General features: G+C 34.9%; 4 protein-coding genes across 4 annotated transcripts; 2 read left to right on the forward strand and 2 right to left on the reverse strand.

Moving 5' to 3' along the window:
• Nucleotides 1–2,591: 2,591 nt before the first annotated feature.
• Nucleotides 2,592–27,364, reverse strand: LOC102803451 (ABC transporter G family member 20-like). The gene is made up of 18 exons (XM_085504642.1): nt 27,231–27,364; nt 26,438–26,597; nt 25,703–25,857; nt 24,720–24,827; nt 19,854–20,022; nt 18,505–18,579; nt 17,471–17,591; nt 17,173–17,266; nt 16,024–16,189; nt 15,636–15,739; nt 14,867–14,940; nt 14,373–14,488; nt 10,954–11,024; nt 10,284–10,372; nt 8,948–9,051; nt 8,178–8,337; nt 6,766–6,870; nt 2,592–2,924 (listed from the first exon to the last, which is right to left on the reverse strand). Exons 1-18 carry the CDS (start codon nt 27,362–27,364, stop codon nt 2,818–2,820), a joined length of 2,112 nt encoding a protein of 703 aa, XP_085360768.1. The 3' UTR covers nt 2,592–2,817.
• A 1,656-nt stretch (nt 27,365–29,020) lies between these two features.
• On the forward strand, nt 29,021–41,387 carry LOC102803340 (telomeric repeat-binding factor 2-like). The gene is made up of 11 exons (XM_085504755.1): nt 29,021–29,185; nt 34,689–34,924; nt 35,411–35,512; nt 35,657–35,812; nt 36,781–36,926; nt 37,355–37,475; nt 38,643–38,726; nt 39,014–39,077; nt 39,354–39,438; nt 39,582–39,688; nt 40,790–41,387. Exons 1-11 carry the CDS (start codon nt 29,050–29,052, stop codon nt 41,062–41,064), a joined length of 1,512 nt encoding a protein of 503 aa, XP_085360881.1. The 5' UTR covers nt 29,021–29,049; the 3' UTR covers nt 41,065–41,387.
• A 1,916-nt stretch (nt 41,388–43,303) lies between these two features.
• On the reverse strand, nt 43,304–49,073 carry LOC100373923 (protein-lysine N-trimethyltransferase SMYD5-like). Its single transcript, XM_002735487.4, has 11 exons — nt 48,949–49,073; nt 48,167–48,415; nt 46,855–46,976; nt 46,413–46,482; nt 45,782–45,949; nt 45,067–45,137; nt 44,790–44,896; nt 44,427–44,483; nt 44,104–44,198; nt 43,827–43,897; nt 43,304–43,646 (listed from the first exon to the last, which is right to left on the reverse strand). Exons 1-11 carry the CDS (start codon nt 49,036–49,038, stop codon nt 43,538–43,540), a joined length of 1,209 nt encoding a protein of 402 aa, XP_002735533.2. The 5' UTR covers nt 49,039–49,073; the 3' UTR covers nt 43,304–43,537.
• Nucleotides 49,074–56,528: 7,455 nt separating this feature from the next.
• Nucleotides 56,529–84,043, forward strand: LOC100375273 (delta-1-pyrroline-5-carboxylate synthase). The gene is made up of 14 exons (XM_085504372.1): nt 56,529–57,234; nt 66,400–66,540; nt 69,901–70,005; nt 70,521–70,673; nt 71,104–71,319; nt 74,466–74,675; nt 75,294–75,393; nt 75,549–75,769; nt 76,413–76,550; nt 77,330–77,525; nt 78,064–78,185; nt 78,770–78,956; nt 80,453–80,548; nt 81,394–84,043. The coding sequence occupies exons 1-14, from the start codon at nt 56,893–56,895 to the stop codon at nt 81,552–81,554; spliced, it is 2,388 nt and encodes a 795-aa protein (XP_085360498.1). The 5' UTR covers nt 56,529–56,892; the 3' UTR covers nt 81,555–84,043.
• Nucleotides 84,044–123,720: the final 39,677 nt, after the last annotated feature.

Raw genomic sequence — 123,720 nt, forward strand, 5'->3', positions numbered from 1 at the left:
ATCTACCAGTACGAACCCAATTGAACATGACCATTCACACATATAATTAACTTTATACAATTACAGGAATAACTTAACGAATAATTTCAAGGATTTCATATCTATAAAGATTGTAAATGCACGAAAACATAGACACAAAATGCAGGATTCACTTGCCACTGCAAGCAGATGAGCTCCCGATTGCGCTACAACGCAGTCCCAAATAACGTGTGGTAAATGCGAATATAGTTAATGGTTACAATTTGAGCCTGTCGCTTCGGTGGTTTAGGAGATGACTGTTTAAATCGTTGCCAAATTTTCGAAAATTACAAGATGGTGGACAGACCCTGTAACATCCAACTAGTTCCGGAAACACAAGAACAAATTGGTTCCAATCACCATCCAAAAAGTTCAGCCAAATTGGCAAAGTAGTTTACCTGTTTTTGTGAAATAAAAATCAGATGGAGAAATAATAATAAAGATACTGTAGTTTTAAGCAGCAATGATCGATTTGCCGCCATGTTGCTATGGATATGTCAAACGTTGAATGCCCACAAAATGTTGTCACCAGAATGAATGTACAAAAAATATGATTGATCAAGTCCAGCCAGACTAGATAACTTTTACTCAGACTGAAGATCATAATGATTTTTTGTTTACATTACAGTGAATTTTATAGGGATTTTATCAGTCTAAGAGCAGTACTGGCCAAGAAACCTGTAAATTTTGAGATGACACCTTGAGCCAAGCTGCAGGCAATAGAATTTTGGGAACCATCAAATTACTCACGACTTGGGCAACATTGACACTTATTGTGGTATGACTTAATAGTGAGGCCCACTGTATATTCAAAGTTGTATTGATCAAAAATATGTTACGATGTGAAAACAAATGAATACAAAGAGATCAAAAGATGTAAGTTTTAAAGTTGTATACCCAGACAAATTTGAAAAAAAAAAAACTCTAAGAGAAAGTTTGAAAGCAGTTTTTCACAACGTTCTTGCATAAAGTGTAAATGGTACAACAGTTTCCATTACGTAGAAATATAAATATAACCCTTTATTTGAAAGAATCACTTATGAAAAAAATCATTGCATTGCATTGCATAGCAAAATAGAAACAGAAGAATAATCAAAGAAAGCTTAGAAAGAACTCCCGTGTGCTGAGAGTATTGAAGACACATTAAAAATTAATTAAAAATTACTTGTACACGAGATATTGATGGAAAAGCTGAAAACTAATTATGTAAATCAGGTAACTAATATGAACAGAACAGAACAAAAAAATTATGAATTATTATGCTAATTAGAGAATTAATATTAATCAAAATTAATCAGGCCTGTCTATTGTCCTAGAGCATTTATGTACCAAATTTTATTCAAATGTGATGATCTGTAATTGAGATATCAGTGTTAATTAATTATGCTAATTAGGTGATTAATAAGCATAAATATTTACCGAAAACTAATTGGGTTTCTGCATAGTTTCATTAAAATCCAATTTGTGGTTCTTTATATATCAGTGGAACATTATGCAAATTAGGTAATTAATATCCAATTAAAACTAATCAGGTGTCTGCATAATCCTAGAAGATCTATGTAGCAAGTCTCATTGAAATATGATGATTACTACTTGATATATCAAAAGCTGAAAATTAATTAATTATGCAAATTAGGTAATTAATATATACTCATATTACCCTAAAAACTATCAGGTCTGTGCAGTGTCCTATGACATCTATGTACCAAGTGTCATTGAAATGTGATGATTACTACTTGAAATATCAAAAGCTGAAAATTAATTAATTATGCAAATTAGCTAATTAATATATACTGATATTACCCTAAAAACTATCAGGTTTGTGCAGTGTCCTATGACATCTATGTACCAAGTTTTATTGAAATGTGATGATTAGTACTCGAGATATCAGTGGAAAAGCCGAAAATTAGGTAATTAATATTGCATAGATTTTTACCCAAAACTAATCAAATCTGCGCATTAGTTTGGAGCATCTGTGTGCCAAGTTTCATCAAAATCCAATGAGTGGTTCTTTAGATATCAGTGGAACAGTCATGGAACAGCTAAAAATCAGCTAATTATCATGCAAATTAGGTAATTAATATGCATGGATATTTACCAAAACCTCATCAAATCTGCGCATTTGCCCAGAGCATCTATGCACCAAGTTTCATCAAAAACTGATGTATGGTTCTTGAGATATCAGTGGAACAGACGGACACACATACACACACACCCACACACACACATACAGACACACTAACTGCAAAGACTCCCTTTTTGTGCTTCGCACACAGGAGTCAAAAATAATAACCCCAACAAATACAAAATGTTTTTTTCCCTATAGATCTCAAAATCCCCCCAAAAATTGCATTGAATTGCAGATCACACACAATAAATATTGTCTTTGAAAACATCAATGTACTTAAAATATATGTAGAAGTCTATCATACAATAAAACAATAACTAACAGTGGATAATTAATTGTATGATTTCAATGAGATCTTTATCGAATTGCACACCATTAACTTTATCCACCTTTGATACCCTGTGATGTCTTGTAAAGTGAGCAAGGTTACAGTACAGTGGCAATATTATTTATTACCAATTGGAATACTCTGAACTTAATTTATTTTCTTCTACTACAGTTCAAGTGATTATAAATTCATAACTCGCATTTGTTTTAATAATAGTTTATACATTTGCGTAAATGACTTGCATATGTGCTCTTATATTATAGAAGCACTTCTAATGGACAAAATAGCGTAACTTCTAAATCAGCATTATAACGTGCAGTAATGTGGTCTATTTTCATCCAACTCATTTTCTGATTTTGATGAAGATACCAGCTGCAATCGTTAACACGGCTCCCCAAATAATGGTCACCAGATATCCTCTAAGTACAAGTATGTACGTTAGTCCCCAACCTGGAAAAAATAATTATGGGATTTAAAATTATCATCACCACAACAACAACCATTACATCGTCACCACCACATCCTCACCATGACAACCATTATATCACCATCACCACAACAACCATTACATCACCACCACCACATCATCACCATCACAACCATTATATCACCATCACCACCACAACCATTACATCATCACCATCACAACAACAACCATCACAGCCATTATATCATCATCACCATCATCACAACCATTATATCATCATCACCATCACAACCATTACATCATCACCATCACAACTATTATATCATCACCATCACAACCATTATATCATCACCACTACATCATCAGTATCACAACCATTATATCATCACCATCACAACCATTATATCATCACCATCACAACCATTATATCATCATTATCACAACATTATATCATCACCATCACAACCATTACATCATCACCATCACAACCATTATATCATCATCACCATCACAACCATTACATCATCATCACCACAACCATTACATCATCATCACCACCACAACCATTATATCATCACCACTACATCATCACCATCACAACCATTATATCATCACCATCACAACCATTATATCATCACCATCACAAGCATTATATCATCATTATCACAACCATTATATCACCATTATCATCATCACCACCATCACAACCATTATATCATCACCATCACAACCATTATATCATCACCACTACATCATCAGTATCACAACCATTATATCATCACCATCACAACCATTATATCATCACCATCACAACCATTATATCATCATTATCACAACATTATATCATCACCATCACAACCATTACATCATCACCATCACAACCATTATATCATCATCACCATCACAACCATTACATCATCATCACCACAACCATTACATCATCATCACCACCACAACCATTATATCATCACCACTACATCATCACCATCACAACCATTATATCATCACCATCACAACCATTATATCATCACCATCACAAGCATTATATCATCATTATCACAACCATTATATCACCATTATCATCATCACCACCATCACAACCATTATATCATCACCATCACAACCATTATATCATCACCATCACAACCATTATATCATCATCACCATCACAACCATTATATCATCATCACCATCACAACCATTATATCATCATCACCATCACAACCATTATATCATCACCATCACAACCATTACATCATCACCATCACAACCATTAGATCATCATCACCATCACAACCATTACATCATCATCACCACAACCATTACATCATCATCACCACCACCACAACCATTATATCATCACCACTACATCATCACCATCACAACCATTATATCATCACCATCACAACCATTATATCATCACCATCACAACCATTATATCATCATCACCATCACTACCATTATATCATCACTATCACAACCATTATATCATCATCACCATCACAACCATTATATCATCACCATCACAACCATTATATCATCATCACCATCACTACCATTATATCATCACCATCACAACCATTACATCATCACCATCACAACCATTACATCATCACCACAGCCATTACAACATCATTACCACCACCACAACAACCATTACATCATCACTATCACAACCATTATATCACCATCATCACCATCACAATCATTACATTATCCTTACCACCACAACAACAACCATTACATTATCACCATCACAACAACAACCATTACATCATCACCATCACAACAACCATTACATCATCACCATCACCACAACCATTACAACATCACCATCACAATCATTACAACATCATTACCACCACAACAACAACCACTACATCATCACCATCACAACAACAACCATTACATCATCACCATCACAACAACAACCATTACATCATCACCATCACAACAACCATTACATCATCACCACCACCACAACAACAACCATTACATCATCACCATCACAACAACAACCATTACATCATCACCATCACAACCATTACATCATCACCATCACAACCATTATATCATCATCACCATCACAACCATTACATCATCATCACCACAACCATTACATCATCATCACCACCACAACCATTATATCATCACCACTACATCATCACCATCACAACCATTATATCATCACCATCACAACCATTATATCATCACCATCACAAGCATTATATCATCATTATCACAACCATTATATCACCATTATCATCATCACCACCATCACAACCATTATATCATCACCATCACAACCATTATATCATCACCATCACAACCATTATATCATCACCATCACAACCATTATATCATCATCACCATCACAACCATTATATCATCATCACCATCACAACCATTATATCATCATCACCATCACAACCATTATATCATCACCATCACAACCATTACATCATCACCATCACAACCATTAGATCATCATCACCATCACAACCATTACATCATCATCACCACAACCATTACATCATCATCACCACCACCACAACCATTATATCATCACCACTACATCATCACCATCACAACCATTATATCATCACCATCACAACCATTATATCATCACCATCACAACCATTATATCATCATCACCATCACTACCATTATATCATCACTATCACAACCATTATATCATCATCACCATCACAACCATTATATCATCACCATCACAACCATTATATCATCATCACCATCACTACCATTATATCACCATCACAACCATTACATCATCACCATCACAACCATTACATCATCACCACAGCCATTACAACATCATTACCACCACCACAACAACCATTACATCATCACTATCACAACCATTATATCACCATCATCACCATCACAATCATTACATTATCCTTACCACCACAACAACAACCATTACATTATCACCATCACAACAACAACCATTACATCATCACCATCACAACAACAACCATTACATCATCACCATCACCACAACCATTACAACATCACCATCACAATCATTACAACATCATTACCACCACAACAACAACCACTACATCATCACCATCACAACAACAACCATTACATCATCACCATCACAACAACAACCATTACATCATCACCATCACAACAACCATTACATCATCACCACCACCACAACAACAACCATTACATCATCACCATCACAACAACAACCATTACATCATCACCATTACAACCATTACATTATCACCATCACAACCATTACATCATCACCATCACAACAACCATTACATCATCACCACCACCACAACAACAACCATTACATCATCACCATCACAACAACCATTACATCATCACCATTACAACCATTACATCATCACCATCACAACCATTACATCATCACCATCACAACCATTACATCATCACCATCACAACAACAACCATTACATCATCACCATCACAACCATTGCAATATCATCACCACCACCACATCATCACCGCCACATCATCACCATCACAACCATTACAACATCATCACCACCACAACAACCATTACATCATCACCACCACAACCATTACATCACCACCACCACAACCATTACATCATCACCACCACCACAACCATTACATCATCATTATCATCATCATCATCACCACTACAAACATCATCTCCATAAGCTAAGAATTGTTAGTAACAATGATGTAGTCGAGTGTAAAAATCACTTGAAAATGACATCAACAATAATTTTTCATTTATTTTGAGCACACCTTTTTACAAACTGAGCAGACATTGATGTTAGAAATAAGAGTACATTTATGTTAAATAATTTATTCTGTTTTATTTCTACCTACCTCTGAACATGATACATCTCATAGCTTCTGTTGCGAATGTCTGCGGTAAAGCGTAACTAAGATACCGCAGAGGATACGGTATAGCTTCAACTGGCCATATTATACCTAAAAACAAAACAATGTAAATGATATATTCCCTGTCAGTAATTTAGTGACTTTGATATTTAAAATTATACACAATGAGCACAGTAATGTAAATCTTTCAATAATTTAGGTTTCATACAAATCAATACAGTTAATTTCATGAAGACATGATTACATTTTTTTGACCATTCATTCAAAAAAACCCTTGCCAATTAACCATGAGTCTTCGCAGCAAATATTTCCAGTTGAAATAAGCAATCACTCACAAGCCATTCACCCATTCAAATTTTGCCCAGGAGAGCAAAACAAAACTTGTTTAATTTTTTTTTTTTTTAATTTTACACAATTAATTTAATGCCATGCATTAAGCACATATGAGATCTAAAAAAAAACAAACATTCATGTCTTCATGAAATTCACTGTTAGCATTAGCTTTGATCAAAATTATTGACTGGATATAATACATAAACGAAATTATGTACCCGTACAACTCAACCTGCAATCTTTCTAAGTTTCACTTTTTGTATGTCAATGTCAAATTTTGACATTTTACATAGAATAAACCACATATAGCATTTTCAAATATATCACCCAAAATCAACAAAGCAAAATACATAAAAATGTGGAAAACTTTGCACAACATTTAGACAGGAAATTGAAATCTGAGAAACAGTTGTGGACATGTTCAAGATATTAGGGAATTTGATGCTAAAAACGGCCATCAGTAGGCCATATTTAACCTAATAAAAAAGTAAATTAATGAGCATATGTGTTGAGATCACGTATTGTATAGGTTAGTCAGAAGTTGGTCAATGCATTTCAAAGAAAGCATAGAAGTGTATGTTACTACTAAAGCACCAATATTATGAAAATTTAGACTTATACTTGTAGCTACAGTAACTATCAACATTATTCATTCTTTTTCTGAGGGTTTCCCACCTGAAATTATCCTTACAGATTAAAAAAGCATTAATTTCTAGAGTAGCAATTTTTAAAGTAATATGATAGTTTTATTTGGCACAGTGTTTTTGGATTCAATTCCCCAAAGTTTGCATCAGTTCTAATGTGATCATAATAGTAACTGAATTATATTATAGAAAAACAGCTGAACTAACCACCTGAAGAAAATGTTAAATTTACATTTCTGACCGTCATTCTAGTGGGATGTCAGAAACTTGTGCTTCAATGAAAGATTTAATACAGGTGTTTGACCTGAGTTCACCTGAATGACCTCTTGCACAGAAAACTATGAGGGCATTATAGGGCTATAAAACATATAAATCATATAGCAACGCCCACTTTAGTGACATTGTGGGAAGGACACTCACCGCTTAAAAGTAGATTCGGGTAAAACGATCCAAGCGATACTTGTACGGCAGCATTTTCGTCGTCAATACATGCTGAAATTAGTAGTCCATATGACATACCGCAAAACCCTTGCATTAGCGTTAATATAAGAACTAAGAGAATGGAGCCCTCACACGGAACCTAAAATAACACAAAGATGGAAATGTACTGCATGAGCAAGATTAAAGCCACTACACATGTATCGCACTTTATATCTCACCACTATGGGGGGGGGGGGTCAATGTGGGTCCCATACAATGTATAATATAGATTTTTCGTTGACATGAAATCATACAACTGGTGATTTACACCCAATGCCAGTGTGATTACAACAGCAGTACTACTAATTAGCTCACCGAATTAATTAGAAATTACCAACATCACTTTTTAACAAGCAGGCCAAAGATACTGGTGTTCTCTATTATCAAAAGGATGTGTCACCTCAACCATCCTCCCTATGGTCCATGCCCCAACTCACTTGTGCAATAATCTTATTCAATAAAATCATTCTATACATATTGAATAAAAGTACAAACATGAATTAATAAATTCTATATTTATTTTTATGGAATGACATGCTTAAGTTTGTGGAAATAACAGAACATCATGGTGGAGTAATTTTAATTAGTAAAGTAGACTCTCTAGCACCAAATATAAATACGTATTAAATATCTTTGAATACAGACATGCTGTGGGTCAAAACAAGCTTTTAATATGATTGGATGCTGAGTAAAGAAACAAACAAACGAACCTTAAAGACTCCTAATATGAATGCTAATTCAAGCACTATTTGCATCATCATAATTATAAATTGAGTCATGAGATGAGCTAACATCAACTCGGCTGCATTCACACCTGAAACAAAATTATATAATTAGCTGAATCCATAATTAGCTGCTACTGGCTAACACATTTTGTAAAACTTTTAGACTTATATGTGTTTGAAGAAATGAGGGGGGTTTGTAAGTGTTTTCGTCAAAGGGTTTGCACATTTTTATGTTCATTAATTTTTGGCAAAGAAAACATTACCTATTAACCCATTGAGTGCCACATTTTTTCCTGTCCAAAATTCAGTGCAAATACTTTTCACATTTTACAAAATAGTCACCAAATGTCGTCATCATTTTGGATCATACAGACAGTTTCAGATATTATTTTTAGTTTTTTATCAACAAATTTGTCAATTTCCAATAATCTTTCATGTGGGAAGAAGCAGACTGTAGAAAATCATTTCAGAGATGGTGCCAAAAGTTGACAATGGTGTTTAAAGTGCTAATGTCCATCCTAAGCTACTGTTGCTAGGGTTTTTATGTACACAAAGAAAATCTATCATGTGTTTTTATTGAAGCAATAATCTTTTGTTTTGCTCTATTTTTATTTACAATATTGAACCTTTTCAATTATTCATTATATTTTCTCTGATATTTTTTCATAGGTAGGAACATGTCTGATTGAAGTACACTAGAAAATCTCACATGGAATAGCATCACCATCGCATGTTATAATACATGGATATATCTGAAGTCACATATCTTTGTCTTATAAATTCTTGACAACAATAATTGAATTATTACAATAATAATTTCAACCTTTGAAAAATGTTAAGTAAATTTAGACTCAGTGATCACAATCTAGAGATTGAACTAGGGAGAAGGAACAAACCAAACATTTTTTTAGATGACTGAACATGTAAAAGATGTAATATAAATTCTCTTGATGATGAGAAGAATTTTATCCTTAAATGTCCTTCCTTTAAAAGTGAAAGGAAAAGACTTTTTGAAGATTGTGATCTCAAGTCTAATTTACCAGATGATATTTTTCTTGAGGAAATGAAAAATGCAAAAGCCCTTTCACTATACCTTAAAGATACTATCTATAAATCCCTGATTAAAAGTTACGAGAATATTAAAGTTATTATTTTGATATTTCTTTAGTCTTTATTTTGTCCGTTTTATTGTTTGTCTTTATTACATTTGTTTATTTATGTCTTGTTATTCTCTTTACCTTACTAAATCCTCAGATGATTTAGTTGTGTAATAAAGTTATTATAATAATTGAATACATATGAAAATTGTATTTTAACTAACCAGCAACCCAACTTCTGTCAAGTAATCCTTCTTTTCTTTCAATGATCAAAGTCAATGCAGTTAAACCAACGGCGAGAAAAAATGTGATACTGTGAATAAAAAAACAGATTGATAATTTGTTGTTGTCTCTCAGATTTTATAGTAAGTGGTGAAATGCAACAGGGTATGCGGTTTCTATTTGAGCATTTACACATATGAAAAATGGTAAAATTTCTGTTCTCAATTGCTCAAAAAGAATGGGTTTGGTTTCTATTAAACATGCAGATTTTACGGTAATAATGATAATATTTCTTCTAATAAGAAAAAAATTAAAGTAACATACTCGTATATTGGTCACAAGTTTGAAAGAAATATAAAGCATTTCATCTACAGTTATTAGAAAAGATTAATAACATTATCAATTTGTTAAATTGACAAATTTAAAATTAAAACCCCAAAAAATATTTATAATTATATATGCATGGAAAAGCTTATTGGTTCTTCGATAAAACTGGATTTTTAACCAAAAACTATGCCAGAAACAAAAATATATTGAAAGTTAAACCTAGTTTTGACCATACAGCAGCACCCACTTGTTTTGTTCAGGTTCTGCTCTTAATACAGTAGATGATGTCTCATGTGGGAAATACTAGGTTATGGATACTTAAAGTTGAAGGCTATGACCTCTCACCTCAATATGACACCAGGTGCCATAAAATCAGTAAACGAGGAATCTGCATTTCCGTAAATTGGTTCTGTAAACTGACAAAACAAAGTGTAAGTAATTATAATTAGTATATTAAATTCAAGGAGTGACCATTGCGTTACAGGATTTATCCTGTTGTTTGGATTAAATGGCATTCAAGTTTGAATTTCTGACTTCAAAATGGAAAGCAAGTGAGCAACTAAGATTAATTTATATGAATACAACAATGTCCATTGTATGCTCTGTCATTTGCTTGTTAATAATTATTTAATGCATGTCATGTGACATTGAAAGGATCATTCTAATGTGTCTATTTGATGAGAATATCCAATGTGTAATTGGTCAGTCGCTTTGAACCCCATCCTTGACCAACTTTTTCAATTGCACCTTGCCTATATGAGCTACACAGACTTATCCAAGGTACAAAGTCTGATTTACAATAGCAATTTAGCAAGTTATATACAGTTATCTAACTAATATAATGGTGGTTTACAAGTTATACGCAGTGACTACACTCCACTGCAATATAACAACTCTGCACATGAATTTTACCATACAACCAATCTGCTTAAAGACAAGGAGTCATCTGTACATTTACAGGAATAATTTACATGGTCAGAACAATGGGTCACATCACAAAGAGTGGCATAAGATATTCAAAGATTATTTCTTTATGATGGATGAAGGGGACTGGAATGGCAGCACTTGAGGTGCCTAGATGGCAGTAGTCAAGGTACCTGGATGGCAGTAGTGAAGGTACCTGGATGGCAGCACTTGAGGTGCCTAGATGGCAGTAGGTAGTCAAGGTACCTGGATGACTATAGTTAAGGTACCTGGATGGCAGCACTTGAGGTGCCTAGATGGCAGTAGTCAAGGTACCTGGATGGCAGCACTTAAGGTGCCTAGATGGCAGTAGGTAGTCAAGGTACCTGGATGACTATAGTTAAGGTACCTGGATGGCAGCACTTAAGGTGCCTGGATGGCAGCAGTCAAGGTACTTGGATGGCAGTAGTCAAGGTACCTGGATGGCAGTAGTCAAGGTACCTGGATGGCAGTAGTCAAGGTACCTGGATGGCAGCAGTAAAGGTGCCTAGATGGCAGCAGTTAAGGTGCCTGGATGGCAGCACTTAAGGTGCCTAGATGGCAGTAGGTAGTCAAGGTACCTGGATGACTATAGTTAAGGTACCTGGATGGCAGCACTTAAGGTGCCTGGATGGCAGCAGTCAAGGTACTTGGATGGCAGTAGTCAAGGTACCTGGATGGCAGCAGTAAAGGTGCCTAGATGGCAGTAGTCAAGGTACCTGGATGGCAGCACTTAAGGTGCCTAGATGGCAGTAGGTAGTCAAAGTACCTGGATGACTATAGTTAAGGTACCTGGATGGCAGCACTTAAGGTGCCTGGATGGCAGCAGTCAAGGTACTTGGATGGCAGTAGTCAAGGTACCTGGATGGCAGCACTAAAGGTGCCTAGATGGCAGCAGTTAAGGTGTCTGGATGGCAGCACTTAAGGTGCATGGATGGCAGCAGTCAAGGTGCATGGATGGCAGCAGTCAAGGTGCATGGATGGCAGCAGTCAAGGTGTCTGGATGGCAGCAGTCAAGGTGCCTAGATGGCAGTAGTCAAGGTACCTGGATGGCAGTAGTGAAGGTACCTGGATGGCAGCACTTGAGGTGCCTAGATGGCAGTAGGTAGTCAAGGTACCTGGATGACTATAGTTAAGGTACCTGGATGGCAGCACTTGAGGTGCCTAGATGGCAGTAGTCAAGGTACCTGGATGGCAGCACTTAAGGTGCCTAGATGGCAGTAGGTAGTCAAGGTACCTGGATGACTATAGTTAAGGTACCTGGATGGCAGCACTTAAGGTGCCTGGATGGCAGCAGTCAAGGTACTTGGATGGCAGTAGTCAAGGTACCTGGATGGCAGTAGTCAAGGTACCTGGATGGCAGTAGTCAAGGTACCTGGATGGCAGCAGTAAAGGTGCCTAGATGGCAGCAGTTAAGGTGCCTGGATGGCAGCACTTAAGGTGCCTAGATGGCAGTAGGTAGTCAAGGTACCTGGATGACTATAGTTAAGGTACCTGGATGGCAGCACTTAAGGTGTCTGGATGGCAGCAGTCAAGGTACTTGGATGGCAGTAGTCAAGGTACCTGGATGGCAGCAGTAAAGGTGCCTAGATGGCAGTAGTCAAGGTACCTGGATGGCAGCACTTAAGGTGCCTAGATGGCAGTAGGTAGTCAAGGTACCTGGATGACTATAGTTAAGGTACCTGGATGGCAGCACTTAAGGTGCCTGGATGGCAGCAGTCAAGGTACTTGGATGGCAGTAGTCAAGGTACCTGGATGGCAGCACTAAAGGTGCCTAGATGGCAGCAGTTAAGGTGTCTGGATGGCAGCACTTAAGGTGCATGGATGGCAGCAGTCAAGGTGCATGGATGGCAGCAGTCAAGGTGCATGGATGGCAGCAGTCAAGGTGCATGGATGGCAGCAGTCAAGGTGCATGGATGGCAGCAGTCAAGGTGTCTGGATGGCAGCAGTCAAGGTGCCTAGATGGCAGCAGTCAAGGTGCCTGGATAGCAGCAGTTAAGGTACCTGGATGGCAGCACTTAGGTGCCTGGATGGCAGCACTTAAGGTGCCTGGATGGCAGCACTTAAGGTGCCTGGATGGCAGCACTTAAGGTGTCTGGATGGCAGCACTTAAGGTGCATGGATGGCAGCAGTCAAGGTGTCTGGATGGCAGCAGTCAAGGTGCCTAGATGGCAGCAGTCAAGGTGCCTGGATAGCAGCAGTTAAGGTGCCTAGATGGCAGCACTTGAGGTGCCTAGATGGCAGTAGTCAAGGTACCTGGATGGCAGCACTTAAGGTGACTGGATGGCAGCAGTCAAGGTACTTGGATGGCAGTAGTCAAGGTACCTGGATGGCAGTAGTCAAGATACCTGGATGGCAGCAGTAAAGGTGCCTAGAGGGCAGCAGTTAAGGTGCCTGGATGGCAGCACTTAAGGTGCCTGGATGGCAGCACTTAAGGTGCCTGGATGGCAGCACTTAAGGTGCCTGGATGGCAGCACTTAAGGTGCCTGGATGGCAGCACTTAAGGTGCCTGGATGGCAGCACTTAAGGTGTCTGGATGGCAGCACTTAAGGTGCCTGGATGGCAGCACTCAAGGTGTCTGGATGGCAGCACTCAAGGTGCTCGGATGGCAGCAGTCAAGGTACTTGGATGGAAGCACATAGTTGCTTGAATGGTATTGCAAGGAGTTGGCAAAGAGCAGTCAAGGTGCCTGGATGGCAACACCAAAGCTAGTTCACCGATGTAGTGCTCTGGAGATCAGTCATAGATTAGTTCAAATATGCTCTTCCTCCGAGAAAACAGAAAGACAATAGAATTAGACAGAATGAACAACTGATACTCACTACTATTGGTAACTGAGCTAGATAAGTATTGCCGACAAGAGACAGAGATATGTTGTTAGCAAAATCTTGAAATGCAGTCATAATTTCTTGCTGTAAAGTTACTGCTATTTGTACATCTGAAAAACAAAACAATGATATTACCAACAACCCTGAACTCATTATCAAACATATTATATTTTATTGATATACTTACCATCTAAAGTTAGTAACTATATAACCATTTATTGTAAACTGTATCAGAAAATAATTGAATGATTAGAGTTGTATTGAATTGATACTGTAAAACATGACTTAGCTAACCTGTTATTTTAGTTAATTTAGCTAATCGATAATTTCGCTAATGCATGAAGTAGCGAATGAAGCATATGCTCACAATGCTTGCACAATCCTGGCTGAATGAAGAATCTTTTAATTCATACATTGAGTCAAATTCACTAAAATGGCATGTAGCTATTTTAACATGTGTTATAGTATAAACAAATTGTGATGCTTACTTGTCATATCTAAAGACACTAGTATTGTGCTGCCTACAATGGTTTCATTGTCCACTTTCATTCCAAGCATATATCTGAAAAAAAAAAATAATTAGCCAACCTAATCATTGTAATCTACTGTAGAAAGAATCAAAGTAGCACATGATCTATTACATTGATTTACATCCAGTTTCTAATCTAGAGTAATCTCTTTCTGATAGTTGAATACAATTTATCTGAAAAGGTCTACGCCTTTAATTCAAAAATGATCCAATCCTAAATACATGTCAGTAAACCGGCCTTATTCTTACTCATTTATATACTTGTGCATTCGAAGAAATTGTTAACAAGATTTGCATGGCGTTCTTTTGTTTTCAGGATTTTAAAACAGAAAATTAAACAAATTACTCCATCATAATTAGACAGCAAGTGATATATGCAATTTGAGTGCAGTGCAGTGTTACTGAAAGCAAAAAACAGACTCTGAGAAAACCAACATGCATAAACAATAGTCAGATGTCTCAGATGAACTCAATTTGGAGAGGTTAAAGTTACTGGCTGAGATTCATTCCTCGGCCAGGAGGATTCTGGGATAAAAAATACTTTGATACATATAGGAAGGACACACAGCACTGTTTCTATTGCGAAATGCACTATATGCGTATGTACTGTGAAGTACTCACATTTGCAATTCGTGCATACAAATGTCAGGAGAGACAACAGTGATAATGCTAGGATCTGTCGCCTGATACAAAATTATTGTTAGTTCTATACCCATAATGATCATTACCTTTTTAACAAATCTTGTGAGAAATTTGGTCCAAAATGAATCACAGCCCAATATTCACCTCTTTTTGCTGCTGACATGGCATCTGACATATTCTCAAATGCATACTGCAAAAAAAAAAACAGAAACAATTTCAGTTAACTCAATAAATAATGATGAATAACATAATAAAAAGGTACTATGAGAAGCTTGTCAATGCAATTTTTGTTATCTTTTACAAAATAAACCTTCAAAAATGTTTCCAGATTTGTATTTTACTAATGGAAAATTAAGTCTAGTTGTACAAAAATTACAAAGAAATTATCGAAAAATTCATAAAATGAGCAAAAAATATTGCAATACAAATTTGATGTTAAACTCATGACTTGACTCTCAAATAAAAAACACTCACCTGGTGGATGATTTTTGTGTCTAGATGGTTAAGATAATGTTGACTTAAAGCGGGAGGATTCTCTTCATTCACTATGGCAACTGGTATATGATGAGAATCTCCACCAATAGCAAGACAGAAAAGAACAACTTGTATGACAGGAAGAATGACTTGAAATATCAGGAAACTATTAATAACATAAACAAGATTATTATTCATAATGTTTTGATTTTTAGATTGATCAGAATGATGAGTACAAATAGATGATGATGATCTATAATTTTACTCCCACTTAGATGCAAAAGATCTTATCTTATCTAGATATAGAATTCTTTATTAATACCGTAAAGATAATGTGACATTTCTATTTTGGTTAACAAGTTAATAAAGTTTTTACATAGTTGAGTGATTATAAGACTAGCCGTAAAGGTGAGACAATTTACAATATGTAAGAATATGGCATATGTTGTTTATTTATGCCGGTAATGTATTCCTTATGTTGTAACACTGTTACTGTACTTTATGGTTTCTTTGATTAGTGAAGTGTTCTTATTATTATGAATGTTTTTTAGCTACCGGTAGTTATATCTTGGAATCCATCTACTAGTATACAGGATTTGGCTGTTGCATATATTATAGAATGCCTCTGTTGTTTGCATATAAGATGCATTTGGTTGTGAAATGTTCTTCATCTTCAATTTTGGCAAGTTCTGCTTTGTAGTAGTATTCTAGGTTTTTGATGACGACCAGTTTCAATTTTCAGTTTGTGACAACTCATTCTAAATCTTGCAAGTGTCCCTATTGCTTTTCTGTCATTGAGTTTTTGTAAATAGGTTTCCTGTTGGATGTTATTTTTGAATAATTTAAAAGTCCTTGGTTTTGAATCAGTACTGTTCATGTTTGACATCCATGTATTCATATAGTATTCCTTACATAATTGTTGACAGTGTTGTTTTGTTATTTGTATATCAACAGGTTTTGTTGTATGTTTTTTTTCAGATCATGTAGTTTTGATAACCAGCTATTTTTCAACACTGTTAATAACCAGCTATTTTTCAACAGATATAAGTGGCTAGTACATAGTACACCTGAGGCTAGACTTAATGTAGTAATATGCTTTAGTAGTATGTACTATAGCCAGATATATATTTTATAATAAAGCCCACTTACCCTGGTCGTCTTTTGAATCTAATCAAGTCTTTAATGAAAATAGCTAGTACATTCCATATACTTGGGCAGTAGGCATTGAATTTCTGACAACAACCTAGGGAGTCAAAAACAAACAAACATGTGAACAAAGATTTTAATGACATTTTCCAACTTTTTGGGGAGACGATGACACATACTAGGTTGAGAAATTTGCCACCATAAGTGTGAATGTACAGCTAGTTTTAAATTGTGAAATATTAGTACACAATTTTTCATTGATTCTAACAAATGCTAATTGAAGAAAATCAAATTTGAGTACCTGATTTTGATTTTACTTTGACAGAATCTCTATGTCCTAGGAGAGCTGTGTTTTCATCAGGATCTTCATAATCTCTATGTAAAGGCTTCATTTTCTTGTAAGTCACAGAAACTGGTTCTAGCTTTAAAGCATAATAATATTAGCATAAATAAACAATACAATCATGGAAAATATTCAAATATGTGAATAACAACTGCAAAATAGACAGACACTTCTTTAGGGACGACGTCAAAAGATCGATGTCGGATAAATAACTTATTTGCTTTAGTTTGGCGGTGGGGGGCGGGGGGTTTCACCTCAAAAAGTTTCCATCCTACAAAAACGATTTTGTTTTTTAATGAAGTCAAAAAAAACTTGGAGTATTTGTAGTTCGATTTTTTTCTATCCAATCATAGACAAAAATAACAGAAAATGAAAAAAACAAAACATCCAAGACGAGAAAATGGTTTGGTCCGAGTGTAAATATGTGAGTCAAATGAGGTCAATTTCAGGTCATGGACCTAGAGCATGCGCAGAACCCTGAAAAGTAGTTTGCGCATGTGTATACTCCGCTTCATTATTACAACCAACTGCTATGCCATACTACTGTCCGATTATCAATTTGTATTTAATGGTTAATGTAGTCTGACACCATGATCAATATTTATCAATTAAGTTTCAGTGGGGGGTGGGGGGTTTGGGGAAAAAACTAAAAGAATTAAGTTTTTTATCCGACATCGATCTTTTGACGTCGTCCCTTATAAGACCTGGGTTGTTGAATACAAATCTGCTGTATTACATTATATTATAAGCCATAAAATACCATTAGTTATAAACAAAAATTAAATTATATTACATTGAAATATTATAAGTGTGGATGTCATAAAGTTATACATGTGTATATACCGGTATGTGTCATTTTGAAATCGAATGAAACTTTTGAAAGTAAATGAATTAATTATCGATTGTGCAAGTTTTTAAGCACTGTGGGATAGAATAATTACAACTTAAATATGTGTTCAAATACTTTCTTTTATAGAATTGTCATTACTTACGGAACTGTCAACACCATCGTCTTCATTGACTTTGTAATCTTGCTGACAAAGCTTTAAAAACACAGCTTCTAATGTCTAAAAAAATATCTGATTAGATTATTATGATTGGAAAGACTATTTCTTTTATTAATGTTCGTGAAAGGAGTGAAAAAAATGGCCAGTCTGGCATTTAACACTTATCTGGTATGTATTCCAGACGGTATTTTTGATAAAATGTTTTCCTTTTACCTGTTATCATGACTTGTCAAAAAGACATTAGTGTGGTTGCATACTAATAACATGTTATCAAAGACAAACATCTTTAACACTTACAGCTGTTCTGAGAATTATTCAGACAGTCAGTTAGCAAAATGACTTGCAACTTTGCAAAACACTTTGGTCTTTGCCCAATCTAGACTTGTCGGCGCCACTTGATTGACGGGCGCGTGGTTTGGGATTACTATTTCATAGGGGTTGTCGGCTTGGTGAATTGCAAGTATTATCTAGTGTGCGTTTACAGCAACCATTCTTTATTTTTTTATATTTATATTGTACATATATTCAGTAATTTTAAAAATCACAAATTGGGTGTTGCTTAAATTTGTCGCTCATTTTAGTCAGTTGTACCTGTTACAAAAATGGACTAGGCATAATAACCGTCGTCATACCCTGTTATTTTCAAACTGCAGTGGAAAAAGTGATTTGCTCAAGGAAGGCACTTTTGATTTGACAAAGTCCATCAAACCCTTATAATCAAGTTTTCCGTCCGTGTATCCTTAACGTACTCTCACACCTCAGTAAAAAATCTGAATTTGATACATAATGCACCAGTAATGTAAAACAACTTTTAGTTTGGACCAAAACTGTCCAATGCTAAGAAACTTTTATTTATTTTGAGCCTTTCCGCCAACGACGAGTTCATTAATACCTGGGGTTACTCAACACTCGGGAGTTGTTTTGTAAATTACGCTATATCAGGTGGACTCAGACAGTTATACCAATTTAAAATAAAACATATGCATATGAATGCATATACAACATATAACCTGTTAATGTATGGTAACCAACGCATGTCGTTTTGAAAACAGAGTTTTACCCGCATCTAGCAAGATAATTGAATGATCCCAATTGTGGGTGTGTCAATACAACAATGCCATCAAGTCTAGATTGGATTGGAAAAGAACAATTTCAAAGTTCCAAGATATATTGCTTGATATATTCAGTTGCCTGTCTGAATAATTCTCAGAACGGCTGTAAAGTGTCATATTTAAAGATTTCTCTGACTCTAAAAGTTTGAAAAAATTAGTCTTTCACTGAATTTAAAATTGCATAACTGATGTTATCACACTGATTACCGGTACTACACGTACCTCCAGATTATGATGGCTGATTAGTTGTTGAGGAGGTGATTCGGCCAATATATGTCCATTTCTCATAAGTCCTACAATATCAGCTTGTCTTGCCTCCTCGATGTAATGGGTAGTTATAATTATTGTCACATTACCAGATTTTGTCAACTCAATCAAATGTTGCCAGATCCTGTAAACAAAAACAAAAAGATAAATCTGATACAGAGAAACCAGAAAAATCCAGTTTGAATTCATTAGCATAAATTAGCATATAAATACATGAGGAAAAAATACATAGAAACCAACCATAGTTGCTACTAGATAATAAATGCTATATTATTAAAACAACAAGTTATTTCTGATAGAGCCTCCCCCAAATATGAATGTTTATTAAGCACAGAAAGATATTAAATATATTTCTAGTTATTGATGTCTACACTTTGGTTACCTCAATCTATGAATGACAATTCTTTTGACCAAATAGAACCAATGTTACCAACTACACACAAGTCTCTTTCTGATTGGTTGACAAATACTTGCATCTGATTATTATCAGATTGATATTGAATAACAGGTTATCATTATAGTGTTTAAACATGTCACAAAATAATTAAATCTTGACAACTAACCGTAAAATACTTTATTTTTGTTATTTTCACTGAAGTGAAAATAAAATCTAGCGACTATACCTTTTTTTCTACATTTTACATTCAACTTGTCAAAAATCAGTGAAAATTAATTCCATACAAAACACCCAAAAATTCTTTTCAGCGAAAATTAATCTAACTAAAATAAAGTATTTTACAGTAAATCATTCACTTTCATTTCACATTATTGTGACTACAAGAAAGAATGGAATGGCAATATTGGAATATGCAACACTGTTTTGCTAATGATATAGCCATATTGCTCACAATATAGCCATTGTCTCCTGTGACAACACTTAGTTTTTTTTTGTTTTTTTTGTATTTTTTTTGTTTGCAAAACAGTGCGTCATACTGCAATATTGCCATTCTATTCTTGTGGTCACAGTAATACTTAAGGTAGCGAGAAGGTTTTGTGACGTTTTTAAATAAAACATTCTCTGTCTGTGGTCTCGTTCAGAACAGTGATTTAGGTTATATATATCAAAAGACTAAGTATAGAGGTGCAAGTTCGCACAAACTGGACAGACATTGTTTACATAATTATCACGTGACATCAAAAATGGCGAACCTTGTAAAAATGACTAAGTCCGCGATTGCGAGAGCACACTGCGGAATTTCCTGGTGAAATTTACGTCATGCATTGTCCGTAATCAAGTCCATTGAAATGCGTCTCCGATAATCAAAAGACCTATTATTCCGATTTCTATGCAGGTTTGTTTTTTTGTCCCCAAATTATTTCATACTTGGTACCTTTAACAGACTATTATTCTGTGACAAAGCATTTTCTTTAAAAACCCAGATATATTTCGCACCATCATTATCTTTTGAACGATAACTGCGAGTTTGAATGTCCTAGTTCGCACACACTTGATTTGGCGGCGATCCCAATGAGTCGTACTCGATAAAAACTTCAACTCGAGAAAAACGCGAAAAACAGTTTTGGTTAATAAAACACTGTAGATTTGCTGCATTATTATAAATATACACTAAAAATGGCCAAACATATTAACCACTGATATCATAGAACTCATAAAGAGTGTCAGATAATGAATAATTTCAAGCTCGAGCGTGAAAAATGAAGAAAACTGCTGGCATTTGAGTCCGTACTCCAGGAACGTTCGGGTTTTCCATTGTTATGCAAACGAACAACGAGGGATAATCCTCTGACAAACATTCCTGTCCCACTGTACACGCTGACAGTTTACAAACAAGCTAATCCTTCAAGTGTCTCTGATAAGACATCTAAAAACAGTTTTCATGGTGAAACAAAATGGCCGATGTTTGAAAAAAAATTGCTGTGTCAGAGTGCGACACTGACTGGCAGATTTTTCTTTGCCTCGTCTGTCAACGCTTTTTTTCTTTTCTTCGCCAATGCGTTAGAAAAAAAAATGTATTAGTAAAATAGAATATTGACTTGGAAAATAAAACAATTTAAAAAAAAGTTGTGCAAAGTTACAGTACTCCTTTCGCACAACCTCCCGCCCGCTTCCGCTTTCCAATCACCTTTTTCTCTCACTTTTGCGACCGCTTGTTGAATTCGACCAGACAATTTCCGCTTTATTTTCGACCGCGCAAACCCCGAAATATCACCGCCCACCTGCTCGCTCGCGCGCATTTAAAATTCAGACTAACAGAATAATTTCCGAGGTTCACATTGTCTTATAATTGTCTTTCTGGTTTTTATAGATGTTGAACAGCTGACAAAAGTTCAAATACTTTTTGTTTTAACTATATATAATTATATGCACGCAACCTGACCATTTGACCTCGATTTGGCTTGGACTGAATATTTTATTTTAAACAATATTCTGACGTGAAATACAAAATGTATTTCAACACAAGTACAACATGGTTGTCTGGGGTTTCTTTCCTGATTGTTGAGTCTTCGCAATGTGTTTTGTATAATTATTGTTGTTTTCCCCGATGCTGAAGGACCGTAAAGCTAAATGGCAGTTACATGCATGAGCTGAGTGAAAGAAAATATTTATAAGCCTAAAATAAAACCTAATATTATACCTCTTTGTGTATTTGTTAATTTTACATATGTTTGTCATGACAGTATGTTTGTAAATATGTAGAAAAATCTCGTCTTTCGTTTATAATTTCTAGTGTTTCTTTGGATCGTCAATCCCCGTTGGTTTCTCCATACTGAGTTTAGGAAGGGCGTCGAACAACACCGTGACAATCAGCCGAGAGAAGACAAACATTGACCGTAATTCATGGGGATCATGTCCGTAATTTGTGGGCTGAAACCCCAAATAATTAATCAATATTATTATTTTAATATATATTTTATTTTACATCGCAAAACTAAACCATGCCCAAAACAGAGCTAGAGTTGTTCGCGGTGAAACAACCGCATTGAAGACGATGCAACTTCAACTAGCCATTTTTTACCTTGAAATAAAAAAAATGAAAATTCGAAGAGCATCGGGGAAAATATTAATAATCATCCTTATCAATCGCTTGCTTTATTTTATTCGAATCCATGAAATTCACGATTTTTTTTAACATTGTTGGCAACTTCCGCGCTAAAAAAGATTGAAAATGTGGGTGTGGTTATTTTGCAAAGTCCTGTTGATAATACGGACAAATATGGTTCTGTGACCCAGGTCGTGCTCCGATCAGGTGACTCTCAGGTGATGTTGTAACAAAGCATATTTGACGCTAATTGAAGGGTCTTCGTACAATCCAATCACCGGCGTCGATTCACATGGTTTTTTGTGCTGTGACAGGCTTCAAAATTATTCGCTGAAAAACATATATTTTGACAAACTGATGGAATTTGACCTTAGTTCAAAAAGAAAATACTAGGCTAAGATACATTAGAGTTCAGGCGAATCAGTTTTCTCTGCAAGTTGTGAAATAAAGTAAACCAGAGTAGCGTCGATGATTTTCAGCCCTGAAGGACTTCCGTGTGAATCCTGAGTTTTGAATTGTTCATCGACTGGCCACCAAATAGTTATGGCTATAACTAAATTTGACACGTTTTTCTTTTAAGCCCAATAAATTATTCATACATGTCAAGCTCTGTTCGATTTTTTCAGGGCATGTGGCCGTTTTTAGTCGAAAATATTTTTTGTGGGAACACTTTTGTGGTACGTATACGGTATAGACCGAGCTCATTCAATGATCGTGACTTAATTTTAAAAATTTAATGTCAAATTTTACCAGACGTGGACTGATGTGGATTCGGTATCGTTATTTTTGGAGTTAATCACTAACATTTCCTCGTTTCTCTGCTCTGTCAAAAGGAGTTACCTAGGCTTTTTTTACGTAACTGTCTCATTAAAATAAAAAAACATATTACATCTAGAACAAGCACCCAAAACACGTAACAAGAGGTCCCAGTTCAGTTGCTTTCACGATACAAGTGTCATACAACTACTAGATTTGAAGTGTCGTACAGAATTTAATAATAGTTAATACTAGTTGTATGTTCACACTTTACTATCAAAACCACCATTTCGACCACCCATGTGCCAGTTTTCAGTGTTTGGGCGAGCGGTCAATGTTTTCAATGAGCGAGCGAAAAAAAAGCGCGATTAAAATGCGGTCGGTTTCCGGTCGGACAAGACCGTGTGGTCGGAAATTAAGCGATAAGCGGTCGATGTAAAAGCGGAAGGTTGGGCGAAATGAGTACTGTATGACCATGTTTCTCCGACGAAGTCTCGACTGACAATAATGCTGACAATGGACGTTAGATAAACACGCGTTGTTTGCAACTGGAAGCTTATCACCCGTTATATCAGAATCGTCAACAACAGAGTATACAGATAAGATGTTATCATTTAAACCCTTTCAAAGATAAACATTATGCAAATATCCACGAAACGGCAGTTGTAGTCTTTTCTGCTAGTGTTTTAAAACACTAATTTGAGCAACGTTATTTCGCAATTTCGATCTTTTGTAAACCTGGGGTGATGTATCAAGGTCTAAAGTAACCGTTTTATCAATTTTTGAAAAATCAAGAAAAAAGTGAAAATTTCCCTTCTCGCTACCTTAACTGTTTTTCAAAACTCTATAAAACCATAATTTCTCTTTAACAAATTTCGGTTCAAAATTTTACAGATTTTTTGTGTATCTATCTACAATTATCAATTTTGGACTGAATTCAATTCCCCATTAGCGACAGGTTGTGATTAAAATTATAGAAACAATGTATTTGTGCCTATTTTGTAAAAGGTGACACTCATTGACATCGGAGTTCAAGATGATAAAAATAGAATAATAACTAAACCTGGCTCTTAGAACGGGATCCACACCAACAGTGGGTTCATCTAAAATCAACAACTCAGGTTCATGCAGCAGAGCTACAGCAAAGGAGACTCTTCTAGATTGTCCACCACTGAAAACAAATATCATACTATATAAAATACAATATATGATACAATGCATTTGCTCTACCCCCGGTAATAATAAAATGTCGAAAACATTTATAGCATCAACCTACAGTAATGTACTTTAATGTAGCAGGTAATGTCATATTTTAATACTGTAAAACCATTTATTTTAACTGGATTTTATTACAGGTACTGTAAAACCATTTATTTTAACTGGATTTTAATATAAGTACTGTAAAACCATTTATTTTCACTGTATTTTATTACAGGTACTGTAAAACCATTTATTTTAACTGGACTTTAATACAGGTACTGTAACACCATTTATTTTCACTGTATTTTAATACAAGTACTGTAAAGCCATTTATTTTCACTGGTTTTTAATTTCACATTTTGATGTTTTGAGCAATTTTACTGAGTTTTTAAATTCACAAACTTTGCAGGGAAACAATGAGCTATATTGTTACATGTTGAAATGTTTTTAATTTATTGGATTTTACTTACAGTATTAGCAAAAATATGGTAGTGAAATTAAAAACCAGTGCATGCAAATGGATTGTAGAAGTACTTTTTTTTCTGATGTCAGACCAGCAGATCACTATTTATTTTATTGGAGATGGAGGGAGGTTGGTCTGTAAATACGGTATTTGTAAATATGAAATAATTAAAAAACACACACAACAAAAAAAACAATAAGATAAAGGTGCAGCATCTGAGGAACATAAACAAATCTTTTCATTAGCTAGTCCTAAATGAAATATGAAAATTCAGATTACTTCTTTTAGCACCAAGCTAAAACTGAATTTTTCACCTCCCATTTCACGGTTGTACAAGTACCTGCATCTGTCACTAAATTATAACAAATTTAGAATGACCTTACCTTAAATGACCTATGATGGTAGATTTGGGAGGTAGATTTAAGAATTCTAACAGGAACTGTATCCTGTCATTTATCTGTCTGGATGTCATTTTATTAAGTCTCCCAAAAAAGGTGAGAGTTTCTCCAATTGAGAATTCAACATAAAGAGCTGTTTCCTGCGAAAGTATAAAATATAATTCAAAAAGTGGTATGGACTGGTGAATCAATGGAGGGATATATGGGTTAGATTGGGGATCACATGGAATAGAATGGGCTGGAATGGGATATGGTATATTGAAAAACATGATGAAATGGGTTGTAAATGGGTAAGTTGGGTGAATGGTGGGTTTTGTCATGGTGTCAAGGATAAAAAGGGATGGGTTGTAATATTGAAGTATAATTCTACAGCATAGTGTGGGTTAGATTGGATGGGATGAGATGGTTTTGGATAATATGGGTGTAACAGGGCACATAAGAATGACATAATATGTTGGCATACACTATATTGGGATGAGACTATGGTGCATCATGGGAAAAAAGGGATGCAAAGGATGCTGATAAAATACATGTCAATCAGTTATGACATTATAGGCATTAGACATAAAAAGACACCGAGAGATTTTTGACAAGAAAGCCACATGACATGTTTGTGGCCATCAAATAATACTTTATTCTCTTTTGTCATTATAACAACTGTTAGGTTAGAGAAACGATGGACATAATGACACCCAACTGGATAAATAATGATCTTCTTACCTGAGGCATATATCCAACCAACTTTCCTGGCACACCATGACCAGTTGTTCCAGGTTTCTGTCCAAGTACAAGGATGTTGCCTTTTTCATTGTTTAGCCTTGCTAGCATGCACCTAAGTAATGTCGTTTTCCCACATCCACTTGGTCCCAGTAAGCCATAGCTATTCAAAAATAAGAAACGCATCTAGGATCTTTGATAGAATTTCAATTTTAAGATGTGCACATAATAGTGTGCATATTCTGCACTGGAGAGGATCTAGGCTTGTGAGACTGTGAGAAAATATATTTTACACCGGGGAAAAACTTATATATGAAGTGTTAGTTCAATGAATCTCTGTTTTAAAGGATTTCATGGTTATTGGAATAACACAGAGAGTATATACTTGCATCTTAAATACACACACACAATCACATTGACATATCAAATTAATGACATGCATAGATATGTAATGAATGTACCGGTACATACAATAAATCCCAAAACCAAAATTAACCTATCATACTTACAGGGCTATACAGAAACAAAACATAATCTCCTTTGCTTTTTTTCAAAACAAAGGCAACATTAAAATATAACAATATCTATGTTTACATCCCAGGGATTGCATCTGTTTTGATCACATGCATTTTAGGATACATGTACATTGACAGAAGTTTAATGGGACCTCCTGTTTGACAACTAAATAATATACAGCGAAATAAATTGAGGCAAATTTAATTTAACACATTAATGGTGAATCATTTCTGAATGTCAAGAAATATACAGAGATTGACCAAGAAGTATGTACGCTTACATTGCTCCCTGTGGTAACGTTAGGTCAATGCCATGCAACACAGGTGAACTTTTACCATAGGATTTATGGACGTCTTCACACAACACCGCAATCTCACTGCTACCGGGCATTCCCATATTAGTCTGCAAAGACATGGTGGTTACTACACAGGATAAGAAACCGCCGATGTCATTTTATGTTATTGGTACAGAGACTAGATGTAACCTTTGATCGTGTCCTTTGATCTCCCGCTGAAAGTTTGTGACCCTAATAAAAGTCGGTTCATTAACACCACACAGACACAGAGAAAGTCAATTTCTATACATTTATCATAGAACACACTCCAAATTGTTTCCTCAATAAAACTAATCATTTGAACATCATATTTTCAGCAACAAAATTTTAATGCAACAATTCGCACATTTTTAGGTTTTTTTTCTACAATTTTTTTCATAATTTTGGACCAAATAGGCATAACTTTTCATTTGCTACAGGTTTTGAACAAAATTTTTGAAAAAAAATATGGAAACAATTTTGCAGGTTTATTTTGTGAAACATGGTGAAAGTTTAATAGAATGGGTTAAATACTACATTCTAGTAAATATTTGTCTTTGTCAAAATTAAAAAGATTCTCATCACCTTGCTGATATTCTCAGCAACGCAAATTTCTGATCCTATAAATTTGTGAGTTAGAAATTGCTTGAAATCAAGTAATTAAAGAACCAAACCAAAAAAATAAATCAATTCTATGATGCCTGACATTAGCTGTGATTTTGTTAGAACATTTTGCTTGAAGTAACAGTACCAGAAAACATTCTAATGTAAATTCCAACGACCAACAGAAATTTCTTGTTTCAGTTTGAACTGTGAGTTTACAATATTGATAACAAAATAAGTACTAGTATTAAGAAAGGGTTTGTTGTGTGGACAGTATTAGTAGAAGCCTACTCATATTATGAGTCATAATTTTTGTGAAAGTTGGTCAAAAATCGCATGACAATGTTCAGTGGTTTATTGTGTAAAATCGTGGAGCTGTTGTCCCATGGCAGCATGAAATAGCATTCTTTCTTGTGTTACGATAACGTATTTGAGAAATTTGTTTCAAAATATTTTCCAAAAATTGCTATTTTTAGAACAATTCCATTCCACAGAGCACAATGTTAAAGCAAAAATTGCTTTAAAACCCAGATTTTTGAAATAATTGAAAAGGAAAAGTACCGTAGCCCATCATTCACAATATATAATTTTTTCAGCCTATGTCACCAGGTTACAATTTGAGATATGACACATTATCTCTGCCATGGGACAATAGCTTCGTGATTTTACATAATAAACAAAAAAACATTGTCATGCGATTTATGGAATCTTCTCAAAAATTATGAGTAGGCTTCTACCTTAAACAATTTGTTTGAAACTACCGGTATAAATGATTTGTATAGCAGGATCTCCGCAGAGAAGCAACACTTCCTTCAAGTTTTGAAATCGGTAATCCCTTGTGTATCAGTTCACGGAATGTAAACACTTGAGGTCAATAGTTCAAGCAAACACGACCAAGAACGTGATGAAAACGTCATAGATAAAGAACGTGCATACTGATTGAGTGTTACATGTAAATCAACCAGAACATGCATTTTAATTTACCCACACGCACGATGTCAACACGTCCTAATCACTATTCAATAAAAAAAGGGTGTGATACCCTGTCCACCAATTGATCCAACCTTTCGCACGTTCATGGCCTCAATGATCTTTGATCCGATCAGCTCTCAAAAATTCACCCGGAAGTTTATATTTTAGTCACGTGATGCGATGACCTGTGTCAACCATTTTCAAAAGCTAAATGGCGGCTAGTGAAATGGACAATGTTTTCAAAGTGTTTCACGCATGGCACCTTGATTTTGCTGTCACTCAATACTGGGAGGAATACAAGAATGAGTGTACAGTCGACGCGAAGACAGACAGGGAGTTATATGCAGGTAATATCATACACATTTTTAATCGAGAAAGGAGAATTATCGGACGTGTTTTTGTGCGTCCTGTCATGGAAGCAAAACATACCTGTCCTGTAAACGTACTATTACTGCAGCAGTCACTGAGTAAAGTATCCCTGCGTACGTATTATACATCCCCGTTCTAAAATTGTGTCAGAACTATGTGCATACACATCAATATTGACCATATCAAAATTTATTTAGTCGATTGGACAGGAACAGGTTGCATCACAAAAGTTGAGCCAGTTTTATAATCCTTTTGTTTTTCAAGGTAATACAATTGAGGAGATTACCCCTTACACGTACTTGGGTCTAATCTTCTCTAATAATAGATCCTTCAAGTTAGGTAAAAATAATCTTTTAGGGAAATCAAGTAAAACCTTTTTTTCACTTAAAAGTAATTTTGACTTCAATTATTTAACCAAAATTTCTTCAATAGTCTTTGATTCTTATATTCTACCTATTCTTTTATGAACAATATTGACAAAACCAAGTATGAAATTTTGCACTTAAAATTCTGTAAAAATACTTTAGGAGTTAAAATTAGGGCACAGATCTAGAAGCAGTACCTACACACGAATTGGTGACGTCATAAAATACATGACCTTCAATCGGGGTCGTTTCCTCGGTATATACGAATTGGTATATACAAATTACAATAAAGATACTTAAGACATTACACATAAGGTAAAACAAATCACGTGACAATATAATGATAATAACGGTAATAAATCCTAGCTTAACAGTTGAACAGAACGCTCATATAGTCAGTCGGGTGACGCCGAGGGTCACGAACTGTGTTGCAAAATGGTCGTGTGGTTGAAACTGGGTCATGGCGTGACGGGTGAGGAAGACATCATTAAACACTCAAAATCACAATAAAACGGGGAAGTGGTTGCATATTACGGCGTAGCTAACATGGAAAATAAAAAAACGCCCAATACAAACGACATGGGTTCGAATCACACTAGATACACACTCACCAGAACCGAAGCAATCAGAAACCAGCAATCGTTTTGGCTTTTCCGTTCAACTCATCGGAACACTGGAGTAGTTAGAAAAATTAACACCACTTAACGACCAACGTCGTGGCGTGGTACACAAGCGTGCCATCAAAATAAAACAAAATTAGCTTGAAAAGACAGTGGGTTCGAGTCCCGCTCAGAGCTACCGTAAAAACGTAAATCAAATAAACTGAAATCTCTCAAACCGTAAACAAGTAAACAAAGAACGTCGCAAAAAAATAATAAACCTCACAAAACTCCACCATACAAAACTGAATGAATAAATAATAAAATAACTAACGTCTTAAACTGGACGGTGCGCAATTTGTTCAACAGTTTCCAGATTGTGACAAGAGATAAACAAGACCCAAGTCAAGGTAAGTTTTGTTAAAGTGTCGATGGCGTTCCCTATATTACGAAAACAATTCAGGCAACAGACGAATATCTTCTGTGGTGTTGTGGAATTTATACCGTGTCTGCGGAATTGTTGATTGAGGGTTCGAAGCCAGCAGTTAACATTTTGTTAGAAAGTTTCACAATTAAATCAAATATCCAATGATACCAGTATATTTATTTCATTATTTTAACAACTTGCAATGGTGGAAGTTGGTCAAACACGAGTTCTTACACCTAAATAAGTATCAAATATTTGTCGACACATTTATTCTCTCAACCTTGTAGAGGTGGAAATTAATTAAACAACAGGTATTTACTCACAAATATAATGGTCAATATTTGTCCATACATTCATTCTGTCAATTTAAGAACTTGTAATTGTTGGAATTAATCAAATGAGAGTTGTCTACACCAAAATAAGTTTCAAATACTTGTCCATACATTTATTCTCTCAATTTAACAACTTGTAATGGTGTAAAATAATTAAACGAGAGTTGTCTACACCAAAATAAGTCTAAAATATTTGTCGGCACATTTATTCTCTCAATTTAACAACTTGTAATGGTGTAAAATAATTAAACGAGAGCTGTAGACACCAAAATAAGTCTAAAATATTTGTCCATACATTTATTCTCTCACGTTAACAACTTGTAATGGTATAAAATAATTAAACGAGAGTTGTCTACACCAAAATAAGTCTAAAATATTTGTCCGCACATTTATTCTCTCAATTTAACAACTTGTAATGGTGTAAAATAATTAAACGATAGCTGTCTACACCAAAATAAGTCTAAAATATTTGTCCGTACATTTATTCTCTCAATTTAACAACTTGTAATTGTGGGAATTAATCAAACGAGAGCTGTCTACACCAAAATAAGTCTAAAATATTTGTCCGCACACTTATTCTCTCAATTTAACAACTTGTAATGGTGTAAAATAATTAAACGAGAGCTGTCTACACCAAAATAAGTCTAAAATATTTGTCGGCACATTTATTCTCTCAATTTAACAACTTGTAATGGTGTAAAATAATTAAACGAGAGCTGTAGACACCAAAATAAGTCTAAAATATTTGTCCATACATTTATTCTCTCACGTTAACAACTTGTAATGGTATAAAATAATTAAACGAGAGTTGTCTACACCAAAATAAGTCTAAAATATTTGTCCGCACATTTATTCTCTCAATTTAACAACTTGTAATGGTGTAAAATAATTAAACGAGAGCTGTCTACACCAAAATAAGTCTAAAATATTTGTCCGCACATTTATTCTTTCAATTTAACAACCTGTAATTGTGGGAATTAATCAAACGTGAGTTGTTTACATCAAACTAAGTATTTAATATTTGTTGAGACATTTATTCTCTCAATTTAACAACTTGTAATGGTGTAAAATAATTAAACGAGAGTTGTCTACACCAAAATTAATCTCAAATATTTGTCCACACATTTATTGTCACAATTTAACCACTTGTTAATAGTGGAAATTACTTAAATGCGACTTGTTTAATCAGTTGACATCAATGCAACTTACTGTAAATGGGGTAATTATTCACTGGGTTTTAATTTAGCTTATTTCGCTGACTGGAAAATGCGCTAAATTAAAACACAGTGAATATGTACAATTTAGCATAGAACACATTATCTAAATGACGAAACCGTGAATTTAAAACCCACTTAATATGCCTGAAATGGTAAATCAGTGAAAATTAAACCCAATGAAAATTAGTCATTTTACAGTACCCGCAGACAGTGCACAACAGAGTATCATTATTGAGCAATTATAAACAGGAACGTGTCTTGGCAATAGGGTTAGGGTCGGGTCAGGTATGGGCAACGCAAATGGCAAACACCCAATTGGCAAGATGTACACTAACGGGTTATGGCATGCATATAGTTTACACAAGTAAAAACACAAAATTGGCAATTTTTTTGGACAATTGTAACTCAATAATAGAAATATGTTGTATTTCTATATATATACACACTATATAGTCTTATCAAATGCAAACACATCCAGTTAATCCATTGTGGTCTTGTGGGTCAGTTCTTTACATAGCGATCAGGAGGACCTGGGTTCAATTCCCTTGCCTGCCCATCTTTTTCTCGCAAACACTATTTGGCAATAAAGCTAAATATGACAACAAATTATTTAATTTGCATGACTACCCACATAGCTCAGTTGATTTGTACTATGTCAGCAATGTGAGCGATCGCTGGTTCGAATCCAGTATGTTTAGTTAGATTTTTGAATGCTAGTGAAGACAGTGCTCCTATGAATAGGACTTAAATCCTAACTCCTGTGTGAAGACACTCGTGGTACAGTGGACAAGACAGTGCGCTGGGAACTCAAAGATCGCAAGTTCGAATCACGGATTGGACACTCCTACAAAAGACATGAAAGACGTTAAAAACATAAACAGCGAATTCAAAAACTCAAGTCAGGAAAACAGAACACAAGAATACTACCCCACATGGAAGCCAGTCGAAGTCGTCGAAGAACGAACACAGTCGAAGAACGAACACTGTTGACAGCTGTAGGTCACGTGCAACAACAGACACGAGGAGCATGGCTGCACCCCAAATGGGTCCCTTCTTTTGTATTGACCCCCTAAGGATTGCTAATCCCCCTTTCTAACTCTTCCCCCAAAAATAATATATCGCCCCTTTTAAAATGTATTGAGCCACAAATTAATGAATATTCATGAGCACAGAAACTGCTACGTCATGAATAAATTAGCATAATTTTAAAAAATTTGCATAAAGTGTAGGTACTCCTTCTGGAGCTCTGCCAAAATTAGATCATCTAATATTGCTGTGAGAATAGAACTCGATCGTTTACCAATTATTAATAAAATTTACTTTAATGTCTTTAAATATTAGTTTTGTTTACTCTCCTCTCCTCAAGACTCTTCTTTACAAAATTTATAAAAACTCTGAGCATCTTTCAACTTTGGGAATTAAAAGCTGGGCACACAATATTAAACTTTTGTTGCATAAACTAGGACTCGGCAGTTTCTGGTCTAAAATTCCGACTGATATTACTAATGGCACTTTCAATGAGAATAACTATCTGAACATAATTAAATATAGACTGAAAGAACAGTACTTGCAGCTCTGCAGTTCCCATTTGGAAAACAAGAGCAAACTAAAAATTTATGGAAATATTTGTAATTACAACTGTAAACCTAGTGAATATCTTAATGCTATTTAAAACCCATCCCACAGGGCAATTCTTACTAAACTACGCATTAGTGCTCATAACCTGAACATTGAAAAAATTAGGCATAGTCCGTCTATCCCCCCTGTATGTTTTCGTACATGTCAATTTTGTACCAACAATAGGGTGGAATCTGAATACCATTTCGTCACTGAGTGTATCAAACTCAACTCGACAAGGGAGAAATTCTTCAACACAATTGCCTTCCTTTTATTCCACATTTAGTATGTTGAACGACACCCATAAATTTTACTTTATCATGGATCCTCCATCTGATATTGCTCACTCGGTTGGATCACACCTTTATATCAAATGTACAATCTTAGAGAATACTTTGTTGCTGTGTAATTTTCTGTATGTTTTTTTACCCATACCTCCAGAAATGGAAGGTTGTGGCCAATAAAGTTATACTGGTTTGCTGACTTTAATATAGTAGCCCTGAGTACAGTCCTGTAGGTTAGCCTTCTTCTGCTGATCAGCGGAAGGAGGCCAACCTACAGGACTTTTCTCAGGGCTACTGACTTAGCTCTGCTGGAGTGTTAGGGGTGGGGGCCTTAAAGGAACTCTTTTCCACTTCTCAAATTTCTCACTTTAAGATTCTCTGTCCTAATTGAGATAATACTATACAGCTTGCAATTCTGTGTTTTCTTCAATAAAGATTGATAATAACATTATATATTCCTGACAACAGTGTGAACGTGACAATTCTTGTTCTTCACAACTGCACTAAAAGCAATTTCCAAAAAAGTGTCTATCACTTAAACAAAAGCATGGCAGCATTGGTACATGATGGTTACATTAGTTGAATGGTTTCCTCGTAATCTGTCACTGACTTTCTATCGCTATTCATCTCTTTCTGATAGGTGTTATCCGAGCTGTCCTACCCACGGATAAAACAGTGGATGACCACTTTCAAAAAGTGAAGTTCCTTCATCTTCTTTCTCGCTTAGTGGATGGTAGTGATCCTAATATCAAATACATTGGTAGAAATGAAGGAACACCGCTGGAAACTGCCATCACTGTTTTGGAAGAGCTCTTGTCATGTTTTGAAAATCTTGACGAAGAGGGTGAAAGATACAAAGCACTGATTAAAAAACAGGTAACTGAATTTTTCTGGAGGACTACGTTATGTTAATAATGCATAACACCTGACAGATTTGAATACTCCAATCTCTAATAAAGTTATCCAGGGTCAAATTTCAAATTCTTAAAATTTTGTAAGTGGGACTCGTCTTGCCGAGACACTAGTGCAAACCCTGAATTGCATTAATTATTCACTCGGATTTAATTTCGCTATTTTCGCTGATAAGTAAAATCCACTAAATTAAATCCATATGAACATGTAAAACAATAAAACTCATTGTTTCCTTGACAAATTTATGAAATTAAAACACAGTGAATATGTTCAAAACATCAAAATAGTGAAATTAAATGTCAATGAAAATTATAGCTTTTACAAAATGTCTATTTTCTTCCACAACAAGAAAAAAATGTATATGTGTCATATATTTATTTAATAGAGAAGTAAATGGTGCAGTGCATGTTTTTCCTTTCAGTAACTAATAAATTCTTTAACTCTTTTCAGGCTGTTTTAGTCTGTTGTGAAAAGACTGATTTGGACAATGCAGAAGATGTTTACCATAGGGTCTTTGATCAAGCAGGAGCATTGGAATCTGTGCAGCACAAGGTATCAACTTTTACTGAAAAACAATTGACCATTCTTCGAAAACTTTAACTCGCTTCACAACATAAATTGTTGTGTGACAATCTATGCGGATTTGAAAATGAAAATACAAAGAATACAAGATTATATTTTTTATTTGTCTCACAGCAAATGAAAGAAGAAATATTGAAAATATTGAAATATAAATCAAAGAGGGAAAGGCGAAAATACATAAGAGACAATTGTTTTGAAAAGTTTCACCAAGAGAGTGTTAAGTTCCTAGAAAAAATACACAGAACATTCAAAAAGCCATATCTTTTACAGGTAAGTTAAGTGGCTATTTTTTTTCTTTTCTGTACATCTGTCAATTCTGAACTTGAAAACATCAGACCATGTTTTAGCATTCAGTTGTTTGAATATCTAATTTAAAGTGTTTGGTTTCAATCACAAATTGTTCAATTTAATTTCATTCCATTCAATACAACCTCCTCCCTTCAAGTTGGCAGTGTATATTCCTGTGCATATAAAGAATTCACTCATCTCTTCACATTTTAAGACATTATGTAAAAACCTAAATATTTAGGTTGGCTTGAATAAACCACGCCCATCCACGACTCAAATTAGTTACGAGAACTCCAGAATGATTTTATACACCATTTTGATAATGCCACTCAAAGTACGGGTTAAGATTTAGGCTCAGACTAATCTGATATGTTTGCATATCTGATAGAAATTGCGTTGATGCGTGGAAAGAAACAGCGGTTAGCAGTGGCTAGGGTATTTTACCTCTTAGCCCCGTACTAAGGAGCTGTTGTTAAACGCTATTTATGTTGTCATAGAGATTTGCTATGTAATTACAGAATAACATACAAGATTTGCTTAAATCTTGGTCCATACTTGGTGTAGCCTGAGTGTTGCATAACAGTGATTAACATGGTTTCATTCATAAGTGGGATTTATAATTCCACCCTGAATTCGTGCTTCCACTGTTGCATTATTTGACCTTGATATCAGATTTAAAATCATCAAAATAAACCATTTTTGCCATTCTATCTATAGTCTAATTTCTCTCAAACTTGGTATACTGTTTAGTGTTAAAACTGATAGAGCATAATGCTACATTGGAGGGTTTGTCAATGACCTGTTATATGTTAAATATATAGAAATAATATGGGTCTAAGCACAGTAGTATTACCATGCTTGAACATTCATGAAAACCATAGAAGTATTGTGATGTTAATGAGCCACTATTCAAATGCAAAAATGCTAATTTGTCTGTTTTCCTTGAACAGGTTATTGAAGATAGCATAAAAAAAGGAAGTGAAGGTAACAGTCACTGTATTATCATAGAACCTGCAAGGACTGAAACTGAGGTCTCTGAAGATGATGACGAGACAGATATGGAAATAGATATCAATGAAGCAGAACATGATGTAGTGTAAGAAAACTCAGATTATCACTTCATATGTTATTTGTATATTTATGTACTAGTATATAGTGTGAAGCCCTGTGAATTTAGAGAAAATAAAAGTTGAGAATATCAATCTTTGGTTGCCTTTTGATCACTCATTTTCTATATATAAGGTTTTAGCTACATATCAACTACTGGATTTTAATTTTCATGAAAAACAAACAAAAAATCCAAAATGCACACAATAAAAATTAGTTTCTGTCGATGGCATCTCATGAAGGCCTTTAAGGGCAGGCATCTACACCTAATTGAAGTAATATCGACCTGTTTATTAGTGTAATGTGATATGTTGAATGCAATGCTGCATTGAGAATCTTTTAACATCACATGGATACCATACAGGAATCTATCATAGGAATTGCTCTAATTATTTCTCTCTTTTTTATCTCTCAAAGAGATGAAATATCAGTTATTTCAGCTGATGAATTAAAAAAAACATTGATGATGTTTACAGATGATGTCTCTGAATGGAAAAAAATACGAAACCATGAGCATGACACTATGGCTGCCATTAAGGTTGGTATATACATAACTTTGAGTTATGATTGGAGGACTGATACTGGTGTGTTTTTCACATATGCACAAGTTTCAGCTGTATCTTGTGTATTATAATGTCAAAGTCAGTTTTACAAAATTTAGGCTTACTGTAAAATCTGTATTAGAAGCCGCGGCTTCTATTAAAATGGTACAATGCAACAGAGGGAATGCGGCTTCTATCAGAGCATCTACACATATGAGAAATGATGAATTTTTTGTTCTCAATTATTCAAAAAAGAATGGGTGCGACTTCTATTAGGGATGCAGCTTCTAATACAGATTTTACGGTAGTCAACATTTGTGATGTCTTTTCTTAAAAATTTGGATAATAAGCAAAACTAGCAGTGGTGAAATGCTGGACTTTGGGATGAAATGCTCGAGCCGAACGCGTTCACACGGCCATTTTTGCTGGCTCGAGCGGTTGGGCTCCGATAAAATGCTATCGTGTGAACGTAGCAAACGAGTGAGAATGGACATGAATTCCATTCTGCATGTAATCCCCTCTCTACCAAACCACTGAGTACACATGATTTGTACATGCGTTGTTTATTTTAGTAGCAGCTCTTATCAGACATTATCTCAGTCAGGGTTGCAATGCAGATCCTGTTATTAAAATCACTGTAAATTGATTACAGGGCTTAAACTTCAGAGTTAAGAGGGGGGCACTCATTTTCAAATTAATAAAATGAACTTTAGTGTACAGGAATAATACAGGGAATATCAGAGGGCATCATACAATGTCTGTGATGCCATTGTCAATTTCAAGCTTTGTTACAAGGATAGTGTGGGGTATAATTTTAGCGACAAGTTCAGACTATGGTCTGAGTTTGTAACTTGCAGAACAGTAGTTCGTTCACCTAGCTGGGGTTCTTCTGAATGTAAAATATAGACACAGGCAGTTGTATTATGATTAATGCCAGCCTACACTAACGCTGCAACATTTGTTTAGATAGGATTTACTCTGATTATGTATGCTATCTTTTCTAAGAGTTCATTTTATATATAAATTACAAACGCTTTTAACAGAACGATTGTGACCATTGATTCCACTCTGGTACATGACACATAGTTGATCATATTTTTTAAAATAAGAAAAAGTACAATGTACATATCAATTTGTGAATTCCCACTTTTTTTTTGTTTCAGGAAGCTATGATAAGACGGGAGAAAAAGTCCCCAAACAAGTCCCCAAACAAGTCTCCAAACAAGTCCCCAAACAAGTCAAAAAAGGTATGTATCTGTCTCCAGAGGGCGTTTCACTGTACTGAAACATAATGTCACTAGATATATTGGAAAGTATATCTTTAGTTTTCAACATCTGTAATCCAATATTCTACATTTATTTCAGTTACCTGGGGTGGTGCTCATATATTTGTTCATATAATACTAAGATCCGCATCTGTTATTTAATAATTTTCGTCAAAAAATTATATAGGCATGATTATTTTCCAAAGTAGATTCATTGTGGTGGCAATGCTACCTATTTTTTTTTTTTAAAGCTATGATTCTATTTTTAGATGCACAGTCCAGCAAATAAAGTTGTTGAAAATATGGAAGTTACTGATGACATCACAGAAACAGGTAATGACATACTTGCCATGTGACTTTAATAAACGCTCACATGACTGAATATAGGCCCTGGTCAGTGAATAAAGAACGAAATACTACCATAAATTGTTCCCCTACTCTGTATACAAGAATAATCTTTCCAGTAAAATGTCATATTTGTCGAGAACATTTGATCCTGGGTTAATAAATTATGAACCTTGTTAACTGGGGTGGACCGGCCTCAAGGGCACAGTAAGGAATGCCATTTCAAGGGCTTTAATGAATATAATAATTTTTTTTTAATTTCAGCTAAATCTCCAAGCAAGATGTGTAACAGTAGAGGGGAAGATGGGGCTGGTAGTAGCAGCAGTCCAAGGCCTAATAGTCCTCACAGGTATGGTATTGGGCTTCATCGGGGTGTAGCATTTACTATGAAAACATGAATAAATTCCATTGAATATCTGTATCAATCGGTTTATAACCAATAAAATTATCAGGATTTGATAGAATGTTTTTTCTCCTTGTGTTCTTTGTTAGCTTTATCAGAAAACATCGGTATGCATCGTCTCGAAACCGTCAGCTTTACTCACAGCCTTGTGGCGAGCCAGTTACGTGGACAGATTCAGACTCTGACGTCTCAACTCGTAAGTAAAGTTGATAAATACAGGACATGTCTTGCTTAACTTGAAATAAAGTTTGTTTTTTTCACATTTCAAAAAAAAAAAACAGTTCAAATTTTGACTATAAATTAAATATTAAGCAGGAATTTATTAACGAGAGTAACGTATTTTGATATGATACAAACAGAAAACTGACACCCTGGTAATCGTTTCACAATATACTGTAAAACATGTTTTTTTCGACACACACACACTTTGTAAACAACACAGAAAACGTAATAATTTGGAGAGCTTCCTTATTACAACATCCCGTTATTACGTCATTTTACCACAATTCACTAAAATAATATGTCGCTTTTTCAACATGTTTTACAGTAATCAATCAAAACGTCAACATGGTATGCTGACTCAAGGATAACTCTTTATTTTCAAGCAATAAGTCAACAATTTGTGTTTATAAGGCAAAAAAAAAAAACTTACTTTATTCTAATTTATTTTTCGAGCTTGTACTTTCAGGTTATTGCTACATTACACTATAAAAAAATACAATGGTGCAATGACTACAACTAATTTGCATAAGGAATAAATCACTTTGGGTTCATTTGTATAAAAATATGGGGCGCTGGGAATATAAAATATATTTTATTTGTTCTCATCTAAAAGAAAACACAGTTGTTTGCACTGATAGAAAACTCAACAGTGAAAACTACAGCATCAGATTTTGAATAATAATTTTATATCCAAACCCAACAGCGTTATTTTTTTTGAAGGCAAATTCATATACTGTGGAATACTTTATTTTCGCTGGAATTAATTTTCGCTGAAAAGGCTTTTTGGGCGTTTTGCTTGGAATTTATTTTCACTGATTTTTCATGAGTTTAATGTGAAATATAGGAAAAAAAGTATATTCGCTGGATTTTATTTTCACGGAATCATCCCTTCAGCGAAATAAGCGAAAATAAATTCCAAGCGAAAATAAAGTATTCTACAGTAATTAAATCTGCTACAAAATCATCTTTATTAACCCCAATTGACATGTCTACATACATGATAAACAGTTATTGCAGGATAATCCTAGTTTTCATCCATCTGTGCAATATAAAATGTTGTTTTCTATTTTAATAGCACCTCGGCGTATACCAAATATAAACGATGTTATACCAGTTTCAAGAAAGAGAAAAGACTTGCTCACTTTCATGAATGATGATATATTAACAAAAAAGAAAATACCGTGGACAAGGGAAGAAGTAACTAATTTGAAAAAGGGAGTGAAGCTCTATGGAGCTGGTAACTGGGCCACTATCTTAAATGGTTTCGAGTTTAATACACATCGGACAGGTGTCAGTTTGAAAGATAAATGGAGAAATCTGTCAAAGATTGGTGATGTGAATAATGACTAGTGTTTAATTTCAACAGCACAAGAGACGGCCATCGTTTCAAGTCAAATTGGAGTAGGAAACTGAAGTAATATCAGGAATGCAGTTGAAAGAAAATATTAATATGCATCACAGTTAAATAAAGAGTTGATTAGAGGTACCCAAATACTGGTATCTGAATATTCTGTACATCTTTCAAACCCACTCTTCATGCCCTGAACAGTGATCAAGTCATTGTAAAACATTTCAGACTTTGAGAATTCTCCCAATCATCTTTTAATTATAATCCTCAATGTATTAACTTCTATTTTAAAGATAATAAAACATCAAGGGATGTTTCAAAGCAACATTTGTTAGTAGTCAAGTTTTTTAACAGTTACCCTTGAATATCGTTCATCCTGGTACTTTTGGGGGTTATTTTTATTAGTCCCCGTTCGAACAAAGTGCGAAAACGAGGACTTATAATTCGGTCTCCGTTCGCAGTCATATTTCAGAATCCTTTAGGCCGATTCTGTTCATTCTTTGCATGTGCCCAGTACTTTATGTGGGACATATGCACATGCAGTGGTTTAGCGATTCGATTCAAAATGGTCGACTGGCAGCCATCTTGTTTTTTGAAAATGTTGCATTTTGGACATGCTTTGTCAGTTTTCATTCAAATTTGGTACATAGATTATGCATGTCCTCCGACCGTCTGTCCGGAGTCGTATTTCAGAATCTTTTGGACCAATTCTGCTCATTCTTTGAATGTGCCTACCGTAGTACTTTATGTGAAACATGTGCATATGCAGTGGTTTAGTGATTCGATTCAAAATGGCCAACTGGCAGCCATCTTGTTTTTTGGTCAAATTTGGTACATAGATTATACATGTATTATAATTATATATATAGGATAAATGTCCATGTCAATTTCTTTCGCAATTGGATCAAAGATGGCCGATTGACAGCCATCTGACTTTTTGGCCTTACTACTATATTTCCAAGACTTGTACCATTTTCATTCGTATTTGGCACATACATCATACATGTCAGTTTGTTTCATAATCAGATCAAAGATGGCTGAATAACGGCTGTTTATTTTTGGCCATATTATATCTCTGTCGCCCATATATCATTTTCATTGATATTTACCATGTCATAGATGGATACATGTACATGTCAATTCGATCAAATATGGCCGGCTGGTGGCCATCTTGTTTGTTTAAAATGTGATAACTTGGTCATGCTTAGACATTTTTGAATTGGGCCTAGCTTACTCTTATTCAACGATTTATTTTGAAGTGATATTTATTAAAACTGCAAATTTGAGGACACTACCTTCACCTTATTATTCAACACGAGAGTGCTTGACTTGTAGAAAGGGTCTATTAGCCACTTTAGTCCAGAACTAACAAAGAGTTGCAATTGCTGTATTCCCTATCCCAGAATCTCAAATTCGGTCATTACACGCATGTTAACATTGTAAGCCCCATGTAAAGGTTTATTGTAGGGCACCATGGCGAGATGTATGGTAATGTAATTTTAGTGCCTCATTTCGATCCTCAGACTTGTATTTTCTCAAACATTAAACAATTTTAGCAAGTGCAATAACAGACATTCACCTCAATTTGTTTTACTTTCACTCGTGATCTATGTTTTTCTTTGCTACATATGTGTATGTCTTAAACCGGAGGGGTAGTCACGCAACGAGTCTTCGAATTTGATGTAAATAAACAATCTGTTGTATACGCCACTTGGGACTCAAGTTTCAAGAACACTCTTGCGACAACCCCTCTGCTTTAATATGGAGAGCACAAAGAGAACTTTCAAAAATTTAATGGGGACTGTCATTTTCAATGACTTGTACTCCAGAAAGTGCCATGATGTCAAGGACAGAATGTATAGAGCGAAGAGAGGTTAGTCGTGAAAACCACCATCTATATTGGTAAGAATATTTAATGATAGTGTACAGGAGAGTTGACAAATGCTCATAGTGCTCCCACATTTTTCAGGGCCTTCTTGAGAAAAGGTACTCATCATACTAGTATGATGGAAGAGCATATTGAACCCTGAACATAAAATATGGAAAAACTGACAAGTCGATTTCTGTGGAAAGTGTAAAATTATTACTTTCCTAAAGATAGAAAAATGGCTGTAGCAAGTTAAGTATTTACCATAGAATGTTTCACTATAACCAGTGCAAAATTAGCTAATATCATGTACCGATAGTTATTAAGAGTTGTACAAAACTTGTGACTGTACACGCATTCAAAAATCTGCATCATTTTTGTCAACGTTGCTTTATTTTTCTTAGTATTATACATTCTAAAATGCATTTACTTGCAAAGATAACAAATTACTTTGTATATATGATGCTAGTTGGTGGTACACATTGAATTGTATCGCCATGGAATATTGCTCAACTCAATAAGTTTATAGCCACCAACAAAACCAGCACTCTACATAGGATACACCTTTTTGTCCAGGGCTGTAACTCACAAACATCAATTAGAAAAGATCAATTAGAATCTTCTTCCATTTCCTCCTCATCTTCATCACTTGTCACATCAGCATCATCACACTGTGATTGACATTTCATACAGTTACAGTTGAACAAGTAATTCTCTCTGAAATCAAACAAAGTTACAGTCAAGCGGCCATTTTTATGTAATGGCGACTACTGATAACTTCTATATACTGACCTGGTATAACTATCTGCAAAGCGTCATCGCTATGTTAATCACATGTACATACCCTGTTACCCATTGGTCAAATAAAATATAAAAAATGTATTGGTTCATTTGTACCTGAGAATTTTTTGTCTTGAATGTCGGCTTCTTCCAATATCACATTCACCTAAATATGATATGCAAATTTCCTGGAAAGTGATAAGAAGAAAGTTCATGTGAGTGATTGAATTCAAATTGTCACTTTTGTGATTCAAGACTGATACAAATCTGAAGGGTGTCTTTGAAATGATCAAGTTTACTGGTTGCTATGGTGCATGGGTATCCCATAATATACATTGTTTTGAAAGATGACCAACACTAGATCTTGAAAGTAAAATTTTTTCAAATTACTGACCTCATTTTCCTGAATGTCTTGAAGCGCTATCACAGATACCACTGCGTCATTATCAGGAAATGTTACCTCAGCATTTGGTACACAGCTATGGTTACCTGCAAGTACATGTGTGTAACACTTTCAAATTTGATGTATATCTCATGGCACAAGGATTATTTATTAGCATTTTATGTATCAAATTTTTATTGTTAGAAGAGCTATCGCTACAAGTTACTTATACTTCCGATAATACCATGATGCAATATCTCATATTACTTATGGGTTGAGTTCCCCTATTTTCAAGTTTTATAAATCATATGCACAATAAAATAAACAAGACTTACAACAACTCTGTAGAGAATAAAGCGCTGAGCCTTCACAGTTCAAAAAGGAACCAGATTCTGAAACGAAACAATGAGATCAATATCACAACAGTTTATTATGACCCTACTACAACCTTAGCAATATAAAAATGGAACCATACACATTCAATGTGAATCTTAATACAGTTTATTATTACAAATTTAAAAATTGTCATTAAACTTTGTTTTTAGTGAATTCACTTTGATCATACATTATGTAACAAGCCTAGTTAATGTATAACTTGAATATAGCCTTAAAATGGCCAAAATGGGAGATCACATTGATAAATCAGTGGAACCTGATTGGTGTAGATTGTGAAGATATTGACATATACATATCCTTACCTTTCTCAATATCAACATACAGCTGGTCTATAAATAAATCTAATCGCTGTCTGTCGTCGGTATTTAAATCTAACGCATCACAGTTATGTACATAAACACTCAGAGAACTAAAATAAAATACAGAATTTAAAATAATCATACAAGTTTGATAATATAGTGCTGCAAAGTGATTTATAGGTTACATGGTGAAATGTATTATTACATGAACTGAAGTGTATGTCGGTACATAATAGAGAGCTATGGGTTTGTCTGATAAAAACAAATGAACACTATTTACCTTGTTCCGACACCTTGGCCATTTGTTCCTATAAGAGCAAATAATGATCTGATACCTTCACTGGTAAACCACTGTCAACAAATCAAATACAGTATATATAAAACTCAACATTTAAATTAATTTTTAAAAATCTATTTCATTTCAGAAAGTTTTTTGACTGATCTGATCATCAAGCATATCAGTTAAAAATGTGCACATCACACAATTTTTTAAGTTTTTTTTTTGTTAGAGAAATTTTCATGAAAAATCAGATTAAAAGAAATATTTTAATGGTAATTTAAAAATTAGAATTTTATTTTTTTTGTTTCAATTACTGATAATCAGTATGACAGATGTCAAGGAGCTATAAGATGAACGGTATGCAACTTTCATAACCACCTACGATAACGTGCGATGAAGTTTTTACGAGAAACAAATTCTCATTAATAGCCAGTGTATAAAAGCGATCCCAACCTGTATGTATCAATCAATGTATTTCTAACCAATTGCGTCACAGAATATAGAGGAAGCTTGGAAATTGTCATCGCCTGCCGACACCATTTCTTACTTTTCATTTCGGCTATTTCTGGAGACTTTAGCAGGCGATGTGATAAGGTTTATCAAGTGTAATTTTGTGTTTTTTCAATTTGTGTGAGATATTAATTGCACATCTCACACTTTCATAATACCCTCCATCTTATAAATCCTTGTAGATATAAAATATTAAATGTCTTACATGTGATACAGTTTCTTCTTTCAATGCTTCATTGAGAAACGGTAAAAGCATGTCTATATCACCCTGAAATTCCTCTCCAAGTAGTTTATGTGTAATATCGGCTTCTTCATTGACAGTAGCTCTTCTAAACTGTGAGAATGCAGCGACTGCTTCAGATTTATCAGGTGCCTGCACATCGTGAAGACATAAATTATAAACAAGTAATGTAATGTGTGAAAACTTTAGTTGTGTATAACAGCTTTGTCGTCACTGTAAGTTTGAATGTAGTCAACAGAGAGATCTGAAAATTGGTTGCAGACACATTAAGTGCATTATAAAACAAAAGGCCAGCAATACTTTTTCTCCAATTGAGAACAAACTGGGGGTTTGCTGGAAGTATGCCAACATTTTACATTTCAGTTACTGTAACTTTTATGGACACTGGTCAGCCTTATTGAATCAAAATGGGGAAAAAAATATTGTATGCACATTATATTTTTGTCTCCTAATGATTTTGCATATATCACCATACTAAACATTGTTCATTCTGGATAACCTGAAAATTCTATAATTTATGGTAATATTTGATGCTTATATTACCACATATTTATGCAGACAAACCTCTGGTTACGAGGTACTCTATTTGACCTACCTGTTTAATTTTAGCTATCATTTTAGCTATTAACATAATACTAGCAGTCTCAGGGGGGAAATGCATGTTCCTGAAAGAACAAGATTGAAGGTACATGGAAATGCATACATGTATAAGATGGATTTATTTCTTGTAATGCATCAAGTTCAATGTGGGTCCAATGCAACGTACACAATGCGTGTCAAATGCACCTTTAACACTAAGTTTGAGCGTACACTATAGAGCTTTAAACTAAAATGTACATACTACTAATATGAAAAATGTTCTCAGTTTTGTACATTACATCAAGGGACAATGTCATTAAAGATATTTCCATCGAGCAAAAACAGAAAACGACAATGTTTGGAAATATGTATGCAATATTTTTAAGCAGTACATGTGAGAATATTGTATTGTAGATCATGTAATTTGTCAAGCCTGGGAGTCTGAAAGTTTATATTACCGCCAGATATCTTGTAATTTTGCTATAGGGTGTTCAGGATCTGCTGGATGCTGTCCCATGCACAGCACTCTGTGATATAGCTTTTCTGCATCCTCCTTACATTTTGTGCTACAATACTGCGTCTGAAATGAATAAAAGTGAAATACAATCAGTTATACTGCACAACATTTTAGAATATGAAAACAAAAAACAGCCATTTGACATATTGGAAGGCGTGTCTAGAAGCATACTTAATAACAAATAGTGCATTCATTGAATACTTGATCATTAAAATAAAACTTATTTTAACCACAGAAACACCTTAAGGTAGAAGTCTACCAGAAATTATTCATTTTCCAATAAATTGTACTTATGGGAAGTAAGTACTTAAAAAAAATTAGGAGTCACCAGCTTAATTTACGGAGAAATCATGGTTGTATTTTAGTGGATAGTGGCCATTTTGGCACTACCGGTATTATAACACTTTTACCATGGGTTTCTATGACACTATATCAAGCCATACCTAAAATTCTAGCCTGGTGACATAGGTTGAAAAAAATGTATATTGTGAATGATGAGGTACTTTTTGTTGACCTTAATTATTTAAAAAATCTGGGTTTTAGAAAGTGTCGAAAAAGCTCTATGGTCTTGTTTTTGACAAATATTAGGTCAAGCTTTTCAAAATCTGTCACTGTAACACACAAATGAATGCTATTTCATGGCGCCATGAGACAATAACTTCATTATTTTACATAATAAACCAGTGAACATTGTCACGTGATTTATGACCAACTTTCTAAAAAAATATGAGTAGGCTTTTAGTGCAAATAATACCTATAACAAAATAATCATCATTGTTGAACTGTGGACACTGAAAGCGTAGCACATATGCTCTATACTGCTGTTCAACATTAAATCACTTGCTAGTGAAAAATTATGGCTGCATCCTGGTTTCCAGAGTGCACCATCTATTGAAATTCAATATTGTCAAATCTCACACTACAAGGTGAAAACTTACTAGAAACGTCAAATACATTTGTCATCTTTCGAGGTAAACAGCCACTCAGACGCCCTCTGATGATTTAATGTCATTTGCATGATAGTGTGCATCATATATCATAATTTTCAATGGTCCACGCCGAGTGACAAAATGACGCCTACTCGATCCTAAGTTTTCACATTGCAGTTTACCTAGTCTACAATCACTTTGCCCATGTTATTGTATCTAAAAAAAATATTTTAGTGAGATCTAATTTGGTTATATTTAAATCAAAAATATTCAAAATCATGGCTATCGCTGGTTTAACTCCAGGAAAGGTCAATGGTTACCTACCTGACATGCCGGACATGACACATGTTCATCTTTTTTTACTTCACAACACTGTGGATATGGAAGTACAAGTGACGAAATAGCCGACAACCGTCGCGCCATCTCCTCCGCTGTCTCCAATGATTTCATACAATGATCGCATGCTGAATACTTGTAATACTCATTCCATAAAAACTGGGCACATACTATTGGTTTCTCTCGGAAGATTACATCGTTTTTTCTGAAACGTTGCTTAGCAAATACGCCTTTTCCCTGTAAAAAAAAAAAAAGAGCTGCGTTACATAGAAAAATATTCAAGACAAACCAGAAACTGAAATTGTATCTTGTTATTGAAATGAATAAGTTTTATCACTGTTTTAGTATGATGCGATGCATATGTACGTGGCAAGATAATCTGCAGTATGGCAGCAGAAGACACAACGAGTTTAGTACTAAAAGTGCCACTAATTAAACACATTTTCAGCCACCAACGACTGTGAATCACGCCCCCCCCAACACATACACACAAATTGTACTGCCCCAAACGGACAGTTTGGCAGAAGCCAGGTCTACTCGGGACGGTACATATAGTACATGTATTTTTGGCAAGAGTTCCCTAACTCTAACACTCACTCCCAGTTATCCAATTCATTTGTATATGCCCCCTCTAGATAACTGCAGATGTATTAGATGTCCTAAGGAGGGGCATGTACAATTAAATGGAGAGTGCTGGAAGGTAGGGTTTAGGGTTAGGGATGGGAGTACAAAAGGAACTCTTTCCCCAATAATACCAATTATTCAACTACCTTTCGATCGTCGGCAATCCGGACTTCTATCTCCGAATCTTTCCCGATGTCACCCGGGACTGCAGCATGTTCCTCCATGGGGGCAGCCATTTTTTGTCATGACCTTTGCATCCTCGGTGGCTCAACCAATCAAATGATTCAAAACGCGCTAAGAGATTAACCAATATGCTTCGGGGGAAATAGGGGTGCTGATAATATCTATGCGATTTTAATGTACAAATGTAAAACCTTCGTTTTTTCACATTTCCAAATAGCCGTACGGTCGTGAGGTTCTTTCTTCTCGTGAGCGCACTTAAAATCTATGTTTGTGTAGTTCTAGTTGGGGGCGCTGCAGCGAAAACACGAGGGCAATGATTAAATTGTTGAGTTTTCCAATTTAGAAACAACAATCATGTAAGCATTTATTATTAAGAAATAACTCGATCATGTAAATGCATGATATATAAACATATGATATTGTTGTGAAAGATGATTATTTTTTAAATAATGACAATTATTACTTTATTCTATAAATGGTCTCATATAACATATAATAACGGTATTGCATATAGTAAATGAGCATCATGGTGAATGGGCATCACAGTATTGTGCATGGACATCATAACATGTCAATGCGCATAACGTTAATGCAAACTTCTACTTTAGACAACCGTTACGAAATCTTTCCATAGAGACATACGAGAGGCACACACGTCAGCTGATATTAGCCACGATCTCAGTAAAACAATGCTTGAAAACAATTATAAATGCACACTGTAATATGATTTGAATCACTCACTAAAACTGTGTTTAAAATTCTGGCTAGGGCTCATCGCTGCACAATGTACGTAAAGCCGTAGACTATGGGGTATACGGTATACAGAAGTACGGCAGTTAAAAGTAGCAAGTATGCAGACCTGAAGAGTCAAGAAATATGTATTCAAAATCCTTGGTGTCTGCCAGTGAAATGCAATCCACAATAATACACAAAACAATACATAGCGGTGAGAATATAATTATGTACACACACACACACACACATATAGAGAAGGAAAGAACTTGAAAATCGTGCCAGATTTCAACAAGCCTATAACCTGTAAGTTCTACGTACATATTCTCTGCCTGGGGAAGCAGGGATTGTATGGGGGACTACGTGTCTTCTGTCCCTGCAAGTCCGGGGATTACGAGGATGGTGCAATTGAATGGTAGATTTGTTTGCATAGCGGTGATACTGTGTGAAATCCGTTTACTAGTATATTTGTATTCCAAAAAACGGGGACATGTTGCTGTAAGAGAGGCACGACGTAGGCCGTGTGATGATAAATTTGGCGATTATAGACAGTATCATAGCTCACGTACACGTGCTGATGAGCCGATGACTTGCTTTGTGAACATTCCTTATCAGTGACACTGAGCCTGTGTTCTGTTCACCCGTCTGAGTAGTTCATGGGTGTCAGTGTCGCCTTGAGCTGAACACCGATTAGATTATGCCCTGACATTATTTTGAACTGGTAATACACCTCCACGTGAACCCAAAACAGTGTAACACCAATGAATTTTTCCTGGGATTGCATGTCGGTATGGAATAATACAACAATTATTTATTTATAACTCACTGGAAATAATAATTCTACCTAAAAACACCTAACATTCAGCAAAAAGGATATTCTTGTAGAAGTCAACTAACATTCCTATCAAAGAATAAAATGATTGACTTGTCCAACTTAGATACCAAAGCTAGATTTATCGCTCGACCATATACATGTTCAAACAACAGGTTGTCTGAAATATTAATATCTATTTTGTCTACCAAAGGGGTTCCAAAACACAGTGATACCATCTTTTCCAGACAAAAATGTAATCAAGGCCACTTTCAAGTGTTACTTCAATTAACACTTTTGATTTACAACTCGATAAACTATACTATACCACCTGATAAGTTAGAGTTTCGCAATAAATCATTGTCCATCAGACATTAATATATATGCAGAAGATAAAGCACTCGCCTGCGTCTCAGCAACACCATCTGACCTCCAAGACAAGGTTAATACTGAACTTTCTACATTGTCATCATAATATTTCTCTGCTCATGGGCTCAGTCTAAATGCCACTGAAACAAAGTTCACGACTATTGACTATAAACAAATGGTAGCAAACTTCGATCAAGTCGAATTATAAATAAGGTGTGTACACATTATTTAGGAGTTGTCTCTAATCATACATGTGAAGAACTTAATATCGAGCCAATAAGTAATCAGATTTCACCAACAATCGGTGTTATGTGACGAAAATGGTAGTGTGTATCTAGGAGTTTAGAGACCATGTTTAGTGACCACGTTTAATAGTTTGTTCTGCCTCTGTTTGACAATTGTGATCTTGATAAATGACAAATCCTTCAAAGCAGAGCCGCGAGAATAAAACTGTGGACTGGCAAATAGGTCACACAGGAATGATATGTTCGAACAACTAGAGTGACTGTCCCTTCGTAATCGTAAACAATTGCATAAAGCTGTGCTGATTTATGAAACTACAAGAGGTGTGATGGCTTCTAATTATTGAAATACATTTTTTATCACAAGAAATAAAATCCATGGTCCATCAATTAGATTTTATTCTCGTTTTCAAAAAGAAATTTCAAACACCAAATATATTTCACGCAGTTTTTCATTATTGTGTTGCTTCTCCATGGATCTCTATGCCAGTTCAATTGAATGAAAGTCACTTTATTGAAATGAATTATTGAAATTTATTGAAATGTAACAAACTCATTAACATATGTCGCACTTCTACTAATGTTATTGATAATAGAATGGTATACTATGTTGTATAACGCTTTCAACGAAATTATTAGGGGGGAGGGGCATTTTGACCGATCAATCTCCCAGGCAGAGTTCTATTTCTGCAAATATATTCGGTATTCTGGCCGCAAGGATCTCTGGGAAGTGAAATGATTTCAGACATTTCAAAATGCCTGAGTGTAGTTTATTTAAGTACAGTGTAATAATAATAATAATAATGCCGCCAGCAGGGATCATCGATAGGATGACAGAATGTCCATATATATATCATGATATAGTAATACAAAGGTTGAAGTATTCCTCTAGGTATGTCTCAAATATTATGTATGTAGGTGCATTCTACAAAAACACGAGAAAAAACGCCAATATTCGGATATTTTGAATTGTGAAAAATGAAAAAGGTCAACTCATCATACACATTGGGCAATGCATGTTATAACAAGTGACCATCGGACCATAATCGTATGTTGGGGAGTAAGAGCACCCAAAGTCTCACAAGAATCAGCTAGCACTCAGACTAGTAATTGTAACTAGTCTGAGGCTAGGACAGCAGCATTAAACAGTGGACATTAGAAAAATCATTCTCATGTCAGTATCATCGTTTCTCAACAAATTCACAAATCACTTTTGTTCAATTTGAAAAAGCAGCTTTTTTCAACTACAACCAGCTTTGAGTAATGACCCCAGAGGTGTAAAACCAACTTGAAAAAACAAAATGTCCTCCAGTCGGCCTCTTTTGAATCGAAACATAACATAACGTATTTCAGTAAATCAGCATGTCCAAGCAATGTTCACATTGTTACTGTTAGTTTCAAAACGATTCGATTATAAAAAAAAGTTGACGTGCATATATTGACTATGACATTTTATTGTACCAAGTTTGAACCGAATCGGTCAAAGCATTTCTGGACAAGACTTCAGATATAGGACATAAACAGGCGCCCAACTTATAAAACCCTCCACGCCAGTAAATAAAACTTGAAATAGCTTACTTGTACAAAATGCACACAAACAGCGCTTACGGTGCTCTGACAAAAAGGAGCATTCCGTGGACGAGACGGCTGTCTAAAGTCTATGCTAAGATACTAGTATTCGACCAACTAACTAGTGTCGCTACGATAATTTTTTGTTCTACTTTTTGCTGATTCCAGGGTTACCGTAATGGAATGTATCGCGGTTACTTCTAGTAACCGTGAATGTATAAACTACTTGAATAAACATAAAACTAGGTTAGAAAGTTATGCTATGCTTGGCATAAACCACCGTCCCTCAAGGGACGGTGCATGAACACAAGTAGCGTGGCTATTTTTATGACCCGGCCTAGATCCTTAGCACGGGCTACGCGAAGTGTGCGTGAACGCTTAACTCATTGAAACTTTACATTGGTTCTACAGTTCGTCGACTGGGTGATCGGTTTGCTGAGCATCTACGGCAAACTAGACAGAAAAATCGTTATTATCCGGTTTCACTTCATTTTAATTCTAGTGGACATAATATTACAGATATGTCTATTTCTGGTGTATGTGTTGTCAATGGCAACGAAAATCAGCTCAGGCGTGTCGAGGAGGAAACTATATTCCGCCTTGGAACTAAAGAACCCCATGGTATTAACAAACAGTTCAACTCATTTGTTGAGCTCACTCCCTAAGGCGCGTTATTTGTTCTATTGTGGATTTTTTTGTGATTCTAACTTATAGTTCATGCGCGTTCTTACGTTCCTATGTTCTACCTGTACGTTATTACACTTTCTTCTATGCTATCGATACAGAGCCATTGCTCGAAACGTCTAGCTATTTTTAATAGTTATTTAGGACTACGATTACCAAATATTATCTTCTATATATCATATTTATCAGTCCGAGCAGCGTTTATTTATTTATAAACTACTATTTCATTGTATTTAATGTCCATTTGGAAGATTTACTATTAAATTCGTAACTATTTACTTCTGTATGCCATATCCGAGATATCAAGACATATTGTTCACGAGAAAAAATGAACTGATGATGATAGTCTGTGCTACATCCTGTTATTCTTCAATATGCACTTTCTGAATTTTCCTTGTTATCGTTTTATAACAGTAGAACTTACATGTATATAGTTAGTAGTCATAGTTACTGTACTGAATAATCATAGTTGACATGACTGAATATTTTTATATATTCTTAACAAGTTTGGGCGTTTCTTAGCCCGTGCTAACCACTGTCTCCTCTCGTGTGTGAACGCAGTTGGGTCTATCCGATATGCAAACATATGAGATTAGCTTAAATCTTAGCCCAATGCAAAATTTCGTTCCGCCGCGTCTGTTCGTGAAGTGTGAACACTGCTGACTGTGGGCGTAAACAGTACCTTCCATGGCATAAACAACCAACCATAAAGGTGTCAAAAGGGGTAGCGGCTAGGCGCGTGGATACTAACAAATCACAATGGGAGTGTCAGAAAGGTGGGGCATGTGGGTGAACGTGTGAAATAGCAACTAGTAACTACCGGCATACTCGCCGTCTCATGACGTGAGGGAAAGTGAATGTCAAAGAATAATAATGACAAAATCCCGGTATGACACACTCCCGGTAGAAAAAATACCGATACTAAAATTTAACAAAAACAAATTTGTAAACAAAAACAAATTGTATTTTACACAGAAATATATCAATCACATGTTAATCTAAAGTTAAATCGAATTTCATGCTTTCGTGCATGTAGGAATGAGATACAATACGGGAATATTCTACATTTTGACATTTTTTTATTCTCTACTAACATTTTAATGGATTCAATGGTCATTGAATCAAATGCAGTTTCTCCCGAAAACATATAAAATTGTTCGAGTTATCAATGGAAAATAATAGTTGTTTCCATGGAAACCATCGATAATCGATTTCTCCTCGTGATGACCTCTTCTGATGAATATAATGACAAAAATAAACCGAAATTACTGTATCTATGGTAACTATATGCACGTATCTATACAGCAATTTGTTGCGCTCGTGCTCGTATCAAGATAATCCCCTTCTGGAAATTTCATGAAAATCTATCAGTAACCTTTTGAGTTATAAATGAAAATTCATTCCCAAAATTGTTACTCCCATGGCAACAGTATCTTATCTGTACTAAAATGAAATGAAAGACTATTACACCAAGGGTTTTGTAGAGAACGACAGGCCTTTTAGGGTCAACATCATAAGTTCAATGTAGTCCCCACCCCCACCCCCACTTAAACTTAATTGATACATATTGATCATGGCGTCAGACTACATTCACCATTAAATACAAATTGATACTCGTACAGTAGTATGGCATAGCAGTTGGTTCTAGGCCCGGGGTTCTAGGTCCATGCCCTCATTTGACGCACATATTTACACTCGGACCAAACCATTTTTTTTTTCATTTTCTGTTATTACAAATTCTCTAAGACGTCAGAGATTCAACGTGACATATGGTATGTTCCGCATGCGTAGAAAGATGTGCTCTTTATTTCCAAAATAAATGACATCACTTCATGTATACTATGGTGTCTTTTTTTCCTCTGTCCTTGTGGACGAGTGTGTCAATTGTTGTAAATTTTTTTTTTGTGTTCTTGGATTTTTTTGGAAAAAAAACAATCCCTCGCACCTTTTATACAGAATTTTCATGTATTTTTTTTCATCGGGAAAGGTTGCTCTTCAGACAAGAATCAACCCCATATGTTTTGAAAAAGATCGGGGTTCAGTTACCATGGAAACAAGCGTCTTTGGTAGGCATCATCCGTTGCCAGACATGGTCTCTGAAGAATATGACTCCTAATTGGTCGTGATTTTTTATTTTTGAAAAGCCCATTTTTACAACTATTCTTCTCGATTTTGTTGTTTAGTTATCGCTCAGCCATAGACCAGAGGACCAGGCGACCACTACCTCCTAAATGAAAATAAAACCCAGTTAAAAATGTGGTTCCTCTTTTCAGAAATATGTAAAGCTTTTTGGGTATCGTGGCACATACATATAATAATTTTTATTGCGTTCGTGTTTTTTTTAGGATTTTGAATACAATGCAATTAAGAAGTTGCCAAGAAAGAAAAAGAAATGAAAACAAAAATCAAGCAAAGAAAAACAACGAAACTGACAAACGAAATAATTTAAAGTACAATAAATAATTGTTATCATATTTGTGTTGGTGAAATATTAAAATTACTAATGCGTGAACATGACCTTAAGGTAGCAGATTTTATTGTTTTCAATTTTTCTTCTCTGGTTTCGAAACAGTACCCCCCCCCCCCCGCCCGCCCTGCATCTACCCAGGTTCGTAGCAAATCAATGTCGGAAATACGGAGTATTATACGGGGCCGCATTGTCGCGCGGCGCAAAAGAAACTACCTCCCACATATTTGATTAGTTTTTACAAATGTCTGGTGACACATATAGGTGTCGTGGAACACATGTGTGACAAAATCCGTGACTGGAACGTGATTCAAAGTTCAGAAGACCAGACGTCAGCCAGAAACAAGTACAATGCAGTTTCATCGAGACCGTTTGAAATTTCTGGGGACCTTGCTAGACGCAGTGCGGGTTACAGTTTTTTTTAACAAACTCTCTATGTGTTTTGTAATTATATTATTTAATAATTAACGATATCTTATTGTTTTATGTCTATATTTCTTTTTAAAAAGATTGTCAAGCCATATAAGCGATTCTAAATGCTATAAATGCTACACCCCTATGACGTCTCCCTTCTCTCCACCCAGCAAAAGTGAACTCTTCCAGATTTCATCATCTAGGTTGAAAGGTCACAGAGTCTCAGGTCAGTCACTCTCTAGCTGCATGGCTGGCTAGTAATGGTTTGACGAGGCGTGTGTTTAACGTGGTTACGTTTTGTGGCAATATCGGCATTTATTTCGCTATAGTCTGTACCATTACCTTTGAATGATCTCTTCTGATCCACCTATTAACATAATTCATTCAGCTCGACGTGACTATGTGCTAGAGCAAGAATACGTCGTCAGATGCGCGCCAATATATCATCGCAATTCGGCTTCAACTCAGACCCATTCATTAATTTTTGCGGGTATTATACATACGTGAGATAGAAACGGAAACAAACAAGGTAATCTCAAAGTGAAGGTAGCCGTTTTCCATCGATCATCATCGACCGGTATATCACATATCGTCTTGTGACTTTAAACCGAAAGTCAAAATGGCAGCTACAACAACTCTAAACCTTCTGAAATGTGGACAACTGAAATTATTCCCTGCTGCTCCGCATATTATAAAACATAGATATAATAATATCACAAGGACTGTCTCAAACTGTAGATCGCTCTATAGTTGTTCCAGGCGGAACTCGTACCCGCTTCCATTGTACCCACCACACGTGAGGTCATTTGCATCTAGTTCCGTACTCTGGCAGGATGCCGCATCATACAGGTCGGAGCTGTCAAAATGCAAGAAGATTGTAATCAAGCTAGGAAGTGCTGTACTTACTCGCGGCGATGAATGTGGTCTTGCTCTTGGAAGATTGGCATCCATCATTGAACAGGTATTATAACTTTTATGGGGGCTAGGACCTAGGGGTCAGGGTGGTGGTTGGATTGGGTAAATAATTCTGCATTTAGCACAAAATAGTATGCACATTTTGTGTACTATATACCCTTTCAAAATTCTAATAATCAGCATCTTCACAGAGTTTGATTAAAAAAAAAATGTATACACTGCTTACATAACGAATTTACTTTGACAAATTATAGCACAGTGCAACAAACAACAGCAACCAACACTGCAGTGATTAAATATATGTTAATTGATTGTTTGGTTAAATCATGGAGCTAATCTTTTTTTAGCTCCATGGTTAAATCATGGTTAAATGGTCTTTACTGAGAACAACAAAACAACCCAGCCAACATTTTAACTATAAATATAGCTATTTTTCACGAAGTTGTAATGCAATACTGCAGGTTGGGTGGCATTTTCGTTCACCCAACTGCTCCATATAATGAATACTAGTAATCCTCTTCTTAGGAGGGATTGCTTAGTTTCTTTCGTGATTTCTCCAGTTCTTGTTATTTATGGGAACTGGAGCACTGTGAACTATACATAGTCACACAGTCCCTCACTGATAGAGGGACTGTGATAGTCATAAACATAAACATACAGGCCATGTAATTATGTTAAAATTGTTTAGTAAAACTGAGTTACTCGTTCAGAAAACTGAAAGAATCTGTTGTAGCACTGGATGGTAACACTTCCAATGAAGATCAACTCTGCTGTCACTCTGGATTATTCTATTTCCAGTCTTCTTACCCAGTACATAATCATTATTTATGCTACCTAAAATACACAATGGTAATAATCCTTGTTTATTTTAGGTTTACAGATGTCCCTCCCCCAACAGCAATGTTAAACAACAGTGGCTTTTTTTGTCTCTAATCAGAATTACAAAAATAATCTTTCCGAAATCATTAATGTATATTTGGGAATTGAAAGCCCTTTACCTGGGATGTTCTTATTATTAAACTACCAGTATAAGTGTTATTGTTATGGACTCCCCAAGCTGTTGCCAATTATTTCTACATGCAAAATAGGTCAATCTCACACGTGAGATCAGTAAAGAGACTCATGTGAGATCACACACACAGGGAATTCAACATGCAAATGAGGCGACTCTCACGTGAGGTAAATACAAGGAGGTTAGGGAGGTTCTTACATGTGATGTCACGTGCATAATTAGGGGCCCAAGCCCAAAGGGCGAGGCCCCTATTATTATCGTTCAGTTTTTTCTTTCTTTCTTTCTTTCTTTCTTTCTTTCTTCCGTAACTTTTTTCGTCGAGCCGTTTGAGAAAACTGCTGAACCAAATAGTTTGAAAATGCTCTATAATGATAGGCTCTACTATGAACTGGTGCAACATGCTTTCAGAATTTTGATTGGCCAATTAGTTTGGCAGCCATATTGGATTGAAATAAAACCGGAAGTGGCTGTTTGACCACTTTCTGAGGGTCTAGGTGTCTAGATTTTTTTTATGGTATATAGTACAACTCATGTGTAATAAATATCAGCAATAAAAACTTTAGCGGTCATGTGACTTTTCCCGCCATTTTGTTTTTCCTAAAAACGGCAAAAAACACTTAAAAATCTTCTTCTTCAGAACCACCAAGTAGAATGCTCTCATGTGTTGTATTTAGCTTCTATATATGAATCCGATTTAGGTTTGAAAAAATGTTTACGATTGGTCACGTGGTTTGGCCACCATTTTGGATTTCTTCTAAACAGGAAGTAGTTTTTTACTCTGGCAACACTTGAGGGATTATTTTCAATTTTGCTTCATGGCATCTGTATATCAAACTATTTCAGAAACCTAAACAAAATTTCAGATCAGTCACATGGTTTGGCCGCCATTTTGGATTTTAAGCAAAATTGACCAAAAGTTTGGGTAATTGTTTCTCAGAGACGATTCAACCAATCTACTATATGTTTTTATATTTACCATGCCTGGCCTTAGCTGCATACGAGAAAAATAATATTATTTTGATCAGTCACGTGGTTTGGCCGCCATCTTGGATTATGTGAAAATAGAAATTATGCAACTACATGTTTTGTATTAGTCTGATTTCTTTCAAATTTTGTATGTGCATTTGTGTCATCAGATGCATCATTTTGCCCCAATAGCACAATGTTAGGCCACGTGGCTGGGCACCCATGGGGTGGGGGCTTCTAACCTCATTAATATGCATAACTGTTATAACTCAAGCACTGTTGTAGTTAGGATGATGAATCCTGTGTTATTATGACAACCTTGAACAAGAGATTCGATTAAAATAACAAATGACCATATATGGTCATGTGAGCTCATTAATATGCATAACTGTCATATCTCAAACACTGTTGCAGTTAGGAAGTGGAATCCTGTGTTATTATGACAACAGTGAACAAGAGATTTGATTAAAATAACAGATAACCATATATGGTCATGTGAACTCATTAATATGCATAGCAGTCATATCTAAAACACTGTCGCAGTTAGGAAGATGAATCCTGTGTTATTATGACAACAGTGAACAAGAGATTTGATTAAAATAACAGATGACCATATATGGTCATGTGAACTCATTAATATGCATAACCATTATATCTTAAACACTGTTGCAGTTAGGAAGATGAATCCTGTGTTCTTATGACAACAGTGAACAAGAGATTTGATTAAAATAACAGATGACCATATATGGTCATGTGAACTCATTAATATGCATAGCAGTCATATCTGAAACACTGTCGCAGAGTAGGACATGTAACTAGTGTCATTATGAAGACATTGAATGAAAGATGTGTCCTGTGTCATTATGACAACAGTGAACAAGAGATTTGATTAAATAATAGATAACCATATATGGTCATGTGAACTCATTAATATGCATAGCAGTCATATCTAAAACACTGTCGCAGTTAGGAAGATGAATCCTGTGTTATTATGACAACAGTGAACAAGAGATTTGATTAACAGATGACCATATATGGTCATGTGAACTCATTAATATGCATAACCATTATATCTTAAACACTGTTGCAGTTAGGAAGATGAATCCTGTGTTCTTATGACAACAGTGAACAAGAGATTTGATTAAAATAACAGATGACCATATATGGTCATGTGAACTCATTAATATGCATAGCAGTCATATCTGAAACACTGTCGCAGAGCAGGACATGTAACTAGTGTCATTATGAAGACATTGAATGAAAGATGTAACTGACATTAGAAATGGCTATATATGATTATGTAATATATGATTATGTAATCTCATTATTGTGCATAAGAACATGGCTCATTATATATCCTGAAAACCATATTTTGATAACCAAACCAAGTAAATACATGGTACCAACTTCATTTTGACCTCATGTTACTGATAATTCAAGCTACCTGATTGTCTAACATGTGACCACATTAATTACGAAACAGAATCTTGTCAGCTTGGGCCCCGGTGACGCCGCTTGCGGCTTTAATTAGGGGCCCAAGCCCAAAGGGCGAGGCCCCTATTATTATCGTTCAGTTTTTTCTTTCTTTCTTTCTTTCTTTCTTCCGTAACTTTTTTCGTCGAGCCGTTTGAGAAAACTGCTGAACCAAATAGTTTGAAAATGCTCTATAATGATAGGCTCTACTATGAACTGGTGCAACATGCTTTCAGAATTTTGATTGGCCAATTAGTTTGGCAGCCATATTGGATTGAAATAAAACCGGAAGTGGCTGTTTGACCACTTTCTGAGGGTCTAGGTGTCTAGATTTTTTTTATGGTATATAGTACAACTCATGTGTAATAAATATCAGCAATAAAAACTTTAGCGGTCATGTGACTTTTCCCGCCATTTTGTTTTTCCTAAAAACGGCAAAAAACACTTAAAAATCTTCTTCTTCAGAACCACCAAGTAGAATGCTCTCATGTGTTGTATTTAGCTTCTATATATGAATCCGATTTAGGTTTGAAAAAATGTTTACGATTGGTCACGTGGTTTGGCCACCATTTTGGATTTCTTCTAAACAGGAAGTAGTTTTTTACTCTGGCAACACTTGAGGGATTATTTTCAATTTTGCTTCATGGCATCTGTATATCAAACTATTTCAGAAACCTAAACAAAATTTCAGATCAGTCACATGGTTTGGCCGCCATTTTGGATTTTAAGCAAAATTGACCAAAAGTTTGGGTAATTGTTTCTCAGAGACGATTCAACCAATCTACTATATGTTTTTATATTTACCATGCCTGGCCTTAGCTGCATACGAGAAAAATAATATTATTTTGATCAGTCACGTGGTTTGGCCGCCATCTTGGATTATGTGAAAATAGAAATTATGCAACTACATGTTTTGTATTAGTCTGATTTCTTTCAAATTTTGTATGTGCATTTGTGTCATCAGATGCATCATTTTGCCCCAATAGCACAATGTTAGGCCACGTGGCTGGGCACCCATGGGGTGGGGGCTTCTAACCTCATTAATATGCATAACTGTTATAACTCAAGCACTGTTGTAGTTAGGATGATGAATCCTGTGTTATTATGACAACCTTGAACAAGAGATTCGATTAAAATAACAAATGACCATATATGGTCATGTGAGCTCATTAATATGCATAACTGTCATATCTCAAACACTGTTGCAGTTAGGAAGTGGAATCCTGTGTTATTATGACAACAGTGAACAAGAGATTTGATTAAAATAACAGATAACCATATATGGTCATGTGAACTCATTAATATGCATAGCAGTCATATCTAAAACACTGTCGCAGTTAGGAAGATGAATCCTGTGTTATTATGACAACAGTGAACAAGAGATTTGATTAAAATAACAGATGACCATATATGGTCATGTGAACTCATTAATATGCATAACCATTATATCTTAAACACTGTTGCAGTTAGGAAGATGAATCCTGTGTTCTTATGACAACAGTGAACAAGAGATTTGATTAAAATAACAGATGACCATATATGGTCATGTGAACTCATTAATATGCATAGCAGTCATATCTGAAACACTGTCGCAGAGTAGGACATGTAACTAGTGTCATTATGAAGACATTGAATGAAAGATGTGTCCTGTGTCATTATGACAACAGTGAACAAGAGATTTGATTAAATAATAGATAACCATATATGGTCATGTGAACTCATTAATATGCATAGCAGTCATATCTAAAACACTGTCGCAGTTAGGAAGATGAATCCTGTGTTATTATGACAACAGTGAACAAGAGATTTGATTAACAGATGACCATATATGGTCATGTGAACTCATTAATATGCATAACCATTATATCTTAAACACTGTTGCAGTTAGGAAGATGAATCCTGTGTTCTTATGACAACAGTGAACAAGAGATTTGATTAAAATAACAGATGACCATATATGGTCATGTGAACTCATTAATATGCATAGCAGTCATATCTGAAACACTGTCGCAGAGCAGGACATGTAACTAGTGTCATTATGAAGACATTGAATGAAAGATGTAACTGACATTAGAAATGGCTATATATGATTATGTAATATATGATTATGTAATCTCATTATTGTGCATAAGAACATGGCTCATTATATATCCTGAAAACCATATTTTGATAACCAAACCAAGTAAATACATGGTACCAACTTCATTTTGACCTCATGTTACTGATAATTCAAGCTACCTGATTGTCTAACATGTGACCACATTAATTACGAAACAGAATCTTGTCAGCTTGGGCCCCGGTGACGCCGCTTGCGGCTTTAATTCAACATTGAAATCAGTAAAAACCATGTGAAATCAGTTCAGAGAGGTTAGGGAGATATTTACTTGAGATGTGACACAGGCAAAGCCAAATACAAATTTTAATATTATTGATTATTAAAATATTTACAATCAGATAAAAAGCATTAATAAACATGCTTGAACAAATCTGAAATGAAATTAAATATTTGAGGTCTGAGTGATTCAAAACTGAAGCAATTTTTTAGAAATCCATACTCTCTGAGCCAAATTATAATTCAAATGAGTTATAACATAAAATTTTAAGGACAAATTCAAATGAAAAATTGTTAATATAATCGATAACATTCAAATATGTTGAAAATCATTGAATATGGAATATATTCATGGGTGATAATATGGACAAATCTGATTGTCTATGATTAGATACAAGGCAGAAATAAAAATTTTGCAAAGCTACTTACCATAGGTACAATTTTGCATAAGCCCTGATTAGATCAAACTATAGACCTTAGAAAAGACCTTAGAAAAGACCTTTTCTAAGGTCCATGATCAAACTTCATGCCTACTACATTAAGACCAAACATAAACAAATACAAGGTCTAACATCTTGCCCCGCCCAAAAAAAACTGATTTTTGACGTTTTTTCCTATTTCTTCAACATATACAAGCCATATTAGTCTGTATTGTTGCATTTTTAATACTTTATAATAATACCCTAAAATTTGACATACAAGTGGGAGAAAATGTAATTTTTACTGATATGTTGCCTTTATATCGTACAAAGAGAAACTCTTGTCTGATAAACAAAGGACAAAACATGTGGAAACAAACACATCTAAAATACATATAAAAAAACTAAAAATATCATAGTAATGTACTGACAGAATGGTAGAGAAATCCTTGTACTTCATATATTGATTTTGTTGTGTTATTTGTAGGTGAAGTTTTTTTTTTTTTTTTTTTGGAGAAAGACATACCAAAAATGAGTAGCACTACAGCAGAGATCATTGCATTCATATCTTCCTTACAGTTGATACATTTGACCGTTTTGTGTAATAAAACAATTATTTCTGCATGTTATTTTTACTACTGGATTCTCATGAATATATTTCATATTTGATGTACACAATGATGTGTGCATAGGTTGTACACTAAGTAAGTTCAGGGTTTCTTTTCTGGCTTCAAAGCATGGAGGGAACAGAGATAACTAAAAATTACCTACAATATTTACCAGATTTGTCAATATTAGCCAGTATAACAACAAATCCTGTCACAAAGCCATGCAGTAGTGTTAATTATTCAGGATATTTTTGAAACCAGCTGGTGGGATTATAGATGCCCACACCCACCAGTGTCAATAAACAGTCATGTGGGTGCTAATTAACATTCTGTTGTTTTTCTAATTAGGACATATATGTATGGATAAACTTCACTGTCTATGAATAAATGTTTCTGCCGATTGTGAAGATTTGTTTATTTATTAAATAGCCTGGCTATTATCTAAATGTATGGTTTGTAGGGAGTAGGACAAATTATATTATTAAAAAGAAATTCACAAAATGTAAAATATTCTACCCCCTCCTGTACAGGGAACTGTTTTCCATGACAATGACCTTTGCCACCTATTTACAGAATGGAATGTTCTGCTTATCAATGCCCTTGATCAATAATTAGATAGATCACATATTTTTAATTACATTTACTGGGTAAACATCAATATACATTGTCAATGCCCCCCCTCACAGTGGAAATAAGCATACAGGTATTAGCTCTGGGTCAGCATTCTCACAGACCATGGAGCTAAAAAAAGGAGACTGAACTGGTTTTAATCCTACTTGAGTTTTTTGTTTCAAGCTGATTATTCTTTTGTGTTTACGCACCTTTCATATACTCCCTCCCAGCTGAATGGCACACAATTTTTATTTAAAAAATATTTGTTACCGTCATTGCAAGTGAGCAAAATACACATGGTCATTTTCAGCTTCGGAACATTACCAACTATTAGTATTACCAATATCTTTGTGATTAAACATAACAGCAAGAATTTTTGTTCAGGTTATGCGCCAAAATATTGTGAGTAGGTATTTTGTTCCAAAAAATAACTAGTAATAGTAACAATAATAGTAATTTATGTGCTATGCGTATGAAAAATGATAATGGAGAATCAAATGACCAACTTGAGCAGATAGGTATAAAAGTCTCAGCCCAAAAAAACAAACAAAAACGTATGGTTAATAATATATTTAAGTTTGTTGTAATCACTCCCACAACAGCAATAAATAACAGAAAAATTGTTTATTGACATCGACAAATGTGTTGTAAGTTGGACCCAGCTGCCCTTGCCGAACAAATCTCAAACTGGGATCAAAACTCGTCACACACTGAGATTAGCTGCCTGAAGACTCGGCATGAATCATAATCATGCCCACAGTGGTGAACTAAAACAAAACATGACATGGTGATGGAAGGAAGTGCAATTAGTTTCTCAAGAAAGGCATGGTTGGATGGCAAATTAAGAGCACTTATTTAGCAATAGCATACAGGGCGAAGATGCCATTTTGTTTCATGCTCACAGCTCAACAAGGAAGGAAAAACAGGTGTATGAGGATGTAAAGTAATTCCTCTGCAAACATGAGGGATTAAAAATATTCAGGTGCTAAGATCCCATAAATGTAATTATTGATAAAGCAGAACATTCCATTCTGTAAATACAGTGTAGGCTGTGAAGGTCATTGACAAGCACAGCCATTATACAGGAGGGGTATATAAAAAAAAAAAACTATTGAAATTTTGTAAATTTCTTTTTAATAATATAATTGTTCTTACTACCAATATGTTTGTACTTTCAATTCTTGGTATAAGCAAGAAATTACATATTTTGAAAGTCAAATCAATAACCTGTGATAAACTTGTATTTAACATCTTAATTACATCAGGGGCACTGATGGTATTTTAAAACACAGGAAATGTATTTCCTTTGCTGTGGAGAGAGAGGGGGAGGGGGGGGGGTTTGAAAGTCCAAGAGCAAAGCTAAATTGGCTTTGCAATTATTCTTGTCTTGCCTTGTCTGTGTGTTTAATTTTCCTAGTTCCACTCCAAATTTTAGCAATGGCCGATTTTGATGAAACAAGGATGCAGTGACTATATAGTGATGTAGTTGTGCTGCAAATAGCTTGGTTGCTAAGCAACCACTGGTTGTCTTGTAACTTGTCTTGTAGCTAAAATCAGTACTATAGGGGGGTAAGTTGCTTCAGAGGGAGGTAGCTTGATAAGAATTTAAATGAATGATCATTAAACCAGGTGTACTGTAATACAGTTCAATTTCATTTTGCCTACAAGTCTGAGTCTGTCTGAAGCTGGGTTTAATACTCTATTAATTCAACCTTGTGTTTTGAAATTGTAAAATTACATATAAAAAGTAAACTCAATTTTGTTTCTTCACGCATTTTCCTGTTCACAGGTAGCAGAGTTGCAGAATGCGGGCTATGAAATGATGGTCGTAACAAGTGGAGCCGTTGCCTTCGGTAAGCTGCGATTACGACAGGAAGTGTTGTTATCGCAAAGTATGCGAGAAACACTGTCAAACCGAGCAGACAATAAGGTAAATGACCTTAGATATGAACTCCTAATATGGGAATTTCGAGTATTTTTGACATCTTGTAATGTAAAAAAGATTCTAACTAATTTTTGCATGAGGTGAATCAGTAGGGTGCATGTAATGTAATTACTTGACAATCACGGATCAGTGACATTCCTTTTAATAATAGTTCTGTGTATGCGCCGATGCCCCATGTTAACTAAATAAGGCAGCTTGCTTTATATCAAAGCTATTCTACATTTCACTGATGATGTGCGAGTCTTATAGCTATAATTTCTGGGTAAAAGTTGAAACCAATCAAATCCTGGTACCCTTTCATTTATTCTGGTAGTGTAGGTGTATATTTAAATACAATATTTGAGAGAGAGAAAATAATTAATAGAATTGTCTTTCATGATTTGAACTTTGTAGTTAAATACATATCTATGTATTATAATCAATATTTTGTGTTTTTGTGTGAATTGGAGAGCATAGTTACTTTTATTTCGTTCTTAGAGATATATTTAACCTGACCATATGGAGTTTCATAGTTGCCTAGAGCTGATTAGTTATTAAATACGAAAATACCATTAATAATTTTGTAATTTGGTACATACCAGATGTATGGTTAAATAATTCATGATGATACTTGTGTCGCCATGACATTTTCTGAAATAAGTGTGATTTAAAAAATTCCTCCAAAAATTTAAATATGAATATATTATAAATTCAATTAATATTAAGATTAATAGCTGTTTTCAATAAAAATTTTGAACCACTTAATTTGAGGATTTTATCAAAATAAATGTATGTGAAAGGGCAAATTTCAACAAGCAATTGACTGCATTTAATTAATTAATTACCATATTTGTTCTATTAGTAGCACATCTCATTACAGAGGTGTTTATGGTCAAAATAGGTAATATTTTAATTCGGTACAACAAACACAATTTTTATTTTATATGCACCGGGGTATGTCTTTCTATTTGAAATGTGCTTTTAGCAACGCAAATACAGTGATTGTATTTTTAGATTTAAAATTTAGATTCAATTTTTTAATTCCCCAATTTTGATTTATGACTACTCGGTATATCCAAATTTATTACTAGATTTAAAAAAAAAAAATTTTAAAATTTTATGATCAACAAATTAAAAATGTCTGTGAACAACACTTGTTTATGAAATCAGACATTGCCTCGATATTCAGAATCCTTCGCTGAATGCATGATAATAATCGCTTTAGTTAGTTTGAACCGTGACTGATTCTCAACAGAATTGAATTTTAACCGCTGAATTTATCTAGTGTATAAATTGACATTGACAGGGACACTAATTCCATGGATCCACCGGAAATACATTTTTTTTTTTATTCTCCAGTATTCATAGTATGTAAGAGATTAGATTTGTCCTTGTCAATTACAAAGGATGTAGCTTGCCAAGATGTCGTAGCAGTATCCATGATACTTAACAATCAAGATACAGTACTGTAAAATGACTAATTTTCACTGGGTTTAAACTTCACTGATTTACCATTTTTGGCATATTCAGTGGGTTTTAAATTCACGGTTTCGTCATTTAGATAATGTGTTCTATGCTAAATTTTACATATTCACTGTGTTTTAATTTAGCGCATTTTTCCAGTCAGCGAAATAAGCTAAATTAAAACCCAGTGAATAATTACCCCCTTTACAGTATTTGTGAACAAAAAAAATCTTTTTTTCCTAACTTTTTTCTGGTTAATCAATAAGAATTTGTTTGAGGCAACATTACCTTTAAGAATTTTTCAAATATGTACAACAAATTTTGCAAGTTGGAGAAAATCTTAGTTTCTTAACTTTTGAGCGACGAAAATGTTGATTCATGAAATTTTTTCTTCACAAATGCCATAAAATCATCAAATCTTGAATGACTCATTCAATGACTTTAAAGGCCCAGTAGCTGTAATGAAAACGTCTCTAACGGCGTTCTAAATAACTATTTTGGGTTGAAAACTTGTTGCATTTATCTTTGAAATTGCTTATCTCCTGTTATAATAAAATTTACATCGATCTCTGTGCGGATACGAATGCGGAGAAAATGCTCATGATCGAACTCAACGCCATATTTCTAGGTGGCCTGACTGATCACGAGATGAAGAACTCCAACAATCATTGGCGCTGCAGTTCGGCGTCTTCTACACATATCGCGCATATCGCGCTTGGTGTGCCGGGAGTCTGTTCGAAATTTCGAACGTTTCGAAGTCAATTGTCGATTGCCACGTATTTTACGGATATATTAAATTGTTTCAGAGACCTGTTTACTAAATAATGATAAATGAAACTTAGAAAGCTTGTAAGAACAAACTGGGCCCAAATCGCGCAAATTGCAATAAGTTTACGCTGGTTCGGATGGAGTTCTACGCGTGATTTTATTGCGCTCAAGGACGTTCTATTTTCGAACTAGTTGAAACCGGAAATAACGCAACTACTTTCGAACTTCAAACACAAATTTGATTATCTTTTTTATGTGTTAGTTTCTATTGTTTCAAAGATTGAATTATGTATGACAATAATATTTCACTCTATAAACAATATTTCACTAAAATATGTGATTCAAAGGCAACCCAAATTGTAAAAAGCAATTCAAGTTCCGCGTATAAACACTGTTGTAAAGAGGCGGCGGAGCGGAATTTTAGCCAAAATCGGCTAGTAAGGCGTCATATGACACAGGTTTGTGCTGGGACAGCGCTTCCGGTGACGACACAACGGAGCATTTCGGAATTGCGCACGCACAAACAATCAGTAATGACGTATAATGGTTTAACAAACGGAGCTTAGGGTACGTACAATAAACACTTCACGATGTTGATTCAGTGCTTTTAGCGAGCTTATAAAGCATACAGAAGGGCCCGGTACCAAATAATTGAACTAGTTTCAGCTAATAGAACGGAAATAATTGCTATTCATGTAGAACACGTTTGCAATACAAAAAACTAGGTCGTTACAGCTAGTGTATCTTTAAGGTCATTTACTAAAAACTAAAATACCAATCCCAGCCTACCTTCCCAATGATTCTTTTTTACCGTTGTGGAAAACATCAAATTTATATGGTCAATTCTGATTTAATAAAATATATTAATACTAATAATCTATTAATTAACCTCCTATTCTTGAAGATCTAAATTGCATGTCACCTGATCTTGATGCTTATCAATGCACCTTATCCATAATTGCGCCCTCTAGTGGTAAAGTGATCCTGTGACAAAAAAATAAATAATTGTCGAGACCCATTGTTTAAAAAAACAGAATGGTTTCAAAAGCTAAGCTAGTTTTAAACTAGGTTGAAGCCAGTTAAATGTTATGTCCAAACTGTTCTGTACATAGGATTTTTTAAATTTTATTACAGGGGCAGATTATGTTGGAACCGAGGGCGTGTGCTGCAGCCGGTCAGAGTGGTTTGATGGCGCTGTATGAAGCGATGTTTTCACAATATGGTGTAACTACAGCACAGGTATGACACAGTCACAGTTACATGTCATGATGTTTTCATTCAAATTAATGCTACACATGCTTCACATGAGTGCAAAGGTAGATAACATTGTGGGCGTGCAACTTAAGTGACGTAATGAAGATCACATAAAAACCTTGTGATAGGATCCATTTTGAGAATTATACTGGTGATACATGTGACATCACTGAGCCGCAAAAAACATTTGATCTGACAAAGCTATGAGTCGCGCACAAATGCTGTATCTTGTCATTTTGAATATTCAGTGGAAACAAACTGATGATTTAGAGTCTGACTACCAAGGATTCTTAGCTATCAACATAGTCTGAAAACAACGATTTATTACCATATGACTACTGTTGCCATGCTAAACCAAGTGAAAAAAATTGCAATAGCAATATTTGTACTAAATCATGTTCACTACATTTTGTCCTCAAAACTCCCCTATAGAGGGCGCTTTTGCTAAAAGTATGATTTTTGAGTTTCTCTTGTTTTTTTTACTTTCATCATTTTCTTAGGTTTTAGTAACAAAACCTGATTTCTATCATGATTACACCAGAAACAATTTACGAGGAACCATAAATGAGTTGGTACAGATGAATATTATACCGATTATAAATGCCAATGATGTGGTGGCTCCACCACCTGAAAAAGATAAAGACCTTCAAGGGGTAAGTGTAAGTGTATGGAAAGACTAAAGACATTCACACCCACTAACCATTGTCATTGTGTTGTTACCAATAGGGAAGTTTTACTGTATCCAATAAAACCGCATATATCTAGGAATTACATGTATTTTATACTTGATCATTAAAATATGACTTATTTCGTTTTTTTTTTATTGCAATATTAAACAATAGATTTTGTACTTGTCTATCCATTCGTTCGTCTGTCTACTTGGTTTGCTTGTACAAATTTTCTTCATCGTTGCTTTGTACAAACCTTTGAATGCCAAAGTCGACTTTTGTGACCATTTACAAATTTTAAACCCACATAATTTTTCCGTAATTTTCTCAAAAATTGATAAAAAAAAAAAAAAGTGGAAAAGTACTTAAAAACAAACATTATTTTTTGTTAAATATGTTTCTTCTTCATCACCAGGTGATAAGTATTAAGGACAATGACAGCTTGGCTGCCAGGGTGGCTGTTGAGATGGGAGCACATCTACTCATAATGCTGTCTGATGTCAATGGTATCTATACAGGCCCACCAGGTGCTGAAGGATCACTATTATTGCACACATTTTATCCTGGTGATTCCACCAATATTGTGTATGGTGCAAAATCCAGAGTTGGTCTGGGAGGCATGGAATCAAAGGTGTGTTATTTTTAGTCAGTCTGTTTTCATACTTTTTCATTGTGACTAGAGATAGAAAAAATAATGTTTTAGAGTTAAAAACAGTTTTGGTCTACATTTTCAGATGCAACAAGTACCATGTGTGTGAATTATCTTGCACATAGAAGGAACAGTAATGAACATGTTTGTATAAAATGAATAATGTTAACACCCCATTTGAATGTGACTTTCTGATGCTTGTCTGAAACCCATTCCCAAAACATTTGGAAATTTCTTCAGGATCACTAGTGAGATTCAAAATAGTAAATGATACCATTTATAATAGATGAATTATAGTGCACTGTAAACCTCTTGCGCGTACGTCTTTCTCTCGATATTCTATGGCAATTGGCATTAAAAATTTATTTTTTATTATAAATTAATATTACAGTGCAGTATTTGCTATTATACAGTACATCTGTACTTGCACATTGCCATTTTCAGCTCTCTGGGCATGCAATGTGTAGGTTATAAAGTTTTTGAGAGATCATAAGCAATTTAACAAGTCATGTTGATTACTAGTAATCAGTCATGGGTAGATTCTTTCAAACATCATGAATAAAAATTACTTTAATTTTGTAACTCTGTGCTAAATATTATAACACATCTCTGATAAATCATTAGTTGCATCTTAAGGTAGCGATGCAGTTTACCTGATTGGTATTTTAATTAGTTAATTAGGAAACCAAGATGACCTCCCTTGTCCACAAAACTATATATTTTCGGAAAGCTTATTGTATGAATTTTAAAGTTTTGTTAGTATTTTATTTTTATGAACACTGTAGTTTGAAATATGCACAAAAATGTGCTTTTTTGGTCAAAAGTGATTTCAAAAAAATTAGCTTCTAAACCATGCTTCTGTTTCCTGTCAAAATTGGTTTATGGGTACATCTGTTTACTATGAAAAAAACGCCGTCTTGAAAACTGTCTACCAGTTGTCATTTTTGTAGGGCAGCAGCTCAAATTTCACTACTTCAAGTTTATGCATAATTTAACACCCAGGCAAGTTGTCTGTACGATTGCTGTAACACTATTCAACTAAAAACAATGCCCCAACGGCGTTTTGAAGATAAACACATTGTCAATCATTTGTGAAAATTTCAAAACAAAAGGTCAAAGCGTCTAGGAGCTATTTTTTTTTAAAGTTCTGGAATGTGCACTAAAAAGAAGCTGAGATAATTGCTAATTTTCATAACAATTCATTCAGTAAGAAGTTTGCTAATGCTCATAATTAAAATGGCTGTTACAGTTTCAAATTTAAATGTACAGTCAAACCTGTCTATAAAGGACAGTCAGTGGATTGAGCCAAACTGTCCTTTATAGACAGGTGGTCTTTATATGGAGGTGGCCTAATTTATTCATTTAATCATGAATATTAATTAGGGTGGGAATTTTAAGGGAGATCATCAGCAAAACAAATCTACAATGAATTGGTCTTTTTAATAAGTCACTCATTTTCATCTGGATAATTACACAGCTTTACTTTTTTACTACAAATTATATCATGTAAATTCACTGAAACCAAGTGATTCTGCCCATGGATTCATTGGTGTATTTAATGCATAAGAACGATTGTCAACGATCGGCCGCATTGGTGTTTCAGCTCGGACTTTCACACTCTCGCCATGCAGTCTTATTCCCCAGTCCATCACAGGCGGTAATCGGTCCCATCGTTAGTATTGTCGATTGTACACTGTGACAAAATGCACAGGCAAAATTGCCGTGTTTGAAAAAACAAACAAACAAGCATTAAAAATGAAGAAGCATTGGTAATAAACAAAATTTACCAAACTCGTAATGATTGCTCCAACTCTCGGCGTTGATTCAGAAAGTCAAACGAACCGGAAATGAAACACGATGATCGTACACGCAATTTTACAGTTATTTGTTGCAAGCATCGACGCATCAAAACTGCCCAAACGAAATGAATTTTTCTCGAATTATTGATATTACCGTTTATAAAAAAAGAGGATCAAAATAGAAATCATTTTTCGTTGAGAATAACCCCGAGATGACCCCTCAGTTTTGCCCATGCGCTAGCTTCATTAGCATAATTTATAACGATCAACAACAAACAACATGGCGGCCAAAATAGGTCGGATTTTGCAATCCCGCGATGAGAACGAAATAAACGAATGTTTTATTATTTTGTTCGGGTATTTCATGTCGTCAGGGTAAATAAAACATCTCTCATTTAATTAAACTGGTTCATTTTTCTTGTTTTCGGGACGGGAGGAATGTGCTCTTCATGTGCGAGATAGTCCACAGAAGTGCCGCTGGCCGGCTGGGGATCGATAGTATACCGGGGTAGTACCGATCGGAAACAAGCTAGTTTTTCATTTCCAACTTTGAATGAAACTGTTTTAATTTGTTGTTAAAATCCTTCCAGTCTCCAGACGTTACATTCAGATGATATTCAACTGTTTTTTTTTTTTTTACTTTTTCGCAACTTCACAATCCAAATTGCGATTGTCACCCCTGTCTACAGATTGCGTACTCGGTAATCTGAACGTAACATATGGCCACTTTCCTGTTAGCGATTCGCAAGTAGCTATTGTCTTTTTGCTGAGACCGTCTGATGGACATGTTGGTGGTCGTTATACAAAGGTTAAAGTGTGAATAGGTCTACAATAGGGTGGTCGCTGGTCGCGTTGGACAGGTGGTCGCTATATCCAGTGTCTTTAACGTGTAAATTGCGAAGGGACCGTACTGAGGTGGTCGCTATGAGCAGGTGGCCGCTCTGCACAGGTGGTCGTTAACACAGGTTTGACTGTATTATCGTTTTGTAAAAAGTTAAATACAGTGCATAATATGGAGATCCCGTCATTTCTTTTTTTCACCATGTTTTTTTTTTATTATTTATGTACAGCCTTGCTAAATCTTGCTAAGCATTCAAAAGAGATAATTTTGTACCTGTTATCTATATTTTAAAATCGTTTTTTGAGTATGTTTCACTATTCACAATTCTACAAAATTTCAACAGTCTATAGCCAAGACCTTTTGGATAATAAAAAGCAAAAAAAAAAAATGTCACTCCAAAGTGCCCACGAACCTGCATCTCTACCTTAATGTCAAAGTTACCCTAAGCCCGATGACGATACCATCATATGCTTTGTTTTGCATTCCAGGTGAAGGCAGCTCAGTGGGCTTTGGATAGAGGGACGTCCGTTGTCATAGCCAATGGTATGACATTGGATAGTACTATATTGAAAACAGTGCAGGGTAGAAAGATTGGCACATTCTTCACTGGCGCCAAACCGACTGGTATTCCCATTGAAGTGCAAGCTATGAATGCGCGAGATGGCGGCAGAGATTTACTGGCTTTAACGGCAGACCAGGTACGGAAACTTTACAAAAAAACATGACAATGATTCTGATCCTGTCCTGCATACATAGATGATAGATAGTTATAGTTATTTAATGTTTGATTGAGACTTCCTCTGATATTGTAATAAATATTAAGCATGGACTATTTGATTGCAGAATTGTTTTGATGTTGAGCGCAGAAGTCAACTGCAGGCACCATTCTCAGAATAGTTTCTCTTTTATTCTGCTCTTTTCACATAAAATGTTGTGAAAAATTTAAAATCTTTTGATCAAAAGCTAAAAGTTATGCCACACAAGTACTGTGTGTGTAAATTATATCTTGCACATAGGAGGAATGGTCATGCTCATCAGCATCAAATTGATATGTCAGATCACAAGATTTCGGACAGGGACTGTGTCATTAACAATGACTTGTATGAATTTTATATTGAAAAAAGCAGACTATAAATGAATCTAGTTTGTGGATAGTTACTTACGTACGTTGACTTTAACATTTTGGTGTTTGTCAATTATTTTGTATAATTTCGTAGTTAATATTTGTACTAAATTAAAAAAAAGTTGCATATTGCCCATGTTTAGGATCCAGCTGGTTTTACAGTAACTGCTATGTTTATACTTTTTTATCACAGAGAGCTGACATTATTAATAGACTGGCTGAATTGTTGATTGAAAGACAAGACAAAATTTTATCTGAAAATAAAAAGGACTTGGAACTATCTAGAAGACAAGGTTAGTATTGTTGCTCCCTATTGTCAAAATGATTCATATTTTGGTGATATTTTCGAACTTGGTCACTGGTATTTTACAATTCCAAAATGTTTAAAGTTTGTAAATCAAATTTAGAATTTTTTTTTAAAAAGTGTTTTTAACCTCTTTTGTTGTAGGAGACTTAACACCTCCCATGCTTGCCCGACTTTCTCTGAGTCCAACAAAACTACGAAGTCTATCTGACGGTCTACGACAGATTGCGGCCAGCTCTCACAACAATGTGGGTAGAATTGTAAAAAAAACGAAAATAGCAGATGGAATGGAACTAACCCAAGAAACTGTACCTATCGGTGTTCTACTGGTTATCTTTGAATCTCGCCCAGATGCTCTTCCCCAGGTACGTACATTTAGTTTACATTGAAGAGTATTTTGTCAAGATAATCGCACATATTACAATATGATTTAATTTGCACTGTTCTTGGTTGAAGATGATCTATCATGTGGATAAGATATCAGCATGGATTAGTTGTTATCTATTTACAGAACTATGAAATATAGAAGGTCAAACAATTTCAAGGTTAAATCTGAATAAAGAGAATATTAGTTTTAACCTTTTCACCACCAGACTTTCTTGCCCAAATTTTTCTGTACTTTTTTCATATATTCTTTACTATTTCTGGAAGTGAACCCTAATTTTTTAGCCAACAGACGAAATTTGAGTCAATTTTCAGTTTTTATTCTCAAATTTGGCTATTTTTGTCCCAATATTCTGACAGAAAGTGCAGACTATATACAGGACTATTTGGTCAATTTGTGATGAAAAGAGGGAACTGGTGGTGAAATTGTTAAGGACACTGCGTCATATTTGTAGAGTTTCCAGGAATTAACTCTGATATTACACTATAAATTTTCAAGCTCTACTTGTATATATGTGTATTAATAAGGATCCATAAGACGAGGCTAGGCAATTAGTGTGATATGCGATTAAGATCTTGTATAAATATTATACTATATTATATGTATTGTGTTCGTCTCTGTAGGTTGCTGCCCTAGCTATAAGCAGTGCTAATGGTTTACTCTTGAAAGGTGGTAAAGAAGCAGCCAATAGTAATGCATATCTGCATAGTCTAGTGCAAGAAGCTCTGTCGATACATGCACCTAAAGATGCTGTGCAATTGGTAAGAACAAGTTACAAAATCTTACAGTTGTTACCAAGTTGGGTTTAATGATTTGGGATAAACCATGGTATGGCTGTAGACATGTGGCCATGGGGATGTGATGATGGGGACAAATGCCATAGTCATGTTGGCATTGTGACGGTGTTATGGGCATGTTGCCATAGGGACACTGCCATGAGCATGTTGCCATAGAGACACTGCTGTGAGCATGTTGCCATAGGGACACTGTTGTGAGAATGTTGCCATAGGGACACTGCCATGAGCATGTTGGCATAGAAATACTGCCATGAGCATGTTGCCATAGAAACACTGCCATGAGCATGTTGCCATAGAAACACTGCCATGAGCATGTTGCCATAAGAACAATGCCATGAGCATGTTGACATAGGGAGATTGCCATGGTTATGTTGCCGTAGAGATACTGCCATGGTTGTTATCATAGGAACACTGCCACAGTCATGTTGCCGTAGAGTCACTGCCATGGTCATGTTGCCATAGGGACTCTAACATGGTCAAGTTGCCATAGGGACTCTACCATGGGGGTTGTTATGCGGGGGATATACACTTCTATTGTGTATAGGGTTACAACTATCATGTTAAGTTTGGTGGATTTATTAATATTTTTGCTTTAATTCTTACCGACTCTTTACAACAGTCAATATTATTGAGTAAACATTATTACATTTGTATTAATGTTTATCTTGTTTGAATTTTGGTTAATCAATATTGGGAGCTGTTTCATAATTTGCATCCTATGTTTTTTCTCGCATACACTATAGGTTGAAACACGAGAAGAAGTTAACGATCTACTGGAATTGGATGATTTAATTGATTTAGTTATCCCACGAGGTTCTAACGAGTTGGTACGCAAGATACAGAACGAGAGCAAAGGTATCCCTGTCCTTGGACACAGTGAAGGTATATGCCATGTCTTCATAGATAAAGCCGCTGACCCTCAAATGGCAATCAAGTTAGGTAAGGGGGATATCAATGTCATCATGTTTTTCCCCACCAAATTTTGAATATTTTTATGGATTTTTGTACAATTTTTTTTGTATTAATTTTATACAAAATTGACTCAAAATTTCAATTAAGCAGAAACTGATTCTGGCGTTTATTGGGTTTTGATGACTGTGATTTTTAGCAGTCATTTTAAAGACGTTATTTGCATCTCCTCGCCAAAGTTGACTTTTTTCACAAAATTAACTTTTATATATTTCATAATAATTTTTATCATTTTAATACACCTGATAGAGTATGTCCATTTGATTTATAGATTCACAAAAAAGCTGTGCCTAATACTGTGTAAAATATTATTCCATAATTTTTGCTGGGATAAATAAAAGCCTAACAGTAAAAATCACAAAGTTTTTGCATCAGTGGAATTACAGACATTTTGTTCTTTTCATAAATCATTAAAATTATTTTCTCACAGTCAACGACTCTGCGGGAAAAAGGCGTGTTATCAAGGATATTGAATTAAAATAATTCTTTACTTTATCTGTTGCCATAGTGAGAGATTCCAAGTGTGACTACCCAGCAGCTTGTAACGCCATGGAAACCCTTCTAATTCACCAAGATCATAGGCACACAAAATTATTTGAAGATATCCTAGACATGCTGAAGGCGGAACATGTAAGTTGTATATACATCTATCCTTCCCCAGGCAAATACGCAAGAACTTTTTAGCGTAGTTTAAATTTTGTTAGCTTCAAAAAAACAACCGTCCATAATGTCTCTACTCAATGTACAGGCAACATCTCTGATGAAAGATCCAGTAAACATACATATTTCAATGTAACAAAATCAAAAACCTGTCAATTTTTCGTCAATTTATAACTATGAATTTATAATGAATACTTTGGTATAGCATTAGTGTACTGGTCAAGATGTCCTTGAAATTCTAGTTAGATATGAGACAAAGAACAAAAAGTAAAAGTCCCCTGTGATTAAACTTTTGTCAGTCACTGTTATGTGATACTTTGGTAAATATACTACCCTTTGTTATCTGAATATATGCAGGCACTCTGTATTTCCTACTTCACTGTCTTAGAACTTTAACAGACAGTCAGCTATCACCCTGAAATTGAGTAGTCATACCTTCATAGTTCTGCCCATGTTTCACGAAGGGCTTTAATAACTATATATTAAACAACCTGTTAAAATTGTTTTGATTTGTATAATGTAGTATTCATGTATTATAAATATTTTGTTTTAAGGTGAAATTTCATCCTGGTCCTCGACTAGCCAAATCATTGAAGTTTGGACCATCAGAAGCGCAGTCCATGCATGTGGAGTACAGTGGCTTGGAATGTGCAGTAGAAGTTGTAGATGACGTTGACGAGGCTATTCATCATATCAATAAACATGGCAGCTCACATACTGACAGTATAGTCACAGAAGACAGTGAGTTTCTTTCAGTTTATATTGAACTCATTGTTATATTGGAATCATTTTGTCTCTGTATAGACATTAATTTTATACAATCTTGCTTTGCTGCCTTGGCGTTTACGCAATTATTCAGAATGCAAACTTGGAAGTTTTTAATTCTACCAATTTCATTCGTAAAGGCTGGTTGTACAGCATGGAATGAATCTTGTGTAAAAAAATAGTATTTTACTATTGTTGTATACACCAATATGGAACACCCATTAACACCCTCAGAACATCTCAGAATGGAATATCCCAAAAGACATTAGGTGCCCTTAGAGCAATCATCTTGGATTTGTGTTAAAATTATGCTTACAATGTAGTTGCTATTTTGCATAGTAACTTGCTTGTCAGTTTCTTCACTTTGTCCAGACATGGTGTATTGGTTCATTCTGTGTACTCCCCAGGATACAAACATTTTAGCGGTGCCGCCATGCTGCTCTACCATTGTCCATGATTTCCCCAGCTATTGTTCTATGAGACTTGCTCTCACTGTTTTTGGCCATAAACAATGACAACGTCAATTAGAAAGCAATTAAGTTTATTTGGGTTGGCATGTACTAGTTGTAGTCTATTTACGTAAATCACTGAAAATATCACAAAAAAATATGTTTGAAAAAAAGATTATCCAATGTCAAAAATAAATATTAAATGAAAATAGAAAAAAATGTTCAGCATGCTTTCCATTGTAACTGGTTTATTGTGATCGCTAAAACATCACAAATATACTCGTATAAAGCAGTCTGTTGTGTATGGTACCTTACTATCCACACCATGACAAAAATCATACGAAAAAATGCTGAAGAAAGTCCTGCTGATTGAAACATCAATAAAAATTGTTGCTGGCTCTACGTGAGACCAAGAAAACTTGATGCCAAAAAGTTCAACATGCTTGGTCAAAATATTCCACTACAGCCAGGGATATTTTATACAGTATAACCGTTATTGTTTTTAATTAACCGAGAATCCTCAATTATATATTTTGCCACAATTTTTGCACAACAAATGGCTGACATTTGGTAGTTGTGCTCTCAAAATCACAGTACAAAAATAGCATACTGGTAGATACCCTGGTGATTTCTTTATAATAATAATAATAATAATAATAATACATGCCCCAATATTTACAACAATTGTAGTTTAATTATACTGATGTCAAAAAATAATGATTAGTAATAAATAGTTTACTGATTCAAGCCATATACATTATATTTGCATACTAAATTGTAATTGTCCATTGCAATAATAAAACTGAGAGTCATACAGTTTATAAGCAGTTTGTTAAAAGTAGAAAAAAATACACAAACCCTATGAATAAAATATACAGAATATTATGCAAATTAGCTGCCACCCTTGACTGGAATCCCTGGGAGAACACTGTCATTGTATGTATATACATTGTCATGGCAAGGTTTTACTAATTTTGCTATGTTAAGGTATCTGAAACTCACCACATCACTTGTCTTATACAGAGGAAACTGCAGAGCGGTTCTTGCATGGGGTTGACAGCGCATGTGTGTTCCATAATTCCAGCACCAGATTTGCAGATGGATATAGATTTGGCTTAGGTAAGATAATCCAACTTAATCTGATACTATTTTTTTTAGCATATAAACGTGACTACAGTGTTTTTTATGTGTCTGTGTTTTAATTGGTATGTTATTTTCAGTACATACATGGCATTTAGCCTGCAGCCAAAAAGCAGAGATGAATCCACCATGTATTCCCAGAGGGTCATGCATTTGACAGGGACTTGGCAGATGCAGGGATAGTGGATTGATACGATTTAACTGTATTAACCCTTTCACAACCACTATTGTTTTAATTTGTATCCTTCCGTAATGTAGTCCAGAACTACTACCTGAACTGCCTTGTGTGGCTGACTACTAATACAAATCAAGCAATTATTTAAACAACCTGAAAACCACTATACTCCTTAGTTTGTTAAGTGAAAAGGTCTATCAAATAAATGAGTAGCGGTGTTGCTCAAACTTAAGAACCCCAATTTTGTTGATTTACTTTTACTTCGTCCATCAAAATATTTTTTTTTTCTCCCAGGCAACAGTTTCAAACATAGTCTCTTCTGATTTAGTTCCATTACAAACTATTTTACACAAAATTGTTAGTTCAATATACAGTAATTATTGAATTTTCAAATATTGTAAAAAATGATATTTGCATACAATTCTCGATCCAAATGAAGTGAGATAAATATGACAACCACCAGTCTAATGATGGAGAGCACCCCTAGTGACATTTTAGTGTATTCTTTTGTTTTCTCTACCCCAAAATGAGGCTCATCTGTATGTTTGTTTGCTACTTAGCCTCTCCAATGCTGTGGTTCTGACATTCTGGCCACCTGTGAATTTTCAATTATTTCTGCATGCGTTTGACTTTTTATGATTTTTTTCAGGCGCTGAAGTTGGAATAAGTACATCTCGTATTCATGCACGAGGACCTGTCGGAGTGGAGGGCTTACTAACAACAAAATGGATTTTACGAGGTGCTGGGGATGGAGTGCAGGATTTTGCAGAAGGTGGACTCAAGAAATTTATTCATGAAGAATTATATTAAAAAAGAAATATTTTAAACAAACTAATTACTATATAAAATTAACAAATTAACCACTGCCCAAATTTGTGCATGTATTATCATTTTTTTTTCTCGTATATTTTTGTCCCCAAATTATAAAAATGCTGAATCGTCAATAGCTTCGCATATACGTCATTCATTATTTTATTTTTAACCCATTGTCAATGTTTGGCACCGTGCTACACAAGGATTTTGTATAGTTGTCTTCTTCCCCCATGAAATGTTGATAAAAAAAGCAATATCTGGAACTGTTTGTATCGTCCAACATAATGATGAAATTTAGTGACAGTTTCACAAACTGTTAAAATATTGTCAATGAATTCTGGTGGAAAAATATCAGTCATTCAAAGGGTTGAGTATCGCTAGTCAAATCAATGCTATTATTACCTTAAAACACACCTATTTTTTTTCCTAAGTTGTGCATATATATTTTTATGCATTTCAAATTTTATTATGTCATTTTTTCATAAGAATACTATAAAAGCATTATTTTTGACCAAGATATAATTTTGATATTTTCAGCATATCACAGAGATTTGCCAGTGAAATGACAAGTTCTATTGTAACTCTACAACATTCACACAGATTTAATCAAACTCTTGTGAATAATTAATAGTTTTACTTTATTTATTTGTTAATGTTATATTATCACATTTTTTTTTTATCTTTGTGATGTTGCTATTATTTCTTTTTTTTCAATGTTGAATACAGGTTACTATATAAATATGTATACCATGTAAAATCCCTGTATACTGAATCTGGATTTTTTTTTCATACATGACTTTTGTAATCAGGAAATCTTCAGTTTAGTAGTGGATATAATGTATAATGTCCTGAACACATCTTCTGATGGCCGGTTTCATTTTGACTATCCTAAATCCTTTGAAAAGGTGATGTGGTAACACAAAAGTCAACTTTTGACTACTTGCAAATTTTTTCTTCAATTTTATTCAAAAAAAAAAAAAAAAATATATATATATATATTGGCAGTGGGACATTATTAACATTGAGTTCAAATTTAACAAAGAAATGAAAGAAAAATGCTTACAAATTTTCAAAATATTGCACCGAAGTTTTGTCAAGATAAGTAATGGCATTACTATGGTTATACAAATTGTCTATATATAGGTACATTATTCTCTGTATCAACGATGTGATGTTTTGCTGGAAATAGTTTGAAAAGTTTAGTATATACACTGACAAGATGGTTATTGCCCTGAGGCACTGTTATTCATCCTCATGCTCTCATGAGTTGTATTATACACTCGCTTTTGGTTCACTGCAAATAATACAGATCATGACATCACTCGTTTCAAACAGCTCTACAAACATGTAATATTGGGAAATTAGTTCATATCATCTAATATTTCTCCCATCAGGGAAGCACATAAAAAAACACGTTTTAGATTTTTCAGTCTTGATGACGTATGGATCTCGCATGACCTGTGCACATGGGTGAATGTGCGGCTCCAGGCACAACAATTATTACATTCTTATTGTTCCATTGTGGTCGCAGAAAGTTTGGTGTGGGACCCATGCTACGTATAAAATGTGCGTAAATTTCAGTGTTAATACACTGTCAAAATCATTCCCTCATACTCGGTATTTCAATTTATCTATGACCATGTTAACGCATCTCCATGTGGGGGTGAGTGGAATTAATGTCACCGAGCTATTAATTCTGCATAGCTTTGCTGGATTTTTATGATCAATGGTATATGTATAATCACGCAATTAATTATGCAGAAAAAAAAAAAAGGTACAGGAAGAGCATTTCCATTAACCTGAGTAGCCTTAGATACTGGTTGAGGCGGATGCTATGATGTTTGCTATACAACTGCTGCAGTTACAGTTCATAGCTTGGTGTAGTACGTGTACATTATGTATCTACTGTATGCCCAAAATCAAATCCGAATCCATTTGATCATTATTCTGTCTTTTTCTTAAAATTTTCTTTAAATAAAATATATTTTACTGTAGTGTATAACATTTATCAATAACATATCAAAATGCGTAACTAAAGTTCTAATTTTCAAAAAGCCGTTTTGTAGTTCGTGATCATGTGAGGAAAAGCTTTAATTCAGCTTGCCAGTATCAGTTTTGTTTATAACAATCACATGACTGAGTTCATCCAATCATAGACAAGCATTATCTAACTGATTAATGTTCATTGTCTCAGACTTGATAAACTTATCAAAAACTGAACTTTTCAAAAATTAAGTTTTAATATTATCGTACATTTAATCCTCTAACAATCGTGTCAATTTGAATTGAAAATTTGTTGTGTTGTGTTTATACATTGTATTTGTATATTTCTTTATTCTCAGCATTAATTTTTTTTTGTAATCTTGCTGTCTATATTTTTCGTTTGTCCGAGATCATATCTAAGTGGCATTTTCTGAAAGACTAACGATCAAATGTTCTTTATTAGCTACATGCTAGTCAATAATAACAATAAGTGGTTATATTAATTTGAAATGTGTCATTAGTTTTATTTATAAAAATTCATACATAGTTTTTTAATACTATGGGCTATTAAAAGTTAATCTGAGAGGTATAGAGCGAATGACCATATTACTCGGTAATTCAAAACCTATCGATAATTCCCCATTTTATTTTATCATGTATATGTGAGTACTGGTTGTGAGGATGGTTGCAAATATTCCATCTTAATGCTAGTGTATAATAATGCTAAAGTCATAAGAAGTGCAATCACCTAATCACAAAAATGCAACAACTTGCAAAAAAACACTCAAATTCATGAACAAACTGGTTCATTAAAATAAATCTAAACTGTTTTTCCTGTACAAATGTACGTTTGAAAGAGCATAATCAACCATTGATTGCCGATCACAAGTCGTAACAGGGAAATTCAAAAGTCCAAAAACACAAAACACACGACTTGAAACAATTTAAAAAAATGAGAACAAGTACTTTACACAGCATAGTCAAATCGGAAAGAGATAGGTTCCATGGTATATATGTGAAGTGATGACAGGTGAGCGCATCCTGCTCCACGCGTATATCCATATATATCATTCTGAGTCCTATTCAGATGGTGTCTTTGAAACACAAGGTCTACATCAGACAAGAAGTCATCTATGTAACAATGTTATTGTATTTAAACAAAAGCTAAGGCTAGTCATTCTCTATATGCAAAATATTTGGTCCACTCATAGTAAATGAGCTTGGAAATTTATACCTCAAAGTAGGACATTTTTGATAGTTAACAAATTTAGTCTTATTGCATATGCCTACAAACGCACTAATTCATAACTAGCAAGCAATGCATGGCACAGTCCCTGTTAGTTATCAAATTTAAGATATATAGTTTTGTTTATTGTAAGATAGCTGGAATATAAACATGTCAGGAATATGATTATAATGACTGTTTAACATTAAAATGATTTAAAATTTGTATCTGATTGTCAAACGAGTACTTGTCCATATTGAGAGATATTGCTCTGGAACAGCATTAATTAAAACAAAATCAGCCATTTTGAATACATGTATATATATATAACATGATGTATAATGAATATATACAATTTGAACATAATTAGTCAAAGCATGTCAGAGATGTGGCTCTAGAAGCCCATTCATTAAAACAAAATGGCCGCCAGTCAGCCATTTCAATCGTTATCTTATAAGTTTGAACGAAAGCCATCCAGAAATGCCAGAAATTCTTGAAATTTGATAATTTTTAGCACAAAAATGGCCGCCATTCGGCCATCTCGAATCAGACCGTGAAACAAATTAATGTGCATATGTATATTATCAGAGGTACATTACTTGGGGTTTGCAACGCCCATAGTACTGTATGGTGACATCATGTCAAGATCCCATTCAAGTCTCATCTCGTAGATAGCGAGACTGGTGCTACGACCTTCTGACATGAGATAGGCGGTTTGTAATAAAATAATAAAACATGTATTACCACATTCATAGTGAAAAAATGTAATACATCGAAAATGTAAAGAAAATATAGTTATCGTAATCCGTCATATCGTGAGCAGCTATTTTGATCCACCTGGACATTCCAGTATCCTAGTTACCTCGGGCATGCGCATTCGAATTTTTCTGAGTTGGAACGCTTATGCGAGAGCGAGATTGAAACGGGATCTTGGTATCATGTCACCGTAGTTGCAAACCCCAAGTAATGTACCTCTGATATTATCATGTATGATATATGTGTGAAGTTTGATTGTGATTGGTCCAGGCATTTCTAAGATACAGGTCTGGACACACGCACGGACGCACGGAGGTCAAAACATAAGTCCCCGTTTTCGGACTGCGGACGGACTAATGGAAGTAATTTATGCGAGGCAAAAACGGCCTCAAACTAATTGTTTGAACAGTCAGGACAGAGTGAATTAATTTTGTTCAAATAAGTCAACTGTTTGATAACCAGATGGGTAAGTAACTACATTGTATATTCACTAGTTACTAGTAATCTGTTGCAATGCAACCCAAAGTGGGGAGAAATGTTTCAAATAGAACTTGATGAATGTGGATTCCTGTTGCCAGAAGACCGTCCCAAAGGACAGGGAAACTCTTTCTAGAAAAGATTTTGACCTTTCTCAGATGTCATGCATGTATGCTATCTTTGATGTCTGAGTTTATATGGGAGATAGAACAAGGCGACGATTGGCTTGGCTGTTGGCTTGGTTATTGCCTCTCTGAAAACTGATTTTAACATTGAATTGGTTGTTTGATGAGTGGCTGTTCTTGGGATTCCCCAAATAATATGCATCTTTTGCAATGGGATTTTCTTGTGGCTATTTAGTTGCTCAAGTACCTCCATCCAAAAAGTGTGCTTGGTTTGTCAACAATGTTTGTTTAAAGTAAGTATTGTCTGCCAGTTGTTTTTATGAGTAATTGGAGTTGATAGTAATAGTGGCAGGAATGTATATCCGTCTATTTTCTAACATCTCATTTTTAGGGCATCCTATGTTTGAGCGTGGTCACATAAAAGCCTCAAGACAAAATTGGTTCTTTGGGTTTTGACGTTTAGTGAATATGTCAATCAAATGCCTTGAATAGGTTTGCTAGTAACTGACTTGCCTGCCACTCGACATCATCAAACGTGCTCTGATAAGAGAGCACATCCGCTCATGAGTTCAGTTCAGTCTTCAAGTGCCTTTCTAAATAAACATGCAACCACCAAGTATAAATCGCTGTGTTGAGCATTGCCTCGTATTGTGTTCTGAAATTTCACTTATATATTTGCGTCCAAATTCCTCAATCATGATAGTACTTCCACTAAATGCCCATAATCTGACAGGGCGTCTATAATGTTATTTCACTTTAGCTTGTGGAGTAACAACATAAGTCACTGTGAAAACTGCAGCAAAACTGGACGGAATGAATGTGTCATCAGTTATGCATCATCAAATGACAGCCCTTCCACACTTGGAATGGGAACTTGGTTCTGGTTGGCTGTGGTTGCACGGTCACGGTAAAGCTTCTTACAAACAACCTCATCTTTGGCCGTCAAAATTATTCATCACACTTCACCGACCATTGATTCAGTCTCAGGTACATTAGGCTGATTACTGAACTGCAGTAGTTGTTACAGACCACAATGCATCCTGGCGTTACCTTGCTTCCGGCCGATCATAAAAAAACACGCAAACCAACTTCGCAATTCGAATAGAATAGACCCACAACAAATGTAGCAGCAGTTATCATCAATTTTTAGCTGTTTATATTTTAACAATCGTGTCTCTAAATCAATCAGCGTTTCCTGTAGTTTTAGTGGCGGCGAGGGATATGACGGATCTTTGTCCGCACGATTATGCAATCCAAATTTTCACATGGTCAACTAGGAAGCACTTACAATGTGAACCTCTGCACATAGTGTGACGTGAACTTAAAATAAATTCCTCTACATTCATTTTATCTACGTTATTGGATTCCATGACCATGAAAACATACACACGACATTTTTTAAATATACACACTTACTGCATTGCACCAAGTGCAACCTTTCTTGACAATTGTATGACAACCCATTCATAGTTGTCTTCACCACAATCTAATCGAATGTTCTGTATCAAAGGCGACCACTCGTAGACAAATCATTCACAAAATTGATGTTTCCATGGTACCCATACCCATATATGTACCGAAATTTAAAGATTCCGGGCTTGTACCAAATGCAGCCTCTTCTAGAAGTTTTATGAGAATCCGTAAATACCTTTTTGAGTTACGCCACAAAGAAATAAATTAACAAAACAACGCTATGGGAAACACAATCTCCTTGGCGGAGGTAATACTTGTTTTCCATCCACAGAATTACCAAGTTCAATCGGAAATACTACACATGTCACATTACAAATTATACTAAACGAATAAGATGTATAGAATAAGTTACGTAAACCATCTAGTAAACTGCTTGTTGTTTTTTGCGTGATATTTAATGGAAATTAGTTATGGGTAACATATACCATGGTACAGATATACAGCACTGCTTTGTACAATTGAACTTTAATTAGATAAGATTTGATGTTATTGAACATGAGTTTAATGAATCTAAATCAAATAGTTTGCAATAACAAATACTTCTAGAGGTAAATTTCGCCTTTTAACCTTGTCCGTAACATAGAAAAGGGTTAATGTCCATCTTTGTTGTTTTTTTGTTAAAGATTATACATATAGTTTAATATAATATATTATAATAATAATTATTATTAAGTAAGGCGCATTTTTACAATTCAACTTAGATGAACCACTATAGCCCTAGGGTTGCTGTTTAAAACATTAAACAAACGAGCTCTGCCATGTTTTTGCATAAAGTTTGTCTTAAAGAGAGGGTTAGATAAAGAGTAATTTTATTGTTTATTGTGTTGAACAGTAATGTTCGACAACAGATTATCCCTTGATTGGCATATTTACATGACAGTGGATACACATCACAACATATCACAAGCAACATGCACAAGAGGTTACCTCTCCTGTTTGTATTAAATTATCCTTCTAACGACTGTAGTACAATTAATCAATACAGTATAACATTGATAGATATTTCGTTGTACATCTACTAAATTAAAGCCACATGTTTCAAATTCACCCCAATGATTCACTGGACAATGAGAGATTTTTAAACTATAAAAAATGCCCACCAAAAGTGTTTTAAATCAACATGGTGTTACCGATTTACATGCCAACAAACGCCATGATTTATATTTGAACAGATTTTTTCCTACCCAAATACTACAGAATAGCAGACCGACGCCTCGGTTTGGGGAAGCTAATTTCGAGAAAAGATGATAGATTGCATGAAAACTAGTATTCACGGGGAATCGTCCAATTACACGCTAATAATGAATTTGCCTTCGGCATGCATACCGCGAATACATCGAACAAAGTTCGCAAAGACGTAATATACTGGGTTCATTGGTCAGAATATCTCAGCTGTTCTGACACTCCCTCCCTCCCTCCCAGCACATCCGCGTCCATACCCGTGTGTACGGATGGTCGACATTTACGAAGCTTTCATAAATGTCATTAAACCCAATTGAAGTTATCAAAAGAGCGATTTTTGCGGTTTTTACAATTATTCGAAGTTTAAACACTATTTAAACTATACACATAGTGCATTACTTTTTTACTTTGTAATGCATTACTCTCGTGTTAGTCAATGACCCATTAGACGGGTATCGAAGTGACACTAGTGCCTGATGATTACATCATAAACTGCAGGGAATAGATGTAATCTTAACCACCCGTCTGCCAACACACGTAAGTAGTATCCTAATTGCCTCTCTCGGGAGAAACAACCTCTGTCGTCTGTGGAAAGATAATACTTATATTGCCCTGTTTGGAAATAATTGAGTTAACCCTTATTTTACTACTACACCTTCTGATTTTGAAATTCGTCGTTTTAATTTTCAATTTGATTCTTATGAATAATAGTGTAAGATGGTCAGATAACTGGATGGTGATTATTGTAAATACTTGGTAAGCATGAAATAAATAATTATTCCTCTTAGATACCCTTGCTGAAAACGCAGTCATGCCGTCATTTTACTGACACCCTAAAGAATGAAATGTATTTTATGTACTTTTACATGATTTAATAATAGTTCCGTTTCATCCACACATTAATCAGCACACGAGAGATGCCCCCAAAAACTTTTCATCTGTCGAATCCCACGGGAGTTGTTTTTAACGCCAGTATGACCATAACCTCGGATCTCGCACTCAACGAAACATGGTTTATTTTCCCTCAATACATAACTCATGCAGCACAAGGAGGAATTTTAATTATTAAACTTCCAAAAATGTAGACTGGTTAGATTTGAATAATGCCACCACTTTTAGGCATTAAGGAATAAATAATGATACTTCCAGTTTCACCTTGAAAGTTTTCAAGTGAGAAAATGTTTATAGCATGGCCATAAACGGATTTTAGAAGAATGAGAGAGAGAGAGAAAATCAAACTTATCTCACTTTTATTTCAGAGAATATAATCTGCCGAACATCTAATTAACAAATATGGTTTTATGTGTTTGTGGTTATATGACTAAGCCATTTGGCTTCGAAAGGCACAATCATGTTCATTCTAGGTAGTTGGCACTTAATTTTCCCTATAATTATCGATCAATTCTAACTTAGATCGATCTGTTTATTAAGAAGAAATAAACTTTTCGAGCTAATTAAGTATTAACGATAGTACTTCTGTCTTATATATAACATATGCTTCACATCGTATACCAAAGTAATTAAATAAAATGGCGGATATTAAATCGAGTAACTGACCACTTATTCAAAATATTCATTGAGCCTAATTTTCAGAAAGATTTGTTATGTGGCTAGTATCAGTTAATGTTCATCACCAAGAATGGACCACGTTATTTTATTTTCGTTTGGTTTGAGTGAAAGGTGGCTGCCAACTATTACCAACTCGCATTACACGTACGTCATAATATGAACACTTTCAACACGTTTGGCATTTTATTGGCTTCAACAATCTAAAAAAATAATTTAATCTGATATAGGTTTCCCTCATCACAGTAAAAATAAGAACTTTAAAGTGAAATTTTGTGTGTAAACGTAAACACATTTTACGTGGTTTCTATACTTCGCTATGTAAGATCCATAAGATAAGTGACTGATATGACGTGTATCTGAGCTACAAGTCCCTGGGGCGTTTTGTTTTTTTGCATAGGCACGACTCCATCGACATCTGGTATTATACGCGGGAAGTTGGACAACATCAAAAGTATATGAACGCCATCTAGGAGTCAGTTTAATGAGACGTAGTTATAATCCATACTTCTTTCCCCCTTAAATTTCAAAGAACACATTTGGGAAGTTTACTCATCGTTAATAGAATTACGTGAGCCTATAACATACATACACAATTATTCAAAGCAGTTTACACATCGTTTTGAATTGACACAGATACCATAGCAAGTCATTGGATAACTTTGGTGGAGTATCTGAATGGCACATATCAAATCAACTTACGACCTAATGCAGCAAATGTCAACAGAATATATACACTGATATTTGGTAAGCAACTCGAAAAATTAGATGGTTCATTTATACAAATTTGATGGTATTTTTTTATTACACTCGAATGTAAAGTTAGCATTACGTTGTATAATCAAATACACAGCATAATATTTAGAAACTATTATTATTTGAGGATTTAAAAAATTGAAATTATATAGACTGGAAGGACAACGAAAATCTTTTCTGTGGGACAAGATGACTGGAATAGCAATACCGCATTGTTTGAGTGCCTATTTGTTTCGTCTTTCCAAATCTACCCTCCCAAATAACATATATACATAGACAGATTGCTAATTGACAAAATGACAGCCTTTTTAAAGACTGTTGAAATCGCAATGGCCACAATGGTCTCTGGACGAAGGTCAGATAAGTCAAAACACGAACAATAATATAGGGTAATAATGCTACAATGTATATCTTTAATTTACTATGCTTATCAAATGCACGTATTGTTGTTTGTTTGAGTTTTTGCGATTTACCGATTGCAACATGTATTGAGTGAACACGATATATTGTTTTGCCACGTAATCAATTGGGCTGGAATGGCTGGTTCTATAATTGCGTTGTGTCTCACTCCCATGTACCATATAGATATATAAGTACAGACTGTAAGCATAACTTAATAGTAAAGGAACAAACTGCAGCATCATTGAACGGAAATATCATTGTCGAACGGACGTCACATCTCTCGATGGAAACATCATAGTCGAAACGACAACAAGATGTTATTAATTCATTGTAATAAGATATTTCACGCTGGTGCCTGTGGTGGGTATTATAATTTAAAATATGTCCACTCGATCTCGCGTTATATATATACATTTACATATACATGTCACATATATATATATTTATAACTCACTCTAATATCACAATTCTTACTCCTTGTCTGGATAGGTGACCTTTGGTTTACCTCATGTCACATAATCATAAGATTCGATTTACTTCCCATGTGACGTCAAGCCACATGCTATTACCCCACCCGGCTTCATTAATCATTTTATAGGTTACAGTATTAAAGGATGCAAACCGCGGTAGTGTCTTGTCAAATAATAACACACTGGGTAACTTAATATTTTTTTTCAAAATGGTGGAAATTTGGATAGATAAATGAATGGCGGTCGTTAAACTATTACTAGTTTGCCTCTTCATTCAACTTTGTTTCTCTGAGGCCATATTATCTGCGGTTTGATACGTGTAAATTCGTGCATTATCACGGTTTCCATACTTCGCGTTACATTATAAAAACAAAGAAACGATGGTGAAATTAAAACATGCATTCAGCAACAACAGACAATGTCATAAAGGTCATGTGGTTGCTTGATTTATGCATGGACCCTAGAGCAAGACTTATTCGAAGTTATGCGTGGTACATAAATATCTATATTTTATGATTGTCTGATTAATTGCCTATATAGGGTGCAGGTGACAGACAAAGTTATGATATTGCTGCATCGTATGTCCCTAATATCAGACAAGATACGAATAAACGTGCTCATAAAGATTGCCGCAAAATACAGCTGTTTGACGAAATCATTATTTCCCCACAATCTTTAATTTAAAACCTATGTAGATATACATTACTGAACTATGGCGATAGATGATTTGCATATTTTAGTATCACGTGGCAATTTTTGTCCGAGTACATTGTTCAATCTGCTGCCTCATTCCTAGTCAGTCGTGACGTAATCCATAAAATCGTACAACATAATGATTAATGATTCACACTTGATAGTAGAGTTCGAAATATTGATGGTAATAAGGCAATATATCACTCTTTAAAACTTTTTAATCTCAGTAAGCCATTGAGCTCAGTTTCACGTGGGCCATGACCATGTAAGTGGAAATATATACCACTATATACTAATCTAATAATTTGCTCTACACTATACAATGCAATTAGTACCTAATACAATGTGAAATTAAAAACAAAACGCATCGACGTAGTTCAATCACTGTTGAGTATAATGAAAACAAATGACTGATGTGGAACGGCTGATAACTGTTTAAAGAGAGGTAATCGTCGCGCCACGCATGCGCGAGATATGGTTTCATATAAACAAAGATGGTGATATTGACTGAGTAAAAGTGTGTTTTAGCAAGTTTAATTAGGTATTATTTTTGGTTATTGGAAGGCATTGAAGGAATCGCCGGCGGTAATTAGTGCAAGTGGCGCCCAGGGCAAAACTCGTACTTGTGATTTTATTAGAAAAGTGCACGACCACCGCTCTTTAACCTTCAAATTGGTGAGTTCTTGTATCGGATATCACGTAAACCTCATCAGATTTCTTCGTCCTTGACATTTAATTTAATTTGAATTAAGTTTGAACTTTATTAAACTCAGGTGAACCAATCGCACTTTGCAGAAATCTCGTACTATAGGTAATGTGTTAGCGCTCCACTTATCTCGTGATTAAAACGAGATTTAATCGTGATTGTGATTATTAACCGTTCTACGCATCAATTACCTCGTATTTGCCGACGAAATATCGCGGCACATAATGCTTACCCTGCGGTTTTCCATAGATCTGTCAGAGTAATGGAGTTATGCTAATCACGAATCTAGATTTACCAGATTGAGTCATCTAGATATGATACCGGATTTCAGCTAGACGTCTCAGTGAATTAAGTAGATATTACGTAGGCGATTGAAGCCCCAGAGTTGAAGAACGTCTATAATAAGAAAATCAGGTCGAAAACTGATCACGTTACTGTTATATCAATGATTCTAAAATGTGAAGCGATTTAGAAAAGCAGACATGATTAGCTTAAACAATCGAGATCTGTAAACCAAATAACGGGTTTCAGTGTTATTTAATATTTTGTCCCAGTATGATATCAAATCCACCATTTTATTCAGACTCGTTCGTAGCTAAGAGTATAATAATCCCAGTCCTCCAAATACACATTATGCTCCAAGCAATAACAAACACATACGTAAGCTGAATATAGCATGGACCCTTACAATGGGATATTCAATATAAATAGGATTATTATGTCCATTTTAATTACATGGAAATATGGAAATAAAAATATTTACTGGATACATTTGTGTCGATGTATTTGTTAAATTACATTAATTTAATTTACTTTAAGTCGACATTATCCGCCCATAAACACACAATTGACGTCATCTTGACACTAACCACTCGGAAGCTAGAGCCACATCTGCTTTACAACTTCAATGTTTAAAATAACTCCAATCTCTGAACACAAACTTTCAGACCAACTTTTTAAAAGTTTACAATGGACAATGACGGACAGTAACAGCATGGCTTGTCTCTCAAACCCCTGTGCACGCTTTCTACACTAATCTCACTTGTAATGAATTTTCCTTTGTTTCGCAATACGTAATTATTGTGTACAATTTAAAGACGTCCATAAATAAAGACAACCTCTTAGAGTACCTTGTACTAATTCAGCGTTTGATTTCCATTCCAAACGCATTGCTCCGATTATCAATATTGATGAATAACATGAATCAATATGAAGCATTATGCTAATTTACTGAATCCGAGCTCTTTAACACTCAAGTTGCTTTGTTGATAAACAAAAGGTCATAGAAAACTGACTATATTATTTACACTTAATTCATTATTAACCGATCCAGACATATGGCAACGGCTTTGCAGGCCGTGCTAGAGATCACGTCAATTGAGATACCATATGTACACACAATACGCAGTACAATAATAACCCATACTGGATAGCTCGGAAAAACAATCGCACTTAGATTTGATTGATTTATCGCGAGTAATTGAGCTGAAGTGAAACTACTCGTTATAGTAGCAGACAGAATGTAAACAGAACAGAACGTCAAAAGTTTGTATACATATATTTTCCAGTAGTCTGTTTTGGTGTGGTTATGGCGATATGCAAAGCTTGAATACGTCTTCATTGCAATAGGGAATGGATTTTGAGATGCGAAATGAAACTACAATGTCATTGTGTTTACTTTTAAAAGACTATACATCAATGCAGAGAATTTCTCTATTTTTGTTGAATCAAAAACGGGTCTAAAATACATCTTTTATCGAAAGATGTTGAAATTTTGTACCTTATTTGAGATTCTACTTGTGTTATACATAAATAATTAGGTACTTTATTTGGGATTCTACTTGTGTTATACATATATAATTAGGTACCTTATTTGGGATTCTACTTGTGTTATACATAAATAATTAGGTACCTTATTTGGGATTCGACTTGTGTTATACATAAATAATTAGGTACCTTATTTGGAATTCTACTTGTGTTATACATAAATAATTAGGTACCTTATTTAGGATTCTACTTGTGTTATACATGAATAATTAGGTACCATATTTGGGATTCTACTTGTGTTATACATAAATAATTAGGTACCTTATTTGGGATTCTACTTGTGTTATACATAAATAATTAGGTACCTTATTTGGGATTCTACTTGTGTTATACATAAATAATTAGGTACCTTATTTGGGATTCTACTTGTGTTATACATAAATAATTAGGTACCTTATTTGGGATTCTACTTGTGTTATACATAAATAATTAGGTACCTTATTTGGGATTCTACTTGTGTTATACATAAATAATTAGGTACCTTATTTGGGATTCTACTTGTGTTATACATAAATAATTAGGTACCTTATTTGGGATTCTACTTGTGTTATACATAAATAATTAGGTACCTTATTTGGGATTCTACTTGTGTTATACATAAATAATTAGGTACCTTATTTGGGATTCTACTTGTGTTATACATAAATAATTAGGTACCTTATTTGGAATTCTACTTGTGTTATACATATATAATTAGGTACCTTATTTGGGATTCTACTTGTGTTATACATAAATAATTAGGTACCTTATTTGGGATTCTACTTGTGTTATACATAAATAATTAGGTACCTTATTTGGGATTCTACTTGTGTTATACATATATAATTAGGTACCTTATTTGGGATTCTACTTGTGTTATACATAAATAATTAGAGTTGCAAACAATTATTTCTCTATATGCAGAATCTATACATAAATTTTGACCCTAAAAACAACTCAATAGTTGTTATATATGAAATTGTGAAAATTAGCTAATATTTTTAATTATTTGTTATGTCGAGTAACATCTGTTAGCACACAATCAAATAAAACGTGTTCAAGATATTTCATTGTTCTTGTTTTTTTAACCCAAAATGTCGTTTTTTGGAGGTGAAAAATTAAGTCAATTTCAGGAATCAACAAAATTAAGCCTGAGCTGTTGTGTTCAAATTTATGAATATAAAAATAAAACATGACATGACATAAATGTCATCTTCAAATCCATTAGCTGAAAAGTTCCATCTCATCCTTAAACACACTACATCAATACACCACACTTCAACCATTGAAGAGAAATTTAATGTCACAGCAAATCAATGTGCATCTGACATTATGACACTGATTTGCTAGCATCTTGTGCTTCCTATTTTGATTGGCGTTGAATGTTAACGATATTATGTGTTTTTATTCAACACACCCATGTGAACATTACCCTATGAATCATTACCTCAACCAGAATTCAATACGCATTACCAGCCCCATATAATATGTTTTGACAGGTTGTATCAACTCAAATCTCGCTAAATGTCGAGTAAACGACAACTCGAGTAAACGACATGCAAAATTGAAAACTGTAAGTTGTTAGGTAATTATAATATTTAGATAGAATATACGTCATGCCGGGATGTGTCAGCGGTGTATACGGCAACGCAGCTGGTTACCATGGATATGAGAAAGTAATTCATTTTGAATTAGAAACTTTTTACAAAAGCGCTAATTTCATTTGATATATTTGATATATTACATATTTGATATATTAAATATAATAATTACTGTACCAATCACCCAATCATTATATAAGAATAAATTGATTGCCTCGTCTGCTTTGTCATTTTTTAAATAAAAATCTTGACTAGTCACAATAAATTTTGGTAATGATGTAACAAACTGAATATAAATAAATGTAAAACTATACATTGTGAAACCTTCCATTATAATATAAATGTGTTCTCAGATAACTCTATATATTGACTAATTGGTTGTCAATTCTGGAAAATAAATAGTTTCCCAGAACCATGAAGGTTTGCAGAAGATAAATATATGAACTCGGAAATAAACCTTTATAAGACTAACTTAGTATAAGTTCAACAGACGATGGTGTTTAAAATGCGCTCCGCAATTGATTTCAATGTATACGGGATAAAATTACCCGGGGTAAGAAGTATAGTTGTTATGTATCCAAATTTCTAATCTAGGTTTCAAACGCTAATATATCTGCTATGAATGCACCCCTTAGCGCACAACGTCATCTCGTGATCTGTATAATAGTTATGTATTAACATATTCATCGTTTAGCTTATACAAGTTAAAGCGCGGAAGTCATCACCCGCGCATGCGTCAGATTGGCCATAGCGTGTCATTGTTTACAAACAAGCGTCTACCAATGAGCCTTTGCGTTTTTACTGTGTGTTGTTATCGTTGCTTGGGACTCAATTCCCGCGCGTGCGCAGGTGACGACCCTCCCGCTTTAAACCGTGATTTATTGTTAATATTGTACTAACGTATTGCTATGAGACGAGTCTAAAGTGTTCTCTCAACAAGTCTGTTATGAGTCACGGCTGTCGGCCTAGTGGGGACCGTCATGCTTATCAACGACTCCAACAAGTATTGGAGTTGTAGTTATTTTGAGATAACCTATTGTTCGTTATTCGTGTCCTCAAATGTCACACGTCAGATTACGCCCTAGTGGCAAACTGTTTATCAATGAGAACTTCACAGTTAAACATTAGCAAATTAGAATATCGAAATTTATTATAAATCTTACAGAGGTGAGCACGTGCATAATACATATCTGGATTCTTCCCGATGAATAACACGTGATTTTTGTATCTGACATAATATAGAACTATAAGTTATTGTCGAAATGATACACATACACCCCAGGTCATATATGCAATTTCATTTTTTTTTACTACCACGACTTTCAATCAGAAATAGTATTGTTGTAGGGCACTCGTTTAGAAAGGGCATGTGTGTGTTGAGCATTTTTTTTTCACTCAAAATGTCAAGAAGGACAAGACTATTAATTATGTCTTAGATGCAGATTGGTGGACACACGGAGCTTTTATTAGTTGCAGACTGTCTTGGTTATATTTCAAATTGGTTATATTTCTACTGCAAGAGGAACATAATAAAAACGATTCAATAATATCATAAATTTAAGGTATAAATGAGTATATTTTGTTATTAAGTGCACATTATCCCATTTGGGTAGTATGTAAGGGGTTTCAAACTTAAATGTTTGTTCATTTGATTTATTTTGTTCACACTGCATAGACGATGTGTATTTATTTTAAGAAAAAAATCTCTTATTTTTCTAAGATAATGATGCCAATTGTACTGCATACCTGAGCCTACAGTAAACTTACTATCAACAATACCAGACGCTTTTTTGTTGATAAGCAACCCAACGACATAGTGTGTAAGGAAATTAATCAAAATAAATCAAAACTTTAGACCTATTAAAGTTTGAACTTTCAGGACCAAATACAAGTTGTGAAAATAACTTATTGTGCATAATCATTCTCCAAAAACAAATAATACAGGTGCTTATAATACAGTGGCTAAATGTAAACATACCAATAACGTTTTTGTGAAATGTTATTTACAGTAAATTCTGGCATCGTTTTAAAAACCAAATTATGCTTTTCGTTATTTATGTATATCACTTAAAATAATGCAGCATGATAAAAAAATGTGCATTTTTTTTACTTAATTTGTTTTCTGTGCCAGACCTCCAAAATGTTAACAGTGTGAAGCCAAGACTGTCAAAATACACAATATACAAACCAAAAATAAATAAATAAATAAACAAACAAATAAACAAATAAATAAATAAATAAATAAATAAATAAATAAATAAATAAATAAATAAATAAATAAATAAATAAATAAATAAATAAATAGTCAGACAGACAGACATACAGACAGACATACAGACAGACAGACAGACAGACAGACAGACAGACAGACAGACAGACAGACAGACAGACAGACAGACAGACAGACAGACAGACAGACAGACAGACAGACAAACAGACAGAGAGACAGACAAACAAACAAACACACACACAAACAAATAAACAAATAAATAAATAAATAAATAAATAAATAAATAAATAAATAAATAAATAAATAAATAAATAAATAAATAAATAATACAGACAGACATACAGACAGACATACAGACAGACAGACAGACAGACAGACAGACAGACAGACAGACAGACAGACAGACAGACAGACAGACAGACAGACAGACAGACAGACAGACAGACAAACAAACAAACACACACAAATAAATAAATAAATAAATAAATAAATAAATAAATAAATAAATAAATAAATAAATAAATAAATAAATAAATAAATAAATAAATAAATAAATAAATAACATACTCCGAGTGAAACTATATCTTGACAATATTCGTGAACTTTCATTACTAGTTTATGTTAATTACTTGTTTTGGTTTAATACATTATTTCTATGATATACATAGTATTTATATTAATCATATTATTAACACAAACTATTTCACGCATTTTCTGGTGGAAGTTGTTTTTAGTAAGCGATGATATTAAGAATCAAGGTATGTTTTCTTTAGAGAGTGACAATGTGACATTGCGTCGAATGAAACAAATACGATGGCGTGTATGGATTTGTCGTTAATCATTGATGCATGAGTTATCGTATCACTTACATTTTGATATCAAATTCATCATATAGTAGTACTATCATAAAAGAGATAATTGTCTTATTAATGGGACTATAAATAACATTCGTTGAGCAAGGCATTTAAGGGACGTCCGCGTTCCACTGTCATGTTCACATAACACTAATATGTCAGGGTAGTACACGTTTTCGTGCCACACATGAATTGATTTATCACGTGTTACTTTACCTTACTCATATTATACAGGTCACCGTTCTAATCGTGTCAATTTTTATATTTTCGTTGTTGCTGTATGGGTAGCGTACATGTAACTATGTTTTTTTTATTCGTGAATCTGCTGATTTAAATAACTGAATTAGTTCACTGACACCGATGTGATTATTATTCACGTTACAGGTCCTAAAGATGAGAGATGTACATCGTGCATGACTTAATAATGTTATACCTATCGGTGCGTGGCTATTAAATGACACACATCGACATTTAATCCATTATATAATACCCAAGGTGCAGAACTGGTCATTATAAAATAACATATAAAGTGGATACACACCAATCTATCTCCATAACATCTACGTCAATATACCATCCATATAACTTATGTCTAATTAAAACAGTGCAGTTACTGTACGAGGGACGTGTATATATCCCCTAAAATTCATTCAGCATTCAGTCAACCACTGATAACAGCTTAATCATACCACGTGACTGATTAGTCTCACGTCACGTCACTGGTTGATGTTCTCGCCAACACATCATACTCGTGTACCGTAAGACACAGACCACAGCTACGTGTGAGTGTTGTGAAGACCAAAACACCACGTACAAGCCGTCCCAGGGGGATTTCTGGAGCTGGGCCGCTGTTCCTAGACGCTTTTTTTTTGCGGTTTACGGAACCTCGACTGGATTCAGAGCCGCACAGGTAAATATTTGTTATGTTATGTTATCTCACAATTTGTTTCTGATATTTTAATGCTGGACCATTCTGGATCCGTTGAACATTATTACGAAATTATTCAGTTCAAATTGTGTATGTATTTTATATGAACTGGGCGTGTTGTTGAGTGAGTGGTTGTACTGCTACACTCGCATTTTCCTATATCAATTGACATCGGCTCTGTTAATGCGTTTCGCAGATATGGGCAAATCAAAGTACCGGATCTGCGCAACGTTCGTGTGTAAGTGCTGCTAGGCGAGTGCGTACGACTCTCGCACCCAACAGCCATGGCTCATCGACACCATGTTAAATGATTATATAATAATTACTGCTGTGATTGTTATTGATTCTGAGTGCGTGATATACAGGACAGGAATATTTACATAGCTAACGCTATCACATGGAGGGTAAAACACTTTGCAATATGTCTTCATACGTAATGATAATATGTTCGATATTGTCATGAGTTAAGTAACACTCGCTAATGGTTTACTGTGCTTATACTATCTCAGGCTATAAGTGGTCTTATTCGATTGAATTAAGTGGCTAGTCGCCACGCGGTGCGCGTACATATTTTGATATATACAAAGAATATATATTACACATTGGTTGTACATTTCACGTGTCATGTGACGACGCTGTGCGACGATTGTGGCGCTTTAATCGTACTCTTATTAGTAAATTAACAATTCATGTGTAAATAACAGGCCAAAGAGATTGTCACGGAGGTATCAAATCAAGCGGAATTATGCTCGTTAGGGGAAACTCAACAAGTGCCAAGTAAATTGAAACCTTGCGTTCCGCGTTTAATCATTCTTGAAAATTTGATTGAATTGTTCGGCTTTAGGTCAGGGGTCAATGCTGTGCGATCTCACATTGAAATGTACATGATAGTAAGGCGTCTCCTGGGAGAATTAGATATGCAAATATATTTATGGTATAAGATGCGAAACCGGAATGTATTTTTTTTCAACAATATTTGAGTTTACTGAATGTACATTAAGATATATACTATATTCTAAAAGATTTCATTTCACTAGAATAAATCAGGATGGCGGTCGAACACGGTGAGCATAGTATGTCCCACAGTGGTTTGCTTATCTTATGAGTCACTACTCCATAATCTATGATAACATTTCACACACGCTATATTCCAATTCTTTAATACGCGTAGACAATTTTAATTTAGTTATAGATAAGATACGCCTAATTCCAATACTGATGGAAATCACGAAACATTGAATTACAATCTCCCCATCACTGTTTTTTGCAACGTCATTTCACTTTTCGTGCTGTATCAACTTATTCTGTGTCAGTTTGAACCTCGCACGGATAACTCATACACTACGTAGCTGTATATACCTTTGAAGCAAATGGTCGCTGAGATCTCGTTAAGAACGAGACAACCGTGGGTTTTTTGACTATCAGATAGTGTTTCATTTACTCCAACCATTGCGCCCACTGTTCCAAATATCGTGGTTACATAGATCAGGGCAACAATGCACGCGATTGACCAATTCGATCGACTGAAGAGATTGAAACGCTTTTTGAGGGGCGGAAACAAGTCGCATGATTCTCTCGCTCCAAACGTAATCTCGGCGGCCATTTTTATCAGAGGTATATTATCTACATTCCTAGGGTAATTACAACAACAACAAATGCACATATTAAAAACAGTATGCACGTTTTACTACAATATTGCCATATGATGAGTATATTGTATAGATAACAATGATGTATCCGATAGCCGAAAGGGTGTGTATTTTGAAATATTGAATTCTCTGTCTTATTCAAAACCTTCATTTACCATATGTTTAGACACAGGGACGCATTCTAATAAAAAACACTGCAGTCCTTCCGGCTGATCTATATAGACTGGGGGGTCAATAACCGAAACCATCCCCCCCGCTTAGGGATTTATGCACATCATGTTTTTTAGTTAGATGGGACCCTCAGCTATCAAAATCTGCCTCTTTGCCATAATATTAATGGTCGGTGTGGCAACGCAGTGATAAAATATGAGATTTTTAGAAAATGTCATATCTCTAAAACTAAGCAACATAAAAACACAAACTTAGTGTCTAGATATATAGTTCTGGTGAGGCCCGATTGATTGCAACCATGACCTTGGTCATACAATGTCAAGGTCACAAATAGCAATAGAAAAAAGCACGATTTAGGTCTAAAATTTAAGATTTTGTACCAAAATTCAATTTCATTCTTGAACTATTTCGTTATTATTCAAGAAAATATTACAAATGCTTTATTATTCAACATTGTAGTTATTATACTTCATTATTAAGGTCAAAAACATAGCATGTGTCAAACATACAGTTTTGCTATACTTCTACTATTATACTTTTCCTTTGTAATCTCTATAATAGCACTTGTCATTTATCTTAACAATCATATATATCATATATTAACACTTTTAAAGTTGTCTTCCTTTATTATCAGCGGATTATCACTGAAATGTTATCCTTTTTTCGAGTAAATATATACACATTCACATATTGTCAGAAAAGTCATATGTAATCATCGCCATCATCACCTCCTCCATCAACAGCATATTCATCATCATCATCATCATCATCATCAAATGTATCATCTTGCATGTTGTAGTAATCATTTCCAGTATCCTCTTCTTCATCACCCTGCCCAGCACCAAATCAACAAGTTCCTTCATGAGCAATTTCTCTTCTGTCCATTTGTACTGCAATTTGTCTCCTTGTAGTTGCCAGCCATGACCATGTTCAGGCTTTGGCAAATCCGAGCAGGCCACATCAGCTTGATTCCAGATGAGAGCCTGGTATTGGACAGTAACTTGTTCTTTAGTGTGTAACGTGTCATAAACATAGTGTATCAAAGCTTGTTGAGATCTTTTACACCTTGCTTCGCTCCATACATAAGGCATGTGAATGCCTTCAATTCATCAAATTCATCTGTGGTAAGAGCCTGGCTCGTACCTAAGCTTGTGAAGAGAGAAATAAATTGTGAGTTCCTTTGCAAGACAAGCAAGGGGTCCCACCTTGCCTTTATGCACAAATGAACTTATAGAATCACAGCCGGTGAATGCGTGAAATGAAAGCAATCTATTGCATAGCTCATTGCCAATTGCCTGGACTGCTGAGCTGTGGTTGATCAACCTTCGCTTGTCTGCAACACCAGTGTCCACGATTAGTGGTATTCTGATATTCTGTGCAAACTTCATCAGCAAGAGAAAAACATTTGTATCAGGAGACCGGATTATGATGGCACTTGAATCTATGCAATGTATTGCAATATGACAGCAGTAGAGAATGATTCCGGTGTCGGCGTTCTCCTGAAAAATAATATCAAGGCATTGTCTAGAATCAATAGCATATCAAATGTAAATTGGTAAAATACGTGTAGTAGTGGCCCACTTGACTATATGTGCTTTAATAATGTGTATTTTCTAATTTTGGGAATGTGGATGTAATGTGTCACGGCGTTCCCTCTCTATATTCTTGATACTCTGAGTTTGGCATGTATCTGTGATAAAGTCAACACAGGTAATATTTGAGAGCTTTGCAAATATACGCCGAGCCAACTCTTCAAAGGTTTGTGGGATTTGTGGGATTTGTGTTAGTGATTGGAACATTGCATTTCCATCAATAATATGAACCACAGGATCTGGCCTGATTGTCACAGTATGCCCCTCTTCCAGTTTGCACTGTAAGGCACTGGGCCAAGTGAGTATGTCATCACATTTTCTATGCATAGATCATGATTCATTGCAAGTAGTATGAGCTGCCCAAATATATTTTTCTCTCTGCTACCAGTTCCTTTGTCTTCTTTGTTGAACTTGTTACAAACTGTTTCACTGCCATTGATGCAAACGACTTCAACTTCAGATTGGTGCATTAAAAGTGACTGTCTTCTGCACTAGTCTCTTTTCTATGAATCTCTTGTATGTGTTGGTGCCATGTATGTCAACTGCAAGTAAATCAATGGATATTTCGCCTGAAACTGGTCTCCCAGATGATATGCAATACAGATTGTGCACATCAGGTATCATGAAGGAATTGATAAAGTTTTGGAATGCAGTGATTTTCTTCTGCACTGCAGATTCCCCTTTTACAATCTCTGATGTGGTGACATCTTTGTGGTAGCTCATCTCATCATTTCCAATGCCAGCAAATTCAAGTGTTGCCTGTAGATAATCTGCTTGTGCATGCCGAGTGAAACTCTTTCTATGATAGGCTGCCAATTGCAAGTTACGACTGAAGCCAATGATTCCAGGACCATGCCAGTGGGCACGGTTATAGGTCTATTCCATTGTTATATTAACAGCATTTCGAGAATTTGGAACACCAGATCGATTCACACTCAATCCATTATTCTCAAGAAGCTTCATAGCGCCAGGGTGTGTGTGTGAAAGTTCAAGTACAAGTACAGTGATGTATAAATTGCATAGTTTGGCTTTTCTTGACCAAAGAAGAGAGGGAACTATTCATGCAGACAGGCCATATGAAAGGTGATGTCATTGCCGTTCAGTCCTTAGGAAACTCATAAGGAGCCATGCCTTATCCATCTACCCTATTCATAACTGTGGTGTTTTGCCCTTTTCTCCAGCACACAACTTGTCCTTGTACTCATCATACTTCTGTGTCCATTCTTTCCATATTGGGTTTTCCACAAGTTCTCAGAGTTTGGCTTGTTTTCTAAGTTGGACATTAACTTCTTATCTACTTCGCCAATGACTTCACCTACATCGTCATGGAATGAAGTCAACAACAGTCGACCTAGAGCGTCTAATGATGTTCTGATAACAAGCCTGGCCCTTTTGTAATGTTTCCCATTCATGACTTTGTCTATCGACCCACTTGCACATACTGTGAATTCAACCACAACTTCCTCCAATCACTACCCTTCATTTCCCCAATGCACCTTTATATGCACACGCCATGTGGAATGCCCCAAGTTAAATGATGACATTCTTGAATCGATCTGGGTACGTCCATACAATTCCATATGCAGCAGCTAGATCGAATGTAACAATCGTGTAGGGCTGACCAATAGCAGCAGATGCCTCCTGGGAAATCGTTAGCACATGCATTACAGTCATGTTTTCAGTAATCGGGGCATTTACTGGAGGCATGTATTCCACTATTGATTCTCATTCTTCCCCTCTCTCTCCAGTAAGAGAAATCCAACCTCATATCATGTCAGATACTTTGACGTTTGAAACATATTCTCTTGTTTGTTGAGGTTCAGTAATCTGAACACTAAGGCTGGGTTCAACATGTTTTTTGACAAAAAATTGCTTTATTATTTTAACTTCATCTGTCACTGATCGCATCTTTGTCCTAGCCATGACAGGTAATTCATAATTGTCATCATTTGATTGGTCAATGACTGTCTTGTGAATCACCAGATGTTGTCTCTTCATTGAGATCAAAATTGTCCCAACAGAAGTGCAGCACTTCATTACCTTGTGTTTTGGAATGGACTATAATGTGGAATTGGACTATCATGAGATTTTATAACCATGTGGATAGCAGTCAGGATTTCTAGTATAACTGAATATGGCACACAGTGCCCAAATCTGTTCACCAACTTCACGATGTCTGCTCTTCCTGTCAAATGCCATACTGACATTCCAAGGAGTATATGCTTAGGTGCCATCCATCTTAAATGTTGGAAAATTGATTCTGGCCTCAACTTTCAAGCAAAAATATTTTTGTTTTCAAAATTTCTTTTGTTTATACAATGACCCTGACCTTGAATGACCAAGGTCATGGTCATCAACTGGGCATCATCAAAATTATATACATAGACATTTATTTTGAGTTTGTATGTTGTTTACTTACAGAGATACATGTATGTCATTTTCTTCATGTCCATTATTTTATAAATACGTTGCCATGGCAACAGCCGTGGCTCTCACACCCACCACCAATTTTATGATAAACAACCTGATTAAGATAGCTGAGGGTCCTGGCTAACTAAAAATGATGGTCAATGAAAATCCCTAAGGGAGGGGAGGGGGTCTACAGTAGCCCATAGACTAATAGAGGTTACACTAAGTTACCAAATTCATGTAAATGTGTCCAGACTGTTTTATAGTCTTGTTTTTTTTAAAACGTCCAAAGAGAAGTGTTTGCATTCAAGTACTTAAAGTAGTAGATTTGACGGCGATCCAAGTACACATAGTTACATGCAAGTCGAGAAAACAGTCCAGCAGCTTCTGCTACAAAAATGGTATAATTTATTGACCAGTGCTAGTGTAGAACATATTAATAATGTTGTTGAAATAATAATTTCATAGGAAACGGTTCAAATTAGGAGAACACCCTGTGCACGCTGCCAGTGATATGACAGTTTGCATTGATATGTACATACCTGTCAAAAATGACACGTCGACACTACCATCTCCACTTATTTTAGTAACATTTCAACGATTTTTGTTTTCATTTAGCTAAAATCATTGATCTAATCTTAGAAAAAAAGTCTCATGTAAATATATAATATGTTTTGTGAAAAAATATAAGAAGAAATTACTTCCCCTTTTTGTTATCTAAAAAAGTAATTTGTATTCATTCGAGCGCGCATTGATAGAACCAATCCAATTGACGCTCAGTAACATTTAAATGGCGCCAAAAACTGCTTGTACTTTTCAAATTGTTTTTATAAGAATGTAACCCTGAAGCGCCAAATTTGCATATTTATCACAAACTTCTATTACGTGAGTTCATTTTGCCTGACTAGGTTTAGTTTTAGTCAAGCCTTGTGTAAGTAGGCGGGTGGTGTGAATTCTTTTTTTTAATCGATTGAACGGTAATAAATCATTTAAAAAACTTAGCCGATATGTCTAAATCATCAGAAATCCGACGATGTAACTGATTAATATATCCAGTGCGGGTTATTAAGTTCTCATGTTCACCGTACTGATGTATCGATTGACCCAAGGCATTAATCACACGGGTCACGTGTAACGGGATGTGCCTTGGGCACGCCTCTTTAGTCTCAATGTTGAAGTAAATGGTAAGAGTTTCGAATACTTTACTGAAAATTTAGCCGCAAGTTGCTAAGTAACGTTATGAATGCAAACCATCATGTTATTCAGGTATTGTAGATATCATTTAAAACACACGCCACAAAGAAATACGTTTCAATGGCAACAAATTAATTGATTGGGACTCGAATCGCAGAAATAAATTAAAGCACATTTCGACTATTGCGTGGTTACAGACATACCAGAGTGTGTTATTTAACTTGTGTCTGAGTATTCATTTTTTTCTGGTGATTACTGTTGTAATTTCCTATAGCAATGTAAAGGAAGATCAGTACAAATTGATTTTTTTTAAAATTTAAAACCTTTACAGCAAACGTTACAATCACATAACATAGAGCAAAAACCGAACAGAATCGATCGTACAGATACATGCAATGACATATTTCCAAAACAGATTTGTGTATCAAAATAATTCACATTAAACAATATCAAAATACAACTTTTTTCACGACATTCGTTAGTACCAATGATATTTTCCACAAATACACACCAAGGGACCAAATGCCAACGGGATAAATTTTCTATTAAATTGCAATTCCCTTTCCCATATCTATATAAAATACACTAGTTGTATCGTATCTTATCGAAGTATTCAACATAATTCAATTGAAAATTGTCGATGTAATGTGAACTACATAATATACATACACAATGACGTGAGATTTATAGATAGTTAGCTACGGTAAAAGGACGTAGTTGAGCAACGAGGTGATTCAACCCTTGAAAAAAATAAGTATGAAAAGTTGTTATATTCTACTGTCGTTAAAGTATAGAACGTTTTTTGGGTTGCACCATAGAATCACGGGAGATAATTGCTTATGTTCACTAAGTCACTAAGTCAATTTGTTAAGCGATTAGACTAATATGATACCTCTGCACGTAACCTACAGTATGAGTAAATCAGTTTTCTCATCCACGTTGACGACCAGTAAGATCTTCCAAACGACTTGTTGGGTACAACCAGGCGAAGGGCTAGTGAGTCCTTGTCCTGATATGCAGTGCACGGTATACTACTATGCATACTTGTACATGCTAATTTCATTGACAAATGCCTTTGTTGTTGCGTTTTGTCATCCACATGTGTTCATTTCATAGCAACGACATAGTAGCGAATACAATGCTCTAAGCAACATTAATTGGTGGAACAACTACTATGGTTACTCCATAACAGCTACAACCCACTCTAGTGTTCCTACTCGCTTATACTTAAATCTAACGACCATATTGTACATACCCAATATGTGCTTTTCAATACAACAACAACATCCATCCTTTCTGTTTTTGTTTTCTGTCAATATACTTCAAACAACTTAAAATAACATATCTAGAACTCAACAATTTTATCATAAACTGTGAGATGTACTATATCTCCCCGTAAATGCGTATCATCATTATGTTGGGGTTATGCTATAAGGATACCACAAATGGACATTTTTTGAGAAACAAGAGACTGAAACGTCATTCAAAATGGCAATAGTTTTTCTAGTGGAACATTATTATTGACATGAATCCTAATATTGAAATATTTAACAATTTCAAGTAAAGAGTTTCCAGTAAAATCATAGTTTCCCATTATACACAATGGTTATGTATCTACCACATTATAGACACATTTTCATAAGCTCAACATTGACAAATTAGTGTGAGTCGGCTTGAACTACCTAATCACGTCAGTGACGTCACACAGTAACACAGTAATTTGTTTTCAATTTTTCAAGTCGTGTTAAATCAGCTACTCAGCAGCATTCATTTACAACGAACTCAGTCTAGTAATAATATTTGAATGACGCAATAATTTCATATCATTCACAGTTCTATAGGAAACTATTTTATAATAAGTTTGGGTAATCGTGGCGCGTTGATTTGCTCCTACGACGATTTTTAATGCTAAAACCGCCATGTCTGGCATGACGTTCATATATTTAAATCAGTTGCATTAACAAATCAAGCAATATAATCTGTTGACGATTGTCAAAGGGTATTTGAAAATAAAACTATATGTATGTATCTAGCAGAACGAAACAGATGACTATGATATCAATTACAATGTCTTGTCATCGATAGTCTGTTTAACGTAGCGACTAGGTACACATTCGTAATTAAATTAAACCTCAATTAAAATAATGTATATATATATATTCAGGAAGTATAGGAAAATACAGACACAGGAGAAACAAAAGTAGATCAACTATTTGTGCAATAATTCGGCCTTGATCGTAAATGTTTTACTGTTTTCTTTAAAATGAAGATGCCCCTTGTCTTTTCATTCCTGTATTGTTCACTTGTGTGAGATGCACTATGATGTGTATCACAATTCGAATAACAATCTCAAATTCATATTCCAAATTTCCTGTTCAATCATATGGTCTGGTCGCGGTTATATATGTGCAATACACCAGAGTAACTTTAAATTGTCATGCAGCTCACTGCCACTTCAAAACATTTACTACAACCACAGCTGTGTTTTAACAATTAACTAATACTTGACTTTCGACTTCGGCCGATTAGCTTTGCATCTGTTCTGTAGGCCCCGCTGCTGCACAGCAACAAACTCACCCGATCTCTTCAGCCCCAGTGCTGTATGACGATTCAATTACGTAGGTTGAGACGTAAGCAGATGTTCAATTGGATTGTGTAATGGAAATTGGAATCATATTGAGAAAAAAATAATTTATGCTCAAGAGGTTTAATTCAACCATATACATATGACTAACTCTCAATAACAATTGCATTTACAAATCCATATGTAATATTGCACTATCGATGTCCATATTAATATAGTTAATAGCACTGTAATTGTTGTAGTTTTTATCAACGTTTGCAGCTGTAAGTGCACGCCAACAATATGCCATTAAGGACTCATACCACGAAGAAAACGATAAAATTGAAAGATTCAGCAATCAGTTGCATGGCTAGCGTACAGCGCTGAACATATGTTAATTTCCATAAATATGAAAGATATATTGTCAATTGCTCACGCACAATTCAATACATAACACACTTGGCCAATAATTGCGGAAGAAGTCTGTCTCTTCGTCAACTCCAGACGTTGGACCTCGATGTAGCTAAGACAATGCAAGGTTTACAAAATATGTAGCATATGAATACAAGTGTGACTGGTTTATCATTAGCATAAAGACAAAGAAACTTGTGTTGATTTATACTAAAATAAACCAACAGCCAGAACAATGGGTCAAACGACCAAGAATGGTATAATTACAATGCTCAATCGTGAATATTACTCTGTTACTTTCTGCAATAAATACTGGATAAACAAGTAAATATCTATGGAATATCTTTGGTCCGATTTAATGTTTTGGTGTTAACTATTATTGGAGTGGCATTTTTAACGGACATATTGTTATTTTTAAACAGCATGATAAATACTATGACCGAACTCCGTTGCCTCGGCCTGAGTTTGTGAGAAGGTTATTTCCACGAGTGATGCGGTATGTCTTGCGCCCGTATTTTCACGATGGAAGCGAGTGAAAATCCAGTATGAGTACACCTCATCACGAGTTTTGTGATATTATTACATATGTACCCAGATTCGACTGGAAATATGTAATCACGACACCTACAATGTTTGCAGGGTTTGTTGCCTACTTTAAATACTGATAAGTGATTGGCTAACTGGGCGTTCCATCATGTCGCGAAGTTTGTTAGGGACAATATAGATACCGACCGATAATGCAGCAAACAGAAACGAATCAAAAATAAAAGCAATACACAATAATCCACCATCATTGCATTAGACAAGGAGAACTTATTTAAAAGTATTTAAAATCAACATCAAAGAAAGAGCGTGTATTACAAATACATCGAACCCCGGCATCCATAGTTTTGACTTCAGTGATTTGCATATATTCACTGAATGATATACTAACATATTTATCGCTAATGAAAATGCCGATCGTTCTGCGCATCGCAACTATCACAAACTTACATATTCACTGTTCTAACACAAATTTGTTGTAGTTTACAATATTGTATAATATCTATAAAAAAAGTAATTTTGAACGCACATATGAAGGTATCTAGTGAATTACTATACTAACACTGAACAGACAAACGGGATTATGTTTTATTCTACCATTTGCATATCCACAGTGCGAATACCGAGTATATTTCACGCGTGCAACAAAGCAAACAGCTGTGCATCAATAATAATAAAATACGTTAGAAAACATAGTATTCATAACTGAAACACTAACCTACGGCAGGAAGCAAAATGCACTAACTGAACATAGATAAATAGGTAACTGAGCGTCTGTCTAGGTGCCTACTTCATACCTTAATTTTATTTATGGTAATGTTCAGTGAGAGTATACCGTGTTCTTCAAACTTATCTATGCATCTTATGGGTTGATTAAGATGATAACCTCTGTCATAACCTATTTATTACGTTCGACTGTTTTATGTCTTCTTTATTATTGCTTCCGCCAAGAAGGTTATGTTACGGTGGCGTTGCTTTGTTAGTTTGTCGGTTACCTGGAAAACTCAAAAAATTATAAATGGATTTTCATAAAAGGTTGTTACAAATTTCCTTTGAAAACTAGTACACATCGATTATATTTCGCTAGAGTTGTGAATCTGGCTGCAAGGAAAACAACACTTTTAGGACTGATTAAACATTTATAACTAAAATCGAAGAGAAAGTAAGAGGTTGATTGAGTTCCGGATCTTGTTGCCATAGAGACAAAAATGTTTTCAATGACTACGTGTTGCCAAATAACTAAAAAATAATGAAAAAATCCCAAGTTTTTTAAGTAAAGATTGTTCTTAAATCCAAATCCAAGCGATTAGATTTTACGAGAGAGCTATGATCTGGATTTTAAGCAATTCTTCACGATTGCCTGATAAGATCGATACCTCAATTGAATACACATATTCAAGACTTAATTTGGTTTCGAAATGAAATTAGAAGTTTACGCGAGTCTGGTAAATATATACAATAGGAAAGAGATATTAAGAATATGCAATTTTCTTCTATGACGGAGATGTACGTTCTTGAAGTGTCTACTAGTTTAAAGATGCAATGCATATCATCATCTTGCTTTATCTCATTTTGACTATATCGTAATCACAACGAGATTTTTAGTCGGGAAATAGTTTTTTTTTTCTTAGTAAAGTTAAGGTAGCAAGAAGGTTTTGTGACGTTTTTAAATAAAACATTCTCTGTCTGTTGTCTCGTTCAGAACAGTAATTTAGGTTATATATATTAAAAGACTAAGTATAGAGGTGCAAGTTCGCACAAACTGGACAGACATTGTTTACATAATTATCACGTGACATCAAAAATGGCGAACCTTGTAAAAATGACTAAGTCCGCGATTGCGAGAGCACACTGCGGAATTTCCTGGTGAAATTTACGTCATGCATTGTCCGTAATCAAGTCCATTGAAATGCGTCTCCGATAATCAAAAGACCTATTATTCCGATTTCTATGCAGGTTTGTTTTTTTGTCCCCAAATTATTTCATACTTGGCACCTTTAACAGACTATTATTCTGTGACAAAGCATTTTCTTTAAAAACCCAGACATATTTCGCACCATCATTATCTTTTGAACGATAACTGCGAGTTTGAATGTCCTAGTCCGAACGCACTTGATTTGGCGGCGGTCCCAATGAGTCGTACTCGATCAAAACTTCAACTCGAGAAAAACGCGAAAAACAGTTTTGGTTAATAAAACACTGTAGATTTGCTGCATTATTATAAATATACACTAAAAATGGCCAAACATATTAACCACTGATATCATAGAACTCATAAAGAGTGTCAGATAATGAATAATTTCAAGCTCGAGCGTGAAAAATGAAGAAAACTGCTGGCATTTGAGTCCGTACTCCAGGAACGTTCGGGTTTTCGGGTTTTCCATGGCCGATGTTTGAAAAAAAATTGCTGTGTCAGAGTGCGACACTGAGTGGCAGATTTCTCTTTGCCTCGTCTGTCAACGCTTTCTTTCTTTTCTTCGCCATTGCGTTAGAAAAAAAAAATGTATTAGTAAAATAGAATATTGACTTGGAAAATAAAACGATTTAAAAGAAAGTTGTGCAAAGTTACAGTACTCCTTTCGCACAACCTCCCGCCCGCTTCCGCTTTCCAATCACCTTTTTCTCTCGCTTTTGCGACCGCTTGTTGAATTCGACCGGACAATTTCCGCTTTGTTTTCGACCGCGCAAATCCCGAAATATCACCGCCCACCTGCTCGCTCGCGCGCATTTAAAATTCAGACTAACAGAATAATTTCCGAGGTTCACATTGTCTTACAATTGTCTTTCTGGTTTTTATAGATGTTGAACAGCTGACAAAAGTTCAAATACTTTTTGTTTTAACTATATATAATTATATGCACGCAACCTGACGCTTTGACCTCGATTTGGCTTGGACTGAATATTTTATTTTAAACAATATTCTGACGTGAAATACAAAATGTATTTTAACACAAGTACGACATGGTTGTCTGGGGTTTCTTTCCTGATTGTTGAGTCTTCGCAATGTGTTTTGTATAATTATTGTTGTTTTCCCCGATGCTGAAGGACCGTAAAGCTAAATGGCAGTTACATGCACGAGCTGAGTGAAAGAAAATATTTCTAAGCCTAAAATAAAACCTAATATTACACCTCTTTGTGTATTTGTTAATTTTACATATGTTTGTCATGACAGTATGTTTGTAAATATCTAGAAACATCTCGTCTTTCGTTGATAATTTCGATTGTTTGTTTGGAATGTCGATCCCCGTTGGTTTCTCCATACTGAGTTTAGGAAGGGCGTCGATCAACACCGTGACAATCAGCCGAGAGAAAACAAACATTGACCGTAATTCATGGGGATCATGTCCGTAATTTGTGGGCTGAAACCCCAAATAATTAATCAATATTATTATTTTAATATATATTTTATTTTACATCGCAAAACTAAACCATGCCCAAAACAGAGCTAGAGTTGTTCGCGGTGAAACAACCGCATTGAAGACGATGCAACTTCAACTAGCCATTTTTTACCTTGAAATAAAAAAAATAAAAATTCGAAGAGCATCGGGGAAAATATTAATAATCATCCTTATCAATCGCTTGCTTTATTTTATTCGAATCCATGAAATTCACGATTTTGTTTAACATTGTTGGCAACTTCCGCGCTAAAAAAGATTAAAAATGTGGGTGTGGTTATTTTGCAAAGTCCTGTTGATAATACGGACAAATATGGTTCTGTGACCCAGGTCGTGCTCCGATCAGGTGACTCTCAGCCAATCAATGATGTTGTAACAAAGCATATTTGACGCTAATTTAAGGGTCTTCGTACAATCCAATCACCGGCGTCGATTCACATGGGTTTTTGTGCTGTGACAGGCTTCAAAATTATTCGCTGAAAAACATATATTTTAACAAACTGAGGGAATTTGACCTTAGTTCAAAAAGAAAATACTAGGCTAAGATACATTAGAGTTCACGCGAATCAGTTTTCTCTGCAAGTTGTGAAATAAAGTAAACCAGAGTAGCGTCGATGATTTTCAGCCCTGAAGGACTTCCGTGTGAATCCTGAGTTTTTAATTGTTCATCGACTGGCCACCAAATAGTTATGGCTATAACTAAATTTGACACGTTTTTCTTTTAAGCCTAATAAATTATTCATACATGTTAAGCTCTGTTCGATTTTTTCAGGGCATGTGGCCGTTTTTAGTCGAAAATATTTTTTGTGGGAACACTTTTGCGGTACGTATACGGTATAGACCGAGCTCATTCAATGATCGTGACTTAATTTTAAAAATTTAATGTCAAATTTTACCAGACGTGGACCGATGTGGATTCGGTATCGTTATTTTTGGAATTAATCACTAACATTTCCTCGTTTCTCTGCTCTGTCAAGAGGAGTTACCTAGGCTTTTTTCACGTAACTGCCTCATTAAAATAAAAAAAAAATATTACATCTAGAACAAGCACCCAAAACACGTAACAAGAGGTCCCAGTTCAGTTGCTTTCACGATACAAGTGTCATACAACTACTAGATTTGAAGTGTCGTACAGAATTTAATAATAGTTAATACTAGTTGTATGTTCACACTTTACTATCAAAACCACCATTTCGACCACCCATGTGCCAGTTTTCAGTGTTTGTTGGGCGAGCGGTCAATGTTTTCAATGAGCGAGCGAGCGAAAAAAAACGCGATTAAAATGCGGTCGGTTTCCGGTCGGACAAGACCGCGTGGTCGGAAATTAAGCGATAAGCGGTCGATGTAAAAGCGGAAGGTTGGGCGAAATGAGTACTGTATGACCATGTTTCTCCGACAAAGTCTCGACTGACAATAATGCTGACAATGGACGTTAGATAAACACGCATTGTTTGCAACTGGAAGCTTATCACCCGTTATATCAGAATCGTCAACAACAGAGTATACAGATAAGATGTTATCATTTAAACCCTTTCAAAGATAAACATTATGCAAATATCCATGAAACGGCAGTTGTAGTCTTTTCTGCTAGTGTTTTAAACACTAATTTGAGCAACGTTATTTCGCAATTTCGATCTTTTGTAAACATGGGGTGATGTATCAAGGTCTAAAGTAACCGTTTTATCAATTTTTGAAAAATCAAGAAAAAAGTGAAAATTTCCCTTCTCGCTACCTTAAAGCATGTTACCAGTGATCAGACGGCCGGGTTTAATTTGTGTAAGCTCGAGTAGAGCGTTACTTGTCATAGGCCCGTGAACATATCACAGATATATCGCATTGTGTTGATGACCATCAAAAAAATATTTTGTTTTAAAATAGCAGTTTTTGGTAAAGGAGTATTCATGACATTTGTTTTGCAAACTTGTAAATCCAAAAACTATAACCAACTAGAGGTAGCAACAGAGGAAACGATAAAAAAGTCAAGAGTTAAAAATTGATCTGTTATTGAGACATTCTCTGAAGTTACTAAGCATGCTATTTTAACAACACATAGATCACCAGAAAGCGTTCAGTGATTTGTTTGTTATATATACATACGTATCCAATTTCTACCACCACATAAATGAATTGCTTAGGGTTATCAACTAAAATGTTTCACTGCACGTAAGCAGGATAACATCAATAATGTACACCAGTCGACATGTACGTTTATTTTGTTACACCACAGGTTTTTAATAGGCTTTTCTACGATAGTTATTGCATTTGGTCTATGTGGATTATATAATAAATCCCACTTAGTGAGAACGGATACAGGATATTTGGTTAGGGAGGACGCACCTTTACAGTGTGACGATTCCTATATAGGAACGCGTTTTAATTCATTTCTGAAGATAACGAATTTAATATGTTTGTTAATATAGGGTATAGATGTACAAATTGTACACTAATCAGTGAAATGCCACACTGTAAAGATGCGTCCTCGTTAATGTAATAATAACTAGTTGTACTTTTTGATATTTTTGATAATAAACTATATGTATGGAATGGAACACATTCGCCACGAGTGTTCATTGTTCCTCGACAAAAAGGCGTAGATTCAAACAACCACTGATAAAATGCATGTACAGGCATGCTGAATACAACATTGTCAAAACCAAAGCATATCTCGGGGGTGATCATCATTGAAGGTTTAAAGACATGTCCGTAGGTCACAGTCTACATTTACTACAATTATGAATTTGAATGAACTACAGAATTAAGGATAATAGCGTCCTTGAAAGTAAAAACGTAATCAAAAAGATGCACCCGCTTAAAGACAAACGCCAGATTATATGATATAGCAGTAAATTACACCATCAACTAATAACCAACATTCAACAAAACTATTTAATTATCTTTCGCTTTTTATGCCAACATGATAGCCAGAATTAACTTGCACAATAAATGTCGATTTATTTTAATTACTTGATACAGTGACGAGAGATAGTATATTATACACGGGTACTTGTAATTTGTAATTGCATATGCAAATTTCAATAACCACCCATAATGCTCAGTGTTACGTCACGAACAAGTAATAACATGGCGACATTGTATTATGGTATATCAGTGTATACCATTTATTATTCAAATAAAGTAGAAATTACAACACATGGTATTTTATACTCATGCAGAAAAGTTAATAATTCAATAATAAGGTCATAACTCGTAGAAGGTTTATTTTCTTGGTTTAGAGTGTGTGAGTTTACTGATTAAACAAAACTATAACCATCCTCATAGTGAGCCGGCAGTTGTTCACGGGAAATGTTTGCATTCCCCAGCAGAGAATACTAATGTTTTTATATTAATAATAACACACGACCGTCGAACACCCTGATAGTGAAAAAAAAAATCCAAAGGTGAATTCGACCCCATGTTACACGACGTTTTATCACGACCGTCACGTAAGTAGAGAATTGGTTAAAGTAATTCTCATTATATGATTCACTTGGCTAGTCGCGAAACTCCAGATCTCTCGACATTAGTCGCATTAATAATATAATATAAACAATATATATAACGTGGTTATGGACCATTTATTTTTTCAAATTATTTTAGTTTAAATTCGATAACCATTAATCACTGAGAAGGTAAATGAGACGTTTCAATAGTATGGCATGTTCATAAATTAATTAAGTACTTAATTAATAGTTTTGTCATAGGTGAATAAAAATGCTAAACAACACCTCATGTTTGTAATAAAATACATCATAATAGATTATCTGTATACTCTTTAGCCATCAATCCACACCATCCATAGAATATATATTCTTCCGAACTCATTAATCGTGTTCTGTCATATATACATATATATTTACGTATAGCCAAATAACTTGATAATTAATTTAGTAGTGCGAACATTGTACATATCAGTTTGGAGTAGAAATTAAATAACCTAACACGAATCGATTAAGACGTAAATACAGCACAACATGCATCTATTAGTATTCACATAACGTAATAAAAACAACGTTTTTATTTGAAATTGTGTGTAAAACATTACTGAACGATTTCAAAGTGTACGTGCTTGTACTACTAATCATATCGCATTTATACTAATGAAACATTACTTAAACACTTACATTGTCTCAAGGGCCTGCTTGGAAAGCATATGTGAATTAGGACATTGTCATATATAGCACGCACATTACATTTCAGCAACAATTGCAAATGTTACCATACGATCACACAAATCGGACCACACGCGATGAAAATAGTACTTATGAATCAGATGTTGTTAAATAAATACAGATATTTCGCGGCTATCGATGTTTATATTCACAGCTTATAAGTAGAGAGTTCAACAGAGACAAAAATCTAATAGTAGGTATATCGAAATACTTTCCACAGGGTAGTATTTGCTGTAGCATTACGCAGTTAATGGAAGAGTGCGTTGACTTGCTCTCTGTACAGTACATTACTGCAATATCAATAAGTTAGTGTGTCGGTTTGATGTCATATCTTCTTTCACTTCAGAGAAAATAATACCGCCTGGTTTCCCGCAAAATAATTAGTATATACACCCTAGAAATACTTTCGATAATTTGAGGTATAGTATTGTTGAACCCATTATAAATGTACACATGACTACCTGAATCGGATATATATATATATATACACGTTGCATATGGTTTTGCATATGGTTTTGCAGACATCAATAACCGAATTTCGGCCATTCTATCGCTATATTCAGCGAGTGTTCTGGATATCCTACCAATAACTGCTCCATTTCTCATGCGAAATGTACATTCTATTTATGTAAACGAGAACAATGAGTCCAGATGAGGTTTGGTGTGATGCAAATATAGATTGGGCGAATATAATCGTTTCCCCACGGAAGACCGAGTACCGAAGGACTGTCTTGGTCAATGGAACTTCATAGTTCCCAGTTATATCTACTTTTTCGAATGTTATTCTTAATATGTTACATTAATATGAACGTTGTGTAGCGTTCCTGGCGACAATTCGTCGGTGTTTAGTTACTCTGTAATAAGGTGTGCTATACAGGATAAGCGATGTATACCTCACGATAACAACACACAGACTGGTGTTGAAACAACACAAATATCGGGCTAGTGGCAAGACACGCCCCTGTTCCGGTTTTCGCTGGAAACTACCGGCATACAGGCAACTAGATAGGATTGTATCGGATTAACGAAAAGCAGTTCGTCTATTCTAATTTATGTAAATATCATTGACATAATCTTGTTTTCTGTATAGTCTTCTAGTTTGAGGTATCTATATTCTGATATCTACAACAAAACGTAAAAGCAACGCTGACATTATCTATCCATGCTATTGATCGCTGGTAAGTAGAATTGAAATAACTATTATCATGTTTTCATGGTTACTGGGCACGTTTTGTAGTATGTTTGTGAGCTAGCTTTCGTGATTTCCATGTTTCACGTGACAATAACCATATTGTTTAACAGTCTCAGAACGTCGCTTTTTGTGAACATTTCTGTAATCATAACCAACACATATTTAATCCTATCAACATTTTCACGAGCAGACACACACTGTTGTCGGTCATTTCACACCAGGGATTCTTACCTTTCCATATTATATATTAACGTACGTGCCAACTTATTGTAATATGAAATATGCTGTGAATATTTTTCGGAAGAACGTGATAAGAAATGTTAATTTCAGCTAATTGTCATATTCAAGCTTTATCCAGTGATACGGATCGTGGACAAGTTCTTTCTCGTCCCCAAATATTATGTATCTTATTGAACTATTGTCTTACGCCGATCACGTTAACACTCTATGATTCAAGTTGAGATCATTGACCAATGAAATAGGGGACGTGGTAAGTGATTGTGTGTTAAATCCTGTGCATTTAGGGCAGCGGTTTGGAAATACGAAATTGTGGAATATATTTAGAACAATTAGGTTAATGCTTATTTATACTTATGTGTAGGCGTTTCGTCATTTTTTTCAAGTCTTGTCCATATTAAGTGCGATTTTCATATTTGCTTAATCTTTCGCATTTATCTTTCGGTTTGTTAGCGACGTAGTCGTGTTTGTTGGATTTGTTTACATATTTTTACTTCATTTTTCTATGAATTCATACCATCGGGATACTAAACATTAAAATAATGGTGTCACTGGAGAATGTCATAAAAAATATCAAAACTGTCATGTTTACACTGGATACTATAACGAAATTATTTTTCATATAACAATTTTGTTATAATAATTTATAAGTTTTCAGGGTGATTATAGTTTTCCATTACCTTGTAATACATTATTTATATGTGAAGTTACGTGTTCAGTAGCGCACAATTTAGGCTCGAATTGCCTTAAAGAGATTTTGAACTCAACGATCGACAATCTCATTCACTAGAAGGTGTATTCGGCATTGTTGGAGCAGTACATCCAGAAGAACAGAAACTTCTTCGATTTGCGCTTTTGATTTATATGTAGTAAACTTCACTTGACCTTGATTTAGAACGAACACTCCAGTCCGAGCACCGTTATCACGTAATAATTGGCAGTGTGGAGACCTTTATTTTTGTATTATAATACCCAGCAGCAGTGAGCCTATGAAAAATAAGTCTACCGCGTGCGTGCCATGAGTTTCGTCGACGAACATAAGCGAAAACACACAGGTAATTTTGCACTTAGAAAGACCAGAATTTCCTGACATTTACGAATCAAATTGGCTTTATTGTTTAAAGGGGTCATTATAAATATGGGCAAACATTGGATATTGCTGACTCAAACACAATTATAGCCCCCCCCCGCCGTGTAATTGAATTGATGTTTTGCCCAAATTAGTGCGTAGTTTTCGCTTAAATATTCCTGGATATAACTAAAATATTTCATGGTTTTAAATTCGACAAATTATGCTCAGTTAGGCTAAATTTTGAAAACAAGTTCCGAAATGACGCAATTTATACTATTTTGTTCCATTGTGTTTCAATGAATGTGGTTCCAGTGCCATATCTCGGACTTGCTTTGATTGATTATGTTAAATTATTATTTTAAATATTCATTATACATCATGGCTTAGATATACAAATATATAGGTTTGAATATCTGATTCAAAATGGCAAAATGGTGACCATTTTTGTACTAAAAAAATCATCAAAATCAAGCATTTGTGGCATTTATGGATGGATTTCGTTCAAACTTGGTACATACATTAGACATTATGAGTTCCTGACGTCATTTTATTTTTCAGATCAGATTCAAAATGACTGACTGGCGCCTATTTTGTTTTAATGAATGTGCTTTCAGGGCCGCAATTCTGACATGCTTTGACTGATTATGTTTAAATTTTATATATTCATTATACATCATGTTATAGATATATAGATGTATTCAAAATGGGTGATTTTGTTTTAATTAATGCTGTTCCAGAGCAATATCTCTCATTATGGACTCCTCTGACGATAAGATACAAATTTCAATCAATTTAATGTTAAACATTCATCATTATCATATTCCTGACATGTTTATATTCCAACTATATTACTATAAACAAAACTATATATCTTAAATTCGATAACTAACTGGGACTGTGCCATGCATGGCTTGTAATGTTTGCTTCTTTGCTGAAAGCTCGATTCCTAAAAACCGACTCAACATTTTCAAAATATAGAGTAAAACACCGAGCAGAACTATATGCAACTCTGCAACTCTGAAATGGTCTTGAGATTTTCACAGCACGATCGTGCCGGGTGGACGGGCGGTCAATACTTCTAAACACTGATACTTGGTGCTGGTTTTGACACTGTGTCATGTTCATAAATTATGCAGTGTACAAACGCGATTCAGCATCACCAACCCCGGAATCGTGATAGTAGACTCTCACCCGTCTTGTCGGCCAATATCTGAATACGTTCATAAACATTGATCTGTCTTACTATTCATCAAACACACACGCACACACACACACACACTCTTAACCTTGTTCATAAGTGTATCTGTTATAGATATTTTCAAACTTAGAGAATACTGGGAAAGGCAAAGATTCACGTCTACCACTTGTCGCTTATAACGATTAATTGAACAAAACATGGCCATGTGAACAATGGGGGTTGTCGTATAAAAATACAATCGAATTCACTGGTGTGGTACATGTAGTATTCCGCGGTCCACAGACGACAAATCTTTTACAGCAGAGGAGCGTTATCGAATTTGATATTTTAGCTTATACTTGCCCTGTTATTTCTTTGATGATAATAAAAGCGAAAATGTTCGTTGACTATTATAAATACAAACATTCGACGATAATCTATAACACTATTTGAGTCAAATGGTTTCATTTCCTGCTTATATCAATCCTTAATAACATAAATGCCTATGATAGGTGTGCAGACCGAATCACACAGTCGTCAAACTAACAACAAAGTGTTCTACAAATTAAATATATCACGCTGTTCACTCAGTTATTAAGTACTTTAAGACATTGTTTGTAATTGATTTTTGGACATAGTGATAAATTAATAATATAATGAGGTGCATTTGTTTTACTGCATGTACAGATGTATTATGTAGTTGATACGTTTCAGCTATACACATGTCCATAGCTGATCATTTTATTCAAAGCAGAATACAGATTCAGATTGTTGTTCTAAAACAAGAAACCTTCAACATATCTTGTGTTGCTTCAGTGTTAAAATTAAATTTGTGATGTGTGGGTGTATGACAAGTGTCTTTCTTCCGCGACTGGATATTCACAATTTGAGCCCAAATTTCAGTATGCTTCTTTCAGCCTGGTGGGCACGATGTGAGGGAAACACTCATTTGCACTAACTTGTACCAATTTGAATGATACGTAGCGTAGTTACAATTGGCTTTGATAGAATTGTGAAACTTATTAGGGTATGCTATTAAATTATTTATAAAAATGCTGCGCATCTGTGTCAAGTATGATGTATTAACTACTTGATATACCTTTCCATCGTGTTGTCCAGTGCATTGCTATTGATGTAGATGTGATCAGATATAGCA

This window comes from Saccoglossus kowalevskii, chromosome 10 (genome assembly GCF_978046115.1).
Source record: "Saccoglossus kowalevskii chromosome 10, keSacKowa6.1, whole genome shotgun sequence".
Taxonomy (NCBI): Eukaryota; Metazoa; Hemichordata; class Enteropneusta; family Harrimaniidae; genus Saccoglossus; species Saccoglossus kowalevskii.

Excerpts from the sequence above, each read along its gene's own strand:
- LOC102803451 (XM_085504642.1), bottom strand. The coding sequence starts at position 27,364 with ATGTCTTTGCAGACTAATATGGGAATGCCCGGTAGCAGTGAGATTGCG. Across the intron at positions 25,858-26,437 it reads TGGTTGGATATATGCCTCAG|GAAACAGCTCTTTATGTTGA; the intron begins GTAAGAAGATCA and ends ATACTTTCGCAG. Across the intron at positions 11,025-14,372 it reads TAGCTCAGTTACCAATAGTA|TTTACAGAACCAATTTACGG; the intron begins GTGAGTATCAGT and ends TTGTTTTGTCAG.
- LOC102803340 (XM_085504755.1), top strand. The coding sequence starts at position 29,050 with ATGGCGGCTAGTGAAATGGACAATGTTTTCAAAGTGTTTCACGCATGG. Across the intron at positions 35,513-35,656 it reads TGGAATCTGTGCAGCACAAG|CAAATGAAAGAAGAAATATT; the intron begins GTATCAACTTTT and ends TTTGTCTCACAG. Across the intron at positions 35,813-36,780 it reads AAAAGCCATATCTTTTACAG|GTTATTGAAGATAGCATAAA; the intron begins GTAAGTTAAGTG and ends TTCCTTGAACAG.
- LOC100375273 (XM_085504372.1), top strand. The coding sequence starts at position 56,893 with ATGGCAGCTACAACAACTCTAAACCTTCTGAAATGTGGACAACTGAAA. Across the intron at positions 78,186-78,769 it reads ACATGCTGAAGGCGGAACAT|GTGAAATTTCATCCTGGTCC; the intron begins GTAAGTTGTATA and ends TTTTGTTTTAAG. Across the intron at positions 80,549-81,393 it reads TGGATATAGATTTGGCTTAG|GCGCTGAAGTTGGAATAAGT; the intron begins GTAAGATAATCC and ends GATTTTTTTCAG.
- LOC100373923 (XM_002735487.4), bottom strand. The coding sequence starts at position 49,038 with ATGGCTGCCCCCATGGAGGAACATGCTGCAGTCCCGGGTGACATCGGG. Across the intron at positions 44,199-44,426 it reads TTATTCTCTACAGAGTTGTT|GTAACCATAGCTGTGTACCA; the intron begins GTAAGTCTTGTT and ends ATGTACTTGCAG. Across the intron at positions 43,647-43,826 it reads TCAAGACAAAAAATTCTCAG|AGAGAATTACTTGTTCAACT; the intron begins GTACAAATGAAC and ends GTTTGATTTCAG.